General features: G+C 49.5%; 8 protein-coding genes across 10 annotated transcripts; 3 read left to right on the forward strand and 5 right to left on the reverse strand.

Annotated features, from left to right (window-relative positions):
- The first annotated feature begins 3,995 nt into the window (after positions 1–3,995).
- LOC131210863 (ras-related and estrogen-regulated growth inhibitor-like) lies at positions 3,996–23,271 on the forward strand. Its single transcript, XM_058204171.1, has 6 exons — positions 3,996–4,074; positions 17,980–18,699; positions 22,365–22,421; positions 22,491–22,567; positions 22,634–22,815; positions 22,885–23,271. The coding sequence occupies exons 2-6, from the start codon at positions 18,639–18,641 to the stop codon at positions 23,141–23,143; spliced, it is 636 nt and encodes a 211-aa protein (XP_058060154.1). The 5' UTR covers positions 3,996–4,074; positions 17,980–18,638; the 3' UTR covers positions 23,144–23,271.
- Positions 23,272–24,398: 1,127 nt separating this feature from the next.
- On the forward strand, positions 24,399–55,994 carry LOC131211890 (RNA helicase aquarius). Its single transcript, XM_058205558.1, has 5 exons — positions 24,399–24,533; positions 24,606–25,424; positions 52,186–52,729; positions 52,797–55,534; positions 55,599–55,994. Exons 1-5 carry the CDS (start codon positions 24,441–24,443, stop codon positions 55,980–55,982), a joined length of 4,578 nt encoding a protein of 1,525 aa, XP_058061541.1. The 5' UTR covers positions 24,399–24,440; the 3' UTR covers positions 55,983–55,994.
- On the reverse strand, positions 26,044–37,157 carry LOC131211891 (probable G-protein coupled receptor Mth-like 5). The gene is made up of 4 exons (XM_058205559.1): positions 37,059–37,157; positions 29,432–29,787; positions 27,586–27,710; positions 26,044–27,490 (listed from the first exon to the last, which is right to left on the reverse strand). Exons 2-4 carry the CDS (start codon positions 29,589–29,591, stop codon positions 26,321–26,323), a joined length of 1,455 nt encoding a protein of 484 aa, XP_058061542.1. The 5' UTR covers positions 29,592–29,787; positions 37,059–37,157; the 3' UTR covers positions 26,044–26,320.
- LOC131211892 (probable G-protein coupled receptor Mth-like 11) lies at positions 38,605–49,267 on the reverse strand. 2 transcript variants are annotated; one of them, XM_058205560.1, is made up of 7 exons: positions 49,174–49,267; positions 41,684–42,249; positions 41,313–41,611; positions 39,831–39,909; positions 39,615–39,760; positions 39,101–39,523; positions 38,605–39,039 (listed from the first exon to the last, which is right to left on the reverse strand). In XM_058205560.1, the coding sequence occupies exons 2-7, from the start codon at positions 41,986–41,988 to the stop codon at positions 39,002–39,004; spliced, it is 1,290 nt and encodes a 429-aa protein (XP_058061543.1). In that variant the 5' UTR covers positions 41,989–42,249; positions 49,174–49,267; the 3' UTR covers positions 38,605–39,001. The 2 variants fall into 2 exon arrangements, with proteins under 2 accessions (XP_058061543.1, XP_058061544.1); XM_058205561.1 differs by lacking the exon at positions 49,174–49,267 and having other exon boundaries at positions 41,684–42,103; positions 42,200–42,227.
- A 509-nt stretch (positions 55,995–56,503) lies between the features above and the next one.
- Positions 56,504–57,308, reverse strand: LOC131210618 (DNA excision repair protein ERCC-1). Its single transcript, XM_058203893.1, has one exon. It carries the CDS (start codon positions 57,261–57,263, stop codon positions 56,511–56,513), a length of 753 nt encoding a protein of 250 aa, XP_058059876.1. The 5' UTR covers positions 57,264–57,308; the 3' UTR covers positions 56,504–56,510.
- Positions 57,309–59,269: 1,961 nt separating this feature from the next.
- Positions 59,270–60,262, forward strand: LOC131208373 (putative inner dynein arm light chain, axonemal). Its single transcript, XM_058201106.1, has 3 exons — positions 59,270–59,285; positions 59,375–60,126; positions 60,227–60,262. Exons 2-3 carry the CDS (start codon positions 59,407–59,409, stop codon positions 60,260–60,262), a joined length of 756 nt encoding a protein of 251 aa, XP_058057089.1. The 5' UTR covers positions 59,270–59,285; positions 59,375–59,406.
- Positions 60,153–61,743, reverse strand: LOC131208372 (electron transfer flavoprotein subunit alpha, mitochondrial). Of its 2 annotated transcripts, none has more exons than XM_058201105.1 (2): positions 61,579–61,743; positions 60,153–61,378 (listed from the first exon to the last, which is right to left on the reverse strand). In XM_058201105.1, the coding sequence occupies exons 1-2, from the start codon at positions 61,615–61,617 to the stop codon at positions 60,428–60,430; spliced, it is 990 nt and encodes a 329-aa protein (XP_058057088.1). In that variant the 5' UTR covers positions 61,618–61,743; the 3' UTR covers positions 60,153–60,427. The 2 variants fall into 2 exon arrangements, with proteins under 2 accessions (XP_058057088.1, XP_058057087.1); XM_058201104.1 differs by having other exon boundaries at positions 61,573–61,743.
- A 2,307-nt stretch (positions 61,744–64,050) lies between these two features.
- LOC131209075 (alpha-mannosidase 2) lies at positions 64,051–79,771 on the reverse strand. Its single transcript, XM_058202054.1, has 6 exons — positions 79,572–79,771; positions 70,495–70,786; positions 67,955–68,047; positions 67,612–67,806; positions 66,959–67,070; positions 64,051–66,895 (listed from the first exon to the last, which is right to left on the reverse strand). Exons 1-6 carry the CDS (start codon positions 79,769–79,771, stop codon positions 64,071–64,073), a joined length of 3,717 nt encoding a protein of 1,238 aa, XP_058058037.1. The 3' UTR covers positions 64,051–64,070.
- Between the last annotated feature and the right edge of the window lie 62,424 nt (positions 79,772–142,195).

A 142,195-nucleotide genomic window follows, 5' to 3' on the forward strand; every position in this document is an offset into this window, starting at 1 on the left:
ACAAGAATGCGCGCATTCGATACGGGCGCGCGCGCCGCATCCTGGAGGGCGCGCGATGCGTGATGCCTCAATTCGCGCGCGCACCCGCCACCGGGCGACGTTTATTGCCGCTTTATTTACGGCCACGGACCACTCCGACCACGGCACGGCAGGTCCATTAGGTTCGGTGCGCGCGCAGGACCCCACACACAGTGGCGGCGTTCGCTACTGGCGCGTTAAATTCCGCGCAGCCAGCCAAACGCGGTCGCCGACGCCTCGCGAAAGGCCGCCTTTGTGCTTTCTGGGATTAAGTTTTATTTTATTTTATTTTATTCGAGGTTTTACATTGCGTTCGATCACGCCACCGCGTGATCCGGAGCGCTAACGGGAGTTTCGTATCAATAATTTACAGCCCATTTGGATGCCATTTTGCGTTTCGTCGGCCACCAACCGTCGGCGCTCTAATCGTGTGAACTACTTTCACCGCACCGCACCGAGGATACCGACCATAATCTCCTGGTGGGGCCTTTCTTCCCCCCCCCCTCTTCCCCACCGCTCTTTCTTGCCCCTTTACCTTTGGGTCGCCCGATGCAAATTAGAACCGGTTCCCGTCCCCGAGCCACATACGAGTGTGAACAACAATTTATTTCGATTGAACTGAAACGCGATCACAATATGGTTTTCGGTAATAGAGTCGTACGGAGTGGTGCCCTTTCGGGCACGCCAGCAGAATCGGATTAATTTATGATATTTGCATAATTATGCAATCTATAGGCCCTCCCAGGCGGGCAACGAAATGCATCGCTCAAAGTCGTCTCTTTGCGATGAGCTGACCGAGGGCATTTTGAAGTCATCCAAATCGGGAGCCGATAAGGAGTGGTGCTGGCCGAAGTCCTACCCCTAGCTCTACCATGCGATTGTTATTTCTGTGTTAAAAAAGAAATAACCCAAAGATGGCGTCGTGCTGACGAAATAAGGCCAACGATCGTCTACTTTTGCACCCCGAAAAACAAACTCAGAAGCTTTCACTAGGCCCTTCATGGCAACCAAATTACCTTACGAGGGGCCTTTGCGAAGATTTGCCTGATTATTTATGCACGTCTCCAGCGGCCGCTAATTACGTGTAGCACCAAAAATTTATAACTCTATATACGGCCACAGGTCTCGAAACTGCTCCATTTTCGCGAAACGTAAGCCCCTAGCGCGAGTACCGGCTATCAGTTTCCCGTCGAAAGTGAAGCGCGGAAGACCGCTAAAAACAAGTAGACCATAATTCACCGTAACATTGTTCCCTTTTCGCGAGGCGGCGAGGCCCATCGGGCGCCGGGGCTATGTTTACTTAAGCCCCGTGTACCGGCCCGGGCCAATAACGAAAACAATTCGCAGCCCCAAATTACTCCGCACGGCCGTGCATTAAACGCTCGTAACGGACAAAACTGTCTCATTAGTGCATATCAACACCGGTGTCTTATTCACGCAGGCCGTGGCCTAGGCGTACGTGAGCATAAGCGCGCCCATCGCCGCGGGCCACGGCGGCGCACAGATAATTTCGCTCCGGCCGGCAGCCAACCACAAATTACTGAAACATAAGCAACATAAGTCCCATTCCGTCCGTTGCTCTCACACGGTCTCGCTCATGCTCGGTCTCTCTCTCTATCTCTCTCTCTCTCTCTCTGTCGCTTCCTTGGTGGTGGCCTCTTCACGATGGCCACTCGTTGCCGCGGCCTATGATGTTGATTATCCAACTGGGGATCGTGGCGCGATGCTGCGTAGCGACCGAGCGACCGGCTGGTAATTAGCAGACCAAGAATTACTACGCTGACGGTGGTCGGTGACTGGTCGCCGACCGCCGAGGTGATGAATCGGGCATCATTTTCGTTTACTTTCCATGGCATGGCCCACGGTCCCGGGCACTCTTCCGGGGGACGCGCGTAGGATTGCAGTCCCGCGACTCGCGAATCCGAACCCGCCAAGAGTGCGTCGTAAAAGCTTTCATAACACCCGGCGCACGGCTCCGGCAAACAAAGGAGAGAAAGCTTCCAGACCAGCGCGTGAGAGAGCGAGCACGGACATCGAGAGAGTGATCGTAAAGCGGTGCGACGGCGTAGTGAGCATAAATTTTTTGGGCCGGCCGGGAAGATGGTTCATGTTGGCTTCTGAGAAAAGCTTCATCCCGAACATATCCACGATGCTGCGCGCCGCTTGTTTACATTCCACTGGGCGCAATATGTGAGACAAGGAGGCATCCATTCACCGGCCCTGGGACACCTTTCTTGGTATCAAAGAAAGTGTGATCGTAACGAATCCACCCAAAACCGACTTGCGACTGGAACTCGACTTCTAACATAATCCTTGCTCTATGCAATACATCTATGTTTACATTTGTTAAGATGTAGTTAGTTATTAATTGTAAATAGGATAAAGTTACTGCATGCCACGTGGCATAACATATAATTTAAATATTTCGATACAATAGATTTAATTCGAAACATTTTCACAATCATCTTGATACCTTGCACTTATTGAATACCTATAGCTGCAATCCCAAAGTGGAATGTCTCTGTACTCTTATGTAATCAAGCGTTTTTTTCTAATAAACTTCCATGTTTAATATCAAAAAAAAAATTTAAAAAAATTCTACATTTGATCCAATTTTCGAAACGGCCCGAATTTTTTTTTTAATGATAACCTTCAACTCATTATTCATTTCGGCTCCTATCTCAACAATTGGCGGTAAAGGCCGCATGCTTTCATTCTTTGTTGTGTTATTGTGTCGCCAAATAGTATTCTTTGTTGACAGTTTGGTCGGTTTGAAATGAACTCATATCACGATAATTGAAGACAACAGTTACTGGATTCTGTTGTTTTTTGGCCACATTTACATGTTTTCTCAATTTGGTTTTCCTTTATTATGCAACAATTTCCTTCTATTGTGCTTCAATTGTGCGAAACTATAATATTTGGCAGAAATAGAAATTATCTTCAATTTATCATAGGAAAGCTATTTTCTATTAAAAGAACTACAAAAATAGAATAATTTTCCAGATGGTTTAACAGGAACTTTAGAGTAACGTACCGTTTAAGGGTTGAACTAACTGAAACAATGAAGATAAAACGTTGAAAACAATACAACAAGTTTTCTTCCTTTCGAATGAAGCAATCCTTTACGATAAATATGATGAAGCTCAGCATTTTCCTTAATAAGAAAGATAGCCCTCCGTTTTCTCTCTCTATTTCTACCACCCCACCGAATGGAAGAAAGAGACAGGGAGAGAGTGAGAGAGAGAGAGCAACGAACAGAGAACGGCCGCGTTGAGGAACCAGGAGAGAGAGAAGGCACGAAAACAGATACAAACTCTCGAAAGCTCCAACCGATCACACGCTCTCTCTCTCTCTTTATTTCTCTCCCTCTCTCTCTCTCTCCCTCCTCCGACACTTTTCTCGCAGCATTTTCTTCAGCAACCCTTTCTCGTGCACTTCTCATTTTCTTCCGCCGCCGACGTCGATCCTCTCGCACTTTGGCACGATCGTGCGAAGCTCGGCGCGCGCGATTCAGTTCGCCGAAGATCGCAGTTCGCGGTGGGTGTCCCTTTCTGCTCGCTGGCACGACGAAGTCACACGGCTGTGAGGTCGTGAGTTTGCATCTGCCGATCAACGCGTGACGCTCCTTCCGAGAGGCTCCAAACTTCAGGCCGAAATAGAACGGTGCCGCGTTCTGTTCTGTAGCAGCCACAGAGACGATGAGCCCGCTGTCGAGCCACTGGCAACCGGGCAAGTGGTAGGTTTGTGGTGATGGTGTGGACGGTGCCCTAGTGTTTCGTGTAGCGCTCCGTGTTCCTCCAGTGTTGGTCGTTTGTGAAGCAGCACGCGAGCCGTGCCCTGGGGCAACGAGTAGTGATCCGGAAAACTTACTCATTAGAAAAAAAGTGAGCCAAATCGGACGGCGAAAAACGGAACCACGTGCCATCGGCGAGTGAGGTGAACGAAGCCGATAAAAATAGGCCCAGTCGGTGCATCGGTGCAACGCACTTCATTCACCTGCAGCTGCACACCGCCGGCTGACTCATTAGACGGCGCCATTGCGTGGCGTAAGAGGTGAGCGTAAAATTTGTTACGATTTTCTGACGTTTACGTGTTTTGCCCCATCATCCTGCCGACATCTGCCGTCCGGACACAACGTGTGTGGTTTTGATTTTTTGCTCCTTGCTGCTAAGCTCTGCTCCACTTCCTCTTCTTTCTCGATGTTTATGAGAAGGCGGAGCAAAAAATGGCCCAAAAAGGCCACGCATAGGCCGATGTGGCTAAAAACCCGAGGCTGTACACGCAAGTGCGTTGATCCGTATGTTTGTCCACCGTGTCGCAGGGTGTGCTGCTAGGTCCCCAGCGTGCCCAGAGGTCACCGTTTGACCCCCAAATGTGCGTGTAGTTTTGGTTGTACCGAACGGGTTTTTTGGTGCCGAGGAAACCTCACGCCAACTGAGGGGCCAATCCGTGCGACTTGTGCGAAGTTTAAGGTCTTGGACTTTTTGAGTCGCTTGTCGTTTCCCCAGAAACATTTTAACGACTTTATCCAATTCTTTGCTCTTTGTGCCCGCACAAGGCTTTACTCTTTTTTTTCTTATTGGTCACGCATAAACATAAACAAGTTCCAAAAGAAAACATCCAACAAACCAAACAAAGATAGCGAAAAACGATTGAGTTTCCAAGTGGTCGCCGTCGAAAAGGTAGACCCGACCGACTTATGCTTCTTCGTAGTGTCGGAGTGATGGGGTCGCGCGCGTTTCTTAGCTCCGTAATTGGAGCACTTCCGGGCGGTCCCCGGACCCTCGCCCCGATCGAAACGTGAGCTTCGCCCAGCCGCAGCCAACCAGCCACAGAACAATGAACCACCGTGTGTCTTGGGGAGTGCCCAGGCCAGGCCCTTGGAGATCATTACAACACGTACGCTCCGACCACGCAGCCGGGTGTCCGATTGCTGGGCTAGGTTCCGGGCCAAGCGCGTGCCACGCAAAACGGATGCGATCGAGACAAAGTTGGCGCCAGGCGCTCCGGCGGGCATGGAAAATATGAGGAAATATCCAATCGAAATTCTCCGCCGACATCGTGATCCTGCCCCACTCTGGCCGCTAATCGGCACGATTTGTCCGATCAGCCGGGGGTGAACTTGGAGCCCACGGAAGTGACGGCAGGCGCTGGATCAGCACCACACTCTCTCGGAGACTATCGGAGCTCGGATCGACCGAGACCTTCACCCTACCGCGGGCATTCTGGAACTGGAACTCATTTCCTCATTGATACGCCACAAGCCAGTGTTCCTGGTCCGGGTGGCCCGTTCGGTGATCGTGCATAAATCAAACGACCAGTGCCGCCGCCGATTCGCAAGCGGCTGATCGCGATACGCGATAGGTGACGGGAGACTTCCAGCTCGGTGTCGCTGTATTTAGAACGCTGTGAGCCCTCCTCCGTGTACTTTCACCGGCGGCCGAAAGAAGCTACCGCCGTCAGGCACCCCGCTGTGGGAATAATTGCGGCATTTGTGGCCCCATGTGGCCGCACCGATTCGCTACGGAACCCAATTATCAAACCTGGGATGCTCGTCCACAAGCAGACCGAAAGGATCCCGGCGATCGAGCCGTTGGCGGTCGAGGTCGCCACAAGAAAGGCCAGAAACGCCGCCGGCCATCGCCGGCTCCGCTGCAGCGACTCCTCCCGAGCGCAGTCCGCGTGGGCAGTCCGCGTGATGCGTGTTTACAACCGATGCGCTGCCCGGGCTTGACGTTACAAATTTGCCTTTCCACCGCCACTCAGCAGATGCACTCGCCGCCGACGAGGACGTGGGTTTTCGGGTGATTATTTATACTTCGAAGCACCGGCAGCGGCTGGCGAGTTTCTTGGCGTTTGGCGACGATTCTGCCGAGAGTGGGCGAACTGCTGCCCCTGCTGCTGCTGCTGCTGCTGCCGCTGGATACTGTTTATTTTAGAAGAGTGCTTCCCGGTGTCCGCCAAACGATGCGTGGCGTGGGCCGCGTGATTCGAGCGGATTTGGAGCGGCATTAGTCCGCGGTGTTCTCAGCTCGAACGACGCCGGTGGTTCTATTTTGACACACGCCGCGGTGGCCATCGGAGCGAAACCCGTTTGGCGCCGATTTGCCATTTTGGGTTCGCCATAATTAAGTGGCCGTTTTATGAACCGCGAGTACCGCTCGGTGGTCCACAAATGGCTGTCGGTGGGACCGAGCGCGTGTCGCCACGGATTCGCTTCCGTAATCCGTATCGCACGAGACGCCTCCATGGCGGGGCTTATCGACCACTGGGGAATGGTTAAGAAATATGTCGAGCCTCTAATCTGGTGGATTACACGGGTTGTGGGAAGATTCAAACAGTTCCGGCAATAGTCGAACAGTGCGGCGCGGTTCGTCAGATTCTTTTTTACAGAATGCGAACTGTTGGTTTTTATTCCAAGGTTCGTGCGGCCAAGAATCCGACGTTAATGAGAGCAGATACAATATTTGTTGAAGTTGTTCTGTGCCATTATTCAATAACGAATTATGAATATTATTATTATTATTTTTGAATGAGCTTCCAACACAAACTATACATATTTAACGTATTAAGAACTCGGACACACGAATACGGAGGCGAAATATCCGCGATATTTGATCTTTAAATCTATGAGAAAATCTATGAATTAAGCGTGTTCTGTGCCCTAGTCTAGTAGAGTACGTACGTTCAAGAGTGGAAAATTCCTATGCTGACGAGTAATTAGTGCATCCCCGTCTGGTGTCTGATACAAATCCGAGCAGGAGACACCTGGTGTAATAGAGCAGGAGCTGGCTCAGTTCCAACCAGTCGATCTTCCTCATTGCCAAAAAGGAGTCAATTTCCGTTGAACGCCTGCCATGCGATAGATTCAGTAACACCACACATCACTGGCATACTCAAGTATCGGACGTACCGGAGTAACTACCTACCTAACTACTAAATCCCGGTCAGTGCGTTTGATTTCACCATTAGCCAGCTTATAATTAAGCGTTAATAGGGTTTCGCGAACGTGGGAAACTATTGACGTTTTATTTATCGCTACTCAGCTGTACATTGTTCCTCACACACCAGCTGACGAAAATATTGAGGTCGATTAGGAGATCCGAACAATTGCTGCTCCGATAGACCAATCAACGATTAACGATCACCTGCAGCATAAATCATATACTAGTGTGATGGGAACGGGAAAAATTACCGGGAACCCCTTCGTCTTCGATTGTCGTGGTTTGGCCTACTATGAATCCCTTCCAACTAGTCAAACTGTCAACAAACAATATTGTTTGAGTTTTATGGGTCAAACAAGACCTGATTTGTGGAGGACTAATTATAGGTTCTTCTACTTCTAGGTTGCTGCATCATGTCTCTGTGATTATTTCGTGATAATTTCGATGTAAACCAAAACTTTATTGCTCTACAACTACCGTATTAGCCTGATTTGGCACCGTGTGACTCCTGGCTAGTTGCTATACTCAAGAGGCCACTCCGTGGACACCTTTTACTGTTATTAGTTGAGATAGGAGTCAAAACGAAGAAAGTGTTGAAGGCTATAAAAAAGACCTTTTTGGACGATTTCGAATATTGGAACAATTGTTGGCATATATTCCATAGAGTAGGGATTATTTTAAAGGTGATGACAATTAAAGAAGAATATACAAAGATTTGTCGAGTTTTAAACCAATACTGTCTTCAACTGCAATTTAAAAAATTAAGAAACTAGACTGAGCTCACAGTTCCCATTCAAGAATGAAAATTTTATCCCCAATGTCGGGGTTTACGCACCGAAACATGTCTAATCATATTTCTAATCAGTAATACCGATTAATTCTACATTCTACCAGTATTACGTTGCTAGTCTAGTTGCTCAATTTAATTCTTGGCCGAACACGTTGTCGCCGAATACGTTGTGTGTCTTCTCCGTCCGCAAAACTAGCGGAAGGTCGACGTCTGCCGATGATGATCGATTCCGCCGATGCCGATGCGCGATTCCAACGCAACGCAAGCATTGCGCCGCTTGCGTGTGGCGTTGCGCACTCCGCGCCCTGACTGCGTCAAACTGCAAACTTCCATTTCCCTCCGATGAACCTGCGCACGGTGCGAAATTCGACCTCACACCGATCCAGTTCCGAACCGCCAGAGCCTAGTTTTGTGCGCTGCACCCCAAAAGAGCGCTTCGACGACAGCGCGGCCGGGCTTTACGTGATTTGCAGCGTCAAGTGTCTGTGTGCGCAGAGAGTTGATCGTAAAACAATATCACCCTCGAGCTCCGGCTCTTCCCCCCGGGCCAGGCCGCCCGACGGAAGGGCGATGACTCAGCATAGGGCACCCCGGCGAGAGCATAGACCGAGTCGCATTAAATTATGGGGCACATACACCGACACAAACCCGGACCGCAGTTCGCGAGGCTAACGAGTGAGCACTAATTTATGGTGTGTCAAATTGCTGCGAACTTTGCACGGGCGGCGAACCGCGGCTGGCTGGCTGGCGGGTCCCGGACCCGGCCCCGAGGGGAGGCAAAAAAGCGAAGGGGAAGGGTAAAAACTAAAGGCCCCACACACTGTGGCAAGGGCCCCGGTGGCAGACGAGACCGGTGGCTTGCGCACCGTACGGCATTAGGCAGTGCGGCAGTGGCAATAAAAAATCAAATAAAATAAGCGAATCGGGTAATCCTGCGGATTTCTGAACCGCACCGGCCACCCGACCACCGCTCGCCGGCGCGGCCGGAGCAGCCGGCGGAGATGCCGTAACCAGTTCGCCCGGCCCCAAAGTTCACCAACTTTTCCTTTCGTTTAGTGAAAGTTTTCCCTCTTGCGAGTGGCAGCTGTCTTCTTACATCACTGGCGGGGCCGCCGGGGCACGGGCGGCGATCAGCATCAGGCTCAGTCCTTGGCGCGGACGGGCCTTAGATTTGATCCTTTGGCGCGTCGGCCTGCCCGGAATCCTACCGACGGCGGCCTCGGCCGTCTAATCCTCTTCTCACACCGTGGCTGGCCTCAGACACGCAGCCCTCAGCCTAATCCTTCGTGCCCGATGCAGATTGTGCCGTGTGCCGGTGAAGGGTGAAGGATCGGCGCCCTTTGCCCCGATTGCATGGCATCGAGGGCCCATCGAGTGGCGTCGGTGCCCTTTCGCGTCTCGCGGACCCGATAAAGGCCTCGCAGGACCGTGCGCACCATTTGTCACGAGGATTAGCCGCTGGTTTATGGTGCGGTGTGCGGGGATGCGTGCTCGGGATCGGGAGCCCTGCACTCCACGCGGAACGGTGAACTTTACCACCCGTTGACCGCAACAAAGGGCCGACGAAGACCAACACTGGAGTGGTTCGGATCGGCCGTGCTTATCAAGCGTCATTTTTGAAAACTGTCGAAAGCTCTAACCTCCCTGGACTCATTCATCATCGGTCGCAGCATCGAAGGCCGATGTTCGCCGGTCGCAAATCACCGTCCAACCGGAACAGGGTTTCGCAAGTTTCTCCTCTGTTTATTGCGCGCCCATTAGACGACGCAGCTGGTGTCGATGTGGGCTGGGTTTTTTCCTTCCTTCTGTGTGTTTGTTGGACTGCCCATATTATTATGATTTTCAATTTTCACGTTCGCGTTAAACTGTTTTCGTTTTTTACACGCACTGTTTTCGTGATGCTTGGCCATTTTACCGTCGCTCGGGGCCCGCACGTGGCAGATTTGTGTTTTTTTATGTGCGCTTCAAAGGGCGCCTCTAGAAGGCAGTCCCCGCTAAAGTGGCCCATTTGACTGGGGTTGTGCAATTTAGCTATTCGGAAAATACTTTAATATACTCAGCATAATACGATTAACTATAAAGTAGCCAGCCAGTGTTAAAGTGGCGGCCACGCTAAACGGCAAACACGCTCGTAACGGAGTTGGACGCGAGGCGATAAGAAATTGCTGATAGCAAACAACGCTACCCTAAAAGGGGCAGCGCTCAGGATCGGCAATTAATCGGATTTGTCAAACGGCAAACAGAGCGACCGAAATGACTGGGCCCCCTGGGTGCGATTTATGCTGAGACAGTTTATGATGTGGCCCTACAACGCCCGGCCACCCCATCACCCGGACAGTGGGGCTGGGGGTGGCTAGCCTACCTGGGTCACTAGCGGTTGGGAACGTAAATAAGTTGCATCGACGCACCGGGTTGAAACCGGACCGGTGGTCGGTAGTGGCCCGAGTGCAACGTCGGGACGGGACGAACAATGTTTCGGGCCGCCGGGCGGTGCTGGGCTGGAAAAGTTTATGCAAAGTAAGCAGGAAAAAATGGTGGCGAAACTGAAGCCTCGGCGAATAACCCGCAGCCGTCTGGCTCCGTGGAGCAGTTGGGACGAGTTGGTTTGGCTTCTAACTTTGTTGTTTTTTTTTAAATACAACTCTGTTGCTTATAATGATGCTTATGAAACTTTGGCCATTGGGCATATGTTAAAAAAAAAATAAAAATTATAAATTAAGTCTTTGTTGGTGTCAAAAATGCAATTGCCATTTCAGGATGCCTAAATTGAATAAATCTTTTGTTGAGATTGAAGCTGTACTTTGACGAGAGTCGTAGCTTGCATGTAGACTGGCGGTAGAGGTTGGCCCATTCAAGGTGAAAACATTTGTTTCTAAAACACACGTGGCGTTTAGCTTAGACTTGAAATAACCATAATAAAAGTGTGGTGACATTAAATCTGTTGATCTCGGTGGGCAGTCCGAATCGCAATTTTTTGACCGCTAAGTCGACTGATGAGATGACTGATAAGATGACTAATAAGTCGTCCTTGGGACAGTGGTGACAATAGATTGATTTTTCGTTGAACTGTGTGACATGTAGCGTCGTCCTGTTGGAACCAGTCCTTGTTATTTTCACGAGCAATTGGCATCACGAGATCCGTTATCATGATCACCATCGATGGTAGTCGTAGCTTCTTCATCGTCATCAACCAAATTACGGCCCGATGATCGTTTCGACGCAAATACCGTAGCAAACATTAACTTGTTGATCGTAAAGAGTCTGTTGTTGCATTAATAGAGGGTTTTTGGTAGTATAAAACCGACGTTCAATTAACGAACACTATGCCACGTTTAGTTTCCACGATGATGAATTTCAGCGCATTCTTTTGGTGTGTACTGTTCCGATGTTAAAATTGTAATGCGTGCAACTTCCTGTATATGACACAAAATTAATTTGCTACTAAAATTGCATTATGCAAAAATCGATACGTTCAACAACGTTTTTTCTACACCTAAACGATGTTCAAATACACGAACATTATAAAAGCTATCTTAATATTGATGCTGCTTACTGCTACTGAAACTCATCTTCAATTTATCAACCAACCCGATCGGATCGGATATAACCATTTAATCCGTCGACTTATTTCGCCTGTCCTCTGCGCTTTTCTATGAGCCTTAACGAGCGTCGATCAACCTTCGCTCGGGAATCGGGATGCAAAACGGTTTGATATCCACACGGTGCCCATCTATCTAGGCCCCATCGTGACAGACGATCGTCAGCAATCACCCGTGCCGTAATGGGATTCAATTTAGCCCTACCACCGAGAGCCCCCCGGAGCATCTTCCACCGGGCAGCTCCGAAGTCGGCTTATCGCTCCCCAGCGATCTGTGCACTGTGGCGTTCAGGATAATCAAATCTGCTAACCGATCGCTTCCGCTAACCTACCCGCATCAACGACCGCCCGCTGCCTGGGCTGGATCGGTACCAGGGTGGTTCGAGACCCGTTTAATCCTAATTGAAGGGAAGCCGAAGTCGCGAAGCGTCTTCCGTTGAGCTTCGCCGGTGGCTGTCACTCGGTGGGGCTAAATTCATTATTATTACCAATCCAATCGCAATCGCAATGCTCCGCTCCACGGCTCCGTGATCCGTGGAATATCGTCGACCAGTGTCGCACTAGGCGCAATCGGTCCTTACCACCGATGCTGCGGCAGCCCTGTTAAATGGAAACGAAAAGCACATTAAAAATTATCTTTTCACCATAGCGCGCGGTACCTTTGGCCGCGGTTTTTCCTAGCCACCCGCCTCACGATGACGACGTCTGTTCGATGGCAAACGGCCACCCGGTTGACTTTCTTCGCTCTCCAGGTCTCCTGCGTCGGAGCAAAGCCCTGGGTCGCATTGCATTGTTGTTGCTCAAATTGTAACTCACATGAAATGGGCATAAAACTGAAATTAATGATACACCGAGCGGTCGCCCGATCAACCCCCAAACCCGGATGCTTTCAGGAGCGGCCCCACATAAATGGCCCAAAAAAGAAATCACCGCCGAAGGAAGTCGCCGATCGCCGATGGCGGGCGAACGGCCTCCCAACTGCACCAGAATGGGCAGCCAGCCAGCCTGGCGAAATCGTGTGAGTCAGCTACTACCTCGTTCCACCGCACAGAACCAACCCCGGTCCGCCAGGACGCCCAGACAATGGCCCGTGGTTTGCTAAATCGAAGCCGAACGGTGGACTGTGCTGAACCAAATAGATAAAACCGAGATGCCATTGCGTTGCGGAGCCGGCGGAGCCGATAGTGCACCACACCACGCGGAACCGACGGCACGCCGATCAATCGTCCAGAAGTGTTCGATTCGAATCGCCACCAAAGAAGGGGGCGCCGCTGTCACGTACGGCCTGCATTTCGAGGAAGGGCCCACTGACCTCGCATCGCCCGGCGTTTAGAGACTCCCGTGAAAAAGAGGTACAGAGACGAAGGGAAAAGGTGCAGACATATGGTGCAAGCGAAACGCTATGATTTATCGCAAAATATTACGCTCAATTTGCAAATTATGCACTCCTACAACTCAATCGCTCGCGACTAAACGAAAGACTTGCGCGCTCGGGAAAGCGACGAACCGACGAACGGCCTCCGGAGCCACCCGTGCGGACATGGGGCCGACGACGACGGGTAGTTGACGTTGGGTTTTGGCGGACACACGGCAATTTGTCACAGCTCGCGGTGCGCTACGGATAAATCCACCGAAAGTTCATTAGGTTTCGTGCGGTGTTAGCTGGGCCCGTTTTGATTTAGCATATTTATCCGAAAACCCAGCCGGCGCTCCTTAGGTTCTGTTGCGCCCCATATAGTGGCGACGGTCTCCCCACGACCGTGGCGCCAGTTTACAACGCTTCCAGCGGAATGGCGCCCTGGTCCGTCCAGCGAAACCGGGCGATGCGGGACGGGAAATGTGCGTTTGCACTTAGGAAGCAGCCCGAGAGCTCCGGCCCGGTGTCGAGTGAAACATTAGACTAATGGTCAGGATTTGCCTCCCGCTTCGCTGTTCGCTTCGATGAAGTATGGCTATCAAATGCAGCCCACGAGTCGACAACGGCGCAACACGGCACCATGCGGTGCGGTGATCATTTCGCGGTTGATTTGCAAGTGCTTGTGGAGTTGAACAAATTTACTACGAAATTTAGCGACCAACCGGCGTTAAGTATAAACCCGGGTCATTTAATTAAATTAAAAGCCATTCATACAAGTCATTCAGTGTGTCATGTTTCGCATTTACTGATTAAAGTGCACCAATCACCAAGTGCTCCTCTTTCGAATAGTTTTCGCATCGAGCTGCTGCCATCTGGTCGCCTTCAGCGAACGCCCTAATAATTTAATGCCACTGAACGTCGGGTGCAACGTGAAATTTAATTTAACAACGGCAACGATGTAAATTGCCTTAGCCCACAGTTATCTGTTGTTGAAACCAGACAGAAAAAAAACCGACCGCCACAAGGAAGGGCCGAAGGAAGTTGCAGCAAACGAAACACCAATCTTCGTCCGGTCGACCCCGGCCTGAACTTTCCACGGCGGCGAATCCATAAACCATTTCGGATCAATAGAAAGTATCATCGCGCATCGTCTGGGACCGGGGACGGAACCTGGGCGATTCACCTTCTAGATCGTGATCGTGGAGAAATTTCAAACCTTCAACTTCCCTACCGATGGGTACCGGGGTGCCATAAATTGTGCACCGGTAAAGTCGATCGGTGCCAAAAACCGAAAACCACGATCAAGGCCCATGGCCGAAAGCTCAGCCGAAGATGACACCGACAACGGAGCGCTGTCGCAGGAATCGCAACACCCCCGGAGTCGGAACATAAATAACGGTCAAACGGTTATTTATTGCGTTCCTGCCGCAGCATCGGGAAAATCGGATCGGGCCGAAAAATGGTGCGCATGCCGATCAAGGCGCATCACACGGTGCCGTGCGTCAAACGTGTGCATAAATTCGAGGATCCTTATGGTGTGCGTTTTTTTGGCTTCGATTCCTATCCCAGGTCAAGAGCAACGGAGCAGTGGATAACTAATGGCATTGTGGTGAAGGCACTTACAATGCCGATTTACGACGTGTCGCAGGACGGTAATCGAAAATATGATCTGCCGTCCACCATTACCGTGAAGTAACATGGGTCCAAAGTTGCTCAGGGGAAACCTAAAGCACCGTCATTTAACGGTCGTCCCCAGCGGAAGCCTCTATTTGCCAACGGCCAATAGTGGCTTATTAATTTCACTTATGGCCTCTAATTGTTCACTTGTGGTATTACTTTTCACACCTCACACCTTTGTTCGATTGGCCAAATCTTTAATCTGATAAAAGTTTTTTTCGTAATCGGTTGAATGATGTTGTTTGAAGGATATTTTCCGAGTCAAATACTTTGAAACGACTTCTGTACCGTTTCGCACCAAATCTCAGCTGGGGCTCCGTGGCAAACCATTGTAGGACGGTTACACCCTGACCACGGCAAGCTGACCAAGCACCGTGCCGCGGCTTGGCATGATGATGGCATAAACTGATGGCTTTTATTTTCAATTTCCATTACGGGTAATGAACGGTTTTTGGGTAATTCAATAATAAACTCAATTTCGGCCCGTCTGTGTCCGTTTCGTTTCGTTGTTGTGTTACTTTTTGCGACCGTATTTATCATTTATCGCACCCGCCCGCCCCAACCTTCCCCCCTCGCCCAGTGATTGGCACCGAGCGGAGGGTCAGTCCGCGGAACAGGCGCGTCGGCCTCTCGGCCACTACAGAGCCGGCCAGCCGGAGATATTGGCGAGTGACAGGAATACGATTTCCAGACACGGGAGTTGGCACGCCGTCCCCGGGCGGATAAACATTAACCACCGCCGCCGCCACCACCACCGCCTCACGGCGGACGTTAATGGGCATCGTTTGTAATCCGAAAACTCGCTCGAACCGCCGATGATTGGCCTGCGGTTCGGACGCTCGATTATCTTGGAAATTGCCCAACGATAGCACAACAATCACGTCTTAAATCGAAATCCGCGCCGTAAGGTGTGGCCCACGTTAGGACTTTTGGAGAAAATAAAGCAAAATAAATATCGCCTCCCTTGGCAGTCCTCTTGGGGGTCTCCGGGGGGTCCCCGGTTCACCGAGAGCTACTTTACATTCGGGGGTCCGCTCGTCCCCGAGGGTCCGGAGACGTAACCGATGGCGGTGCGGCATCAAAGCTTCGGCACCCATTTTGCGTTCGTTATTATCCTTTCTCCGCCGGAGCTCCGAGGCTTCATTATGCGATACGTCACCGTAATAGCTTTCCCACATAATAACAATAATACTGCCGCCGATTATCTACTGGGCGCGCGCGGTTGTTTGTAATTTTTACTGTTATGTCACGCTGCTGGCGCCCGTAATGATGATGTTAAGGGCAATAAAACTGGCAAATAAATATTGATGATGCGCACTGGGCTATCGTTCGCTTTATTAAGACGGCTCGGTTGACAACAGTGGACACAACATGATACGGATGCGGACGCTGTTCTGTGTCGGCTTGTGGGAACATTTTGTAACAGTTAAATGTTGTTTTAATTAAACAATAATGGAACAATAGTGGAAGAGTCAAATAAAAACAGACATTCGAAAAAGTCTTCGTCTTGTTGTGGCCATGTTCTAAGCACTTACAAACAAACTCAAACTGTTTTCTTGAATCGAACAACGTGTAGTTAGAACTAATCAAAACTATTTCTCTGTTTTCAGTTGGATTGCAAAACAATGTCTATTTCATTAATGAATTCTGATCGTAATCCTGAATCACTTCTCTTACTCTGTACAAGCCTTACCAGTACACCTCAAAATTAAACATTAAGGCCACGTTGCAAGTTGCATCTCATGGTGGACCATTCTTTACCCAGTCTAGCTTAACACCTCCTTGTTTTCCATCATTCGTTGCATCCTCTCATTTCATTTAAAATTGTGCAGTAAAAACATTTTTTAAAGATTATTCAAATATTGATCATTTTTAAACTATTGATAAATAGAATGATTGCTTGTCCACATTTCATTTACAAAAATAATAGCTTGAAATATGTCTTTGCAAAGAGAGATCCCCTTAATGTGGTTTCGGTTGATGTTCCCTTTGCTTTTTGGCTCGCTATCTGGTCTGATTATACTGTTGTCTTCTGGTAACAAACACAAGCAGAAGGCCACCCCTCCAAAGCGGGAGCCTAAAATGGATACAGGAAAAACACAACGCACCAAACTTGTCTACGCTTTACTAATAGAAACTCTAGCTACTGAAGAAGTTACAAGCACTGGATACGGCGGGAACAATATATGCCCCCGGAACAGCATCATTCACAAATAGAAAAGGAACATCATTCATCGGAATTGAAAAGATTCCCCAAATACTCCGTCAACATCTTACAGCCGAGCTAGTGCGAGATAAGAATGTAGTGGAGGAAGTGCCACATTTTTCTCAAGTTAATCTTGATAAGTAACGTTGAGGTAACTATTAAGTGAATTTTAAAAAGTAAGGCCCAGTCTGTTCTTCTGAGAATAAAAACGAGTGCCTTCATTTTGGTCAAATCGACGCAATATTGGTGATAAAATTTGGGCAAAATATCTCAAGTTTGTCGCTTCTTCATGTTTGTGATTCAATTTGTTGAAAATGGTTCACCTAAACCCCCTTAGGTACGTTTGAAGCGACGTTGTCTTGTGCAAATGAGTACATGCTCTCTACTCACCCTGTGTTCCGATTCCATCTACACGGCGACGGTTGCAGTTGCTTGCGCACGAGTGACTCTCGGAAACACGACCGCCAAGGTGCGCATTTATTTCATTTCTACAAACAAAAAAACACAAACACCCAACGCAAGATGAAGGAAGTGCCCGCTGGTTGCGCATTCCATGTGCATCCCCGCGCATCCAGCCCAAGAGGATGCACCAGCGAGCATCTGCCCCCGAAAAGGAACGCCACAATCGTTCGGCCGTCGCAACGATCGGCCGTAAATCTTCCCCAGGGCTCCAGGCCCAACCGGCGGCCCGACCGACCCATGATCGCTCGGTGCTTGTTGCTATTTAGATTTACAATCGCGTCTATTAAAATTATGCAAAAATTTCGCCCGAACCCAACCCAACGGCCGAGCGCCGTTTGAATCGCAAAAGTCGCTCGCTCCAATTCGCCCGTAGGGGAGAAAATGGGACCTCTTCTGCTGGCCCCAGGGGCGGATATGTCTGGGTGGAAAATCAGGCCAAACGCTACGAAACGCTACACCTCTCAGACGAGGTGGCCGTCGCCAGCCCCTAACCGTCCTCTCACGGTGCATTCCGCGCGCGCGACATCACGATGGACGGCGGCTAGACGCCAGCCCGGCCAGTGTCATCTCCGGTCCACAGAACAGGCGACTATTTTTAAACTACCATGGGTGCCACCTGTTCGGGACCCGCGGAAACCGGGTTGGCCGGGGTGAAAATGGGAATTGAATTCACTCTAATTAAAATATGTTACACTTTGCGCGCACACCACATTATTTATGCTGCAACTGATGCTGTCGATCGCTTCGCTCGATCCGGAGTGGAGTGGAACCGAACAGAAGCAAATTCTCGATACCGAGTTTCATTTCGCTACATGTTTTTGCATATCTAAATGACTCTTACCGGTCCGGACGCCAGTTTGATAGGTGAACTGATTTTCTGCCCTTTTTCTTGCTCTCTTTTTCTGCTCTACCCCATATCTCCAGTGCCCAGGGTTCTATCTGCGTGTGTGTCGTACCCGAAAGCCGCCCCGAGGCTACGAGGGCCCCCGTCAGTGTCCAGCGAGGCTCATTAAAAGGGAAACGAAGCCACACAGTAGTAGTTGGTGCCGATCGATCGAGGTTTGTTTGGTTTTTTGCCTGCGAACGCCACACAGTGGCCAACGCTGTCGCCCAGAAGGCCAACAGAGGCCCAGGCAGCAGAATGGCCGAGCGGGCACCGTTTCGCCAGCCCCGTACCACCGTCGTCACCCTGGAAGCTGCCCATCGACGCGAGCCGTGAGATCCTGCCAGCGAAGGTGTTACGATCGGGCCCGAAGGCTGGGCCTACTTTTGCCCCATCGTCCTAGACGCCCGTCACACAGCCCCCACAAAGAGACACCGGTAAAAACAAACCAACGGCCGGACAAGAAAAAGGAAAAACCCTACGTCACCGCACCGGTCCGCTGTTGGGCAACGGTGAAGCGAACCCGCGGCAGCAGCCGCAACATCGGCCGCAACATCCCCGAACCGTCCGAGTCCGGGGGACCATTAATTGAAATTCAAAAAGAAGGAAAAACAACACCGTCCCTACGGCGGGTGGTAACAGCAGCAACGGCAACGGCGCGAAACCGGCAGCCCCCCCGGAGGCGAAAATCGCAGGAGGAATGACGAATTTAAACAAGCTCAAGGTGGTCGTCATTGGCAGCGCCAAAGTGGGCAAATCAGGTAAGCCCCCAGGTCCAGTCGCCTGCCACACGCAACCGGGAGCGTAATTTTTATGCTCATTGTTATGGTTATTGTTTGCCGGGCGATTGCATCCTTTTCGCGGGACGCGCCGACAGTTCACGGCGTCCAGTTCCGCGCAGTGCTGTGGACTGCGTTTAGAGAAATCGATTAGCCTATTTCGGGCTAGCCCTAGTCCTGGTGGACAGGGTGGTCCGGTCGGACATGTCGGTGTCCGCATGTCAACCCACATCGGGTGCATTCCGGGAGAGAACCGGAGTTCGGCCGGGGTCCGGCGTCCGGGACGTTCCCCGGGCGCCGTAATCGTTGGGACGCGCCGGCAAATCACGCGCCGGTGCATTAGATTCAATCGTGACACTAAAATTGTAATAACCCAATTACGGGGCCAGTCGATGGAAAGCAGTCAGCATGTCAGCCTGGGCTATCGAAAATGCAGTTTGATGGGCAACGCTGGGTGCAGCTGAATGGGTCGCGATCACGATCCGCTTGCTCCAGTAACGGTTATGTTGATGGGGTCGAATCATTCAATCATAAAAACTTTCACTGATTCAATTGGGTGTTTGTTGGTCCAAGTTTTGGCATTTCGTTTGCGATGCAAGTTCCAGTTAACGGAAGATACCGCATTTAATTGATTAAAATGTTAGAAAAAGAATTTATTTAATTGATGAAAATTAAAAAAAAAGGTTTTATTTTCACGTTCAGCGCATTGATCACGATGGAAGCAGTGTGAATATCTGCCCAATTACTCGGAATGATCGTCCCTTAACGTCTTTAACATTAAATATACAGCACCAGTAATTTTGACTGGTCTGGTACAAGAGTGAGCCATACATTTTTTTATTTGATTATATAAAACAAACGGCTTAATATTTTTCTTTGTTTGAACTTTTATTTGAAAGGTTCATTGATGACATTTGTGTATAAATTACAATTTCGGTTGCAGAAAATTGGAAAATTTAAAAAATTCATTTCGAAAGTGGTAGCTCTTCAACTCAAACGGTACGATATTTGAAAAGCTCATTTCATTTAAGCTCATTTCCACCTCGATGGTTATGTTAATAAGTAGATCCGTCGTTTACGGAGTTCAGAAAACCCACACGTCGTGCAAGAGAAGAAAATGCACCCAAAACGAGTGAAATGAGGTGAAAAATGAGCCGCCGAAACCGTCGAAGGCGTCCGCTACCGAGCAATGTTGGTTGATTGGTTCTTTGGCAAAATTGAAGCTGAAAACTTGGATGACATTTGGTTAAAACAGGACGGGGCTATCTACCAAGACCTCAAGATCTAAATTCACATTGCCATTGTCGAGATAGGACCAAAGATAGTCGAAAATGTACTCAAAAATAGGTCGATCTAATGGACTGTTAAGCCAGCCGTGGTGGAAATTTGAAGAAAATAGTTTTTATAAAAGAATGTCTTGAATGGACCTTCAAACAAATAATAATAAAATATCTAGTGTTAATGGTCCATTGCACACCTCAATTAATTTGGAGACGTTCATCGGAACGCGCAGAAGTCTAGCGCGACGACTTGAGCCCCGCGGTCAAGGTTCCAAAAACCATACGCCGAAGCCCAAAGTGTGCCACACAGTTCACGTCCGCGATTGAGCAAGTGCCGACCGTCGCAGCATATTAGGCCCGTATGAGAGTGAAAAGCGGCCAATCGCTGCTCGGACTCGCTTTTGGTGGTTGGTGAGATTATCGAAGTGCCGCGCGTGACGCCACCACGGCCACGGCGCCCATTTCGATCACGTGCGTGCCGGCAAACCACTTTCCTTGCCAACACATTCTCGGAGTCACCGGGCCGAGGAGAGCCGATCGGGGTTGGTGAAAACCGGCGGCCATGGTCCCGGTTTCGTAGCCGGGGTCGATCATTGAAGCGTGATAAATCGTAATTAATAATCGAACCCCGCGATCCCGTATCGAACCCGATTGGGGTGAGGTGCGGCGGTGCAGGTGGTGGCCACGAAAGTGGCTTCCGTGGACCCTGGCGAGGGCTGGTAGGAGCACACTGACACACACGAAATATGTTGTTTCATTCAACTTCGACCTACATTGCCATTGGACCGTTTGGCGTTTTTTTATGTGAAGGACTTTGGCTTCGACTTTGTTTCTCTTCTTTTTATTGCTAAAGATTAAGGCAAGCTGCACGAAACAAGTCCTTACCGTTGAAGACCAATTGCATTCGGACGCCAAAAAGGATACACCGTACGGGGCTGAGTAGTGCATTTTTCTTTCTCTTAATTTGATCGCTTTTTTCTTGGCCGTTCCCATCGCGATCCCATTTTTCAACACGGTCCCGTAACGTGCCAAAAACAGCCGGGGACCTATTATATTACATCTCGCGATAATAAAGAGATCTTGGAGATTTTTCTTTCATCGAGTCAAACAAGAAAGCCTTCGCGGAAGAAAGAAAAAACCCACACGAGTGGTTCGAAAAATGAGGTTCGTTGTTTGGTCCGTTGGCGTTGTCGTTGCACCTTGACGATGGGAGCCTGGCCGATGCAGTCCGAAAACCAACAATGGTCGAGATAAATGATGCGATTCGGCCAGCAGAGGGGTTCCCAGTTCACGAAAGTCAAACTGTTACAAATTATGTATACGGTAAACGCGCGCTGCGCACGCAGTTCGTACGTGTTGCTGGTCCTCTAGTGACGGATCGAACGGAGTCACTCCACGTCGGGGTCGGTGCTTCGTGGAGAAAATAAAATATTATCTCCCGTAATGCATCGCGCAATGTGTGCCAATGCGCCCGTTTTTGGCCAAGGTAACGGTGTGCCAAGGGTACTTATTATACGCAATGCGGCGCGAACAATGCGCCGCATCTGTCTAACTTCTGAAAAATGCAACAGATTACATTGTCTTTGACTTTTCGGGCCACGGAACGCTGTAAAACACGTTGCAACTCGGTTGCGTTGATGGTGTATCTCGTTTAAATGATTTAAAATTTGTCGATAGCTGCCTTCAGGCTGTCTTGGGCCCATCTTCGAGTCGAGCCCAAGTACTCCAAGTAAGCCATCTCCGGCAACCTTCGGAACGGCGGTTACGGCGGTTCGTCCATTTGCTTGATCCCCTGAGATCTGCCTCGCAGATCGGTTCTATCTGAAGCTCTGCACGTCCATGTTTTATTACCCATTGGCCCATTGGCTAGTCCCCGATTGGTCTTTGGCTATGTAGGGATGCGCTATTGCTTAACCTTCAACTTTCTTGGGCGCCTAATTATTCCATTCGAGACGGCACAGGATCGACATGTGTCAGCGGCGGCCGATCGCGCACTCTACTCAATCAGCAACGCGCACCACGCTCGAAAAAGGAAATCGCCTCTTCCAACCAAGAACCGACCCGCTGCGGTGCAGTTTATGGTATGCTTCGGAGGAACTTGCGTACACACCGCGCTCCATAAACGTCGCGGTGCGCGGTACGCAACGAGTTTTGAAAAAGTTCCCTTTTTCGAGAACAATTTTGCCATTCTCTTCCGCGGGTCTCTCGGCGTACCCCACAGAGCTGGTCCGCGACTGTGAGGCGAGAGAGAGGGAAAATGAAGAAAAAATCCGTCATTAATGGGCGTCAGGGAAGCTAGTGTAGCTTACCGAGAGTGGGAAGAGAGGTGGCCAAGCATGCACTAATGGTACGATGCACATTCCACAGCCGTCACGGTGCGTTATCTCACGAAGCGTTACATCGGCGAGTACAGCTCATCGAGAGGTAAGACCGGCATTCCGAGCAGTACTTCGACAGCGAGAGCCATCCAATGTTTCGCTTATTGGTTCACAGATTTCCTCTACCGGCATAGCGTCACCTACGACAACATTGCGACCGAGGTGGAGATCATGGACACATCCCGATGTGATGTAAGTAAATTGGGGCCACTGACACTCTTTCGCAATTGCTGTAACATTCTTGTAATCCTGCAACAGAAAAGGGGCTGTCTGTACGAACACCTGCGCTGGGGTGATGCCTTCGTGGTCGTCTACTCGATCTGTGATAAAGCGAGCTTCGAGGACGCGGCGGACTACCTGCAGCAGCTGACGAAGCTGAAGCTTCCCTCCTACTACACGCTGCTACTGCTGGGCAACAAAAGTGATCTCGACCATGCCAGGTAGGATCCGGAGAATCGGAGATATGTCCTTTTCGAAACCCAACTAACGATACGCTCGCATCCTTGCAGGGAAATATCAGTGAACGATGGGCAGGAGCTGTCGTTTCGATACTCGTGCCAGTTCTACGAGGTATCGGCCGCAGAAAACTTTGCCGGCGTATCGCTCGCCTTCCACTCGCTGATCCGCGAGGCTCGGTCGACGCAGCTGTTCCGAGCGCTGCCGCTACGCAGAAAGCTCGGCGTGAACAGTGTTTCGAAGGCGCTCGGAAACATCTTTGGAAAAAATAGTAAAGGCGAACGAAAGAAACGGCCGTCCCTCAGTATATGACACTCCCCAGATCATGACGTCCGATGTGCGCCGGGTAGACCAACTCCAGCGTGACGGTCCCGAGTGGCTCATCCTGGGCTCGGAAACGCCCGATTCCGTGTACATAGTTATCCCAGCCGACCGGAGAAGACTGCAGCAGCCTGTGGCGCTTGTATAGCATTTTTAAATGATAGTTCTAACGCTAGTAATATCAGCCATTCCTGGGGGAGCCTCCTGTTTAGTACGTAAGCTGAGCAGAGCCGCACGGAACGAGTGCTCGATCCGCCCAAACCCATACTTTTACAGTGCACCTTTGTCCATTAGAAGGTGCATAACGTTCCTATAGAATTACTACACTTTTTTTGCAATGCTTCCATCTTTCGTTGAGAAAAGAACTATCAGTGGGAACAACAAGAACGGAAGGTGGTAGACGTAATGCGGGAATGCATTTTTTAACTACAATTGATAAGAAATAGAAGGTAATTTGATTGTGTCATTAAATAGATCGCTGGAATAAGCTGAATTTTTTATGAATCTGAGTATGTGTGTTACTTTTATTTCAAGCATTGCGGTTGCGAAAGAAACAATTAGCTGTTGTGACATGGCAAGATGGTAAGACAAAGCATTGTTTTCCAAATGAAGATTTAAAGAAAAGATTTAAACATTTTGCAAAGGATCGCTGCTAATTTAGAGTTTTGCTCGATTGTAATAAAAGCTTTAGATTACGGAGCTTTACATCGACGAGCTTAATCGACAAAGAGGAAATTGTTTCAACGGTCAAGCGAACTTTCAACAGAACAACAGTGCTAAAACTGATTGTTCCAATGTGCAAAACTAAATAATTTCTCTTCCAACGTTTGTATTATCGGTTATTTCATCTAGGTAATTTTAAGCACAATAATACAAATGATTGAAAACAAAACAAAATTAAACAACGCGTGTCTCGTTTGAATTGGTTTATCATTTTCGAGGGTCAATCTACTTGAAGGCGTTTTTACACATTTTCAAAGTGTTTAGAATCAACGATCTGTGTTCTGTGTGAAAAATATAGGTAATAATCTTCGTTTTTTTAATCTCATGTCGTTTTCAAATGACTCCACGCGAGTATCCTCTGAAAGTGTAAAGTAGTTAACGCTAGCGCCCCTAGTGGAAAACGTGCTAACCACAAATCAAATGTCAAAACTGTCATTTCAGTGTGCTGTTTGTTTTGGTTTTCCGCCGAGTTAGCATCGTTGTTTTTGCCGTGCTCAACTGAATCCTTTACTTAAACAAATCATTTTACACGCGTTCTTGGTTCATTTTCGTTTCGTTCGCAATAATGGCCTCGACAGAAGATGCCCAGTTGCAGGATAAACCTGTGCCCAAGGGTGCTATAACAATTTCCCAAATCAATGCGGACGAAATAACCTTCGTAAGTATACCGAATTACCTTTTCGTTCGAGCGGTCAATCTGCAGGGCTCTAAATTTCGAATATTGTTGCAGCTAGCAAATCGTTACTGGGCACCGGACACGGCCAGCACGCACGAACCGTACGATGCGCAGGTGATCGAGAACGTTTATCGGACGGAGATTTGGCCGCGACATTCGTTGCGCCGCATCATGATGCTGGAGTTTAGCCAATACCTGGAGAACTATTTGTGGCCAAATTTTGACGGCGGCAAGTCAAGCCGAGCTCATTTGATGTCGATAGTGGCGATGGTGAACGCGAAATTTCGCGAAAAAGTGGAAGTGTGGAAAGTGTTCGAAGAGAAGCCGGAGCGGTTCGCGGAGTTTTTCCAGCGTGTGCTAGAGGCGTGTACCGAAGAACACCAGGCCGTAACACCAATGTTGATGCGGGAACAAACGGCCTTGCTTGTGCTGTTAAATCACTGCTTCAATAGCATGGAAGTCGAGCTCTGTCGCAATCAGGCCAAACGTCTGGTATCGCTTACGATGTGGGTCTGTCTACAGCCAAAACGGCGCGAGCAGGAACTCAATCAAATCCCCGAGTGGTGTAAGTTTTGGAGAAAGCTACAAAAACGAGAAAAGCCAGAACAAACCGCCAAGTTGGAGTGGGAACGGCACTTTTTACAGAATCTTATGATTAAGTTCATACACATCCTTGAAACCATTGATCGGGACGGCCCGGTTTGTGTGGAGACAGTGCATTATTGTGAAAGGTTCGTGGAATTTTTAATCGATCTCGAGGCGCTGTTACCTACGAGACGGTTTTTCAATACGGTTATGGATGATTGCCATGTGGTTGTGCGTTGTGCCCTGTCGTCCCTAGTTCGCCGAGAGGAAGGAAATCTCTTTGCTCAGGTAAGTGAATGGGAATCTTCGTCAATTCGGACAAAAAATGTTTTCAGAATATAAACAAAGTAAATAGCTTCATCCAGCAACAAACATAATACCGATCTGATTAATCGATTTTGATGTTTACTTCCCTCGTTGCGTTTTGTAGCAAAGCTCAAAGGGATTTTGCAAAGGGCAAGGGCAATGGCACCACGAATGTCTTCAATTTTTTCACAATCAAACTAAAATCACAATTTAGCAATAATCTGTTTTATTTGTATTTTTGAGTTAATTTATGCAGTCTGCGTTCGTCCGCTCTTGTTCTATGAAATTCATAAACTTATGTTCAGAACTTAAATCGACTGCACGTTCGACCGTTTACCGCTACAAAAATAATGTCACTTACAAGAGATTGTTTTTACACACAAATTTGTTGGTTCTATCTACACGAGTATGTTAGAAATCTAAAATAGAGAAGTTATACTTGTTCCTCTTTCCTTCGTTTAGCTGATTGATTGTTCATCAAATGGTCATTGTCTTAAGAACTATTACTCCCTTCCTAAACTCCTGTGACTGTTGGTGCTGTTTACTGAATGCCGAAACCTTCATTGGAATCTTGGAAGCACATGATTTGAGTTTCATCGTTGTCTCACGTTTTTTGAGGGGCATTTGTTATTTTCGCCTTATGCTTATCATAGTAATCCTAAATGGAATTGAGTCTTGTGAATTTCGAATAGTATGACATTGATAAGACACTTAATGGACGCATTTCGTTAACTTTCTCACTGAGATTCTCTCCATCCCGATGCGGATACGGGCGACATGGACTTGATAGATGATTCTGTCCCGCCAAGATCGTTGATGTCACTTGCAATTGAAATGTACTCGTGGCCGCTGTTTTCGGCGAAACTGCACTGTGACCGCTAATAATCGCCACCATTCATGTAGGTCATTTCATCGCCCCACTCGGTGGTTTGGGGCACTTGGTCACGGAAGCATGATTTCACCAGAAACGTGACATGCTTTTGGCGCAGCACGCAAATGTACAGAATGCATGGAGCTTGCAGTGCATTTGCAATGATGTGCATATAGAGTAGACTGTCGACATGCAGCCAGGAGAGGATGAGGAAAAGCCACGACACGCTCATCGTGGCGAAGATGAGCGTGAACATAACGAAGCTACAGCGCAGCTTGTGGTGGATCCGGCCGTACGTGTGCATTCGATTGATAAACCGCAGCGTGGTCACGAAGAAGACGATATTAACGATGATAATGAACGCAATCGGCATGAAGAACACCGCGATTCCCAGCCAACTGATACTGTCCTGGCTTTCGAAAACACCGTCCACACCGTCCGAGTGGACACCGTCCTCTACTTTGGTGCTGCTGCGTCCGGGAAGATCGAGGAAGAAGTGGGCGAACAGCGCGATGGCTGCCATTGTTGCCGTGCAGCCCCACGCGTAACCCGAGTACCAACAGTACTTGCGGCCATCACTGACGCGCAAAAACACGTTGCGCGTGCGGAACATCTTCCAGATGTAATACCCCATCGCGTTCAGCCAGAAGAAGGCTCCCAGCAGACTTACGTAGAAGAAAAGGTCGGCTATCAGGAAGCTCACGTGGTTGCTGAACTCGGTGAAGATACGCACGAGATCGGCCGCCTGGCTGACGATCAGACACATCGTGATCGTCGTCACCATGTTGCCAACAAGGTCACGTAGTGTCGGAAGCACAAAATAAATAATGGCTACGACCAGTAGAATAATCATTGCCATTCCGTGGCAGATCGGATTGATGATCTTTCGTAGCATCACATCACTGTCCGTCCAGTGAATGTCCTGCTTCGGTGAGCACACCTTCGCCATGAAACCCTCCATCAGTTCGGCTCCTTCGACGCTGCTGCTGCCGTATGCTCGGTCCATGCAGTACAGACCCGGAATATAGTCGTACTTGAGCAGGGGAACGCTCTCATCGCCAGCATCGCTGTAGTCTTCGTCGAGATAGTTATCGATATTGCCCCAGTGCGAGCTGTGATGCCGCAGGATAAGGTGGCGTAGCTGGCCGTCGGAGAAGAGTATCAGCTTATCGTAACCCTAGGGAACCAGAAAATACAAAAGAAAATGGAAAATGTGTCACACCGCCCGAAGTGATGTTAGCCGTTGCAATAACGATGCCCGCTCCCACTTACATCGGGATAGTCGTAGACATTGAACTTTTGTTTCGTGCCACAGTCTGGAAGGCCGATTACGAAACGATAATCCACCCGCACGTTCCGTTCGCCTTTGCGGCCGACAAACTCCGGCGTCCAGACGGCTGCTCGTTTCAAAGAGAAAGAAGAACCAATTGTTAGCAATCCTTACTGCGGACGACGACCACTTAGACACTAGCATTTTCCTCTCCCGCCAGCAGGTTTGCCGATATTATTTTTATCCTGTCACGTACATATCTCATCTAGAGTAGGTGTAGCTTCGGGATGGAAGTTGCCGGTTGCTGCAACGAATTGCGCAATTGAAAGTTGTAATATTCTTTTACCATCCCATTGGGTCGATATCGACCGCCCGGAAGCTGAGCGTTCTGAATCGCCATTCGGCCAGGATGTTTTAGTTTAGATCGAAACGGTGTTGGCCTAAGCTGTGGCTTCCAAACAGATACTACCTGTTCTTAGATGAAAAGAGATTTACTGCTGCTCCATCGCATCAAGTGGATATTGCGAAGGTCAACTTTTTGAGACCCACCATTCCGGACACAGCCAACGATACGAGGTATCGCTAGGCTTTTACGAAACAATCTTTCCGGCACAATGTATCTATTTTTGATTCAATCACGTGCGAAATCCTTGCCAACAGAGTATGGTCCATCCTTGTCCGACATGGGATGGAGCCGTAAAGCTTGATTGATGTTGGCGTGTGTGGCCCGTGTCGCCTTCGAGCGTCCAGTAGCGAGGTGAGATTGCCGATTTTTCCAGCACGTTAAGAAGCAAAATGGAATAACATAGAGACGATTACACGGAGCGGTGCGCCGACACTTACGCAAATGCGAGAGGTGTATCGTTTCTGGTAGAAAATATGTTAACGAGGGTACTGATGATGATGATGAAGACAGATCGATGAAGGAAGCATGGGGACGTGTTAGCACAACAATTTTCATTTTACCAAAGCCTTTGAACATGGTGCCAAAGAAATATGTTATTCTTTTATTTACTCATGTTACGTAGCCCCACGACGAATAGCCGGATGGTTAGGCATGATTGGAACGTATGCCGATGACGTATGGCGTATGGAACAAGTAATAAAGCCTTCCATTGATGTTTGCTAGTAATTTCCATCGAAATGGTACCGGCAATAACGAATTGAGGTTGGATTTTATTATTGGCCATATTTGAATGCGTATCGATAGGTTACTTCAAAGAAATAGTTTTTTGCAGGAGGATAGGAAATACTTGAGCAAGTGCACTGTTAGGCTAGATTAGACTGTGGTTGGATTCTCCCTCGAGAGGGCCACTAAACCACTTGCTTTCATTCTCCATTACACCCCTTCCGGGAGCACTGTTACTTCAGAACATCACAAAAGAGTGGAATGCAGTTAGAGAAAGTTTGCCGCATCGATTGAAGCAGCGACCCGTTTAGAACAGTTCGCAGAGCCTACGGGTCCATTGATTGAAGCCGAGACGTGATTGAAATATTTGCCGCACTCTGAATTCCGCCCGTTTACTTTTCAGCAATGAAAGTTTATCCCAACTTTTGTCGACCACGCCATCGCAAATCATATGCAAAGCCCCGGGGGGATCGTCGGATGCTAAGCCCAACATGGCACCAGCACGTTCTCGAAAATCCTCGGCAAAAACAACATCCTGCGCCAACTAATCCTTCATCATGAAGCCTTCCTCTGCTTCACTCAAAACCCACTTTAACTTGGACTTCCTGTCGAAACAAAACGAACCGCGAGTTCGGATTAGTCCCCGTTTCCGTGGTTCACAATGGGCACAGCACACACACGCCCGAACGGTCGTCCCGGCGGCCGTTTGGATTACTTACTAGCATTGACTGTCGTGGCGACCGTACACTTGCCATCGTACACGACCTCGAACTTCTCGCAGCACTTGTTCACGCGGACCGCGGCTGTGGTCGTCGCGGCGCTCGGCTGGGTCAAGAACAGTGCGCACAACGTAAGCGCAGCAGCCACCAGTTGTGCCATCTTCCCGGTCCCTAGAGTTTCCACGCAGCCGGGCTCTTAATTGCAAGTTTATGAGATTCGCAGATGAGTTTTTAGCGTGCGGTTTTCTCGCTATTTTCCTTCCTTTTGTGCGGGTCACGATCCTCGCGCTGGCCGGGAAGCACTTGTTGTGTGTTCGCTGTGCGGAACAACCTTAAGGCTGATATGTTGGTGGTAACTGTTGAACATCGCCATCGAGCGGAAGGATTTTTCAGCAGCAGCAGCAGCAGCAGCATCAGCGCAGCCAATCGAAAGCGGAAACGAAAAACGAGAGAGAAAAACACCCGTTTGTGGTGTTGGGTTAATGAAAATGGCAAAGAAAAGAGAGGCCATAACTAGAAATGCCGCTAGTTTGTGAGTGCTTATAGCACACCCCATCACCCCATCATGCGCTGTTGTCCCCGTTGTGTGATGAAGAAACTGATTTCTGATGAGGCAATGCCTGTGCCCCGCCACGGTATAAATCCACGCGACCACATTTGTCATAGTCAACAGGGCCATTCTTAGCGGCCACGCGCGACCGACTACTGGTGGCGTGCTGCGTTGCCGTTGCCCCCTCTGTCTGGGTGATTCGCTTTTAAGATCGTTTAGGCCGGAAAAAGAAAAACACACAACTCATTAAATCCACATAACGAAGGGGCGGCCACAGACGATACAATGCGCCAAAATACACACACAACCACGCCCCAGATGCTGATGTTGACTGTTGGCTCTATTGATACTGTGTGCCGCTTCAGGCGAATCCCGGCGTGATGTCAGTCGTTTTCGCTACACTGCGCGGCCGAGAAGCTTCTCATTTATTTATGCTTTCACTATGGTCCCCTGGGCAGGGAATGGCAGCGAAAAATAAATGAAATAGAAACCCATTGCCCCTCGCAGACGATGGTCTGTGACCGCCCTGATCGTCTCTGAACTTTTGCTCATCTTCTACGGCTGGCGGCATGGATTTAGGGTTTCACACTCTACTTCATCTTGTCGCGTGCGTTCATTTTCAAGCGAGCAAATTGGGATCATTATAGAGTAAGCGATTCACATTATCGTCGCCATTTCATTCCGGGGCGAAGAATGGTTAAACTGCACTGGGGGACCATTATATAGATATGAGCCTTGAGCATGGGAGTTTGCGGAATCGACTTTCTAGTCGACTGTTTACGGGATGTACCATTGCACAAATCGAGCAATACGTATCTAGCACCTCGCTAATTGCATTAGCGCATCGAGAGAACCTCCTCATCGGTGGAGTTCTTATACACTATCAGTACACTCGTTTGATCATACAGATAAATTTACACAGACCTTCATTATTCCAATCAGGCACATTTATTACATTTTAAACGGAACTGAATACTGGATGCCTCACATTTCTTAGTATCGACGAACCGAGTCAGTGGCGGAGGCGCGGATTTTTCTAATGATATGCCCTCCACAATCGGTCTGAAAAAGCAGACAGAACACACGTGAGTTGCTTCACAATTCCACCGTTTGCCATCTTCGCGCATCATCAATTCGCGAGAAGCGCGGCGCTAGAGACGACCGGGGCTTTCGACCAATACGTGCCCAGAGTGTGTCGTACCGTATGCTCGATTTATCTGATCCAACAAAATCGAACTTAAGCTTAATCTACGCCCGCACCGGCACACGTACGGGATTGATGGTTCCATCAGGAAGACACGGATATAAATGCACGCATCGTCCTGTCGCCCTGGAAACGCGTGCATGGTTGGCCTGTTTCGATGGCTTGCTGTTTTATTTGACGACAGTCATTTACTCAAATCGCTAGGATCTCCTTGTCGAGATAAGAGACTGGTATGAGAAGGTCAGTCGAGTAGAAGAATAGCGATAAAATATTCATGCCTAAACCGCTATTAGATCAACAGAGCTTTTAATTATCTTTTGCCTGGATTTTTCAATTATCACACTCTCTTCTTATTCTCGTCACCACGCTTTTTGAGTAATGGCAATCTTATGTTCCTTGAAAAAGCCACAGTCTTTTTGCGAAAGCGGTCCTACGTGGAATCCGCCGTTACATTCGGCCCTCTCGATTAAGGGAGCAGTGCATTCCTTCTTTCCTCTAGCACTGCCGGCCAGTGCCCGCGCCGGCGACGGCTGCATGCCCGTCATCCACCTTATGCGGTGTCTTATTTTCGGCTTCGTCTTTGGTAACCGCGCCGTATCGCGCTTCCAGCATCGGCTGGAAGATGCGTACGTGATGATAAGGAGGACACCAATCATCGAGAGCTGCGGGCCGCGCAAATGTCGTAAAGTGTTTTTTTGCTCACTCCTTTACGCGGCCCCGGAACCAGTACAAAAGTATTGGCGAGATTGTTCCCATGCCGACCGCGCGCCCGGTAAGGAATTGGAGAAACAGTTAATCGAACCTTCTTTCGTTGCCCGAGGCCCTCTTCTGGTGGGCACAGTGCCCGCCGTCCGAAAACCTAGGCCCGGCCTGGCCCGGCCCGGAGCACACTGGCACAGTAACGCCGCCATTTTCCCGATAAGGAAATCGTTACGACGGCAACCCGGCAAAATGGGAACTGGAAAAGCCGGTAAATAATAGGACCCACAGTGGAGTTCGTCGGTGCTGGCAGATCGTTGATTTTCCCCAAAACCAGTTGCAGGGCAATGTCTTCACTCTGTCGGAGCGGTTCGTTAATGTTTCGAAACGTTTATTCCCAGAACTGTGCCGGGTGCGCCGCACATTCTGACGGCTAGTAATGGGAGAACTTTCTATGCTGTTGTACTGAACCAAGGATCCTTCCTTTGTAGTTCCTAGAAACACGCTCTTCGTGGCGCGCTGTTAACCACATCACGGTTGATAAGGAAAACTCGGCTACGTACTGTTTGTTAATCTTTGTTGTAACGTGTTTTTCTTGGCCGAATGAGGAACAACAAACGGTTCCTCGGAATTGCGCAAACCAATATTAATATTAGGTGCTTCGTGCGCCCAAGCGCCCTCTGTAGGATCGGTACATCGAGAGAATTGAAAGACCGTTTCACTTTAGCGCCGAAACTGACAGTTGAAGTTCTCGATGTCGTCTCTATGTGTCGATGGGTTCCACGCGCAAGAAATGCAACGGAACGACACCGCGCGTTGAGTTGAGAAAAGTGTCTCCGCTTGGTGCGGATTGTTCCCCAGGAAGGAGGCACGTGTCGGCGCACCACAGCCGCCCCGTCTTTTCACTTGCCACCCAAACGAGGATCCCCCCTTTCTGATGAAGATTAATTATGGCCACCACGCTGCCTGTGTGTGGTTATGGTCCCATCGTCCTGAAGACCTTCTAAATCCTGCGCCTGCTGCCAGATGCCCCCACTGTGTAATGGAGCATCCCCACAATCCCGTGGAAGACCCGCGAAAGGGCGATCTTTTCGCAGTCTCGACACGTCCATCGTTTATGCTGCGCTACGCGTATGCGAATGTGTCCTCGAGGCAGCCCACAATACCAAGCGTAAAGAAGCATTGTGGAATCAAACAAGGAAAGGACGGCGGTCTGTGATTCAGAGAAAGAATGAAAAGAATTCATATGCAAGGAACAGAATAACGTTGGCACCGTGGAAAGAGAACAGAGGACGGCTTCTTTAAAAAAAGCACAACCATCAACTGACTGCCCCCTACTGGCATTTGCTTGCGAGGAAAATGGGCTTTTCATTAGCTTGTCCCACAAAAAAAACTGGCCACGTCGATGTTTACATTTGCTCGTTCCGCCGAAGGCCCCACTCGGACCGATCGATAGGAAATGGGCTATCGATTTTTCATTTCCACGAAATTTTCCCCATTTCTGCCCATTCTGCTGAACGCTGCAGCAGCCGCTTCATCGTCGGAGGACCGACTGTGAATCGTTTTACCACGCCGCAGCGGGCGGCTTCCAGTGCACATTCCATCACCGAAGAAGCTCAGCCCAACCTGGAGCCTGTCACACGGTTTGGGAGGAGCGTTTCATTTGCCAGACATGACGGAGTCCCATTGTGAGGGAATACCTCTTACAGCGAAGCAGGTGATGTCAATGACGGCATTGGGCGTATCGTTGTTGGTTGCGAAAGTCTGCCAAAAGCGGAACCTCACTTCCAGATTCCGAGCGACGTTTGATGCCCTGTTAGTCAGCCTGAGAAGCTATTTCGCCCCGGTCCTCCGGTCGCCGATTGGAGGGTACCAAACGACAAAATTGGATTTCCGCTTCCATCCAGCCACACACTGTAAGCCCTTTTCCCTTTGATATGATGGCCGAGTTTTTTCTTCTGTCACAATTTCTTTGGGGCCTTTTCGTACAAGTCCAGTGCTACGTTCTCGGCGACAGTAAAATATCCTCTCGTGAATGCTTTTTACACCGCCGCCTTGCTACTGCCGGCTTTGTGGGCAGATAACCCAGATTAGAACCGAGCATCTGGAAACGGATTAACGAGATCACCTCTGGATTGTTTTTCCCGAAGAAGGACGGTCGGCACACAAAAGCCAGCCCTCCCCAACGAGGTTCACATTTCGCGAGTGGCACTTCATTACCGAGTGTCCCCCGCTTTTTAATAGCCACCACACCCAGCCGGGGCAAAAATTTATTATCCACCGCCCTACACTGACGGTGGGATCCGTTTTCCTAATCCGCGGCGTATTCAGATCCGAAAGCAAGATGAAAAACCGGAGCAGCACACATCGCATTGGTGTCCTCTGCGGCACGATTAGACGATTGGCCCGGGAACTGGGGCCCTTGTGGGGGGACGCGAAACATAGGCGAAAGAGACAAACGACTCCGGAGAGATAGAGACCTGAGAGAGTGCTGTTATTACAGGTGCGCCACGGCAGGAACTTGAAAATTCCCAACCTGGATTATGTTACGCAAGCCCGAGACGGGGAGGGACGGACGCCCGTGGCAAATGAAATTGCTGGCGTATGCAAATATGACGAATGCCTCGCAAATAAAGAAAATACCACCACTTGCCGGTTGGTCACAAACAAGGAATGAGTACCTCGAGAGACCCTAGCGGCTCTAGGAACCCTCCGCTAGGCACGGGGCAATGGAACCATTGGGCAATAATGGTTGCAATAATGAAAATGAAAATTAAGCAAAATTATTCTGCATCTTTTGAAGTGCCAAAATGGGACATGCCAACAGCCGGCGCCAGCATGCGGGGATCACCGGCCTCATTAACGCGCGCGCAGCGGGGATCCCCAAATTGGTGTACGCGGGCTGGGGTGGGTGCTGCGCTGTGCGATAACAACTAGGACCGGGCTCTCCGCGTGTTCCGTCAACTGGCCGTTGTGTGAGAGCGTGAAAGTACGTGGAAAATGGAAATGGGAGCAAGTTAAAGGAAAATTCGTTTACGATCCGCCGTCACGGCCGTGCTTCTTCGCGCGTCCCCTGGGCGGCGAAGTGGCGCTCCGGAAGCAGAAACGACGACGGTGCCCACCTGCGGACCGTTCCATTTCTGTTTTTTTTTTGCCACCGGTCGTTGGAGTGTTTTTTCGCACACGACGAAGTCCTTTTGTCCGTACGTTTTTCCACCGGGATTTTAGACCGACTTCCTTGTGGCCCGTAGTCTTGTTTGAACAATCATTTTACATTCCTTTCTGCCCCCCACACACATACACACATACGGACGGGGTTCGGCGAGCTAAGGAAAGGCAATATACAATCTACGAAAGCGAATCTGGTAGCAACGGATCCCCTGGCCCGCTGCCGTTGTTTGGACTAGAAAACAGACTTCCAATTTACGTTCCCCTTCGGTACACAGCACTCCTAGTGCGGCCAGTGGAAGTATGCTAAATTAATGGTGTACGGTTGCCATTTGTTGTGTGGGCCCGACAAGCGGTAAACCGCACCACGCAAGTTGAGCGGTCCTTTAATTGTTGGGGACGACCTCACACCCAAAAGTCGCAAAGGAGGAAGGGACTCGACAGTAGTAGGTTCGATGTCGATGTAAGCAGAGGGATTAAATTGGCAAAGGTACCGACAAATTGTGACTTCCCAGCGACCGGAGAAATTATATAGATCGGCGATAAGTGCTGCTCTGACACTATCAACCGCCGTCTACCGAAACTCTGACACACTGTTTGCGTCATCTTGCAGTGAGAGGATCGGTCATAAATATGGTCAAAAAGTTTTCGATTAGCACCAAAAGGCGTGTTTAGAGTTTGCTTAAGCCACATGTTAAAACCGTTATGCTGTCGGACCAAACGAATTGCTTCCATCTTGAGCGCGTTCGCTGAAGCGATCATATTCTACCATAAAATAGAAACAACATTTCTTCCGTTTTGTTTCGTCTCGAGTCAAAACAAGTCCGTCTGCGGCGTAATGAAAACATTTCTGGGGGCGAACATGTGGGAGACATTTGCCGGTGAAGGAACTCCAACCAAGATTTTTTTACGATGATCCTCAGTCACAGAGCAAGTTGTTTATATTCGTGTCCTTGAAGCAAAAGTGTGACGCATCAACTGGTCGCCCGTGACTGGATTAGCAGCTTGCTAAATCAATTTGGCCGGTGCTTTGGAGTTATGGAGGCCTAAATTTCGGTACCAGCAGGCGTCCAGGAGAAGCCATGCATGTGGCGAAAGGAAACGATTGAAGTCGCTCCGTGTGCTTGACGTCACTAAAAAAACCCGGCGAATAGTCGGCATGAGGAGGATCAGCGAAGAGAAGCACATCAGAATGCATCGTGACCACTTTTTCGATAGTCACACACGGTACTGCAGTTTCATCGCCGGCCGGCCAGGGACGGCCGGAAACGGAAACTTGATGCTTTCGACGACGCTTCACGTCAGAGCCGTGCCAACAAACGGGATGATGAGGCGTTTTTGTTTCATAGTTCAGAGTGTTTTACTCTCGTCGGCCCATTGCCATTTCCCGTTCATTTCCGTCGGCAACGCTTCTTTCCGTTCTCCACAATGGCACCGTGTTCCATGATTGGAGGGTGGATAGGATTTATACTGCAACGATCAAAAACAAGCGCCATTTAACGATGGTTTCGTTGTGAGATTGGTATGTGGGACCTGCTCGCCGTCGTTGTTGGTTATGATTGTATTTATGGCGGAGAAGCACCAATCGATTGGCTGACCTCGGCGGGCCATCGGTTCCATCGATCGATCGTATATGATCGACTCAACTCGATTTAACCGATAATTGGGTTTGTCGCAAACCACTTATCGTCGCAATTGATTTCAGGCAGAGTGACACCACGATCGTTGGCTGACGTAACGCGATTGCGCTCACTCCCCGTGACGATCTTCCACCGGATCGCGTTCCGATGAAGCTGAACTGACTCACACGTGAACGCATCGATCCTACGCCGCGGCTGATAAACCCAAGAAGCAGCTATATTGTTCCGGCACTTGCCGGACGACGATCGGCTGGAGTGCAATTCGCGCGCAACTCGACGCGTGGGGCGATGGCTGAATGTGCACTCGACCCGTGTTCCGTTTGCATAACGCATTTTTAATGTATTTCGCCCGCGACCGACACACACCTACGCTGGATCTACGGGTCCTGCTTCCGTGGCTCCTCGGAGGCGACCAACGATCGATAAAGGTCCCGAATTTTTGCTCGCACCACGCTACTGTTTACAATCTACCTCGCCTCGGTGTAATTGATGTTCCAAAGGCTCTGGCTACGTCCAGAAATGTACTGTTTATTCCTCAGCGCATCGCACACAAACATACACACAGAAGCACTGCGTGGCACGGACGCACTCCGCAGGAACGTCGTTTCACCTGGCACTGGGTCGAGCGATGCGGTCATTACATATTTTCAACCCACAAAAAGCAGACCACACACAACACTCTCAGCATAGCCAGCATAGAGCAGAAGCGAAACACACCGAAAAAAAACACTGAAACCGGTGGCATGAGACCGAAAGTCGAGGCCTGTATCGCCGGTCCGCGCTTGCTCTCTCTCGCTCTCTCTCTCGCATGATCACGCACCGCGGCGTTAATGTTTGGGTTGGCGTTCTCTTTCCCACTTCCAAGCTCAGACGCGCACGGAACACGTCGCCTCGCTGGGTTTCCGGTTATTCGCATTTCTCAGACCAGCTCGGCAGGTTAACACACAGGTTTTGGGAAAATCCGTTTCGGAACCCATAAATGACCCCGCGAGGACGATAGTGGCTCAGGTCACGCGACTGAGAAGGCGATGAAACCACGGGGTGACTCACTTGTTTATTGATGCCGCAGCTGGGCTGTGAACGGTTCCAGGACGCGGCGGCCACAACACAACTCTCTCAATCCGCGCTTTTGCTCGTCGACTCAATACTAAAGCGGGTCTCGCGGTCCGCGGCCCGCTGAAGCGCGTTTACGGCGGCGTGTAGCGAACGCGGCGCCAGTGCGTTGGTATTGGTGCGACCGAACGCCGCTCAGCGAGATGACGCACGATTTGACGTTTCGTGTTTGACGTTTGGCTTTCCGCGACGACGATCGAACCGAGGGACACCTCAATTGTTACTGATCAAAAAGAGACTTCTGTTAAAATACTATTTTATGATGGTAATAAGGTAAAATAAATATTAATAAATGGGCACAAAATAATTGGCTGAATTAACTAATTAACTTTCCCAAAGCAGTTCCCAAAGTGCGGGTAATGCAACGACCTCTCCACACAGGAAGCAAATCTAGTCAACTGTGAAGTGATGGGCTCAAACTAAAATAGAAAGGATGTGCTCCAATTAATTTCCTGCTCTGTTCGTTCAACTGTGGTTGGCAATTTTTTATGTTTGTCGGACCAATCTTCCGGTCCACACTTATTGATTGAGCGATTTTACCGAAACGGCTTAAGAGCCGGATAATTTCGACCCTTTCACGCCGGTTGCCCATTCCCGTCGAAATGGAAACTAATCTTCTTAACCGAGTAATTGTTTTTGGGTTCAATTCCAGCAAGGCTTGAGGGTTGGTTCACAACTTTAAGCTGAGTCCTTGGCGCGCTGATGGAAAGTCAAACCAATCGACGAACAACGAATGTCGGTGTCTATCTTTCGTGGCACTGAAGCGGAAAAAGAACGAGTCACGTTAAAAGTAGTCCATTTATTCAAATTTCGGCAATGCACTTCCATTAATCCTTACACTAGTTTAACCGACACAAACCTTAAGTTGCACACGGTGCAATACCAAGGCATTTGTAGTAATAAGTTGTATGCTTGACGCAACTTTCTCAATAACTGTTTGGCGTTTGGCGTATATAAGAAACTCCCTTGCGCGTTACCTCGCCTAACTCTAGCCTACGGCGCGATGCTTAACGAATGGTGGTCCGTTTAGTTTAACAAATCGATGCGCCACTTCACTTGGGGGTCTGTAGTGTGGGTTGGCGTCAAAAGTCGCCCTTCACTGGGTTATCGGTGGATACTGTGGGGAAACCGTTTTCTTGGTGCTAATAGCAACTACGTCCACGTCCAAAATAGCCACAGGTGACCGCGTTCCATGTTTACTTGATGATAAGGTCATACTTTCCGGTGTCTCGACCTGTCGAAACGAGCCAAGACATTGATTTTGGGACCGCTTATCGATCAGAATAGATCCTTACCGTCCTCGTGCAGGTGCTCCTGCTCGTCGTCCTTCAGCTCGGCCCACCGGGCCGGGGCACGGAAACAAAACACTCGCCGGTTGGCCAGCTCTCGCTTGATGCGCTGCCGCCAGACGATCAGCACGAAAAATATCAGCACGCCGTGCAGGCAGTTGACGGCATCGACCACGATCCAGAACCACGACTGCGGCACCAACCCTTCGCCCATGTGGAAGGACAGTATCTCGAATATCCAGATGAGACCGGATAGCAGAAACAGCTTCAAGTACAGCATGCACTTGTACCGCAGGGCCTTCTTCCGGTCCGGGCTGATATCGTCGCCGCTCGAGTGCAGATGGAAGCTCGTCCAGACGAACAGGAAAATGTTTATGCTCAACATCACGCTCAGCGGCAGATAGACGAAGTACGACTGCTCCCGTTCGGCTGCGGAATTGCGTAACGCGGGTGCGATTAGTCAGGAAGGAGGGACAGTTGAACGGGATCGGAAATCGGACGATTCGATTTTAAAACTCACTTCGGAACCAACAGGAGTGCTCCCCGAACGTTGCGTACCGGCTGTGATAGATGTAGACCATGGCCGTCAGCGTCAGCGCGACCGTTACGGCGTAGATGTGGTTCAAGATGTACCAGGATCGTTCCTTGATCTTCCATCGGCGTGCCCTGGCGTGTGAAGGAATCGATTAATCACTTGGCGGGTGGCGCCCGACACGTTGTTCGGCATCATACTTACACCGTCAATTTCCATACGTTAGCCATGACCATGTTTAACCAAGCGAAATAGCTCACGAGGAAGAAGTACATCAGGAACGCTGTGGAAGACGCCGGAGCGTACGTAATTCATTAAATAACATCACGGCTATGCTCTCCACCCGGAAGGGAGAAGGGTGGCCACGGCAAAGTCATGTTGTTTCGCCGCAGGACGTTGCTGTTCCGGGCACGAATTATATCGGAATTAGTAGTGTTTCACGAGGGACTCGGTACGATGTTCTGAAAATTCCGCACGTTGTCCACTCTGGGTGTGTGGCCATTTTTACGCCTTCGGCAGTTTGCTTGAACCGTTCCGTACACCGTTCTACATTGTTTCAACTCGGAGGGCGCTCGGTTGTGACCTACAGCAAGGATCGTCTCGTTGCCTCATTACTTTGTCTGCTACATAAATCAAACCAATGCCCTTATGTGGCGGACCTTAAGGCGCAAGATGTTGACACAAACTTGCTACAGGCGAGAGAGAGCGAGAGAATGAAATTCCTTCACACGCCCGCACAGTACCCCAGCCTCCCCTACACTTCCCAGCGCTCTCCTCCGGCGAAGGGATGGAATACTTTCAATTTCTGTGCCGGGACGTAAATGGATGTTTGAGGTTTTTTGACAAAAATTTTTTAATCTCAACAAGGTTCGCTTTCAAATGCTGTTATACTTTCTTTTCGATTACAGCACCCACCGTGCCCGTGCCGTCCGAACGTGCCTTTGGTCCTTTCTCGTTAGCATACTAATTAAATGCTCCCGTCGCCGGGCGCGCTCTGCTGCGCGCCCTTTCAAGTTACGCTGGCGCTAAAACTCTGGCGCTGGCCCTCCGTCCAATCTTCCCATCATCAATCGGTCATTGTGCGGCGCTTGTGGGACCTTCGCTGATCCATCGAGCGACACCCATAAAGTATGCTTCCTTCCACAGACTGGCCGTCTGCTTAACATTCATGGTCACTGTTTCCGAACCGTAGCCAATTCGCTTTCGGCGAGGGATCTCGACCCAAATCACAAACTATGACAGCAGCGCCCGTGGATCGGGGTCTTAACGGTCTTCTTCTTCGGGCGCCATCGACCGGAAGAACCGGGTGAAGGACTTCCAACCAACTTCTTGCGAAATGGATGCATCCTTTCGCCGGGCACCACTCCGACCGGGCCGATCACCGTTCCGCGAGTGAACGACACCGACTGCGAGACTGCACGATGCAAGTGCTGCACTTGAGTGAGCTTGCATTTGAGCGTGTTGAATCGATTGGTTAATGAACCGCGCACTACCGACCATTACCTGTAGCGGCACTTCCGCTGGCAACTTTTCGACACCGTTCGATTGAACCAGCAGCGAGCCCAGTCATGTTGTAAGTTGATTTTCCATCTCATTGAGCTGGCCAATCATTTTTCATTGACGCCGGCAGCCCCGACGGAACAATGTGGTACTTGACTGGCGCCAGAGGAAACTGCACTTGCTTACCTATCACGGTGCAGAACGGGGTGTGAACCATCGGCACGTACAGCTGGATGAGGCTGAGCAGAAACATAAACACCGCCAGACAGCCGACCGCCGTCGACGTGACCTTGTCCTGCGTTTCGCGCAAATCCGGGATGATGTAGTAAATGTACAGGGTGACGAGAAGAAAGGCGACGGACACCAGCAACATGGTGCCCTTGGCTACCAGCATCGAGGCCAGCGAGTCCAGGTGGGACACGTTAAAGCACACCACAAACACTCCCTGGGCGCGATCCTCGGACACGGTGTGGCCGACGCAGAATCTGATGAGGAGGCGATTGGAGAGGATCCCAGGTTAGCTTGCGTCCTGTCGACCCCGGTAGCGGAGAACTTACTCATCTCGCGGGACCCGAGCCTCTCCGTCGATCATATCGCCCACCTCGGTCACGTACACCTCCTGCTCCATGTCGCGGAAGATCATGTAGCTGGCGTTGCAGCTGAGCCCCATCGGTGCGCTGTAGTTCCCGTCCGCTCGGTTGCACCGCTGCGCCTTACCGTCGATCATGTAGCCCGGCGTGCAGCACTGGATGGCTTTCGAATCGTAGTTCGGTGCTGCTTCCCCACCCGCCAGTGCCACCACCGAAACCAGCAGCACGAGCGAGGTCCGTAGCAGGGACTTCCTAGTGGGACTTTTCGCCATTTTAACTCCCTTAAACTCAGCTCAGCTTTCTGATGAATTACGTCCACAACTCGCGCGGACTGGCGAACCCGTCGGTCGGTTGGCCAGTTCGGTATGAGTATGCTTTCGGAAGGTCCTGCACCGAGGAATGCACTAAACTATTTTTCTGCACTGCAACGCAACGCCCGGTTGCCCTTCGTTTAGTTGGGGCTGCCCCAATCACGGCACTTACGGTGTTTTGGTTTTTTCTTTCTCTGCTGGTCCGCCGTCTACTTCCGAGGTCTACAATGAAAAAATGCTCATGAAAACACACACAGCCCTACAGTCAGTTCTGCAGCGAAACGAAACGGGGTGGGCTCTTATTTCGCAGTCGGTGCACCAGACTCTCTTCGGTTTTTGCGTCGGCAGCGGATTTTGGTTCGAGCGGAACCACCACCCAAAGTGTTATCGCGTTCCGGTCCCAGTCCGTTCCAACAGGGAAGCCTCTTGGACGGCCGTAGAGCATGGCCTAACGAAAGTCGGACCCACGTGGCCGAAATGGCCACGTACCGGGATGTGGGATCCACAATATTGTTGTTTCATTAACGTGGGCGACGCTCCGGAGCGGACTTTGCTTGCAATTTAATTAACGCGAACGTACGGACGAGAGCAATACCTTGATTACCGGGCCCGCCAGCACACAGGTCAGGAAAAAGGAACAAACACTCCTTGCCACCTCTCCGATCGGACCCAATCCAGTGTGGTTATTGATTACAACTTATCTACCAGATTAAGTTACTTTTGGCCCGTACCGAGCCAAACACAACAAGCTGACGGGAGATAACACATTAGCGGTTTATCTCCATCCGTCATGGCGAACCGATGAAGCGTTACGTGGAAGTGTGCCGACCTTGCCCTCGTTCCAGCCGAACGACTGGACACGGCGCAATCCACGGTCCATCCATCCGGTGCAGTGCAGTCTGACCAACTGACTTGCGCGGCACTCCATCATTTGCACGGGGCTTTCGTTGGCGCAACAGACCTTAGCAAGTTGGCAGATGAATCTCTCCCCCGGGGGGCGCTGGGCGTGTGAAGTGTGTGCCCACTACGTGGGTTAATAATTGTGCAGCTTCTGCCCACCAAAGCGATCCATCAAGTGTTTGGATTTTTGGAACTACTGATTACTTGACTTCATTCTGGAATTTGTAAACGTTTGGACGTAAAAACTTGGACATTTAAGAAATGGGACGCCAGACGCTTGCAGAAAATTGAGGAATATGTAAAACGTTTTCCCAAAGTGGACGTCTTGGGGCTTGTCGTACTTGGTGCTCGGAAACCCCAAAGGTCGTGCAAGAGAAGTCAATAACGAGTGCGCCAAATCTTCGGAATCCAAACACTATATGTACCACCCTATATGTGGACCTCCAGAACCGAAGAGTAATCACGTTTCCAAGGTAACACAATTTTACCATAACTTCTTAAGTATCGAACTCAGCTCAGCATCGAACCACGTAGTGCACCCGGCGAATGCTACCCAGGGGTGCAATGTACCGACATTGTGGCCGGTTGCCATGATGGAGTTAAAAAGTTTTTAGCTTTCTCCACCATTGGAGTGCTAGAGTTTGCAGAGCTCTCCTCAGCTCCCTGTGGTCTGTAGGTAATCTTCCGGTACGATAAATTAGGGACCACTGGAAATCCTTCTCCCAAACAAGAAAGATTGTTTCGATGCCAGCAGAAGATGGGAACCGAAAACAGCCGAAGTGGCTTCGGCTTCGGGTTATAAATGACACATACATTTTCGGAAGGGGAACCCCCTATGCACCTCAACTGGAGCTGAAACTACCAGGAACTACCAGTTAATACGCTGTTCAACTTTTGACGTCAGACGGCTCCGAGGATTAACTGGGGCCGCGACTTGGCCCACGAACTCCCGGAAAGGAACTAAACCTACACACCGCTTGTGGGGCGGGGGTCACAAAGTTGTGCAATCTTAAAAACAAACATTTACCGAGGGCCATCATTAGTGCGGACGTCGGAGCGGGGTAGAAAACGAGAGTGACGTGTGAGCGTTGGCTTGTGTCACTCGGCTGGGGAAGGAAGACCTGATTAGGCCAGCAAGCCTCTGCATCCCCAGACTCTCTGAGTCACATCCATTCGCATTCCGAAAGTCAATCGCTCCGGGCAGACGGCGGCGGCCGGATGGGTTCAACTTTGGGTGCTGTCAGCAAACAAGAATAATTGTCACGCAAGCACACATGTTCCGTAGTTTGAAAAGTCCCGTCCGGATGCGAAACGACGACGTCAGCGCAGCGGAACGTTGAGTCAGTTTACGACGTCAGTTTGGAGGTTGCCGGTAAACAGCTTCCGGCAAGGGTAGTTTCCCCTTGATGCCTTTTTTTCTGTACTCGAAAGAACCTCCACCAGCGGACCAAAGTGTGGCCGCGGGGCCGTGGTGATGGTGGAGTACATTGTGTCAAGACTTCCGTTTTGATTTGTGCATGGGATTAAAATGCTGGACCAGCTTAGTGGCGGGCACTTATCATCTGCATAAATTCTTGGCCCCGAACGCGGCTGCCACGCGCGCGTTGACAATGTTAGCTTCTCCAGACTGTGAGAGCTACTGGTCGGTGGTGTCCCGATGACGTGTTTCTGCTTGTATTTAGAACGAAAAAGCGTCAACGCGGCCACGGGCCGGGTTTCTGACATTCGATCCCCGTCGTCGGCGGGACACGGACGGGCGGGGCGGTAATCAATTGCTTTTCGCGCACCGAACCCATCCTTATTTAGCGCGATCGCTCGTCGCAACCACCGCCGGTGCCAGTCAAGGTCTTCGCGTGGAAAGAGATTTATCGCTCCGCGCTTCTACGTCGCAGAACCCGAAGGGTTCCATTTCGACCATTCCGCATCCCATCGACCATAACGAGGAGCTCTGCGGCCGTATCCGGAGAGTTCGCCTGTTTTTGTTGAAGCGTATCCAAGATTCCGCGTGCGAAATGCCACCCGGTGCCTCACATATGTAGCATCAGCGTCAATAAATGGCAACCGTTAATCGGTTTCTGATGCTTCGCCCGGGCCCGAGGGTCTTCTTCTTCCGGGAGGTAAGAAATGAAAAACCCCACCAAAGACATTCCACTCGCCGTCCACTCGACGAACCCCGCCTCGGTGCTTCCGGTTCTGGTCTGCCGGTTCTTACCGGTGCGTGGCCCAGACTTGATGTGAATATGCAGCACCGAATTCTCGGTGCTGCCACATTGAATTACGGCTGCAAATCGCTTGTTGCTGCTGCAGCTTCGCGGTGGATCAGCCCGGACCGGACCGAGTATGGTTCCAGTCCGTTTGCCGGGTCTGTGATGTCTTCATGCAATCGATAAGCCACACGGCAGACCCAGGAAGGAAGTGTAGGGCCGGGTCCGGGTATTATCAGTTAGTGTCCATGCTGCTATACGCTCTGGTAGAATGCTCCTCTCGAGTGCTCCGAAAGCTGATAAATGACACCGCACATTGGCTCGGACAGCAAGTCAGCCGGATGGCCGGGGAAGTCACTTAGGACGAGAGAAAAATGGGACCCCCAATCCCAGGGCTCAATCTCCGGCAGGGACCTCTAATAAAAGCAGCAGGAAGCTGCAAAAATCGATGAACTTACAAGTTTACGAAATTTATAGCCCATTTCGGGGCAATACAACAAGGACATGGTCACACGGGACCGGCAGCAGTATCTCCGGTGGCCAACATGATGGGTCGCGGTCGTGGTCAATCAATTTTCCCATGCATAACGGCTGGCTGGTTGTGCTAACGGATTGTTTGTTTTTAGTATCACCAGCGACACAGAGAGAGACAGAGAGAGAGAGAGAGGGAAACAGATGGGAATCGCTGGTCACAATGTTATCAAGCATCGTCGGTCCCGCGGAGGACCCCACGAGGACCGATAATAAATTGAACGCCGACGATACTAAACCTACTTTTAAGTGCTGGAAACCCTCCGTTTATGCTCCGCACTGCTTGAGCCATCGTCGTTGAAATGTGAGTTTTTTTTTATGAATAATGGGCGTATGGTGGGGTTTCGAGTTACACCCGCCATGCCATGCTGGTGGCCGTATGCTGAGTGGGCTGTCGTGCATTTTGGTCCCCCATGGATTGGAATGTATGTAATGAATTCGAAATGCCGACGAACGATGTGAGCACAAATTGAATTGAAATTGAGTCAAATAGATACTTAAACATCGTTCGAAAATCGTTTGAACTACGTTCCGAGTTCTACGATTGCTCGCCGAACCTTGAAACAACAACACCCACTCCCGGACAGAGGCACCATCCGGGTGATCCAGGATGCGCGCCGATAACTTTTGTCCCGGTGTCGATGTTTTCCACTCGAACTATTCTTAAGCCACGGTTGATTGAAATATTTCTACGATCAAACCAGATCGCCTTAGACAGAGAAAGAGCATGTCAACTGCAGCCATCCCGTGGAATGGACACGGACGACGGATGACATGTTTGGTCCGGGGCTGGCCGAATCGAAAACAATAAAGGAAGGCAAAAGTCTCTCGGGCGGAGAATTATTGGTGGCAACAACGCCAAGCAACGTCAAGATTGCCGTCCCGTTTAAAAGGAGGTCATCACGTGACCGTGAAACTGCCGGGAAAAACTTTTTGGACCAAGGCCAACTGTGGGCAGGGGTCCCTGCAAGTACTCCACCGAGTGCTGCCGGCCGAGTGAAGCGCAAATGGAAGTGCAAAAAATATGTTTAAAATATGCAGAACCCGATTCCGACAAGCGACCACCGGCGACCGAGGCGTAATGGGTTCCCGTGAATGATGGGTTGTTCTCGTGTGCAGCTGGACTGTTCGGTTCGATTCTCGATGATCGATGCACCCAAAATGCTTTCGCAACCTACGCCACAATGTGCTCGAAAGGACCTGGCGGTTTGTGGAAAGGCAAATTATTTGATAAATTCATCATTTCGCCAATGAGAGCATTCGGGTGAAAATGCTTCAGACCTGGCCCGGTTTTGGGTAAAACCACGAAGGATAACAAAGCGCGTCGTCCGCACCTGTTGATGGGAGGGTGCTAATTGTCCGTCCAGCTCCGGTACGTGGAGCAGACAGCTTTATTTGCATATTATTATTGACGATAATAAGCTTTTTCTATATTATAGTTTTTAGCTCACAAAGGAGATGATTCCCAGACACCGACGCGGTAGCACCCGCGGTCTTTGTTTGCCGTTGCATTCGAACACCCCGACAGTGACGTGACACGAATGTGAAGTGGGTTGTTTGCGTGACACGTTACATTCACATCGTGTGTTTTGCGTTGGCAAACAGTGGCCAACTTTCGCCACAACAACATCGGGATTCGCGAAAGGAAAATCTCGTGGAGCGGCGGAATTCGGCAACGTGGTACCGAAACAACTGAAGTCCGAAAGGAAAGGATTCACGCAGATAAGCTTAATCAGAGTGGGATTGCGGCAGAATCGTACCCTTGCTATCCGCCGGAGCCGGCTGTGGCAGAATCAACCTGTGGATGACAAGAGCTTCTCTGCCAAGTTTGCCGAATCATCGTCTCAGCGTCATTATCTCTGAAGCAAAATCCCAAACTCCCAAGCCCAAGCGCGTAATCCGTTGTTCACTTCACATCAGAATGACAGCCTCCCCCCCGTCCCGAGCGGAACCCGTGCCATGGCTGGGAACTCTGCAAGGTTAATTTCTCGAGCTCCGGATGGATGGATTCTGCGAAACACGCCGCAAAGTTTCTAGACCGTAGCCGGATTGCTTCCGTAGCAAGAACAAACAATTTCACAATTTGAATCACTGTTCCCTTGATCGATAGATTTTAAAATCCCCCAAAACCGTGTACTGTGAGCCAGCTCGCCAGTTGCATTTGACCAGACCGATCATAGAGAGTTTTTGCCGTCAACGGGACGTTGCATAAGGACCCCCGAGGATGTGCATCCCGCATCGTTGGCTGGCCGGGACACATCAAAAGCATCGGTGGCATGCCAATATCCGACTCCCTTTGAAGTGTGCGGGACCCCCGGGAAGGGAGATTCCGTTTTTTTCCGACTTCTGGTCTGGTCCAATTCGCTTGTGGCAGGCGCGACGAATATTAAATGGATTTTCTTTCTACGCTGCTCGTCGTATGCGGACAAAGTCAAAACGCGCTCGGCAAGCGTGCCGAAAGTTGTGGTGCTGAAATATGTATACCACAAATCCTTTCCATATTTTAAGAGAAAGGATCCACCAGCCGGTCGGCCGGTTGTGTCAGAGGTCAGACACTGGTTGATTCTGGCGGCACCGACCCTTCCGGGTCGCGCTAGGTTTTCGTGCATCGAATTTATAGCATAAGCAGTTGGCTTTGGCAGAAGCCACCGCACCTCTGGTTGCCATGGTGCTCGAGTAACGGGCTAAACTCAAATTTGTTACGGCATAATGGCGTGATGGTGTGGCCTCTGCCGTTAAACTTGTCGTAATGCTGTTCTACGGCCAGCCGGTCTCTTGAATGGATTATCCCGCTGAATGGCGTTAACGGTCGCACATTTTCAAAAACCATTAATTAAAAGTGTATAATAAAATTCCTGCTCTACGATGGGGCGTATCCGGACGTAGTCCTTGGGACCGGTGGAAACTGGAACACAACCTGGCGGCCACCGACGACTGATAATCGCTCATTGCGCACCCACCCCCCCAGCAACGATAGTTTCGTGCGTTATCTGCGAGCTGTTTGTGTGGATGTTCCCGTGCTCGGTGAGGTGTTTGTTGTTACAATACACCCCGCCACTGCCCGCGCTCTCCGTACCGCCACGCCGACCGACCGAAGATTCCGGTTTTGTTGCGCGGTGCGTCGCGTGCGTTTAGAATGCAATCGATGCAACGCCTCCGTCATGACGCGCCCGGGACACGGGGGTTACACACGTGGGAAGGGGGCCTCAGCCGTCCCGTGACGCCATTGGCCATTTGCTGTTTTCGACCGCGAGGCAACCGATGATAATGCGTTGGGGGGTGAACGCGGCATGATAAGAACGCGGCGCACTTTCAACACCCAAGACGACGACAATTCACGGTGCGGTTCACTGTCACTTGTTTTCAGCGCCCCCCCCACGTCTCCCCGTGGCTACCACATCCCCTTCGCCCAGTCACACAGTGTGTAAGATAATTATCCTAAAGCGCGCCCGCCGGCCGATACACACAACATCACTGATAAACGCTAGAGCCCAGGCGGAACAGTGCGTACTTGGCGTGTTGTAACTGCGGGGGACTACTACTTGCTACTCGCGCGGCGGCGCCACACTAACCCGGCCGGTGCGATCGCTGGTCGAGGACTGGCGAATCCGATGGTCGCCGAGCACTGGAGCCCGCCGACCGGGTTCGGCTTCGCTCGTCCGAAACCCGAAGCTTCCGAGACACTTCGGGACCGGCAAAACATGTGGCCGCGATGTGCGACCGAAGCACCGCAACAACCCGGCACCGCGACAAGCCGGCCCCCCACCCTTAGCAGGCACACAGCTGTTCTGGCCCCGATTAATGATCCGCGTGCCACGGTGGACGCACTTTGGTCACCCATCGGCAGAAGACAAACGGCCAGAGCCGCTATCCCGTACAAGAAAACCGATGACCGGTCAAGATTTATGACAGAGAGCGAGAGAGCGGGGGGAGCAGACGAAGAAGCCTTGGCCCCAGACACTCTGCTGCTACTGCTCGGCACGGCTCTCGGATGTTGTTTCAAGTGGCGTGGCGCTCGAGTGCTTCCGCTTGACGGTTTAAAAATAACCGTTTGAATGGTTGCGTGGCTTTTGAATTCGAATTTATTGTTATGGGATTGGCGCGCCGCTGTGGGGTGTTGGAAGCGTAACAAATTGCGTTTCTAAATTAATTCCTGGCCACCACGGGGCGGAATGGTTCCGCGGAACCTGAAATATGGCCGTCCGCGTCCGCCACCGGTGGGCCGTGATTGTCAATCATTGTTTCGCGAGTTTCCATCAAAGTAGCCTGGTGACAAGTGTTTCTTTGTTTTCTCCTTTTAACAACCGTTAATCTGATCGGGGTCTGTTTTCACGTGCACGTGTTTTTCACGATAATCTATTCGTCAAACCCGGCCGCACAGAACGTGTAACGCAACCCAGATCTCCGGATTCTGACAGTGACGAATAATCGAACACACACGAAAACGGGAGCCCAGTTCCATTTGTGGCGAAAAGTTGGGCGGAAGTTGCTGTTGGCCTTGTGTTTTCCTTCATGTTTTGGACCTTTCATCTGTCAAGCCGAGCTGATTGATGACGGCCAGTGATAGATTTACTTACCGGAGAGCGATCCTTGCCGGAGGGACGACCAAGTGATTTGTTTAATGGCCCGAACCTACCATTGGCACGTCGGTTGCGCATTCAATTAATTGCACTCGGAGCCTGCGGGGGGGGGTAAGGTTTTAATTTTTGATAAATATACTCTGTCTCTCTCTCCTGCCGGGTTACATCTCTTATCCTAAAATTGAAAGTCCTCCGTGTTCTAAACAATGGCCGCTTTCTTTCACGCGTCGCAATGCAAGAAAAAACTCGTTTTATGTGTTCTTTTATGCTTCCAGCGCAGATGGTTGAAACACTCACTCGCGTACGCATAACAATAGCTCTCTGAACACACAAAAGGACCTCGGACATGTAACAAAAACGAATGGGTACGAGAATCGTAGGAAATCGCGTTCTATTATGCAAACCGACATCATCGCACCAGCATCGGGACGCACAAAAGTCATGCGAAGACGGCCTCCCATCGGCCAGCATCAAATGGCAAAAGTTGTCTCAGCGCGTGCTGTTATCCTTTGCCGGGCGACAACACTCCCGGTAATTCCGGTAACCGGCGTCGTCGTGGTCGTGGTCGGGAGCTTTAAATATGTTGCTGCCACTCGGGGTGCTCATAGTGAAAATGCTTTGGGCTCAGTCGGGAATTATCCGATGCCCAGAATTTGGGGTTTCCCCTGCTAACGGGCAAAATGGTTGGTGTCCCTGCGTAAACAATGGCCCCGCTGGGCATGTACTTGAGGCAGCGAATAAACTATGACTCCATCCAACACGCACTACATGGCACTGACGCGCAAGGTTTCGTGGCCGCAGGTTTTACAGCGCCCGGAATTAAAAAAAACGGTAACCCAAATATCCCCGCACTCTGGGTCTTGGTTTTATGCGGCCAGTTAACGTTTTAAATACATCAAATTTTAAATTCTGGAACCTCACTGGGACGACAATGTGTTGTTTCGTCCGGAATCAAAAATGGAAATAATATATCAATATTTAACGAACACTTTGAGCCGCGAAGGCCGCGAAGACTCGCACTTGAGCGCGTCTTTCGAAACTCGAGCATTCTACGCTGGCTTCGGGGGCCATTAAAGTGTATTGGCCCGTGTGGGGGGCTGGAATTGCCCACCACAGGTTCACACTCAAGTGGTCGGAACCAATCCAGACTGGCTGTGTGTTGCTTTAATTCTCGCACGTTCCGTTTCCAAACTATGAGTCACCTCGGGCCGAGCCACGGCGGGGCGCATCAGGGTTTATCCGCGAGCGAGCGAACTTTTCGGCATCAACTAATGAGCGTAGCTTAAAGTGCGTTTTAAATCATTCACTTCTCGGAGTTGGACCCGGAGATAGACATTGTAATGACGTCAAGTGGCACCAAGTGTTGCGCGTTATGTTAATCTGTTCCGCCTTTGAGGTTTGTTGCATTTCCTTTTTCGTGGCCACTCATGGCTCGCGATTGTTTTGTTTACACACCGCAACGAATTAAATTCAAATTCCACATCGCAAAATACTCTCGCCAGTGGCGCCGCCGCTTATCAAGAGTAAAGTGTAAACATGTTTGGTTACTATTGTTTACTTTTGTAGCGACAAACCAGATTATTATTGACGGCAATAAGCTTCTTCGCGCCTCATGTTTGGCTATTCTCAGCTACCGTTATTTTTAGTTGATAATTGGATTGGTAACATTCTTTAAAGTCATTGGGTCATCAACCTAAGATGATTAGATCGTTCTATGACGTTGGCGACGAAGCTTTCCCCGAGATTGCAACGATTGCCACATTGATCCGGTAACGATGGCGGCGGCGCCTTTCGATGGGTCCTCAATTCACAATTTGTGAACTACTTAATCTTGCTTTAATGACTTTCTTTATCTGCAGCTCATAATCGACTATCTAAACTGGCCAATAAATTGATCGTTTCTATTCTGTCCTCTTCTTCCATTCTGGTTACGCGCGCGGTAGCTGCTGGATATGCTCAAGTTTTACGCCCGGTTCGAGATAAACGACGAAACCGGAGACCCGCTGACCGACCACGATATGACGCAAATTCATTACGAGAAGATTAAATCCCTGCAGAAGGCCGCGTTCGCCAAGTTCCCGAATCTGCGTCTCTTCGCACTGTCCAACGTGGCGACGGTCGATACGCGCGAGTCCCTGGAGAAGCACTTTGGGGCGCTCAGTAACGAAAGCTTGCGCGAGATCGCCCGCTACCTAAACCTGATCCCGGACGAGCCGGGCAAACCGCCGTTCCAGTGGCACCGGACGGACGAAGAGTTCCTGCGGGAGCTGCTCATCTCGCGCCACGAACGGCGCGTTTCGCAGCTGGAATCGCTCAACGAGATGCCCCTCTATCCGACCGAAGCCATCATCTGGAACGAGAACATCGTCCCGACGGAGTTTTACTCCGGCGAAGGATGTCTCGCGCTGCCGAAACTCAACCTGCAGTTCCTCACGCTGCACGACTATCTGTTGCGTAATTTTAATCTCTTCCGACTGGAATCGACCTGTAAGTAAGGAACCGACCGGTGCCGAACTTTTGGTAAACTTTTTCTAACCTCTCCGGTCTTTTGTAGATGAAATCCGTCAGGATATTGAGGATGCGGTCAGCCGGATGCTGCCGTGGAAATCGGAAGACGGTGACGTGGTGTTTGGTGGCTGGGCCCGCATGGCCCTCCCGGTTCAATCGTTCGCCGTGGTGGAAGTGTCGAAGCCGCACATCGGCGAAAAGAAGCCCTCGCGGGTACGGGCCGACGTTAGCGTGACGCTCAACGTTCGCAAAGAGGTACAGGAGGAGTGGGAAAACCTTCGCAAGCACGACGTTTGCTTCCTGATTACGGTACGACCGACGCAACCGATCGGCACGAAGTACGACTACCGTGAGTGCTTCGTGCCGCAGGTGGGCCTGATGCACGTCCGAGGCTGCGAGATCGAAGGAATGCTCGACGCGAACGGGCGCGTCATCGAGGAGGGGATCGAACAGCGGCCGCAACTGCCGGGCGAACAGCGGACGTTCCGCGTGTGGCTGGATTCGAACCAGTACCGAAAGGACATGGACAAAGCGGAGGAGGAGCAGGACGGCCAGGAAGACGTGTACGAGGGGTTCAACATTCTGATGCGCCGCAAGCCGAAAGAGAACAACTTCAAGGCGGTGCTGGAAACGATCCGCCACCTCATGAACACCGAGTGTGTGGTGCCTCCTTGGCTTCACGACATTCTGCTCGGTTACGGTGATCCTGGTGCGGCCCATTACAGCTGCATGCCAGACCAGGCCCGGGTGCTCGATTTTAATGATACCTTCCTGGACTGCGAGCACGTGACCGGCAGCTTCCCGGGGTACGAGATCGCGTGCGACAATCGCACCGTGCAGCCACCGTTTCGATTGACGTTTGAGGATGTACCGGAGGATGAGGACTCCGACGAGGAGCGGCAATCGGAGGAGCGCGACAAAGAACCACTCCCGAAGCGCGTACGTGTCGAATCGTACCGCATTCCGAAACGCGGCCCGTACAAATACAATGAACCGAAGAAGAACGCAATTCGCTTCACGCCGACCCAGATCGAAGCGATTCGGGCGGGAATGCAGCCAGGCCTGACGCTTGTGGTCGGTCCACCCGGTACGGGTAAGACGGACGTGGCGGTCCAGATTATCTCCAATCTGTACCATAATCACCCGCAGCAGCGCACCCTGATCGTGACGCACTCGAATCAGGCACTCAACCAACTGTTCGAGAAGATCATGGCGCTCGATATCGACGAACGGCATCTGCTTCGACTCGGTCACGGCGAGGAATCGCTCGAAACCGAAAAGGACTACAGCCGGTACGGTCGTGTCAATTACGTGCTCGCGAAACGTATCGATCTGCTCGGGCAGGTCCAGCAGCTACAGGAATCGCTCGGAGTGCGTGGTGACGTGGCGTACACTTGCGAGACGGCGGGACACTTCTACCTCTACCACGTGGTCGCTCGGTGGGAGAAGTTCTTGAACGATTTCGAGCGACGTGACGCAGGAGAGAACGGCCAAGGAGCAATCGATGCTTCCCGGGAGCAGTTCGAGCAACAGTTTCCGTTCACTCGCTTCTTCCGCGACGCGCCGCAACCCCTGTTCGGGGGCCTGACGTGGGAAGAAAACATGGAAACGGCCCACAGTTGCTTCCGCTACATTTCCCACATGTTCACCGAGCTGGAAGAGTTCCGGGCATTCGAACTGCTGCGCAGTGGCCTCGACCGTTCAAAGTATCTGTTGGTGAAGGAGGCGAAAATCATTGCCATGACGTGCACGCACGCCGCCCTCAAGCGGAAGGAGCTGGTCAATATGGGCTTCAAGTACGACAACATACTGATGGAGGAAGCGGCTCAAATTTTGGAGATCGAGACATTCATTCCGCTGCTGCTACAGAACCCGTCCGATGGCTACAATCGGTTGAAGCGCTGGATCATGATCGGAGACCACCACCAGCTACCGCCGGTCATCAAGAACATGGCCTTCCAGAAGTACTCCAATATGGAGCAGTCACTGTTCACGCGGCTGGTGCGCCTGGGTGTTCCGACCATCGATCTCGATGGACAGGGACGTGCGCGGTCCAGTATCTGCGAGCTGTACAAGTGGCGCTACGGCAAGCTGGGCGATCTGGACCACGTGCACCGATGGGAGGAATACTGCCGGGGCAATGCCGGGTTCGGGTACGAGTATCAGCTGATCAACGTGGAGGACTTTAACGGGGTGGGCGAAACGGAACCGAATCCGTACTTTTACCAAAATCTGGCCGAAGCCGAGTACGTGGTTGCGGTGTTTATGTACATGCGCCTGCTCGGATACCCGGCCGACAAGGTCTCGATCCTGACGACGTACAACGGCCAAAAGCACCTGATACGGGACGTCATCGAGTCTCGCTGCGCCAGCAATCCGATGTTTGGCAAACCGCACAAAGTGACGACGGTGGACAAGTATCAGGGCCAGCAGAACGACTACATTCTGTTGTCACTCGTTCGCACGAAAACTATCGGTCACATCCGAGACGTACGGCGGTTGGTGGTCGCGATGAGCCGTGCCCGGCTTGGGCTGTACATTTTTGGACGCGTGGCCCTGTTCAAGAACTGTGTCGAGCTGCAACCGGCCTTCCGTTTGCTCATGAATCGCCCACTGCACTTGGAGCTGCTACCTGACGAGACATATCCCTCTGCCAGGCAACTAGAAACGGAGCAGGCACCGGAAGCGAACGGGGAAAAGGTGACCATCAAAGACATGACCGAGATGGCACAGTTCGTGTACAAGTTCTACATGCGCAAGGTGAACGTCATTCGCGATGAAATGGTACGTGTATTTATGGTTCGCATCGAAATGGACAGCATTAACCAGCAAGTTTTTTATTTTGTAGGAAAAAATGAAGGAACTCTACGAAAAGCAGCGCCAGGAGCAGGAGGAAAAGCTGAACGAGCAGATCAAGCAGGCCGACGCCGAAGCCGAAGAGGCCAGGAAACAGAAGCAGCTTCAGGCGGAAACGGAGAAGAAGCATGTGGCACCGACACCGATCCAAAATGAACTTCCGGATGACGGAGAATCGAACGCGGAAACGGAAGCCAGTGAACGTCCGCGCCGTGGAAAGAAGAGACCAGCCGTTACCGTCGAGGATGAAGCTGAAGCTGCTGAAAAGCAGAAAGAAGGCGAAGCTGCTGCCGAGGACGCTAGTATTCCAGAGACCCTGCCTGCAGAGCATTCAGAACAACCCGCATCGGACGCAGAAGAGGAGAAACGGGAATAACCGCCACCATCATATGGCACTTAAATGTATTACAATTTCCTATACAAATAAAAATCAAATAATTATAGCGTAAGGAAAACATAAATTTGGTGTCCTGTTTTGTGCCACGTAACGGTAAAGCCCACATCAAAGTAAACTATGACAGGTTTAGAAGGACGAATAAGGAAGACTGAAAGAGAATGCGTTCCTGGTGACGTATCCGGCTTCCCTGAGTGGCATTTTCCCAAATGTTTTCCCTGAAGCTTCGGACAGAAACGGATTTTCTTTTGTGCGTTGCTACGAATCTTACCTTATTTTCCTCCGCCATTTTTTTCAAATTCCAGCGGAAATAAAGAAAACTCTGACCACGGCTTTTGCGGTTTTAAATGAATGTGTTTTGAAAAAAATACAGGCCTAACAGCAGCATAAAAGAGAAGAAGGTATATGCCAATCCTTCGACTATTACTTATGATAAATATTAATAACAACGTTATCCGAAGACAAGCGCAACAAAATGAAAAACGATCGCTCTGAGAATTTTGAAACAAATCAATTACGAAAACTTTCATTGAATGTTTTGTGCAACTTTTTCACCTTTCTCGGCCCCAATCCTGAAACCATGCCGAGCTTGCCCTCGCTGCTGTTGATGAGATTGGCCAGCGTACCGTAGTTTTGCAGCAATATCATCGCATCCGTTTGGTTGACCGGCTTGATGCTGGTCAGCGCTCGGACCGCCCTTTCATGTGGATACTTTTCCGCCCGTTCCATGATCCAGTCCGGCGGTCGATTCTCGAACAGTTTGTACTTCTCCACGATGCGGCCCGCTTCGTCTGCGTTCCAGGCCAGCATTAGCGTCAGGTCCGCCAGTAGGCAGATGCGGGTCAGGTGTTTCAGAGCATTCTGCGGGTCCTGAATGTCGATCTGTACCAGCAACACGCGCAGTTCGTACATCTTTCCCAATTGCTTCAGCCGCGCGTGGATGTAGTCGGGATTGAGATTGTGGTAACGCAACGACAGAAACAGAATACACGCAGTGGTTCCGACGACATAGTCCGGCACGATATCATCGTACTCCCAGGGTATGTTTTGAATGGCCTTCAGTAGCGGATTGCCGCGCTGCTTCGGGTTGACCAAGATGCAATTTCCTTTGTTTACTTTCGCAATCACCACCGGAACGTCTGTTGCCGGTGCACTGTGGGAAGATCCTGATGATCCAGCGGTCTGCTGGCTTGCCGTTACGGCAGCTAGTTTCGGGATGGACTCCATGTCCAGCGAAGCCAATAGATCGTCATCGTCATCCATTTTTAGGTCTATTCGGAAAATTACTTGCAGATGAGTTCAAACACACAATCGACTTGCCAACCAAATGCCGGTTTGTTTATGTTTGGATTATTTTGACAAGCTTCAGCGAACGGGCGAAATGCATGCAAGTGCAATCGGGCGAAATGCATGCAAGTGCAATCGTGCGAAATATACCCATGAACGAAAAAGTGGCAGAATATATTTTAAATTTGCATATATCGAATTTATGAGCTCAAACGTTGCATTGTCAGTGTGCTAATCAACGAAACAGCAAATGCAAACTCTCAGTGATTCGCAGTTTGCACAGCGAAAGTAGTTTGTCTGAGAGAATAGAAAAATAGAAATATTGATCTTCCTTAAGCATTACTAACGGACTACACCTGAAACATAACAATAAGTTCGCAGGATGACATATAGATGGCGAAACAAATACAGAATCCTTATGATTTTTAGACAGTACCAACCTTCAAACGATATCTGTCAAAGTTTCATGACATTCGGACTATTATTTACCAAGTTACCGTGTGAACAATTCAATCAACTTTTGTAAATTGAAAAAAATGGAAAAATCAGAATTTCGTGTGCTCATTAAGCATTGCTTTGTGATGGGGAAAAATACCGTGCAAACTAAACAGTGGCTTGACAAATGTTATTCGGACTCTGCTCCATCGAGGCAAATGGTTGAGAAGTGGTTTGGTGACTTTAAACGTGGTCGTACGAGCACCGATGATGCTGAACGCTCCGGTCGCCCAAATTCGGCAGTTACTGAAGAAAGCATACAAAAAGTCCACAAAATCGTCTTATCCGACCGCAAATTGAAATTGAAGGAGATTGCTGAGGCCGTAAAGATATCAGAAGGCAGTGTGTTTACCATTTTGCATGAACATTTGGGTATGCGGAAGCTTTGTTCGAAATGGGTGCCGCGTTTGCTAACACCGGACCAAAAACAACAACGAATCGATGATTCTGAGGCATGTTTGGCCCTATTTAACCGTGATAAAAAGGATTTCTTTCGTCGCTACGTCACAATGGATGAAACATGGATCTACCACTTCACTCCTGGGTCAAATCGGCAGTTGGCTGAGTGAACACCAGCCGGTGAAAGCCGCCCAAAGCGCCCAAAGACTCAAACTTCTGCTGGCAAGGTTATAGCCTCCGTATTCTGGGATAGTCATGGTATATTGTTCATAGACTATCTTGAGAAAAGTAAAACAATCAACAGCGAATATTACATGGCATTGTTGGAACGATTGAAGGCTGAAATCGACGCAAAACGACCGCACATGAAGAAGAAAAAAATTCTCTTTCATCAAGACAATGCACCGTGTCACAAGTCAATGAAAACGATGGTGAAAATGAATGAATTGCACTTCGAATTGTTGCCCCATCCACCATACTCGCCAGTTTTGGCCCCCAGCGATTATTGGCTGTTCTCGGATCTCAAAAGGATGCTCCAGGGAAAGAGATTTGGATCGAATGAGGAGGTCATCGCCGAAACTGAGGCATATTTTGAAGGGAAAGATAAATCGTTCTACAAACATGGTATCGAAAAGTTAGAGAAGCGTTGGACTGACTGTATCGCCTTAAAAGGAGACTATGTTGATGAATAAATACAAATTATATCAAAATATTGTTGTTTTATAAGCTATCCTACGGACTTATTGAGCGATGTGTTATGTAGAGATATGATAACAGAATCGAACGGCTTACGTACTTGATTTATTGAACACAATTTTATCAATACCTGTCGGTTCACTCTTCACTCTTCAGCCTATGGCCGCAAAGAAATTGAACAGCTCATTTGGAAACAATCACCAAAGCAATGGATGGAGGTCGTAAAGATCCCGAGAACCGCAAGGATCCATTGGATGCAGTTAATCCGCAAATGGCTGCATCGGAACGTGGCCGCACCTCGAAACGTGGTGCGTGAGCTAAATACAACTTGTTGTTGAACCACCGCATCGTAGCAACCTTCCGCATTTGCCCATTTTTACTTTCGCTACCATGGATACCCGGATTCAGGTGTTTGTTTTCTTCACAATCCATTAGTGAATCTCCGTTCGAGATTCAACCGAGCGTAACGTTCATAAACGCTTTCTCCTTGTTTTTAGCACGAAAGTTAATCCTTTCGAAGTGTAGCGAAATGACCGACCGAAATGTCGAGTTGCAGACAACGCTGGTGCGATACAACAATCCGGTGCTGGTCGTGAAGCACGTCGAAAAGCGTGAACCAACCGGAGATGGTGTTGCTCCGAAGGAACAAGCGGGCCGACCCGGATCGGGCGGTGCCGTGGTCGTGGACAGTCCACGTGAAACGGAAGAAATCCTGAACTGCATACTGCCCCCGAAAACGTGGGAAGAAGATGGCCAGCTATGGACGCAAACGGTCTCCAGCACGCCGGCCACCCGCCAGGACGTGATCAACCTACAGGAAATGCTGGACACGCGCTTACAGCAAACGCAGGCCCGTGAAACGGGTATCTGCCCGGTGAGGCGCGAACTCTACACGCAGTGCTTCGACGAACTCATCCGCCAGGTCACGATAAACTGTACCGAGCGTGGCTTGTTGTTGCTGCGCGTGCGGGACGAGATCGCCATGTCGCTCGAGGCGTACGAGACACTGTATTGCAGTTCGGTCTCTTTCGGCATCCGGAAGGCACTTCAGGCGCAGGAAGGCAAGGAGAAACTCCAGGAACAGATCCAGCTGCTCGAGCAGGAGAAAGAAGCACTGCAAAATTCCATTAGTGACATGAAGATCAAGGCGGATCAGGCCGATCGACGGAATGCGGAGTTGCGAGCATCGGAGGAGAAGAAACACTCGGAGGAGATAGCGTTCCTGAAGAAGACAAACGCTCAACTAAAGGTAACCGAATTTAGGTGTGTTTTTTTTAGAAAGGAACGTTTATTCACAAACTTTTATTTCCCGTTTGTGCGGAAATCCGTCAACGCCCTTCGTAACGCAGGCTCAACTGGAAGGAATTATTGCACCGAAGAAGTAAATCCGGGAATGCCAATACACTGAGGTAGCACGCAGATGGATGGACTACAACTGATGAGTGGATCGCTACGGGGATCGAGCCTGTTATGTATACTGTAGCTAAATTTTTGCGCCTAGAACTAATATAAAAAAGCCGATCGACACACAGTGGGACACGTTGTTGCTATCAGCACTTCTCGTTGATTTCCGGCACCACCTTGAACAGATCGGCTACGAGCCCGTAATCGGCCACCTGGAAGATTGGCGCTTCCGGATCTTTGTTGATCGCAACGATCGTTTTCGAGTCCTTCATGCCGGCCAGATGCTGAATGGCACCGGAAATGCCGATCGCAATGTACAGCTCGGGGGCCACGATCTTTCCGGTTTGCCCGATCTGCAGATCGTTCGGCACGTACCCAGCGTCGACGGCGGCACGCGAGGCACCGACCGCAGCGCCCCACTTGTCGGCCAAATCGTACAGCATCTTAAAGTTATCGCCGGACTTCATGCCTCGCCCACCGGAGATGATAATTTTGGCCGCCGTGAGCGACGGACGGTCGGACTTCGTTAGCTCCTGCGACACGTACTCCGTGGTTTTGCTCGCAAAGTCTCCTTCGGGGGCCTTTTCAACCTTTCCGCTGCCACCGCTGCCAGCCGGCTCGAAATTGGTACCACGCACCGTTAGCACCTTTACCGGATCCTTCGATTTGATCGTTTGAATCGCGTTTCCGGCGTACACCGTGCGTACGAACGTATCGGCCGACTTTACGCCGATAATGTCCGAAATTGGGGAAACGTCCAACTTGGCCGCGATCCGCGGGAGAACGGCTTTACCGAACGCGGTGGCTCCGGCCACGATGTGCGTAAACTTGAACTGGTTCTGTGTGGCCAGCACGAGCGGGGTAACCGCCTCGGCCAGTAGCCCCTTGAATGCATCACCTTCGGCGACCAGCACCTTGGCCACACCGTCCAACTTAGCAGCCGCCTCTGACACCGGGCCAACCTTGGTACCGACCACGAGAACCGTTACGTCTCCCCCGAGTTTCTTCGCCGCGGTGACGGCGTTGGCCGTGATCGGATTGAGCGTTTCATTGTTGTGTTCGGCCACGACGAGCGTACTCTGGAACCGACGGTAGCCCTGGGAACGGGAAGTGGCAAGAAGAACCAAAAGCATCCATCGAGAGTTAGTCGCCACCACGCACACTTTGCCAATTATATAATTAACTTCAATTGGCACTGGCTTGATGGAGCATCCTTATCTCCCGTTATCAACCCTAGCAGCATGTTGACTGTCGAGCCGCAGCATTATGCAAAATCTGGTTCTGGACTTACCTGTGCCGCCGAACGGGTGAGCGATGCCGAGCAGCGGGCAAACATTGTGCGCAACTAGTTCTAATTAACGTAAACGGAACAAACTAGAAAAGAACTAACGAGCAACTTCTGGATGGTGGATCGCTAGTTGCTGTGTTGTTGTCGTCAATTGGTGCTACAATTCTCGTGAAATGACAGCTGTAATCGGACTTTGATCCGGCCACCAATACATTCAGAGAAATACATACATACATCCCGAAAAATTGTTGACAAAAAAATCGCGAAAATGACAGTTGGCCGTTCCTGCAGTTACTGCAGCCCGCTCGTCGTTCCGAAATTCGAGCAGTTTCGAAATCCAACGTTGTGCATTTTGATTCTATCGTTAGATCAAAGGAACACAAATTTGAATAATGTTATCATTTTTGGGTTGCAACTCATTTCTTTCGCGGCCACCGCACGGGGAAAGGAAAAGACGTGCTAACGTTTTCTTAAAATATCTTTTAATTTTTCCATTCTTCTGTTGTGTTTCTTTAATTTATTAGTGGTATTCACAATCGCCCCGCGCGCTAAATTTGGTTTGTTAGCTTACCATTGGCCGATCAAGGCATCGACAGAATGAAATATGAAGGGACATGCTCCCCGCGGAACGCAAGTTAGCCGATTCTACTATTTCCCTGTTCGTTATGCATTTTGTGTGGTGGTGTACGTTTTAATGTACTGGAAATTCGCTTTTCGCTTGATTTGTGGTTTATTCTGTCGTTGCTCGTCACACTTTTATGCCCCTATATCATTATCACCCTTTTTGAGAAGCGCAACGAGTTTTCAGTCGTTTGTGATCTCTGGATGCATCTGGGTTCATCTTTCCGCCGTGTGGATTTAAACTGTTCATAGGTTTATTCTGTCGCACTATAATATCCATCATTTATAAACTACGGAACTACACGACCTCGTTGAGGTGGAAATCATTATTTTCACATTAACAACAATTGTTCTAAACATGTCAACAAATAAGGTTGTCGGATAGGATGCGCGAGGTAGAACACAAAGGGAGTGAATTGAACGTCGAGAAAGTGTTAAAAAATGGCCCAAGACGCTTACAACATAAATGGGACAATAAACCAAGCTGGCCACGCTGTTCACCTGACGTAGTCGAGTGTTAAAGCTAGATATTCACTGTATGCCTTACTATCTTATACCAATAATACTACAATTTTGTACAACCAATAAAAGGACTAATCGAAGATCACTTAGACATTTTTGCAATGTTTTCGGTACTGGGAGCAACGGGACTGAATCGCCAATGTGAACTGAGATGCTCCAAACGTGGCGCTGATTCCACGAAACTATTTGGATGTAATTTTCTTCAACATTGTTCCGGTTTTTCTGTTCGTTATCTGCAACCGAGAAATGGTACGGACCGGTGGTTAGCGAAGAGAACAAATCGCACAAATCATTAAACAAGTAACATCGTAAACTTTGTGGGCAATCAAAACGAATCACGTCGTAACCTTGTTGGCGCTTTGTTTGTATCCTAGCATAAGTTCGTTCGATTCGGCTCCTATCGTTTGTGTTACCGCATTTCCTACATTTTTCATGTCTCAGATTTGTTTGTATTTTGTATTCCTAATACCGTGCCCGTGGCCTCGGCAGCCATCCGCCATTATTCCGCTCGCTGATACTCTGCAATCCGTACTCTAATCAATTGATTCAAACTCCTGTGGTCTGATTCCTACACGTCGTTCGACAGGCATTTCTAATAGTCCACTGTTGGATTACATTTTTTGATTCTCTAATTACAGATCTACGACGTGCATTGGCGAGCTTTTTGCAAGTTTGGCTCGCTTAACGTGTGTGTGCAACGGAGCGAGGGAAAAGCTTATCGTTTCCCGGGGCCGCGTTTCCAACAAACCTACTCCCCACCTGTTTTTGGTTTTCTGTTCCATCCTAGAGTCGCCGTTGTAACCCTATTGTACGCACTATAGGAAGGTAGGTGCTTAATTTATGCTATGTTTGTCCTGTGGGCGGAACGTGTGTTTGTGTTGGTGTTGTGTGGCTTTCGTGTCTTTTGTGATGTCCCTTTCGGGGTGTCCCAAGTGTGTATCCCCTATTATCCTACTAGATTCGTTATCGACCCCAGCTTTTAAATCACATACGGGGGGTCCTTTAAAATAATCAGTAACTTTAACACATACTTTATAAATTAGCTAGAGATTTGGGGGAAGGAAAACGAGGGGTTGGACTGTGATGAAGAGAGAGAGAGAGAGTGAAATAGGTAGAAAGTGACGGGTACTTAGAGAGCTTTAAGCAGCCATCGTTAGACCGCAAGCAGGCCTAATTCGATTCACTTTCGAGCCGGCGAACCGTCGTCAAACGGGTTGCAGCTCTTGCATCGTACAATCTCTCTGCAATCGCTCGATGGGTTAGCAGTTTACTGGCGGACGCTCTTCGGCGAGCCCCGCCATGGAATGTATCGAACGGTGGTGTCGGTGCTGTGCATCGACCCAGTGAAGATGCTCTCTCTACTTGACAAACGTAAGATTGTACGTTTTCAGCTCCATCGGTTCCAGATAGATTTCGGTGAAGGAACTGACACTCTCCCCCGGGTGCAACCCGGTCAGCGAGGTAGCCCCGATCGATTCGATCCGTAACCGATGGAACATCTGTAACTGTCGTCGCCCATCGTCCCGAACCGCGGCCAAGCGCTCCAGTTCGTTGTCGCTCGAGTCCGCGGTATGGCCTCCGCCTGTGTCACCTTCGGCGATGGAATGCGTTGGGTTAGCAGCGCTTCCATTGCCGCAAAAGTAGCCAACCATCTCTTCGGCCCCTATCCGGCAGTTGTACGCTTGCCGCTGCAGCACCAGCAGGGCCGAGTTGGAGGGGAACAACGGCAGGCTGCTTTCGGTGAGCGTGCGCAGGTTGAGCAGATGCAGATCGCAAGGAAACTGCACCTGCAGCAGCTGCACCGCACGGTGCAGTTCGATTTGATTGCTTTCGTCGTACCGCTCCACGATGAACAAGTTCGTGGGATAGTTAAGACCATTCGAGAGGCTGTTGGCGAAGATGCTTGGCAGCTGGTACTCGGTGGACGCAGGCTTACGTTGCTCACCCTCGCCCTCGCTGGTCGCAGAGCCCGGCCGTGCTGGATCGATCGTCTCCAGGGCCAACCAAAACCGGTGGCGCGTTAGTCGACTATCGATCACTCCTTCACCCATACCACGGTAGTCGTCGTACAGCGTACGTCGATCGAGCATCACTTCCAGCTGTCCCGGCTCTAAGCTGGCCGCCCCCTGAGCGTGGGTCGTCAGTAGCGTTAACCGCATCCGGTCGTCCTGAATGAAAGCACCGGTCGTGATCGGGAAGTAGTTGCCCTCCACGCCGATCGCCGACACCTTCACTCGCTTCTGATACTGGAAGCCATTCAGATCGGAGTAAAACTCCGGATTTTCACTGGCACCGTTCTCGATGTCGGTGATGAAGCGCATAAACAGTTCCGTCTCCCGATTCTTTGGTGGTGCTTCGAAGTCAATATCGTTCTCAATGTAGATCGCACTGTCCAGAACGCTGTTCGAGTTGTAGATGCGAACCGTGTGTGCCAGGAAGGGTCCGTAGATGGCGGTCACATCGCTGGCCAGCGGGCCGGATGTGATCAGAATCGTAAGATCCCCGTACTGCTCCAGCACATCCTTTTCGGAGCTACGCTGCTCGGGATCGGTCTTGAAGAGGTACGCACCAGAGTGGAACTGGGCACTCTTGTACGCCGCGAACTTGATCGCACACTGAATCTGTTTGCCCATGTTCTTCTTGGTCACCGACTTCAGGAATCCGCTCTGCTCGTCAAACAGCAGCCGCATCTTGTAGTTCTCCAGCTGAATATCGCCCGGTTGCTTGTTGCGCACCTCGAACGCTTTGGTTTTCTCGTCCTGACACTCGTTGCAGTACAGCGTGGCCATCTTGCCCTGGTAGCCGTCTTCATCATAGGCCGCCGTGAACGTCGTTAGCGAGAGCGCTGCCAGTCGTGCCACAAACATAACTTCGTACTCCTTGTCCGACGGGACGATCTTGCGCGACGTGTACGAAGTTTCCGTTATGTTCCACACCGGGTTTATCTGGATGTCGACCGTTTTTCCGCCCGCGTCCAGTATCTTGACGCGTGGCGTTAGGGTACGGATCGTCACCACCTCCAGTCGCTCTTGGGCGAGCGCATTGTACACGATAAAGTCCGCCGTGCGTCCCTCCGTCACGATGATGGGCGTTTTGCGGGGCAGCTTACCAAAATTGTCCCGCTCGAGTTCACCGATCAGAAAGCTGTGCTCCAAGGGTTTCCGCTGCACCAGCAGCTCGATTGTTTTCTCCTGCAGCTTCACCGTATCCTGAATACTTTCGAACAGCCGCAGCGCATAGTCGCGCATCACGTTCGCCTTCGACGTGCCGGTGATGGCATCGTGATGCTGAAACAGACCCAGGTTGCGCCGGGCCAGTATCATTTTTTCGTAATTTTTTTCGTAGATTTTGAACGCATTCGAACTGCCTTCCTGCCGTGCCCGGTTGAATGCGATCGTGAACAGGATCTCCAAGCTGCGCAGGTTGTGCTCGAGCTCGCGGCTCAGTATCTTGTAGTAGGGTCGCGTCGTGAAGTACCCCGACCAGTACGCGGGGCGGCCCTCGTTGAAGATGTCGGCGTACACGAAAAAGTCCCCCTTGAGCGTGGGAAACCTTTCGTAGCGATCACGAATCGCATTAAAGTAATCGACCGGTGTGCCGAAGCTGATCTCCGCATTGTACTTCTTCCGGTGCTCGTTAATGTAGTCGATCAGCTTCTTGTAGTTCGTGTACTGCTGCTCCATCTCCTTTTCCTTGTTGTACCGGAAATCGTCACCGACCGGAATGAGGGCCACGTTGTGCGGGAACAGGGAAGCCGTCCGCGAGTACTGCTCCATCAGCAGGTCCGCTTTCGCTTCGATGTTTTCCTGCGTGATGAACTGAGCCTTGATCGAATATTCCGTGTACTCGCCGGGTATTTTGCGGAAGTCAAAGTTTAGACAGATGAAAGGATGCGGGCCGCACGAGTGCTTGATGGAGTAAATGTCGAACGGCATGTTGTGCGTGAGCAGCGTGTGATCGTTCGTCGTTGCGGCGGAGCTTTTCCAGTACGGTGTCCACAGGAAGTCGCCGTACCGGTGGCGCGCGAACCACTGTTTCCAGGCGTAGTGGATACGCTGAATGATCGTTCCCTTAAAACCGGATGCTGCCAGCAGGTACGGGACGGTACTGCCATGTCCGAACGGGTCAATACTCCAGCCCGTTTTGGGTGTAACGTTCAGGTTCGATTTCACCCATTGATGTCCTGTGAAGGTGGATGGGAATTCGATTAATGTTTTGTAATCTATCAATTTTACGAAAAACATACCTTCGATAAGCTGATCAACCATTGCGTATAGATGAGCGTTCGCTTCGTCCGTCATAACCCAGCCACCGGTCGTGATCTCCAGTCGTCCAGATTGCACCAGTTTTTTCAGTATCTGTTCCAATGGAAATAACTATCATAATTAACAACCGATAATAAAAAAGTACTAAAAAAGGATGTTAAGCCCTTGTCTCCAGAGTACGACGTATCGGATCTCTGAAGGCGTATCGTTTTTTCTAGTTTGCATCATTCATGATCTCTATAAAATTTTTATTGAACGTAAATTTACTCGACCGGTACTTCTCTAATTGGCCCTTCCGAGGTAAGTAAAAAAAGGTTCATCGCTTCAGAAAAGTTTGTGTCAGTTGTCTGTTCGTTATTAGTTCGTTGATGGCGCTCTGCTCCTTGTTTGGCGTCGGCGTGGTGAAAGCAAATCATAAAATTAACCACCTCCGTTGATCTATTCCATCGAGATTTGCTGGCCGCAGAGACTCTGGCGAGCCGGTGGTGTCACCTGCAGTCCGCACTTGTGGTGCGCGGTTCTGTGGCGCTGTGGTTTCGGGGTCAAGTTGCTTAGCGCCAGCAGGACTTCACGCCGTTGCAGTGGCAGAGAAGTGAACAAAAACGCAGTCTAACCACCGTCATAATTCACTTACCCGTTGCTTGGTCGGATGTGCCTGGTCCCACCAGAGCTGCAGGAAGCTGATCTCGCTCCAAATGAACGACATGTTGCCGTACTCGGGCATTTTGGTGACGGCGAGGTTGAGAATTTGACGCGAATCGGACTGGAAATAGTTGACGAAAGTTTTCAACCACCCAGGATCGTTGTGGGAATGCGGAACGACGACAATCTACACGCCGGACATGGAGTGGAGAAAAACGTAGAACCCCACACGGAAGATATGAATAGAAGTGTTTGTATTGTTTGCCCTTTGCACTGTCGGCCGCAGGACCTCTGGCGCTATGCATAAATTATCTACAATTTGACCGTTGATTTACCTTAAGCGGTGGCCTTTTGGGATCCTTCTGTAGCTTTTCGTAGCGAGATTCAAAGTCCTTATCCCAGTACTCTTTCGTTTTCATCCATTCGGGCTGAAAGAGAACAAACATTGTCAGGAGAAATTCAACCGATAGATTATTAGATTTATTTATACGATTTTGTTTTAAATAAACTGTGGCTTTGGTGCACATTGAGACTTTCTTCCATACATTGCTGACCAACTCGTACGTTTTACGAGTTCGGCCAACGACTTTTGAAATTGCGCTCAATTGGGGACACCATCGTCCATCGCTAGCCGTCCGTTCCTCTGTTCCGAACTGCTTTTCTAATGCAGAGCAAAGGGACAGAACCGTGAAACAATCAATGGAACACCAGCTTTTAAGAGCAAAACTAATGTTGACGATCGTAAAACATTCATGCACTCGTCGTCGTCGTCAGATGGGGAGCGCTGATAGCCGCCGGGCCCTGGCTAGCAGCTGACATACTGGAGCTTGTGCGGCCGCCACACGCTAATGCTCTCGGGTGGCCAGATATTTAAAAGAGCAATTACCCCACGGAACACGGCTTGACAGTTAAACGCTGTCGATGTCAGTCACTCGGTCACTGAGCCAGTGGTGGAAACGTTCCGTAACACGGTCGCGCTGATTTATGTTGATTACGAGCTCATAAATTGCAGCATTACACATTACGTTCCGGCGAAATTGGTAATTTACGCGCGCGAGGTGTTGTAATAAAAGCAAGCGCCCCAGGATATCACATATTTCCGTACCGATGGCGGGATGAATTTCGAGCGCTGTAAGTACCAAATTTAAATGGTTCGGGCGATAAATCAATTGACACGTGGCACGATCAGATTACGGGCTGAATATGTACCATCCTAATCGAAATGGGCTTCTATTTTCTACTAGTCGGGACTCAATTATCAACCAAATTTGCCATTTGCTAACCCCGTAACTTGACAAACATTAATCCGGTGTCTGCTAACAAAACTGCTCTTTTGCCGAAAGTTTGTAGCCGAAACCAATTAAACGTATCGTGACGGTTAATTGCTGGCAGTGTACCAACAACCGTTACAAGCTGCAAAGTGGGCAAGTCTCTTGACACTCGCTCACCGCCGGAGCGCATTTTCGGTTTCCCCAGATGCGTGACGTTTGGGTAGCATTTTTATTCGCATCCCGCAACGGAACAGGCGGCAGCCAGGAGGCCACAATCGAACCGGTATCAAACAATTGTGGTTCGGTGTGTTTTAACAAACGGGATCCCTGGTGGACTCGTCACCGGTTCGGAAACAGCACAGGATGGTCCCACAGGATACCGGAGCCGGTATCAATAACCGGAAGCGAGCGAAAAAATCGCATGCAGTCGGTCCGGTCCGGTGTGTCTCTTGTAGTCAGCATCGGTCGATGCTTTTGATTCGTCTGCTCATTCGACCATTGGGGGTCCCCGACAGGACCTTATCGTTTGTGGTCGAAGCACATGAAGGATCCTAGAGATGCTGGGGCAAGATCTGTGTCGGTTAACCGCAAACTAAATGGGCCCATTTGAGTACATTTTAATAAACTCATCGCACTGAACAAGCGCCAAGCACTGCAGCAAATACACTGGACAAAACGGACTCGATGGAAGTAATCTACTTTATGATTTGTACTGTACGGAAAACGTTCCGGAAATTTGTATTTATCAGTACTGTGCTTGGAAAGCGTAGAAGACGGGGTACGTGCATCTCATCGCCATATCTTCCCGATTTTTACCCGATCTCATCCTATGCGTCGAGTGATTACAAGTGACATCGATTTCATCTTACGCTACGTTGCCTAATCGGAAGCATGTTGTGGTCCACAAACTTTGCCTTCAACCTTCGTCGCCAGCCTCAAGCGTGGGTTCGTTCGGTCCCGGGAAGCCGCAACCGACGACAGCCGTGTTCAACTCGCTTCGTCGAGCAACGGTGGCAACATAAAAATGTGACACTTTAACACAATTTGCGTGTGCACCACCACGCCACGCCAGCCCATCTAATCCACGGTTCCGGGTCGGCTGTATCATCATTGTGTTTTGAGGACCTTCATACAAGCCCGCAACAACCGAAGCCCAGGACAGGCCCTCCTTCTCGGAATGTAGCTATATTTTATGCGCATACATGAATATTTTCAACCCCACTCTTATCGCCTGATTTGCATATTGAATTTGGCCGCAATGGCGTAGCGAACCGTTCGGCGTTCCGGTTGTGGAGGTGTGAATCGAAATTGCGATTTGCTCGCCCCAGCGATCGGTTCAGCAAAGTGGAGCAAAGTTCAGAAAGCCACTAGGCGGTTCTAGGGCGGCCCACCGGAAGCGATGAGCTGGCTAATAAGAAATCGAAGTGATTAAAGGACAATTTTCATCACTTCATCCTCTGTTCGCCGGAGGCGCCTTGTCACCTAGGCTCGTAACCTCGTTGCGGTGTGCGCCGGGCTGGAGGAATAGCTCCCCCCGCCAGGAAGTAAATTGGCTCCCGGAGTAGCTGACACGAAACGGTGTAACGGTTTCGGTGATGGCTTACCTGGAAATCAAATTTTCCATACTCATCAACGGTGTTGATGTCGGTTGGGGCTTCCTCCAGCACGTTGCACTCATCCCAGCGGCTGCCGAATCGTGGCAGCGGGCCACCACTGTCACCACTGTCCCCGCCCGTCTCGCCGTCCTCGTCTCGTCCGTTATCACCTTCTCGATCACTGACGCGATGGCGCTGATCCTTGCCGCGGCCCCCAATCGAGCTCAAGCTGTTCCGCAGCCAGCTGTGCCACGAGTGATTTGCATGCCCGCCCGTATGCTGCGCATCCTGGCCGTTGGACCTGCAGAGAGAGAGAGAGAGAGTATAGAGTGTTATGCTGCTTTGAGAACCGGAGTGACTGGTCACAGCGTCACGGTCATCGTCGATGAAGTGGTGCGTTGTTGTTTCATTACTTGTCACGGTCAGTTTGGCTAGCCAGGGAGCTCCGAACCGGGCCCAGTGACCGGCCGGAGGTTCAGCCGGTTTATGTAAAGTCTGGTCTGTTTTTCGAACACGGCCGGTAGTCGGAAGCAAATATTCAAATTCATTCCGGTGCGGTTCTACGATGTAAATCCGTCGCCGGTGACGGGTTGTGGTCGAGCCACTCGAAGAAGGAAGTCTGCGAATCTGTGCGGGGCGGGGCACAACTTCAATGATTTGCATATTATTGGCACATCCGGAAACGAGCAAACGAGCTGGACGGGCTGGCGGTATTCATTGTCGAAAACTATTCATTGTCTGGGTGCGTTTGTCGATCGGCGTTTGCATATGCATGGACCGAGGACGATGGCCACTCCCGCCTGTTGGAAGCTGTCTGCCCTTCGTCGGTGCTCTCTCCGATGCCACAATGACAAATTCAGTGAGGGTCCGTTTGATTGCTCTGTTCTGTCACAAAAGTGCAGTGCCGATCGGACCTTGGTTCCTGTTGGCCAGCTAGCCTTGGGGAGCTTACTACCGGGACCACCGTCCAGAGAACCGAGAGCGACTCCTTTGCCGTCACTTTGATTGGATCCCCGTGCTGTGTACGGCTTACAGCATCATTTACAGCACTACTCCGTTCCAGGGTGAGTTCATGGAAGTTACGGAAAATTGACAACTTAAAGACAATCCCAACCAAACCCTTGACACACTTATCGAAACTCAAGTTTATCAATCACACAGCGCTCGGAAGTTCGGCCTGCAGAGCACAATAGATGTTATGCTTCGAACTTGTTTTAATGGACCCCTGTGCCGTTCCAGAATGGCGATGCTCGTTTGGGTCTAGTTTTATGTGCCGACCCTTGCACTGTCCGAACCCGACTCCGACCCGCCCCGAAGTGTCATAACTTTCGGACCAATTCTCTTCGCCAGTTCGCCTGTTTCATCTCGTTATGATGCGGCACTATCAAAACCTCGGGCTTCCGCCAGCAGGGGACCAGAGGTGCGGCCGAAGCGAGCCGGAAACCGGAATAAACTTTGCGCTGCACGGAGCAGCGTACCTCAGCTAGCGCAGGCAGAAAAAAAGGAAAGCGAGGAAAAAGGATTTCTTTTTCCCCTTTGGCCAGTAATTTTTGATGACATTCCATAAAATTTCATAAACTTTCCTTTGCCCAACCGAACCGCCTTTTTTGCCCACCAATCATGGTGGGACGTCCCGTTTGCTGTCCCTGCCCTACGTATACGTATGCCATCCGCCACCGGGTTTTTGCTTGTTTTGAGTCCAATTTTTCCACTTTGACAGTGTGTGAAATTGAACGTTACCCACTACCGGTAATGTTGTGATTAGTTGTGACACGTGCAGACTGTTACTGCGAGAGCATAAGGGAAAGTGAGTTACAGGTCCGGTTTTGGTAGTAATGCTATTTATACCAAAAATGATGAAAATGAAATTGTGGTCCGTTGAAAACTCATCTGACTGTAGGAATCATCAGGTCCTTTTAGTTATGTTTGAACGATGTACGTTAATGTTACTCAAAGTAATGTGATATCCTTGTCGCGTAGGAACTGTCCAGTGCGCTTCTTGTATAGCACAAAGTTCTCATTATCTCTAGGATTTGTGATGTCCGTGATTATGTTAGATTCTAAGCCTATAGCTTAGAATCATTATGAGGAGATAGTTGGATAGAGCACTTAGAATGATGGGGTTTGCCTTACGTATGTCTAAGGAGTTCACTGATATCATGTGTCTCTGATCCGTCCGTCCAATTCTTGGACACGGTTGTGTGGTGCAGCACCATCAAAGCCATCTTGAAGACAGATTTGTTCCATCATTGTAATACCTTGCAAGACGTCTTACGTCAGAGGAGAATGCTTATGTTCGCCAATTTTCCTCTAATCTCGACCCACTAAGTGATATCGCCAGAAATTATAATCACACTCCGTGTGTTCTGAAGACTTATTTCTTTTCCTTGTGACGAACGCTTTTGTTTATTACGATTCTTACACTCTAGGGTCTGCATTTTCTTCTGTTTAGTATTCGGTGTCGACTGGCCCGTTGACTTTACGTGAATAAATAAACAAAATCGTGGTCATTTCCCACCGTAGACGTTTAAATTGGCAGTTTGAGCATGATTTGCTATGGCTTGTACGCCGATGCGGCCAATTGGCCGTTACAAACCGGACACGCGCGGACTATGCGGGTCCCTTCAATTGACCAAAATAACAGCTTCCGATAGTCCAGTATGACTGGCCCCAGGCCACACCACATCCTTACCCATACACACAAAATCTGTCATTTGTCCGACGGCGAAAATGGATCGAAAAAAGACGTATCACCAGCACCAGTCCCAAGCTCAGCTCTCTGGCACTGTGTTTCCATTTCATCCGCTCCATTGTACTCTGGCTGGCGGTTTTCTTTATTCGAAATTTTATTATGAACGTTTAATGATGCGAAAATATATGGATGCTTCACATCGCGGCTCGGTTCGTTCGTAGTTGGCTGTAGTTTTTCCTTCCATCGCGTGGCGAACGGCATCGGCATCGGTGGGTTTCCCGGAACCATCGACGCCCTGGCGGGGCCGTGTGTTTCAACGCCGTTCCGTGGCCATAACTTTTTGTTCCACTGTTGCCTGTTTTCCCGAGATTTGCTTCATCGGTTCGCAGGGTGGCAAAAGTTTATCACCAATTCGGCACCGAACACCGAACGGTGAACGTATTGTGCACGTATCGAGTGGCGTTTATTTGATATTACTTTTTTGTACATTTCATTTGAGTTTTGTTGCGAGTTTCAGTCTTCTGTGCGGTTACTTACACTTTTGGCCGATTCTGGTTTGGGGGGGGGGGGGGACAATTTACTCGCCCTACAAGCCCCTTTTTTAACCTTCACCAAAAAGGAGATGAAACGGAAGTTGTTGCAAAATACCGGCAACGGTGTATAAAGTCAACCAATAGTGCCAAAACGAACACTTAATGGTCCTCGCGCCACATGACGAATGGGCCCACGGTGAAAGCACGGGGGGCTCTCTGCCAAACCGCCGATCGTCTCCGGTTCCGGATATTTATTGTCGAATGATTTTTCCGACTGAACGAAAATTGGAAAATTGTGAATGTTCAATGTCTTGTGGGACAAATAAAAGTGTACACGGGATGCCGCGAAGCCACAGAGCTAGTTCTGCCTTTATCCTTTTTACTACGGTTCTGCGGGTACTGAGTTACGCGTTGCCTGCGTGCATCCTGCCAAGGGGAAAGCTTTTCACCACCATGACTGCGTCAAAACCACCAGGCGGCTCCACCGACGTTACTGCGCGAAGCCAACCGGAAGAAGGTGGCACTGACTGACGTTTGTGTATGATTCCCAAATTTTGCAGCCCGCCGCTGACAAAGCGACCGGGCGATGGACCGTGTGGTGACTGGGGACCTGAATGGGAACCTTCTTTATGGCCATCACTGTCAATCGAGGGCGACATTTTCGCCACCGTATCGCCGTGGCCACGGGCTCTTGTGACAAATCGTGACAGTGACGCGCGACGGCAATAAAACTGTGAATCGTGGCCCGGGCCGTGGCAGGGTGCGTTTCCGCTTAATGGTTAAATCTCGGAGGGAAGATTACGCTCCGGCGTGTCCCGGTGGGACTTGGCCCCAGGAAGCGCGCCCCACCCTGGTGGGAATATTTTCATCTCGCGAATAACCGTCGCCGGAGGACCTGTTATCGTGTCTAGTTCTTTGGCAACAAGCGATTTAACGCGAACCGTATTCAATTTTTCACACCAAATGCGTCAGACGTGTTCGCGCTGGAGACATTGTGTGGAAGAATGTCGCTCGAGAGGAGCTCGGAACCTGATTTTCACCAACTTGTTATACTCATTCTTTTCTCTGATTGAACCTCATCTAACATGGGTCTAGCATTGGTATTCATTTGAGGACCTGGCCTGGCGTGACCTCATTGCGATTGGATTCAAAGTGGTGGCCGCAGCCCGGCATGGTTGATGTCATTAGCAGAGGATGCATTAGGTATTAGTGAGGGCCAACCGAGAGCACCGGCCGCCGGCCGTAATCGGAAAGAAATAGGCGACCCGAGTGGTCTCGCTTGCCCAGCGGAAAATCACTAATCAAATTTTCCAATGATATCCAGCAGCCGTCAGCCAGCAAGCGCGCGTTTTGTGTCACCGTGTACGGGGGCCCGTCCGGGCAAGGTTCGCTGGCGTCCCTAATCAAATTGGTTCCCTCTAGAAGGATCGGGCAGAAGGTGTCTCGAAAAGCTCCAATTGGAAAAAAATGAATACCCTTCCCGATGATGATGCCTGTTTGCCTTGCTGTCCATATCCACGCTATCTGCCCGGTTCGAAGGTGCGCCACCGGAATATCCTGTGGCCGACCGGACCTCGGTGATCCATGCGTTGCAGTGTGCCAATGCGCCAGCGACGACTAATTTGAGTTCGTCGCACCGGGTGACACTTTTTCTAGCACGTGGCCTAGCATGAGCCTCGACGGCCGAGTGTCCTTTCTGGGGAACCTCTAGGGAGCGCCGTGCGTCTCAATTGTATCCGCGCTGTGTGTGCGTCGTCATTGACAGAGTGGAGTCGCAGATGTGTTTTGTCGATAGCACTAAGAGATGCCGATGACGCCAGTCACGGTTATCATCGGCTATCGGGATGCTGGATTTAGACGATGCTGATGTCGCTGATGTCGATGCATACAATGTTCTGGGTGCGATATTTCGGCCGCCGTAGACCGAGGTCGTGAATCGATGGGCCAATATTGGGCAACCGAGCTAAATGCTAAATGTCGTCGCATCGAACGTTATCCTTGCCGTCCGTCAATCGGGGTCCTTCGGGGGGCGGCAGGTTAACGCGGTACGACACTTTTAGTACAAGAGCGCAGGCTTTCGCTTTACAAATGGCTTCTGCCCCGAAAGCGTCCGAGCATTCGAGGACCGCTTTTAAGCGGAACCTGGCCCCAAAAGGCTTAACGCAATTTGCCGGCACCGTGCGCTGCGGTTTCGACCCATGTCATCGCATTTGTTCGCCGCTGCATAACAGGAGATCCGGTGGCCGGGAAATGTGTGCCACTGTCACGAGGGGCCCAGTTACCCGGGGGCCTGACCAAGAATACAGGGACTTGCGTAGTTTGTTTTTTCATTCATATCCTTTTTCAATTTCAAGCGGTTGCAGATTTCCGTTCCGTATCCGCATCGTTCCCATCCCGGCAAACACATAGATTTCAATCCGATCCACCCCCTTCGGTTCCATTGTGTATGCGCCAAGGCAATCTGTTTTCCCCCGGGGGGAAATCTGTAGCTGGGGGATTTGATCGAGTGGTGTAAAGCTGAAGGATTTTTCAAAGAAGTTCCATTGCATTAACTCCGACTTACGGGTTCATGGATTTAAAGGCCATCTTATTCCGAAAATTGAATGACACATTCCAAAGTTTCTCTCTTGAAAATGTAATCAACGCCCGTAAATGGTGGTTGCTGATGGGGTTCGAATTAGGGTTTATTTTATTTTCTATCGAGTCCACAAAACCACGGAGCATTGGGCCACTGACTGAGTGGGAGACTCATTTTGAAATACATGGAATGGGACATTGGAATCGACACTTTTCGTTCCAGGATTTTTCGAATGTAGGTCAGTTCGAATGCAACTTTTTGAATATTCTAAGGACTTTACCACACAAAAAGAGGATGCTGATACGCAATTAGTTTAGATTGAAAGTTAGCGCATGGCAAAATGACACGAATACAAAATGTGAAGGGGCTCGAAGGAGTTGCGGTAAACTCGTATGACTGCATACCAAGTTGAGCCACTACTCGCAACAGGATTACCGTGAATCAGCAGGGTAACGTTGGCCACTTTGCCAAACCACTGTCCCCAGAAGTCTTCGTCTGCCACATCGATGCTGTTAAGCCTCACAGATCACCAATCAGAGCGAACACATTCGATGCTGGGATCGATGGCTTATAGCGAAGCTGTAAAGGCATTAATCACAGGCAGTGGTGTATGACGGGACGGACGGGTGAGCCTTTATGCTTGGCCTGCGACCAGAACATCAAAGAAAATAGGATGGCGGCCAGCAGTGTCTCGAAAGTGGCTTTCAGGCAAAACGAATTTTCGCTTCCATTCCGCTCGAACCTGTGGCTCGATCGAGCACTTTATCGACGGTCGCAAAGTTTCCAAACCCAAGGACACCAGGACCACCACTACTTGCTGTTTGGTTGGCTTCGTGCTCGCATCCCATTTTAGTTTGTCCTGGCGCCGACACAGTAAGGTCCCACCGCGAGTGAAATGAGGAAAATTCAGAAGCTTCCAAACCACGGAAGGAGCGATTGGGAGACAAACGGAAAAGTAATTAAAAAGCGTTACCGAAGCTGATTATGTCAGTTGCATGATCACCCGAAAAGGGATGAGCGTAATGCCATGTCGCAACTTAGTTGCTTTAATATTTTAAATCGTTTTCCATCATGAGTACCCTCTTGCCAGTCAGTGAGCTACCAATTGTAGATTTTCTTCGGTTTTTGGGTCAAAAAGCTAGAGCCTATTTTCATTGCGACGGAGCAAAAGCCTTGCCGACAACGGCAAGGGTCCTTAACGAACGTCCAAGAAAGCGAAACTATTTGGAAACTTCCTTTCTTCAGGGAACCTAGTCCGAAAGGGCTGCTGAAGTTCAAGCGTCTCCTGCAAGGAGCACAGATTGCGCTTCCCTTGCAACTAAACTGTGGCAATCATGGAAAGGCACCAACCGAAGCGAACCCTGGCGGCCACTCGGCCCCATTTATGTGTCAAACTATTTGTGACGGTGTTTTTGTTTCTTCGCCTGGGCTGACTCGAAGTATAGTTCTGTTTATGTCGCGCCGTTTCTTGAGCGCTAGAGCCCTCTCTTCATTTGGCCACTTCATTTCTTCATCTTCAATTTTATGAACCGCATACCGCAGAACGACAGCAACAAAGGGTAAATATTAAGTTTCCACTGCAGCAAGCATTATGTTTACGCCTTTGAAGTGGTTACGGTTCTTCGAGTCGCTTCTGTCGCCACTGATTAAGGGGCTACCGGAACGATAAAAACTAGCAAACTTTTAAACAAATTCTGAGACCTTCACAAACTACGTAGAATGTGCTACAAAAAAGGCGTACACGTATCTGCTTTGGGGGGCCGCCATGTACGTAACATATCATAAAAAAGCGATTTGAAGCATCGGAGCCCCATCGGGTGGAGACACTTTTGCGTGATGTAAGTACCCAACCCTTCGATGGCCACGGCCTCGCTGCAGGCTAAAAGCGCTGGGAGAGCGTGTGCAGGAGAAGGAATATTTATGCTCACTTATATCTAGCTTTATGTGATTTTTTATGGCCTTTAGATAAAGGCTTCAGCGAAAGCCGGCCAGACGGAAAACCGGGCTACCAGCCCACCAGGTTCGGTACGGAAGTGACACGCAGAATAATGTATGGTGGTATGGCATCGTTTCCTTCCGTCGTGAATCGCATGCAAAGACTAACTACCATTACAAACGCTTCCGGTCGATGCCAGGCTGAATTATGTGCGGATGAAGTTGTGTACGGTGGCGCTGAGCACCGGTGAGCGGCCTACAAATATGACACAGGAGCGCGCCCGCATAATGGGGTAAGAAGGCGAGAAAAGGACAGACCAGCAACCGGCACCGTAGAACAACAACACCGGCGGCGGCGGCAACTCCCTAATGTGGGTTAGTGTTTCTACGACGCCTCACGCGCCAGCGAATGGCACCAGGCGCGTGAGGCGCGAAAGAAACGCGCAAGAATTATGGTCAAACTTTGCCCAGCGAGAAGTAACATTTGGCTGGGAGCGATGATTTGTAAAGAAAAAAGTGCTTTAAACGAGCCGCGGCCACGAATGGCGTAGAATATTGCGAATCGTGGCTAATTAGTTCGTTGCCGCCGTTCGAGTGATGCCTCTGGTGCTTAAGGTGGACATTTTTCCAGCTGCAATCAAACATTTCGCATTGATTGTGCTTTTATTGCGATTAAAAAGAAGTCAACAGAATGGTATCATTTATTACGACGATGCCCACGCAACACAACCTAAGCTTATAGCAGGATTCGGCCCCGTTATGGTGCGTAGCAGCTTTCGCCGGCCGGCTTCGAAAAGTTAGGGTGGCCACGGTAATCGAATCCTCGATTAGATCATCCGTTGACAACACTGCGCCCCGCTAGCAAGTGGGCTATCGGTTGGCCATATAAAATAATTGCATTCCGCAGCTGAGTTTGGTAAGCTTCGAGAGGTCGAAGAAAAGCAATCCAGAAAGCGATTTACGCACCCGTCCCATCCATTGACCAGCCACGGATCCGCGAACCGCCAACCAAGTGGTCAAAATTTATATTTAGAGAGCACTAAACATTGCCATCATCTCCGAGCGAGGAGTGCGGACCAATAAAGCATAAAACTGTGACCCACACCAGCGCGACCGTTGGATCGATTTTGGGGTGCTCAACCAGGACCTCCCGGGTGGGCCCCGTGGTCGTTCGCTGAACCCACGTGGGTCGGGTCGGGTGTGTTTTATGCTGCCCGAGCAGAACGGCTACGGCGCGGCGTCCATCATCGTCGTTGAACCGAACGAAAGGGAACGGGAATCTATCTATCGTCTTCATATGGTATCGTAAAATGTCTGCCCATGGTCCCCTAACATCCCCGGGACTTACCGTTTGTGGTGCGCCATGGCGGCGGCCGCGGCCAGTGCGTCCTTACTGTGCAGCCCCATGCGCGCCGGCGATGTCCCGCCGGAGCCGGTCGGTGACGGTTGGCCCATCGAAATGTAGTACAGACAGAGCAGTATCGTGACGAACGCCGACAGCAACCCGATGCACCGGGCCGAGCCCCGTCGGAACAGTTTCACCGTCATATTGCCGATCTTCTCTCTCTCTCTCTCGCTCTCGGTGTCTCGGTCTCGGTCTTACCGGTTCTGGTTTTTATTCTTTAATTTAAATATTTTTCTTCGCGTTCAGCGCCAAACAAGCGACCGACCGACGCTGCTGGTGGTGCTCGTGTCGAGCTGTTTTCGCGAAAACCCTTCCGTGGCACTTTCACGCATCGCATGGACATCAGGAGGAGGACATCAGACGGCGGGCGCTTCCAGCGATCCAGTGAGCCGGTAGGGCGACGGCTTCAGACAATTTTCCATCGCGCGGAACGACACACTCAACTTAGTAACAAATTTAAAATTATCTATATGCATGAGATCTTGCCGCGGTGACGTACGGTTAGCCCCGGCTGCCATTCGCCAGCGTCGGGTGCTGCTGCATTCAGGAAGCCTCCTAGCGCGCGGTGGTGGTCGGTTCGAAAGGATCACACGCTGTGCGGCCCCGGAAAACCGGAATACTGTTTACCGGGTACCGACCGGTGGTATCCTTGCGCCCGCGGGCTGCGAAGAAGAACGAGAAACGAAACATACAAGATTAATGTTAATTTTTTGCGCCCATCCATTTCGGTTGCTGCTGCAAATTCTGACAGGTTCGTCGAGGGTGGAGAATTAAAAGTTACACGAACGGGGTGCGCGGGGCTTTCGTCACAGCATCGTCACCGCCCCAGGCACAGGATAACCGCTAATGACTGTGGCAGGGAGGCTCGCTCGCGTGGGAGCGGCTACTTAGAAGCCATCGAATGGTACCTGAAGCGCTGCATATCATTTGATGGGATCGCTTAAAGTGGCCAACGATTCGCTCTGTAACGTGCATGGCAACATGGCGACGAGGACTCGAATATCCATTCGGGCGCCCCCCCCCCGGAGGGAGAACAAATAACAAATCCAGGGTAGCCACGGCAGGTCTCCACGGCACAGTTGGTGGCAGACGGAGCCGGATCCATAAAAATGCATAATCATGGATACATATTTCTGCATCGCATGAACCCCGCCACCCCCCAACGCTGACGTTCGCCTGTCGAAGGGTGCACGACCCAGTTGGCGATGGCGGCCGGTGCGGTCCGGACGACGGATAAGAAGCGGGATGATTTTAAATTATATATCATGACCCTTCGCCCCCATGGTAGCTGGCTGGACTGGACTGGACTGGACTGGGTTGGTATTTGCAAACCCACGTCCACGTGATACGTGATTGAAAGCTGCGACGGCGGATGGCAGCCGAGCGACAGTGTTTAGCCGTCCACCGTGAGCCCTTTTTCTTCTTTCCGTTTCCAAGTGCAGTGAAGTGAGGCTACAGTTTTGCCATTCCAAAAGCGAGTTCCAATTTGTCCATTCCGAATGAGCAGAGTTTGAATGAAACTCTGGCCAGTGGATTAGTCGGTGTTCCAGTTTTTGTGCTTTTTGGAGATGGGCCACCGATGTTTGCTTATGATGAAGACGAGTGTCCACAAATGTTGAAATTGGACTGCCCTCTGCTCACCCCAGTGCGGGAGTACGAGGTCTGTTCAAAAAGTTTTAACACTTTTATGTTTAAAAAAAAAATGGTTTATTCATAAATATCCAGTTTGTCCCCTTCAAAGTAATCCCCATCAGATATTATACATTTGTGGCAACGTTTTTTCCAACCCTCGAAGCACTTTAAAAAATCATTTTATGTGACCTGTGTTAGTTCATTCTGCGATGCCGTCTTTATCTGTTCAATCGCAGCCTAGCGTCGTCCTGTCATGCACCCCTTCAGTTTCCGAAGTAAGCAAAAGACACCAAGGGAATCTGATCTGAGGAATATGGTGGCCTTGGCATTATTAGAGTGTTGCTTTGGCCAGAAATTCATGCAGAAACAATCGAAGAAAACTGTAAGCAAAACCATCACATTCGACCGAACTTGGCTCTTCGTCTTCTACATCTTCTCGGCCCTCTGAGAACATTTTGAACCGCCGATAAATGTTGCTTTATGCCAATATAGCTTCACCATAAGCAACAGTCAACAATTCAAATGCATTCACGTGCCTAATTTAGCTTTTTACACAAAATTCAATACAGATTCTTTGTCATCCATATTTTGGAATAGACAAAAATCGAAGATGAGCCGAAACACGTGCAGGTAAAGCAGCTGTCAAACATTAAATGAACCTTCAAAATAGCCTACATTGTCGGCATGAGAAATGACAAAAATGAAATCTTAAAGCTTTTTGAACGACCCTCGGGGCACTCGATGTACTGTGACGGACACACGCCAAAGATGAAACGCCGAATGAGTACGCCGAAAGCATGCTGCCGTTGAAAAACGAGTGCTTTCAAAAATGATCGTTTTAATCCTCTATACCGGGCCATTGTAATTCTTTTCGTGTTTACCATTGACGGAACGACTGTTTTGATGGTAGAAACCGTAAAAAAAACCGAATCCACCAATCATAAAATTGTAGCCGCGTCAAGCCAAACACAAACAACAAATTCATGCTTCAGAGGCCGAAGGCATCCCGCGGCACTACTACAGCAATGGAATCTGTCGTTTGCAATTCGTCCGCCGTGCGGTGTGTTTTTGATATTTGATCCGAACCATTATTTTGCGTTGGTTTCACCGTAAAGGGCACTGTTAAAAAACACGGTAAACATTGAAGCCCTTCGAGCGTGTGGAAGAAAGCCGGATTATTATTCGGTAAACAGTACAAAATGGATATACATTAAGCTGAGCATAATCTAATCAATTTTCCATTTTTACGTCTATCACGCACACGCACGTTAACTCTATCAATCGGATTGTTTGCTGATTCGTTAAATCGCATATGTTCTGCACAAACATGAAATATCCGACGCTTGGGCTGTATGCGTCCCGAAACGCTTGCAATGCCCGGATAACGATATTTACCCACGGATCTCGAGCTCGACTGGAGCAGTGTTCCCAACTAGATTTACTCACAATCGGGCGCCCAGATTGCGATATTCTGAAAATTGGTAGGCAACTGGCACACGGTATCGGAATAATCCTGCGGCTTGTATTTTCGCCGCATGCAAGCTGATGCCCTGTGGCCAGCCCGAGATTGCGTTATCAGATTGCTACGGGTCGCCACCGACAGTCAGTCAGTCAGTGGCTCTTGGATCACCAAACTCCATCCCGTTCGGCCCGGGGCTCAGGTGGCCCCATAGTGCTCAACAGAGATAAATCTTGCCCCGGTGCCAGGATTGGATCCGGCAAACAATTGCGTGCTAATCAGCCACCGGCTCTCGCTTGCCACGGTCGGTAGACTCGGGGCCCTCCGGGGCCGGTTGTTATGATTTAAGTCCCATGCGTCTGATCAAGATGTAATGCATTATGTCGGGCGGGTCCGACTCCGGCCCCGGTTTACTGTTTTGCATGTTGCCCGTAGCGATGATTGTCAATTATTCATCCCGTTTTTGCACGAGCTTCCGGTGCGCCTTTCGTAACCGAGAACGAACCCTCAACGGGTACGAAGGAGACGGAACATAAAGGTCCGTGCGAAGCAAATGCCAACAAAAGAACCGATGCCTTGACCGATGTTTTTCCCAACGACTTCCGGTCCCCCCACCCAGAAAAGCCGGTGTAGTGGAGAATCATCTGACCATTTTCGGGGCTCGTTCGTTTGACTTCTCTAATTAATACTTATTTTGAACCCCTGCTCTCCGGGACGGCCGTGCGTGGGCCGGGGTTCCGGGTTTTTTGTTGGTTAATTAAAATTCATAACCAGTATTTGCTACACGAGCGCGTCCCATGGCAGCGTGTTCGTTTCGCTTCCGCCCACTTTTTCGGGCTTCGGTCGCAACCGAACACAGCCCGGAATCTCCTGATGATGCAATAGAAGTTACGATGGTTGGCGCGCTCGTCCCTCGCTGAACGGTGGTTCCGGTTTAGGGGGGAATGAAGCGCGGGAAATGTAACAACCTGCGTACGAGAGATGTTGAGGCGGAAGCAAACAGTAAACTTCGTGCACGGAGCTCCGGCCAATTGAATTGTTCGACAGTTCCATTTAACTTCGAGCGAAACAGACAACAAACCGTGGCCGTGGCTGTACATTCCTTTTGGGTCGACCGCACGAAACATCCTTCCAAACGTGCTCAGAAGGGTCAGGTAACACCAATTCTCTGTCGAATAACCAGTGGCCATAACGTATATTAATTTAACATTATTTTTTCTTTTTGTTTTAGTTTTTCCCAAGTTGCCTAAACATCATTATAACCCACCGAAAAGGAGCCTCAGCGCCCAAAGAACGCTTTGTCTTTCACGTTGGTTAGTTAAAATGTTTTCCCATGAAAGTCACCGTCAGCTGCAATGGCAGTTCAGTCAACACCGCAGAGAATCGCGGTTTCGTGTCTTCAGTGGCTTTCGACAATTGTGGTTAGATGGGTTGCGGCTTGTTTGCTGACTGACGCACCGTGACATTCACACTCTGGTCGTATTTAGCAACCGGTTGACAACAAAACAAAAATACGAAAAAACGATTCGTTAAATATCAAGAGCAAGGCGTCTATTAGTCGTCTAGTTAAAGTACGAAATATAGAAGAACTGGCCGAACACCACCATCTAATCTGATGGACTTGGATGCAAATGGTGGCCGAAGTCTTCACAACGCTATTAAATGTACTGAACTTTACTTTAATGAGCAGCGCTCACACCGATCCTAAGGAGTCCTGAATTACAGTTGCAGCTGCTATTCTTATCGGGCCCCTGGGCCGTTGGTCAGTAACTGCATTCACCTGCTACCGACGCACACGCGGCCACACCGGGTTTGTGCGCGATAAATTCGCGGCGGCGGACTACACCCATCTCTCTAACCATGATTTATGCTATCCGCCATGATGCGCTCTAATTAAATGCCGTTGTCGGCCAACGTGTTTTTAGGGGCGAGATACGGTCCACCGTCACGAATGCGCGTGCTGTAAACGTGAAATCCGCAGTTAAGAAATCGCGCATTTTTGCTTTATCCTCACGGATGCCCTACTTTTGGGCGGAATGATAAATGTTTCCGATAAACGGTATGCAATGAATCGGGTGTTCAGCAACAGTGACGGGGAGCAAAGTCTTAATGAACATTGTTCTAAGTGTACGCAGAATGTGATTTTTGTTTAAATTTTCAAATTTTCAGTGATGAACGATTACTGTAGTGGTTTTCAAATTTAGATTAAAAATTATCTAAACGAACATTGTTTCAACAAAAGAAAACATTTGATGAGATCGGAAGATGAATTTTTTTTTCCATCAACTAAAATAAAGCAAAAACAACGATTAAGCAAAATCATCGATTAAGTCAGACGATCAAGACAACAGGGTAGTTTTTGTCATCTTTCTAAAAGCCTCAGAGGTATTATTATTGACCCATGTATCAGTGCCCACATGTTCTCAGTGGTTGAAAGTCTGGGCATTGAGTCCAAAAGCTGAATATGCTACTTCTGTCTTGTGGATTGGTGCATTATCCTGTTGTAGGGTTAAGTTCTTACTAATAAGACATTGTCCTTCAGGAATGATAACTTATTTCATCAGGTTTTGGTAAGCTTTGGAGTTAACTCGACCACGAAACGTCATTAAATGGCCAGCTTTATGGGAAAGATGCGTCCCATGACGATTCCCATAACTGTAATTGAGTCTTACCAAGAATTCATCAGTCCAGAGCACCTTTTCCCCGAATAAGGGAGCTTGCAAAGGATGCCGATGTTAGAATGCCATCCTTTTCTTCAAAGGTCAGATTTGTCAGTCCAATACAGAGTACTTGGGATGACATTCACAGGCAGACAGGATGACTTGAGTGTACCTTCTGATTGAACTTTTGATGAATATTTTTGTGGCGGATTCAACAGGATTTGCGGTTGAGAGGTTTACAACGTTTTGATTATTTAGCAGACTGTTGCCCAGCTATTGTTGAATATTTATGTCTTGCTCTTGTTATTTTTTTATTAAAACCTCCATTTGTGACCATTCCACGTTCCAATGAAGGTTAGTTTACAATATTTCAAAGTTTTTGCCTTCTTACAAGCTATGAAAGCAAAATTATTTTGTGAATTGTTTATCACTCGTATCTCAGCCTAAATTTTGTCAATTGAAAACATATAAAAAGTACATTTTGTTACAAAGGAAATAGATGTGAAAAACAGAAAACTGTAAGCAAAGTTTGTTAACCGAACGAAATTGTATTAAAATGTCATTTAATCGGCATATTTATGCTTATAAAACTGTAGACTAAAATTAAACATCTTTAAATAGCGATTCCGGTAGACTATGTACTCATATTTTCGCATACTAGGCAAATGCTCAGATGATTGTTTCGCTAGCAACTGTATATTGATTCCTATTTTAGTGAAATAAAACTGTAGCTTTGGAACTGCATAAAAGCTGTATTGACAGATCAGCAAATGACTTATATAAACTAGTTATAGCGTGAGCAAATTAGTGTGTACTTTTTCATTTGGTTGTAAAAAATAAACGTCTTAATATTTTTCTATGCTTGAACTTTTATTTGAAAGGTGCCATTCATTCCATTTTTTATGGAAAACAATTTTGATCAAATGTTCACCGCTTGGCAGTAACTCATTCGGTAGACCTATTTTTTAGTACATTTTCAATTGTATTTGTTCCTATTTCGGCAAAAGCAACTTGAATTTGGACCTTAAAGTTGTCAATAGTAGCTAGTTTGTTTGCGTAACATATCGGTTGTGGTTGTCGCTGTATTTTCATCATTTATTTAATCTTCATCATGTAATATTTATACACAGACAAAGTTGGAGCATGAGTAGTAGTAACCCAAAAAGCGATAACTCCGGCAAGGACGGCCTCGAGTCTCACGGTTCTACGTTTCTCTCAAGCAATCAGTCTAACCGTCGACAGTTCCGTCTGAGTAATGCTCACGTCTAAACGATCACTTCAGACTTCGATCACAAATTGATTTCGAAGCATTGATTAAAATGCCTGCAGTTTAAACTGCTCCATTTCAACATAATATTGCCAATTTTTGCAAACCACCCAACGGTGGGCCGTGCGAACCTCTGGAACCTACATCACGTGAACACGGAGCACTCTTTGCCGCAGTAAACGGGACACTGTCTTGACGGTCCGTCCAGGTTAAGTGGTGCTGTTTTGCTCAATCGCACCGGTAAAATTCGAAATTGGATCGTTTGCAATTAGAGTGGCGCTTGAAGCCCGCTTTTTTGCTGCTCCGGTGAATCCCCGTAACAAACCGATCGATGGTTCGCCGGGCTCCATTGTGCGAGAGGCACCGGATGGAGTTTCCGGGTGGTACCTATCTACAATCCTTTGCCCAGTGACATTGCGTGCTTCCTTCGGGTCTTGCGGCCGTGCGTGACGCGAAGAAATTGTCTTCAAAACGTTCTTCCATCGATACAACAACTCGCAGGCCCCGGCTTCGCTGATGACTGCGGGCGGCCACGCAACGCTACGTCAGCGATGCGGTATAAAGCGGTCGATCGATTGATATTTAATTCCGAACCCGATTTCGCCGATGCGGCCGAAGCGACTGCTCCTGCTCCGGGTGCAGCGACATGCTAGCATGCTGCTGCTAGTTATTATTCATCTCAGCCTTGGCTGCCCGAGACCGAGGTGCTGCGAGAGCCATGCAGGTCGCTCCTCCGGCCGACGACAGCTCAATCCGACTCGGCTCGAAATTGGACGGAAATGCAGTCAATCACACCGCACCGTTCCGGTTTCTCTCGGTCTGCAACTGGCAGACCTTCTCGGGTTCGATTCTATTTCGGTACCGCGCGTCCCCGGATCAAATCGGAGGCAGTGCGAGGCGCAGTCTGAGAGACCGCTCTCCTTTTGCGCTCCGGTTCCGGCCGGGGTGTCCGTTGGCCGCATGGGCGCCGTCTGTCCCATTTGCTGGCGGCCACAGCACCAGCACAGCAGCATAATTGCTGTTAAATCAAGCATTAGCTGCACGATTTCGGTCACTCGCCGATTAGGTGGTCGATTGTGTTTCGGGTGACTCGAAATTGACGCGCTCATTAAAATTTACCCACTCTGGCTGCGATGATATTGTGCCGAGCCCGGCGACCGGTGCCAGATGCCCCAGACAGGATCATTAGCGGCTGATAGCATCCGAGCCGAGTTTCCGAGGATATCGGGGCAGACCGTCCGAAGCTTGCGCTAAATTCCGCACCGTCGGGCGAGGAAATTATTGGCGGCGCTGATTCGATGCACGCACACCGATTGACCGCTAACGATACGGTTTGCACACGTGTAATGCCATGTCCGGGGTGACACTGGGCCGCGTTAAGGATCTCTGCGCATTGTGACAGAGTGACATTGTTCTGCCGGGGCTCGCTTCCGTATGGCCATCCGGTTACGACACTATCGTGACACGCTTCAAATTGCACCTGTGCTGATGACGTCGATCAATGCGCTTCCCGAACGGTGTACGTGCAGATGAAAGACCTTTATTGGAGCTTCTATGATTCGCTAAATGCTCACACCCCCAACCCAGGGCATCATGCTGACCAGCAGTGTATGTGTTCATAAACCGTAATGGAAGTTGACTTAAAGCTTCAGCTTTTGGTTTAAGCGCCGAGCACGGAGCGCCCGGCACACAACAAACACCATTGCATTACCATTTAAGCCGTGAGCCGACACGCTCCGGACCGGACATTACGTGCTCATTATCGCGCTTATTTGCGCCCCATCGGCAGCATCCCGTGCTCACGATAAAACATCCCATTATCACATTACATCCATTTCACGGTGCACGTTACGCGAAAGGTAATTGAATTACACACAAACACACACAGTGCAGTGGTGCGAAAACCCGTGGCCAAGCACACAATTTCCCGGCACTCGATCGCTTCGGTCGGGCGCGATGCTAAAGCGGAAAACCTCGAGAGAAACAAACGCCAAGATTCATGTTGCGATTTAGGTGGCCACGATGCCACCGCAGCCCAGGAGCTGCTGACCACTCGCGCTACGGACCGTTCTTCTTCTATTGACCAACACACGTTCGGGACAATACGTTGCTGAAGGCTGAGGAGGGAAGCCAAACCCAAATATCTACAAACCAGGCACAAGCAGCATAAACCCTGGCCTGTGGGCTGACCGGGGAAAGCTCTTTGCTAAATTGATTTTAATGGGTGGAAGCCCGACCACCCCACCGGATGTGGGCGGCGAGCAATCGCCGGCCACCGGCTGGGTGCCGTGCCGGCAATAAAAGTCAGCTCAAATTTAGATTTAAACCAATTTGCGACCAAAGGCTAATAGTGAAATGTTTCCACCCAGGGGGCAGCGGGGGCTCACCCTCCGGGGGGTTTTCCCGGTGAGATCGGTGAGAGGATTTGGGTGCCGGACACCTCCCGGTGGCTTCTGTGTCGCACGCCGGATGCACCGTGCTCGTGGTGAATGCATTAAAACGGATGAGATATGCACCCTTCGGTTGGTCCGAAAATCGATCGCCAACCGACGGTTTTAAAAGCCAAACTGTCCTTAAATGACCCACCCACCGGTGAGGTGCCCATTGTAAATCGGGAACAGAGCATAAAAGTCTGCGGCATCGGCATCTCTTCCAGAAGGAACCTAGCGTCCGGTGAACGTTATCGGTACGTGGTCTTTCCGGTGGTTCAGCAATGATTCTTGTCCGTGCTACATTTTTTTCCCCAATTTTCCGGAAAACCGATCCGTATTTCCGAGCCCAGGATTAAGCGTGTTTGCACGGATTGAAGCCGGACCATCGAATCGAGTGGGGCTCACTGGAACTCTCCCCGGAACTGTTGATGACCGGTTTCGCTCCCCGGCCCCGGTTCGGTTCAGAATTCCGGATGAAGCTACGCACTTCGTAAACGGATTTCGAACGAAAAAAACGATGCCGACCGGCCAACGTTTCAAAGGCAATCCCCTGCCAAACCGTGACCGTCGGAAGCATACACATAAAAATCAGATTAATATTGAATGGGAATCACGTAACAGTGAAGTCATGAAAACGAATCAAAACGAAACGAATCAAATCACTCGCCACTTGCCCGGCTCTCCCCGGAGCCGCCTGCCCTTCTCCGGAGAAGCGGAACCACGGGCGCTTGAGTAAGAAATAAATTTTTATTACTTTTTAAATTTCTTCCCGAGGCCGAGGACAGGTTCCTGGACCGCGAGTGGCGTGGCGCACCGTGCGCCTCCATCGTGCCGGGAGACAAACTTCAACCGAGCGTCCGAGCGCAAGCCGTAAAATGCTCACTCAGCTTCGTCTGCAATCTGAGCCACGACGAGGTGTGCTGCGTATTTGCTGCTCGACGACGACGACGAGCTGAAATCGATTACCCGCGGGGTCGAAGCGATTTCCTTCGGGACCGGGAGAAAGAAGCCAGAAATCCGTCCTCGAAGCTTGAGCAAACAACGATGCTCCGCGTGGCAACCATAAAGATGGAGAGCTCGCTGATGCGAAAGATGCCATTGTGGTGATATTATGGTGACAGACACATCATCCCTCTTATCATAATCGTTGCTGCGTCATCGCCGCGTTGTCGCTGGGCGCGCGGATCAACGAAATAGGGTTGGCGGAAGGAATCTCTCCGATTTTCTGCCACAGTCGAGATTACCTGTCCGACCGCGGGAGTGACGGCGGGACCGCTTCCAAACCGTGGTGCAGTAAGTCCGAAAGATGGCACAAAGCTGACGGGACTTTGGCAAACTTCATACGACTTCTTCCTACGGTCGGAAGCCGCTAGACGTTTGCCTTGTGGAGTGAAGAAACAACGTTATATGATTTTTGTAAAAACACGTCTTCAGGACTTATTGACCCACTTATTGTCCGCCGCGGTTCGACGACTTTTGCATAATGTTACCCACCGCTGGAGGCTACAAAGGCTCACGGTCGTTTAATGAAGCACTTCGTCGGAACGTTGAATGTCAGTCCCGGGTCCGGGTTCGTCCTTGGCCAGTCGCTAGGTGTCATCTTTAAGCTAACATTATGCTTTATGTTGGTCGCTATCTCTCTCTCTCTCTCTGTTCACCCGGCACAAAGTATCTTTTTGGCAAACGGGTGCTCGAAATTGAAACAAGTTTTACGGTGCTTGTGTGGGGTGCTTGCTTCCGTTTCGCTTGCCGTTCGCTTCGCCTGTGGCTTATCCCTTTTTACCATTGTTGCCGTCGCCTTTGTTGCCTTAATCTCTTTCCCATCTTGCCGGTGACATTTTCCTAATTGAAATCGAATTGAAAGAAATGGAGCGAACAGAGCTCAAGAAATGCTCCCTCTCTTCTGCCGCGGCTTTTATAGACGTAGTAGTTTTTGTCGATAGACTTTCTTTCGCCCTCGCCTTGGTATCTCTTGGCGGTGGTGGTTCAATCGAAAGTTTTCGGTATCCTGTCGTCACGTAGACAGCGACCACCGACCGGAGGCACTTTGTAGTCGGGCGTGTGCGGGCTGAAGAAAGGATTTCGTTAACTTTAACGCAAGCCAGCAAGTGTTTGGCTTTCTTCGGGGAGGGGCCATCGGACCCCATCGTTCGCTGGCGTGACAGTAAATCAATGGCAAGACATGGCCATTCCAAGTGGGCACCGTTCGGACGGTTTGGTTCCGGATTGGTTTCAACGTAGGTTAACGAACCGCTGGGTCAGAAATGATGGGCAGCAAAAACATAGAAAGTGAACATAAATCATTTACACGGCCGCTCGGCCTCGGCTATGGAAACTTCCTCATCTGCTGGCTAAAAGGCCAAGGTCCCGCTCACTATAAAAACCGGAACGGAATCAAAACCAATCCCAGAGTTTACTTTGAGGGTTCCCCACCTTGTGTGCGTTAAAAAAAACAGGGACACCGTGCGTTGTGTCGTGCAAAATTAATGGGCCACCCTGTGCACGGTGGCCACAAACCGTCATAAACCGAAACCGGGAACCGTGCGGGCATTTTTTTTTGTCCGGTTCGGGAGGTTATTTTTCACGGCCGGATGTACCGGCGGGGCGGGCGGGGCGGCAGGCCGCTGAAAGACACCAAACGTGTGCCGCGGTGCCAGTCACTCGTCACTTCGAGCACTTCGGTGACGTAAAACGGTGAACGTCGAAATCGGCTGGCTGGCTGGCTGGCGTTGCAAAAATAAAACAATTTTCCAACCCAAAGCCGGCATGAAAGGGACCGTGGCTGAGGTGAGGCAGGGCGAAAAGTATGCTGAGAGGGCCGTTCGGCGCTTGGTGTGGGCGAGAGTTTGAAGTATGCTCTCTCTCACGTGAAGATGATGCACGCCGAGCGTCGGTCGTCCTAGTTGAGGAAAACGAAAAAAGGAAAACCTCGGGAAGAGCTGTCAATGAGTGGCGTACGATCGGAGTGGAACGGTTGGCCCGTGACGCCATCGTGACGCTGTGTCTGCTGATGCGAGGATGATGATGTTTTCCGATATTTACACACCACCCCGTACCACGTGTGCAGTGCCCGAGAGTGCGTTATGCTCTAACACGCGCCGAATCGCCCGTGGGCCTGCGTTGTGTAATATCTTCTTTCAATGAGCAGGTTCTCGATTTATGGATAATGGATGTGTTCGTAACCCCCGGAGTTAAAGCCCGGAAAGCAATATCTTGTGGCAAGCGAGCAAACACTCGCTTGGCCGAAAGGGGTAAAAGTTCTCGAACTCCCGAACTATCGTTTCAATCTTTGAGGAGTGAAAAGTTTTATGCGCTTCAACATTTAATTATTGGCGCTTTCCTTGTGTGTGCCGTGCTTCACCACACACGGAGGGTGTATCTGGTCTGCTCGCCGCGGACTTGTTTGCTGAAGAGTTTTTAATTAAGATGCTCTTAAAATTGAATTCATAACAGAACAGACTTCTTTGCAACAGATCGGTCGAAGCGAAGGTTCGTTGCACAGTGAAGCCATCGATACCTTGCCTGCTGGCGAGTTCGTTCATCGGATTCAATTTCCACACCCGCCGGGTCGGCGACCAGAGTGGGTTCTAGTCCACTCGGCACCATTGCTCAAGTTCTGACAACTATACTAGTCCCGAGCTAGAAGTACTTGGGAAGTGCACATGTTGGCGATGCACGCGGAACGCCCTCTAACGCTCATCGTTTCCCGTTACTTCCGTCGTTCTGGGTCGCACACACTCAGCCGACACACTCTCTTTGAGGAGTTATGAAGTACGCGGGAGCTTCGTAATGGACGAGTATCTTCGTTCATCAACGAGGTTGCTACGGACGTACGGCACATGCAAGGTGCCCGAGTTCTCACCGATCGCACCAAGTTCTTGCTCCGTGGCCATCCGTGGTACTCTATGGAGTCCACCGGGAGCGCTCGGCCATGAAAACTGATCCACCGCGACCCCGGCCGTGGAAGTGAGCGAAAGAGTACTCCATTTGATTACAAAAATAGACCCAACTTCCCTGCGTCCTGGATGAGTTATTCGAGAGCGAAATCTAATTATACGCCCCGTTCGCCTGAAGATCCTTTTCACTAACCGAATTAGGAAGGGTTTTCCTATCGGCCGCGCCGGTCTCATTTAGCTACGACGAGGCTCGAGCGTTAGCGAGCTGACGACGGGGGCTACATGATACACCACGAAGACACCGGCTTCTCCGACGTGGAGCAGCCCAACCAAAGCGGAGGCATCGGCCCGGGGCGTAGTCAAACATTAGTAACAACCGTTCCCCATCAAAACAAAGGCACGTGCTGGGCAGGGAGCACAAAGTGCAAGTATCAACAAAATTGATCAACTGTAGCCTTTCCGTCAGGGCGGTTGGTAAAATTATGAACACGGTTTGGATCCTGCACGAAACTTTCGTATCACCAATCCGAGCTCCGAGGACCACAGCAAAAAGAATTACGCTTCGTGTCCGTGACCGGTGAATGCAAATTTATTTTCCAATTCACGACCTGCGAGTGACGATAAATCCCATTTCATGCCAATTGGTTGATTTAATTATTCGTCGCTACCACGGCGAGAACGGATGGCGCATTTTAAGACGCGAGCCACTTCCGTTCGTATGGCATCGCGCATTCCGGCGATAAGATCAGCTTTCCGGCTTGAGTTTTTCTTTCACCCCCGTCACAGCGTCGGCCATATCGGATTTCCTTTTTGGCATTTGTCCGCTTCCCCATTTGCCTTGTAGTGGCCGCCGCCACTCCCCTTGGGGGCATTCGGCGAAGAAACGAGTGCACGTGATGACCGGCGACGACGGCCGTCGTCACTAATTCAATTTTCCATCGCCTCGGGCCACTTTTTCCAAACCTGGCCAGGGAGCCACCGTTGCCGGCCAAGCATTATCTCGGCGAAAAGTCTCGGCGACCATTCGCTGGTTTTCCCCAGCCAGTCCCAGAGTTTTACGTCGAAGCGGGAACGTGCTTCTTGCGTACCTGGGTGGAACGGTTGCTCCGGCCCAACAGACGTACGGACAATTTAAATTGATCTAAATCGGCAGCGAAATCACCGACTGCCCACACGGGACACGTTTTCCGGAGTGGAACAATTGATGCAAATGGAAACTAACATTCCATTACCGTCGGCTTTGCTTCCCAGCTACTTTGGCCCACGGCCCGGCCCGGTGGCAATCTTAACTTAAAATCTTACCCCTACTGGGAAAAGTGCATTGAAAATTGATGAAAATTATTTTCCAATTGAGAGAGCGCACCCGGTTGCGATTACCCTGGATGGAATGAAAATGTTACCGTCAAAGGAGTGAAGGAGAAATAATGAATCAAGATCTGGAAATAAATTGTCGTGAAAAGTTAAACCACTATCATCATCCGTCGTTGCCTTTCGCGAATCGTGCAGCACCATCCACCAGCATCCAGCTGCTGCATTCGCGCGTCACAAAAATTGTTATACAGACTGCAGCGTAACACGTGGGTTGAAAAGTCCCGAGCTTAAGAAAAAATGCCTGATTCATCAAACGTAATTGCTATCAATCCTTCCAGCCCTGCTCTAATATTTCAATGAAACTTTTGTGGAACGGTCTTTATATTTTGCCTCAAAATAGGCATCAGTTTTAGTGATAACCTCTTCATTCGTGCAAAATTTCTCACCGGTTTTTTAACAAAATTTGTTTCTTTGCCATATGTGACCTTCAAACGCTCCAGTAACGTTACATAATATTCACTGTTGATGGTAGTGCCCATCTCAAAATAATCGATGAATATTACACCATGCACATCTCAAAGTAGCGATCCCTTAACCTTTTTAAGACCGACACTTTTAAGCCCATTTGCTACGCGAAATCCACCGCAATCGGTGCCGTGTCAAGTGTCGATGAGATGCCATTGTTCCGAGTTTTCCCCCCAAAAGCTTCCCGACCACACCCGGCACCCGACACACAGGTTTATTGAAAGAAAATGCAAATGAAATGAAAATGTCATCCGTTAATTTTAGATTTTATTGCTTTCCGGGCACGGTTGGGCTTGTCGTCCCGCCGACAACGATCCGAAGCGTGCCACAGAGAGATTCCAAAAGTGGGACGGATGTAAATTTTCCCTCCCGTTTACTGGGGCCGCGAGCCAACCGAAAAAAAGCGTCTCCCGGATGTAGCACTACGCCGCCAGAGTCCCAAAATCATAATTGCCGACTCCGGCGAGGAGCTGAACTAGGCTGAACCTTTTCGAACTCATCGCAAGCTGCGGTGCGCGGGCGATGAATCAATGTCCGTCGGTCGCGTGACTAACTGAAATAATTTATGAGACGTGCCTGTTTAATCACCACCGAGCAGACGCATCGGTCAATTAAGCTGGTCGGTGGTCGGGGGGCCTGCGAGGACGCGCGGGTCCAAAGGACCAGGACCACCGACGGGCCGGCGATAAACGATGGTCGTAAGAGATGGGTTTTATAATTGCAACATTTAATTGCCACTCTGTCCGGTTCAATACGGCGGAGCTATCAAACAAGCCGGACCAACGTCGACTGCGACGGCCAGGATTTTTGTCCTCCGTTAGTGCATCTTGCACACTCCGCAAGACGCTCCTCTCCCCGTAGGCAGAATACCAACGGAAAAGTGCACGCTCGTGTGGCACAAAGAAAATAAATTTTCATTTAAAAATAAATTATCCACAACTCCCCCCGGGGGTCTGGTGGTCCTCGGACGCAGGACGTCCGGTTCGCTGGATCGGTTGGGTCAATCGCCGGCCGGACCTGGCACCTCTCGAAGGTGACGTAAAGCAGGGGTAAGCTTTTCTTTCTTCTCGGCTCCCCGGCTTCCTTGGCGTCCTGCGTGCCGACAGCCACAGCACAGGACCATAATTACTCCCGCTTGGATGAATTATAATTAGATTTTGTCGTCCGAGATTGTCCTCAGTCCCGAGGATCTTCGGCCGAAATCTTGGTCGGGTCGGGAACTTGGTTGCAGAAGTTGACAATTTCCCTACTACCATCGTCCGCTGGACTTTGGCTGGACCGGGCGGAACACTCTAGACCGCCGGTGTCCGAAGCCGGAGGTTCGACTTCAATTTCACGGCGACACGGCTGCTGATCGGGGACGCCGACGAGACACCTGCTGATCTGCGAAGACACTGCGGGGTGTTGTAATTTCTTCCACCGCCACCGAGCTGGGGTCTGGCGTCGGCAAACGACATGACGGCGGTGGTCGACAGCTCAAGGGAAGATTGCGTTTTGCAGAGACTCGGGGCCTCGGGAGGACATGCCGGGGTGACAAACAAGCGAGACTTTTCGATGATAAATATCGTCATCAGTCAGGGTGGTGGTCTCGGGGCCGTGTTGTTGTTGTTTTTGAGGTTTCTGGCCATCAGTCAGCAGGCCGGGCTCGGCCCTTGGGCCTCTGCCGGGCAGCTCGGGTGACTGCAGCTTACTTTGGCCGCACGCCAAATCGAAATTTGTTCCATCCTGTGTGTATGTGAGTGCCAACCAGAGCACTCGGAGCACAAGAGATGCACATCTGGGCTAGGCCAAGTCCCGGGCATCACGTCAGAAGTGTGCCAAGAGCTGTGTGCCAGGGCAAGTCAGATGACGAGGCACGTTCGGGCGATTCGCTCCGGTGCACTCGTTCAAATGTTCGTCCATTTCAAGAACGGTTTTCGATCTTGTCTCGGTGGTATTCGCAAAATGAAAGGTCGTCGAATTTTAAAACGCCGACGGTGGACCTCCCTTTTCAAACCAGCATGTGTATGCTCGCGCATTCTACGTACTGCTTATGCTGTGCAGAGTGTTCCCTTGCCAGACATTGCAGGATCATAAGCTGAGTCGTAAAATCGAAAACGAGTTGCCAATACACAGTGGAGAACAAATTAAGATAACCGGTGTTGTAGTTATTATCATTTGATTTAGAGCTTGACATTTCTTTCATCTCTCACAATTAGAAGCAGTGTTAGTCTGCACAATATTATTCTTTGTTGCTTTATGCTCTATGCTTTATGCCGACTGCTCTATTAACATGAGATATGGCATCCTACGGCCCAGAAAAGACCAAATCTCTAAGGTCCAAACCAAAGGTCCACAGTGACATTGTTGTGCCATCCCAGAAGCCATCGGGGCAACATCAAAGGAGGCCACAAAAGCATAATACCAACGAAAGCAAACGTCATTTACGGTGGTGGATTAAAGCGAGAGCTACACACTCGCTCCTGCGTTACGAGTCAGTAGCACCCTATCGGTCTGGCTGGAATTAGCAGCAATAATCTCTGTGTTCTGTGCCTGCCTACCACACGGCCACCGGACTGAAGCTGTATCAAGGAACGGAAATTCGGGGTCGATCTTTGGAACGATCCCGGCCAGAGTGGGCCTACAGAGAGCGCTGGCCCCAAAAGGCAGGCGAAAACCGGCGAACGCGGCGAGCACTAATGGCGTAAGCGTATATAAGTAGATTAGGCAGTCCTCGTTTACCGTGACGCTCACCTGACCCCGCCCCACACAGACACCCCAGGCCCCATCAAGGAGAGCAACAACGGAACCCGGCTCGATTCTCGATGGGGCAAGCAGACGGCTCTCTCATACGCGACACCGAAGACGATAAATCCAGAAAAAGCAACACGAGCGCGCCAGAAGATGACACATGTTTCGGGCCCACCGGACACCCTCTTTCAGTCCCCGGACCCCGTGCCCCTGCCGTGGTGAATGATGATGAGAAACAGCGGAGAAGTTAGCATAAAACCTAATTCGTCTGCCGACGACGACCGGCGGCCCGGCGTTTGACGCCTTTTCATGTTGTCAACCACCGGGCACGGTTTCAGTACCTTGTTTTCTGTCTTCTTCTTCCTTTCACGGGTGACACGCGATGGGTGATGCCGTGAATGCTCTAATATTAGGCGTGTTAGGGCTATTTTTGGCTTAATGTTGTTGTTTAGGTTCCATACGCCGAACCCGAAGGGCGCTATTTCGGGGTGCGTTAGGTGACGGAAACGGCTCGCCTCGCGGACGAAACATGACGAAACCGGTGGCGAACGCGCAGGAAACTAGTTATGTATTAATATTCTGTCGCCAAATCGAGAGCGATTATTTTTTCGGACAGTTCGGAAGTATTGGAGATTGGGCTTCCGCAGGGCGCCGTGACAAATGGAGCGTGGTTTTCTTGAGTGGGGAACCGCACAAATCGTACGACACACGTTAATGTGGAGTGTGTTCCATGTTCAGTGACGAAGAAGAACGATGGTCGCATGTAAATGAGCTCCACACATGGACTCGAATGGACTATTCGGACTCGCGCGTCCGGATAAGTCCTCGTAGTTTTACTACTTGAGAAATGAACCGCCGAACGGTGGAAATGTTCTGAACTGGCAGGAAACTGTAGCCGTTGACCTTTCACCGCTATGTCGACGACGAACTTTACTGCGAACATTTTGCGAAATTCCCATCAATTTAAACTTTACACGGCGCACGTTCCTGTCATTGCGCCCAGCGGTCCTCGGTGGGCAAGAAAGTTGCAGCAAAACGTTCCGGTCCCACCTGGGACTCCAACAGTCCTCGTCCCGTTCGAATGCATCGCGTGAGTAACGGCAGTACCGCGTTGGGAGGTTCTATCGACGCAATGATGGACGTATGCGCCACCAGCCACTGGAAGTGTGATACTTTGTGTTGACTGGTTCCCGATGATATAAATACTGACGTTTGAGAAAATGGCCTACTTAGCACACTATAAAATCACCTCACTAATGGAATGTTGTTGAAAGTTTCATCATAAGGTAGAGAGGCAGTAAATGGAACAACGAATCTCGGACGTGCCCCAAAGAGACCGCTACCGGGGGTTCGGTAGCATCGGCCGGCAACATTGGACCATAAATTCTTCACCCATCAAACGCCCAAACGTGTGCCGCGCCCACCGGTGTTTGCACCGGTTCTGTCAAGCGCGAACACACCACACGGCGATCGTTGTAAAACTCCCGACACCCTCTCCACAGACCCACAGGACTTTGGGTGTCCATTATTCCGAAGGAGATTAAATTGTAACGTATTCGGGTCGCAAAATCGAAAGCGAAAAGAGAAAGCGGAGCCACCGAAAGGATGCACCTTGGCCAAATCTTGGCAATAAATTCGCGACGTTCTCGTGGAGTCGGGCGGTCGGAAATCGGGTCCAGTAGCGAGGGGTGCGACCGGAAAACGTGCCACACCGACCCGGAAGAAGGCGGAAACGGGACCAAGTACGGTCCTGCGGAGATCGTACTTCATGCGCTGTTCACAAATTTATAAAGATCCCGCTCGAGAACCCGCCGGAGTGCCGGCAAGAGTCGAAGCTCCGGAGAAAATTAGTTCCCTGCGGATTGGTATGCTTTCCTGGCGCACACACGGTACCGGCACGGACAATGCTCGGCATCAACAAACCCGATAGCCCAAGTGTCCACTTGAGGCCGACACGTTAACGGTGCTCGCTTGCAGTTAGATGTTGCGCCACCCGGAGCCGATAGAGAGCGCTGGAACGCTTTGACATGTCCGCCGTCCGAAATGGGCCTTCGGGATTCTGCTCTGCTTTGCACACAACCCGGGAGCGCGCACCGGAAATCGAGTGGACCCATTAGCCGAAGGTCCTGCCAGCCCGGCGAGGCGAAAAAGAAAAAAAACGGGAACGCAGTCGAACAAGAACTGTGCTGGCCGGGCGCAATTGAAATGAAAGCTGACAAATGGCGGAATGTTGTTGTCGGGTGTGTTGCCTCTGGGAGCGCGGCCCGCGACCCCGCCGAACTACCCCCGGGAATGGCCAGCATGTCAAACTTTGATCGTATCCAATCTGCCAAATTGCAGCGACACACAGTCGCGGCGGTCCCTCGGTCGATCGATCGGCGCGCGTCTCGTGGCAATTGCTGATGTGATCAGCATTGACAGCTAAATCGGGGCCCCTGTCATCGGGTGCCTCCCCCCTAGCACCCCCGGACCGTGGCCGCTGATGAGCGCGCGCTCTCGTTGTCGTTAACCCGCCGCGCCCCAAGGCAAGGCTGAGCACGTTGATTACTCGGAAAAATTTCAGTAGCAATTTCGAGAATTCGCCCGGCAATGACCGGCTTCGGTAGGCCCTCGTAGCATCATCGCTCGGCTCGCCCTGATGATGGTCCGCTTCCTTCGCTTGGTCCGCGCTATGTTGTTGGGGCTTGTTTGGTATGCTGGCGCGCCCGTTTGAAGCTCGGGATTCGGCTCGGGAACGTCCGAACAGCGAGAACGCAGCGATGCGTGTTTTCGTTTTTGCCCTCCCGGCCCGGTTGACATGTTGGCAACTTCCAAACAAAGACGACAAATTATTGTCAAACTCTCGAGCATAAAAAAACGTGTGTGCGTGCCTGAAGCCCGCAGGAAAATGGAGCCCGACGGAGCCTGGTCGGAGCAAAAAAATCTGGAACCATCTGAACTGGAGAGCTCTTTGGGCTTCACCTTCACCGGGCAGCAAATGGCCACTGCGGCCAACGTAAGAACCCCAGACCCCAAACCGAGAGAAATTAGTATTTTTTTCCGTTGCCTATTTTCAACATCCTTTGTCTATACAACCTGAAACCTGCCATAATCTTATTATCAGATTGCAGCAGGTAGCAGGTACCGGGTATTATGTTTCGAAGAAAAGGAGCATAAAAAGGGAACACCTTCCGTCCCAAAAACAGCATCTTCTCCGTCTCCGTGTCTTCATTTAAATTCCTGGCGGCGGATAGCTGGCCCGCTGATAGATGTCAATACCGGCGGCCCACCGGAACATAATGTCCAGAAGCGAGTCGGACGAAGGCGCGTAACGCAGTGGACATGGCCAATCTTCCGGAGCGCCAATGTCACCTTCTGGAGGAAACATTTTTAATTTGTTCGCCAGTTTGCGAACATCCCAACCCGAAGCAGAAGAAGTAGCAGAACGGGCGAATGTAAGATAAAGTTATGCGCTTGTTTCGTTCGCTGTGTGTGTGCGTGGCTGGGTGCCATTGGCCAGGATCGGATTGGGCACGGAGATGGCACGACGTGATGCTATTTTCTTTTCCAGTTCGGTTCTTTGGTCGTCCACTGACCGGCGAGTCAGCGAGAAGATGATGCGACTACGGAGTGGAATTTTCCCGGGAAAATTGTCTTTCAGCGGTTCTTGTGGAGTTCGTATTCGTATCTTACTTACGTTCGACACCCCGACCGGCCCCGATGGATGGACTGTTGCGTTGCGGGGCGCAATGTGACACAACAAAAAGGGGAGCAGCTCCCCACCCAGAGAGCTGAAGCACGGGTCAGGATTTTAATTTGCATATAATTTTCAGCGCAATGGGCAAAAGAATGTTTTTAGCCGACGGAGGCAAGTTTAAGTTGGGTGTTTGGGAAACTTTCATCGCCCGCCCAAGAATGGCTGCCGGCCATTTCTAGCTTTCTTTGCCCATTCCTGGGAACCCGGTGCGGTCTCATTTGGCAAACATTGCGCTTTCAGCAAATTGTAAACCCAGCGGCTAAGGCTCAGGCTCAGCATTAAAGAGGTTGACATTCGGGGACTTTCGGTTAATCCGTGCGCTTCGAGGCACGGGACTGTGTGATGGGAGCGAATTGTATCACTAAAAATCAAAGGGAGACAATCTACGCACGACGGAACCTTGGTCGCTCGGCATTGGCAGGACGATTGTTGTTCTTTCAGACTCGCTTTGGACAAGATGCATCAGTTGCCAGTTTCTTACGTTTCAAAATTCGTTAAATTCCGCTTTGTTACGTTTCAACAACACCAAACACTGTTCAGAATCATCAACTCGTTCTTGTGTTTGGTCAAGCTTTCTCATAGTTAAATGCAATAATTACGCAATATAGAGCCAACACGCTCTCTGGATATCATTACAATGTCAGCAATCTCAGGCAACTTCACTTCTCGATCACTCAAAATGATTTTATGGATTTTTAAAGTTACCTGTTTGTAATGTTTATTGTATAAAACTTTTCAAGCCCTTGCTTCAATTGAACGGTATTTTTTCCCACCAAGAAGCAGTGCAACATTAAAACATGAACCTGTTCATGATCCATTGTTTTGAAAATAACAAAATTGGTGTTACTCTTAGCTCACGAGCTTATGAGTGAAACATAAAAAACAGCTTTCTTTTGAATGTTACACCCGAGACTTTTCAGCCCATGTGTTGGAAACATCAAAGAAAGTAAACAGCCTCTTGTAGTAGCAGCGGAGTAGCGCGCCCACTTCTGGAGCACTGTTCGAGGATCTTAGAAGACCCGAGACGGATCGCATCGAAAACAATGAGAGCACTGCATAAGGGCCACGGCGCAACACAGCCAAGTTTATTGAAGAGCGAAAAGCGATAGCGAAGACCACCATCCTTTAATCCTTTGCGGATGCAGCACTTCAAGCGTTTGCCAGCGCATCCGTGGGGAGTGCCGCTTCCTACAAAACCCTCGCGATTGCTGATGCAAAGCTAATTTTATCATATTTGCCGATTTGAAAATTGATTCGAAACCTTGGGACCGCACAAAAGTCCCCCCGCGCCAGGAGCGATGGGAAAGTATGGGGCCTACGGAGCAAAAATGAAATGGGAACCCGAAGCGATGGGTAAATTCTGATATCTTGTCAGTACTTTAGCCACGGGAACGATTGAAACGTGGAAGTATCCAAGGAAATTCCATCCGATTGCGGATACCGTAGGTACGGAGCGTACTCGAAAGGCCCTTCTGCGCAGCTCGTTGCTCGGGGCCAGACCTCCCCGAGGAGGGTTTAATCTAACACAAATCGCTTCTTATCATCTCCTTTCGCAGAGAGCCTCCCGGCCTAGCATTATTCGGTTTTTTCACACCGTAATCAAAGATCATCTCATCTTCTGCCGCTCCAAGTGCCCGTTTACCGAAAACAGTCCCAACCGGGGTTGTCTGCCGGCGGCTGTTCCCACTTGTCGTTCATTTTTAACGAAGCTTCTGAGGTTTCATAAATTGTTCGACCGGACATAAAAAGACGTACACCCGGAGCGGAATGATGCTTCATCATTCGTAAATTATCCAAACAATTTTCCGGCTGCGTTACAAAGTGAATTAAAAATGTAGAACCTTCGCTTATGCTCGCGCGCCGGAGTGTGTGTCGGAGAGGGCTTCCGGAGTAGATATATCGTGTGCCGTGTGCCGGTGATAAGTCTACACAGCTCGCTCCCTTCTTCGCCCCATTAAGCCCCGTAAATCACTGGCAATTTTTCGGGTCACTTATTTACAGGAACCGACCGGCTCGGTTCCTCGGTCGGCCAGTGGTTCATTTATCAATCTGCCCCACCGGCGACGCACCGATACAGCCCCAACCCGATTGTGTCATTCGACCGGACCGAACCATTTCATCACATCTCCCTGTCGGCATCTTGCCGGTGCATACGCTCCACCCGAAGACACTGTACATAAATTTAATCCCTACACTTTGCCACCATCGAAATATTACCTTCGATGGACAATCGTTCGTCAGTGCAGCGGTGTGTGTGGGTTTCCATTGTTCCACTTCACTCACTAATCCCAGCATCGGCACGAGCTTTTGGGAAAGGAAGTTTTCGGAACACGGCGACCGGACCTCGGCCAGATGGTTCTAATTCCGGGCCATAAATAAACACATGGAACGTTGCACCGAAGCCTTCGGTTGGCTTCGGTAACTGTGGCTTCAACTGTGCCTTTTCGGGGGTGTTCGGAGGTCGCCCGACGAGCACCCGGCGAGCAATACCGAGTTCGGTTACATTTCAAATTCCGGCGGATTAAATTTACATCGATTAATTAAAATTTTATCCGATTTGCATTTCAATGCTCCGCCGGGCACTGCAGCCGCGCAAAGAAACAGCGTACGATGGATCTCTAGCGGCCCTACCGATTTATGATGGGGGACTAGAAGGACGGTGGAGCGTAAATTAAACTGCACGACCTACGGAATTGCCCACAGCATCGCCGCCTTAGCGCCAGTGGCTCAAGGCTAAGAAGGCGGACAGTTGGATGGATTAACAAAGAAACGCTTTGTCGGAAGTTTCCTCAGCAGCATCACGAGAGGTTTGGTCGGAGGATGCGTAACGTCTCGGGCGAAACTCGGCACCTCGGGCGGCTTACGGCCCGTCACGATCCGTCACAATCCGGCTTACGGGGCTGCAGCCCATCGTTGGACGCTTCAGACACTCACCGGTCTAGTCTCACGTCTAGCGAGAGCAAGCAACGCCGACGTGCTACCGGTCCGCGGCCACAACCGGAAGGGACCGAATGATTGAAGCCGTTGAAAGCGGGACACCGGAAAGTCTGCCAGCAACATCTAAATATATTTACAACCACCGCCCGGTTGCGGTGGAAACTGGGAATTCCGCGACCGTTCGCTCTGTCGGAAGGACATGAAGGACGAACGGCGTGCCAGGTACGGCGTGCAAACGACGGGATGGAGGGACAAAATTTAATCTCCTTTCGCCAGATGAAATGTAACCATAATATTAGCTCTTCAAATTGAAAAGATTTCCAATTGATTTCATTTGGAACGGTTCCCCAACGGACGAAGTATGCAGCGTGCCCGTGGTTATTTGTGTGTTTGCATTTGACCAATTTCAATCCTTTTTTTTCTTTTCGGTGAACAAATGTCAAAAACCGGTGTCATGAACAGTTGAGCCCGGACGTAAATCGCGGCCCCGGTATGCCGAAGTTGAAGGAAACGTTCCCGGGAAGCTTAGCACGTTGGCACGGTTACTCCCGTCGTCTGTGTCGCGATGGTGGGAAAAATGTTGCTTTCCCGTCGGCCCTGGACCGGCAGAACCCAGTTTTGCATAAACTCCAATTCTTTTGCGATATCACGTTCGGCTAGATTGAAATATAACGAAAATTGATGATGTGGCGTGCGCTCCGGCTGCTTGAAGGATGGAAACACAACAGTAAACAGAGGCCAACACCACAGCACCGCACACAGACTCGGGCAAACTTGGGTGCCAAACTCGAAACCCTTTTCCCTCGATGGGACGGACACGACGGTCTCCGTCAGACGTTTCATTGCAGGCAGGTAAATAGATTTATTTTCAAGTTAATTTATACCGTTTTTCCGTCCGGACTCCGGCACGCTCGCCGGGCGCGCCTAAGGACGCCCCTTTGACGTGTGTCCTTAGTGTTTCGCAAGTCTGCTCAGTGCGCGCCGACGACATGCGTGCCGATCGAGCGTCGGGCGCTGGTGATGACAGCGAAAGGGATTGGTTCGGTGGGTGGTTTGATGGATTGATGATGCTTTCGTCCGGTGGCATCGGCGGATCGAAGACGCGCGCGCGCGCGCGTCCTGGCAACCATCTGCGCTGCGGCCCTTCGCGCTGGCGACAAGTCAGCCGAATTCTGCCAACTCATCACTCATCGGTCTGGCGTGGCGTAGCGTGGCGTGATGTTGATGTTTCGCGTAACGCCTTCCCTAGGCTTCCCGTCGTATTGGGTAAACACTTGGACCAGGACGAAGGGCGAAGGGTCCACGCCGCGCCCAGTGGGTATGGGTAAAATTTTCATCCACAATCAATGGCCGTTAGGTGAGTGGAAAAAGGCTGTGAACATTTTTAGTGCCCCGCTTTCGGTTATTAAAAATGAAAGCAAATATTCCACAGTAAACCACTCATTCAGTAAAACATTTGGCAATGAACATTGGCGTGGTAAGCTGAACCTTTTTATAGACGTTCAATTCCAAGTTGTTCGGGTGGACCGTGGAAAATCCTTCAATGTACAACCAAATTTATTGGCTTTAGTTGAGCGATGTAGCTGACACGTCGCTGTGACAGTTATCGAGTGATTCATAACCAATCGTTCGTTGAGAGAAACCATTTTTCTGCTCCTCCGGGGTCTTCTTGGTAGAAAACGGAGCGAGAAATAGAGCGCGAACGTAGGAAGAACTAAGAGACACTATCAGTTGAACCAGACAGGCGGCACCGCCAGCGAAAGTGTTTGGTAACCATGGTAAGAAATTCTTGAAACACCTTTTCGTGTCGCTCAAATTGATGTCCTTGAAGATCCAGAAATTGTGGCCATCAATATGAACGCCAACATTAAGAGCATTTTATTCAATGCAATCAAAAAGAGTAGTCCAAATGGAGTGTCTTCGTCATTTGGCGCCTTGGACCAAAGCATCGCAAATTATGTGGTGAAAAGTAAGACATTTCATCACCGCGAATCATAAATCACGCAATCGCTTATCGCCGTGTCGCCGATCAGTTACGACGGTCGGCGCACCCTTCCCGGGCTCATCCCAAAAAACCGGCGAGATTACTTGTGGTTTCCAGACAGAGCGATTGGGGTCCTTTAAAATTGGGTGCGAATCACTTCACAAATCCTCTGCCGCGAGTGGGTGCGTTAGTTAAGAACGGCGCATTTGTCATCATCGGTTGGCAGCCAATTAATATTCAACTTTTCTTCGCGGATGACCCACCGATCCAGACGCCAACCGAAAGCGCTTCATTAATCACCCGGAGTCTGTGGTCGGGTTGTGCTCTCGTCGTCCATTAGGCAACGCGGTGACAAATGAAGAGTCAGACCGAGATGTTCGTCAAAAGTTGGTCAAAGATCGCCAAAAATAACCTAGCTAACTGGGTGTTTTGATGAACCTTCAGCACCACGTTCGGTAATGTTTGGGTCATGATTTGGAGGAGCTCTGCAGTTACGCTCCCGAACGTGCGCATAAATGGAACATACCTTTCGATTCGATTCTGTGCTCCGCCGCCTTGCTGTCAGGGGCCGCGTTCCGATGTTGGTCTGAAAAGTAAAAACGGTACATGAAAGCTAGATTAATTGAATAATCCTGCGAAAGATGATACGCCCTTCGACTCGAATCACTGTCGGTTTCAATTTATTTACACTTGAAATTAAATAACTCTTCGCTGCCGGAACATCGCCAACGGCAGCGCAGTGCAAAGGCCACACTCCACGAACACTGTTCACTCGGTTCATCGAATTAATCTGCTGGTCCTACGATTTTCCCGCCAGTATGATATAAAAAAGACGGGGTACCGAACGGCCCAGACGACAGAACTTCCGACCCGGGGCATGACTCCGCTCGGAGCGCAAGGGTAGCAGGCACGGATCGCTTCGAACCGACGTGGAAACAAAAAACATTAATTAAAACTCCCATGAATAAGAAAGAGGCTTAAACATGTTGTTAATTAAAAAATAATTCCAAACTCGTGCCATTCGGTCGGTGCGTAGCAAAAAAAACTCGCCCTCGCTGCCGGTGACGTACGCCGGGAGATGTCACTGGCGTTCGCGCTATTACCCACTCGTAAAAAAGTCCCCCGGAACCATCGGAATTCGGTCAATTAATTCACTCCGACCAGTGAGCCGTGACCACCGGGCGAGTAGTCGCGGAACAACCGGAAACGCTGGTCCTCCGAATGGGCTCTCCACAGAGCCAGGAAAGCCGCTGATTTGGGCTGAAAAAACTTTTCCCGGCTGAGGTGGCAAACAATTTCAAACACGACCATCGGAATCTCGGCGTCCCTGTGCAGGAGTGGACCGCCACCGTGAAAAGCCAGAGCTGGCTGGTGAGAAAATCAATCCTGCGTTGAATGCTCGACCGACCGATGAATCCATCATTAGGTATGTCAATACATACGCCACTACGCCTGCCGATGCGGAAGTCCGCGCGGAGTTGTGTATGTGTGTGTAATTTTCCCGGAAAAGACACCATTCGACGAATAATTAATCCTGCAAAGTGTTTGTCGTGAACACTGCCACAAACCGGCGGACATCCGTTACTGAAGGCCGTGAGCGTGAGGGACGCTTTCAAATATGCATTATGTCCGGGCAAACCAGTGCATGAAACGCCCGAGTTTTGGTGGGAAAATGGACAGCGGTCCGCTGACGTGCCTGAGTTGGGCAGTATTGTGGGCATAGCAATTATTGGCCCATGACATGGGCCACGAGGCTTCTAATCGGGCAGCCGACACTGACACTGAGCGCGGACTCAAATTTGCCCGGCCATGTGCTGGACATTCAACAGTTTCTATTGCGGTGTCGTGAATCTAGTATAGCATCTAGTGCCTGCCGTTAGTAGTTACCATTGGCCCAGCCGCACGCGACTACCGAACAGATTGGATTGATTGATATCATGAACCCTACCCATGGCAGCACCGCAACGGGCCAACTTCTTGGTTTTCGGTGCAATTTGGGGAATTAATTGTGAGGTTTGGTTCCAACTCGGGAATGCTGCAGGTACCGAACCGAATAGTACAGGATTAGTACCTTTTCTGATGTTTTCCCTGTGGTCTTATCGATTCGCTCTTAATGTAGGTGGTAACATACAGCATGTAGATGAAATGTGCTTGTAAAGAGGGAGGATATTAGTCTTTTTATGGATGTCTGTGATTCTGGAAGTGTCTGAGAACAGTTGAACCAAAAGGGGGCATGATTAGTCTGATAGGCCATTGAGAGAGAATCACTTTATTTCTGGCGAATAGTTGAGGCTCTAGTGCCTCCTAGATATTATAACGATTGGTTCCACGGGATGTAAATACTGTTTAATTTGGATACAACGACGTAAGATTCGGCATTGCCTTGAGCATTGCTGTTTAAGAGCATTTTAGTAAAACACGATCAAGTTTGTTTGTGACGCCTTTTGGGATTTTCCCTTCGACACTGATAGCATAGCGCGAGAATTAGATGTTGAACTGGATTCGTTCGTCGTGATTAATTTATTAAATAGATCGGGATTTCTTACATCTTTACCGGGTATTGGGGTGGCGATTATTTTGAATTATTCGAGCAATCTGTGAAGTACCCTGTTTCAAGATATTCGTTGAATCGGAGTTGCAACACCAAATAGCTCGGTCCTTCGTTAAGCAACCATCGATAACTTCCAATTCTGAAACTCATCCATTTTGTAGTTTAAAATCATAGGTCTGGCATTTTACAGTTGTCAAATATATTTGTCAACCAAAGTGTCTGACTTTTAGTTGAATTTTGTCGGCCTGCGTTATCGTTTTGGTGATGTGAACTGGCCATCAAGATCATGCAATTTGACATCGTTGGACTTTTTCATGTGGTGCTACGTAAAAGATTGCATTCATGATGACAAGCATTTGATAATAACATTCGCGAAATTATGTCCAAGGAATCTCACCCATAATGGCCAAAAAATTATCATATCAAGATCGATTGTTGCCTGAGGCGACCATCTGAATGATATTTTGTTGCACACATAATGGAAAAATACAAACTTTACGATAAAAAATGATTAAAAGGTTTATTTTTCATGGGTTTTTGAAAAAGATTAAAGATTATTGTTGAAACTATGAAATCGATGACCCTGTACATTGTAAACATAGTTACCACGTATTATGATCGTAAGTCCAACTACATTTTGCATAACAGAATTCATCTAAATTATGTCACTTGAAGCGCTTAGCTACTCTGCGAACGGGAATGGAATGTGATAGGGTTTCAAAATAAGACTTCCTCATTGGTAGTGAGCAAATAAAGTTTATCAATTAAAAGCTGAACCAATAATAGCACAGACACACCAACGCAACTATATTCCACAACTGCCTACGAGATTCTTAGAAGATGTAGCAACGCCAATGGAACGCCATCGTGTACCACGAACCCTAGGGGTTGCCACTGGCGCGTAACAGCAACAGCTTCGGCTCCATCAACAAATAAACCTGGCCCCGGTGTATTTGCATGCACCTCGTATCCGGCACGAGATTAAAGATTATTTTTGAAACTATGAAATCGATGACCCTGTACATTGTGAACCATATAATTACCACGTATTATGATCGTAAGTCCAATTACATGTTGCATAAAGGAATTCAGCTAAATTATGTCACTTGAAGCGCTTAGCTATTCGGCGAACGGGAATGGAATGTGATAGGGTTTCAAAATCAGACTTCCTCATTGGTAGTGAGCAAATAAAGTTTATCAATTCAAAGCTGAACTAATAATAGCACAGACGCACCAACGTAGCTATATTCCACAACTGCCTACGAGATTCTTAGAAGATGTAGCAACGCCAATGGAACGCCATCGTGCACCACGAACCCTAAGGGTTGCCATGGAGTATTACAGCACCGAGCGAAGCTCCGGTACTGAGATTGCAGAAGATCGCTGGTAATCGTATCATTTAGCATGATTTAAAGCAGCAACATCCACTGGCGCGTAACAGCAACAGCTTCGGCTCCATCAACAAATAAACCTGGCCCCGGTGTATTTGCATGCACCTCTTACCCGGCACGTGGGGGCACGTGAATTATGAGCCCAACACGGTCGCGGGAGCACCAAAGATGCGTAGCCGGCGAACACCGGCGATGTTTCTGTGTTCGCTTTTTATGCTGCAGTTTCGCTGCAGAGTGCTGCGACCGACACGGCGCAAACCATTGCTCGCCCTGCCCGTGCATATTGCGTGTAGCATGTTTATCCCGTGTTTCGCTTGAACAGCCGTGACGGGACCATTTCTTGAAAATGCGCCGGCAGCTGTAATAGTTTACGGCTGAGAGTTTTCCTGCAAAGCGGCACGAAAACCCTAGGCTGGGACCCACCAAACCCCGCGGCGATATGCTCCTTCGCTCGTTTAGAAGTTTGCAGGATGCGCCGCGACCCTTGCAGACGGCGGCGCACATGTTTATTTATACCAAAACATAGAGCATGGGCGGCAAAGCATTTGGCATTCCACTTCTCGTGAGATTTGCGCACTTCCTAAACTAGGTTAATGTAAAACAACCGCGCGCCTAGCCGACAATACCCAAGTGTCATGCCACGGCAACGGTCGAATCTTAGATCTAGCGATCGTCGTATCGCAGATGAATTTTATAAATATTGATAAGAAACTTATGTGCAACCGCCGACCAGTATTAATGTAAACACATTCGAGCGCAGCCGGTTCGAAAACAAAACTGGTTCCGAGAAGGCGAATCCATTTCTCTGCTTACTGGTTCTGGCTGATAAGGCTCTGGCGCTGCTTCTAAATTTTCTTTCAAAGTGTGTTTTTATGCTTTCGCGTGAAATGTGAGTCATGGGCACGTTGTTGCCAAGCTGCACCACCTTTATGGCTCTGTGGCTTTATCATTTTTGCGCCCCAAAGACGAGGTAACTCAAAGTCACAGTGCCGATTGTGCAACGGACCCACCAACTTTTGTGGGTCTCCCTTTGGTTGTGTGTGGGCATTGTTTGCGCGATACCTTCGGGTTTTGTCGCCACATCCGAGACCCGTAACGCCGGAGCCGTACGGACTTCATTGTTTACGTGAATACTAGAAAAACGATTTTCCGACCGTTAACACATGGGCTGAAAAGTCTCCGGCCTAACACATAGTCTTATTAGTTTCTACTAACCTTCAAAAGAAAGCTGTTACAACTTCATGACATTTAAGTCATAAATTATTGAGCTGGAAGTGACACTACTTTTGTTATTTTCAAAACAATGCATCAAAGACAATATCGTGTTTTAATTTTGCACTGCTTCTTGATGGGAAATAATACCGTCCAATTGAAGCAATCGATTGATAAGGACTCTGCTCCATTAAAAACAACAATAAACCGAAAGTTTGCTGACTTCAAACGTGGTCGTAAAGAGACCGATGATACAGGAAGCAGTGGACGTCGATATAATGCGGTAACACCAGAAAACATTAAAAAAATCCACAAAATAATTTTGAATGGTTGAAAAAAGAAGTTGCGTGAGTTAGCTTACAATGTAAAGATATCAAAAGAACGTGTTGGCTTTATACTTCATGAGCATTTCACTATGAGAAAGCTTGACCAAAACCAAGAATTAGCTGAAGATTGTAAGCGTGTTTGACCATATTTGAACGTAACAAACCGGAATTTCTGTACCGGTGTGTACCGGTAAGAAATTTCGCTCGAATGAAAAGGTTATCATTAAAGCTGGGACCTATTTTGAGTTAAATCGATAAATCGTTCTACAAAAGTGCTACTAAAATATTAGAGTGGCGCTGAAATGATTGATAGCAATTACGTTGATGAATGTGACCAATTTTGAGAAAAAAAACGTTTTGAAACCGCGTTTTTCTTCTTAAGCCCGGAACTTAGCAGCCCATGTGTGTACATTAGCGTACGGCGCTGAACCCTTGCAAGATGAGGATTGCTAAACACCATGCCCTACGCACTTCGTTCGTTCGCCATTTTAGGCCCTGATACGGTGCGAGCCGACCCGGCCGATTGGCGAATAAAAGGGTGAAACTGGCCCACAACGAAGCCATACGCCAAGGGGCCAACCATGCTATGCCTAAGCCCTGCCGGTTCGACCGGGTTTCCCGACCCCCGGAATCAGAGTCAAAGGTGAACCGAATGAACCGGACGCAAACCACCAAACAAAGCTATGCCTTCCATTGTGCAACGCCGCGAACGTTTCGGCATCAGTTGATGCTTCGCCTATTTTTTTGATGAACGACCGATGCGTTTCCATTTTCGTTCTGTGAATCCACCATTTCCCCGACGAAGCCAATGAAATTGCTACCATTATGCTAAACGATTTTATTTCGTGCTGTTTTGCTTTTGTTTTCTTCCGTTCCATCTCGGCCAGCTGCTGTGACAGGTTCGCCGCCGGTTTATGCTGGCCGGCCGGTGGAACGTGGCATGCCACGAGGCCAGCAGCATACCGTTCCCCGCGCAGTGGTACATCACCCTCCCAAAGCGGCCCTTCCGTTCATTGCACTCGGAGTAATGGAGCCGCGCTAGTTTCCCACCGCGGTACTTGCGTTGCATCGGTGGAGCGAAACCGGGCCCTGGGCCCCGGCATAGCTAACGGAACCTGCGAACCCAAAAGCCCCGTTAGGTGTTGTCATAAAACAAAGCTCATAAAAACAGAAGCGTGCATATCAAATCGGACGGCTTAGAACCGGTGGGGGCATATTCTACCGGAGAGCCGAGCCGGGTCTGTGACTGCGAAGCGTGCGAACCGGGAAAGTGTTGCAATAGGGTTCGCCGGCACACTGTGTCAATCAAACAGCAGACACCGGCTACCCCAGGACCACGGCATTCTAGTGCCTCATTGATTTCGATACACGTTGGGCCGCCCCTGTCAGTAACATATTAAAGCGAACGTAGCACGGCTTTTTGGGGGCCAAATCGAGCGCATTCCAAAATAGACCGCGAACGCGAGTCTGCTGACGTCAAGGAAGGGCGAGCGCGCATTAACGCCGCGCATCCCGCGGCCGTCGGACGTTGGCGGATCTCGATGATGATGATCTGCGAAGCTCGTGAGCGTGAGTTGATTGATGAGAATTGCCCGACAAAATGGGCATCCATTCAAGGCGCCGGCAGCAGGAATAATGTTCGCTGACGCAAGCACCCTCAACCCGACACTCTCCGCGGCTGTAACCTTGAACTGGTGCACCTTGGAACATCGGTGCATCGGTGCATTTGCGGCGGTTCGTACTTTGACCGCCCCAAAATTGTGGGGCGTTTGTTACTGGCTGGCCCCGGATAAACATCGATATGCCTGTGGCCCCCTCGGGGGGTGAGGTGAGTGTCCTCTTCCGGTGGTAAGTGGAAGGCAAAATTGAAGCCAAGAAAAGTGGTGGAATGGAACCAACACGACCATGGTACCTACTGCGCCCTAGAGCGCCGTCCGGCGACATCAATCTTCCGGCAAGTATAGTCCCCATTCTGATAGAGATCAACGGCGTGTTCCCAGGATCCTCTCCCTTTTTTTACACGTGTGAGTATAAGAAGGACCCGGTGCTGCTGCTTGGTCCGTCATTTGCAAAATACCAAGATCGTATCGCACCGGACGGAAGGCAACGCGGACATGTTCTCGGTGCTTCCCACGATACGCGGCGCGCGATGGGGGAGCACATTTTTACCGGCCCTAAATTATAGTAATCATCGACGAATAAAACGGCCGTCCGTCCGTCCGGCGTGCACCGTGGCAACTTGGAAGATGCAAGAAACCCCAGGCCACTAATTGCACCCGCCCAGGAGCTGGAGTCCGTGTCTCGGGCACGGAGCAAGATGGAGCCACACACATAAAGCTGGTTGCCGGGCGTAACGGATCAATTTATTCGAGTTTGAGCCCCAGTACCGCGGTCGGTACCCCAGAGTATCAACGCCCGTAATGCCAACATCAAATCTGTGAGCGCCACATTACCGCAACCTGTTGAAACAGCCAAAAGATTCCGGCAAACTCCACGCGGAGCGAGGGAAGCGTATGAAAAACAAATTAAAATTTTCCTCAACTCCCAGGCAGCGTACCCGTAGCGTCTGCTTCCCGTAGATCAGACTTCAAAAGAATTCGGCAGAGAGTCGGAAGTCGGGAATTCTCCCGGAACCGCAAGACCTTTCTTCGGCAGCAGCAGAAAGTTCCGTCTGCATGCAGCAGCCCGCCACAGACAAATGTTAATTTCTCATAGTCAACATCATCGCCACGGGGACGGGACGAAAGAAGGAGCGAAGGACGACCGGCAAATATGGCGCGAGGCAACTCAAAAGAGACAGAAACTATGGCCAAAGTTGGTGCACTCGAGGCAAAAGTTCATAATTCGAAGCAGAACCCGGCGGCCCGTGACACCCGTGGAGTCGTACCTGGCACAAGTTCTGGCGAATCTTAGCGTCCGAGGAAGCAACAAAGTGCCCGAAAGACGGGCGAGCAGAAAGGGCTCTTTGTCCACAGCCGCAGACTTGTGCCGAGTCGGGACAATTTTGTCCCCAAGCTCCAGTTGCGAGCGGATCCTTGAAGGGCTGCTGCGGTAGCTTTTGTTTATTTGGTTACGGATCGGGGTTCCGGAAGCGACACAGGACACTGCTCCCGGACGAGACTTACCGGAACGGCTGCCAGAGGTCGTAATTACTTTCCGCTCTATCTCAGATACCGCGATGGGCGCCATTTTCTGTAGTTTCTGTAGGTAGACCGTTCGGGTATTCCGCCCTGCACCAGGAATGACCGCTCCGAGGCCCCAATCGCGAAAAAAATGCAGGCGCTTAATAAACACTAGAGCGATTTAACTACCGCAGGAGCTGTTTGAGAGAATAGGCGAAAACTTTACATTCTATCACACAGCCTACTACTACTGCTGCTCAGTCGGCTCCCCTGATTGGGTGGCTAATGAACGACACCAAGCCAACTCTAATCCCTTCAAACGTTCAAACGTCAAAAACAAAAACACAATACGCAGCGCCAATTAGCTAGCGACATAACCATTTTAGATTATTTGATTGGCAGTTAAAGTCGCGCAACCGGTAAACGGGGCCCCTAAACTGTTATTAATTAGCAGCCGGACCCCGCCGGGACTATCGCACGCGTGAGTCTTGCCTTCCGGTGGGAGCAATGAATCCGCAATCAAGGGGGCGAAGGATTAGAGCGAGCATCCCGAGCCAAAGCGCCCGGTGTCGCGTAGAGTGGCGAGATTTGGGAACAAACCCCTGTCCAGATCTCAAAATCCCCAAATTGGCGGCGTGAAAAAAAATGCGCGACGGGAAACGGGGACAGGAAAGAAAGGCGGCCATAATAATCTTGGCAAATGGAGACACCGGCGTGAGCGCGCACGGCCACCGTTTTAATCGGGCGGCGTGTGTGTTTGTGTGTGTCGTGCCCACAGAATGTGTCGGCCGTCACCCCCGACGGTGACGAAGGAGTTAATCCGCCGGCAACCTGTTTTTGGCCGCACCCGAGAAGCGTCCTGCCGACACCGAACCTGTTGCACCGTGGCCGTTAGGTTAGAGCCCCGGGAACCGGAGCCCTCTCGGAATCGAATACAGACTAATGTCCGACTGTTCGGGAGGGCTGGTGGTCGGGGTGGGGCCGGACACGGTGGTAAGGGATTTTATTTATCGCAGTTTTACATATGTTTTCGTTGCACCCCGGCTAAGCCGGCCCCGAGAGATGCTGCGGGATTCGGCGGGCCGGTGTTGGGTTGGGTGGACTCGCGGAAACCGGCTCGCAGCAAACCGGTTATCGCACCCGGGAGAGGTGGGGTAGATCCAGCACAGAGGTTATCCGCTGTCCGGTCGGCGGATCGCGGATCACAAGAGCAGCAGAATATCGGAGAAGCGCAGCGAGCGAGAAGCTGAAAGAAGGTGAAAATGTTCTGACCACACCGCCACCGGACCGGATCGGGCTGGGCTGGTGAATATGATTTATGCGCACCGCAACCGGAGTGCGGCCGGAAGGCGGGCGGAAGTTCGGCGGCCGAACCGCGAACCGCCGAGCGAATGGAATGCAATATTCAAGTCGGGGCTCTGGAATCGAAAATGGACGGGCCCGGCGAGAGAAATGCGGGCCCGTGAGCCTCGCGGGATTTCGAGAGGGATTGGGGGGGGCACAACCACCATCACCACAAGCGGACGTAATAATAGATTCCGCGAGCTTTCGGTTCGCTTGCCCGAAAATCGAAGATATTTCGATTACATGGCCCCACCAACGAGCGGCGATGACTTCCAGACAAACATCTTCCTGTGGCGTCCAGACGCAGTGTCGGGGTACTAGGACTTCAGTCCCCCCTGAAGGTCTTTGGGGACCCATTTATTACGCATGATACGTCCCGGCCGACGGTCCCATCATGTGCAGTCACCCGCCGAAGATACAGATTTTCCCGGGGAGTTAATCGAGTGAGAGAGTTCGCCGGCGCGTCGTCAAGGCGGGCGACTCGAAGGAAAGCGTTCTAAGCTCTTGGTAAAAAGGTGGAAAAACGCAGGAAGCAACAAGAAGGTGGAAGCACCGGCACCGGGCTGCGAGCAGATAATTACGTCGTTAGCATATCCTTTTCTTTCGCCCCATTCCCGATGGGCGATGGGCGTCAAAGAGCCGTCCGGAGAAAATTGGACGAGGGCGCGTCCGGAGCCAAGAGCACGGACATCGGATACGGCACCACAGCAGCAGCCAAGGGCCCGGATGTGAGCTATCTGTCGGTCGTTTATTTGTTATTTGCTGGCTTAGCTTCGAAGAAGGCGAAGAAGCCCCGGCATCGACCTGATTACGTCTCGGCGGCAGGGACCTGGCCTTCTGAGTCGGTTGAAGTCCTTACATCTTCCCTGGCTGGCTGGCAATAACGCACCCGGTGAACGGGCCTCCGGTGAAGGAAAATGGTACAACTACTACACGACGGTGCCGTCAGTTTCCGTAGTTCAAAGGAACCCCTGGCTTGACGGGCTCTCCGGTGACGGGCTCGAAGCAAAACCTGGGTCATGCCTACACCGAAAGTTCTCTGGCTGGAGTTTGTGCCGAAAGACGACACGATCCGAAGGTAAACATTATTTTTCCATAATGTTCTGATCCTGGTACACCCACCTGGCGCACTGGTGCAGGTGCCGGTCGCAGTCGAGACATTTTATTTTGCTACAACGACCTCCGGCGTAATGGAGCGCAACTTGAAAGGGATGTGACTGGCGCTGCCAGACCTGACGGGGTGACCCGCTCGGATTACAGCAAACGAGCATCAAACGGTGCACTTCGTCTGGCCGGGCATCATTAGTCTTTCAACTGCAGCGCGTCTGCAGCACCCGGTGACCCCCGGACCTCCAGACTGTCCTCCGTTTGTGCTGGTCAGGATACACACGGGGGGTGCAAAATGCTTGATTTGAAGCTATGCCAAACACCAAACAGCAACTGTATCCAGCGCGCGATTGATAATTAGCATGAATAGCTCACAAATTAATATTTAATTCCCCGCACCGCGAGGATGTTTATTAATTTCCGGACACGGCGAGAGCACCGGAATTCGCACGGACGATTATTCGATTCACCCAACGGTCCCAACATTTCGCCACCCCGTGATTTGGCAAAGAATTAACAAATTAGTTCGCACATTCACAAGCCTCATTTTGGGCACATTGTTTCCGCTGGAGCCGCGCGAAGCCACATAAGCCCGACGCCAGACCACGTGTGCGGTAATTATACGTGAGCCGGCCGGACACCGCGGACCAGATAGTGGGGCACCAAATAAAATATGAACACTGGCTGATGGGGTGGGTGGGGCACTGATGTTGCTGGTGGCGACCCTGGCACCGAAATAGGATCGATTATGCTTCACCCGGCGAACATAGTAGTAAGCCGCACCACTTTGGGCGTTTTGGATGAAGCGTTGCTATGGCTAAATCTATTACCTCGGACTTACTTCTACTGCATGAGCTGATCTGTTGGATAGACTGTATTTCTGAGAGGACTAAATGAGTAGGAACTTTGGCAGCCTTATCTCTTCAGAACTTTCTGTTTAAAAAGAGTCATGTTCGTTTCCCACTTGAACATACTGTTGAGAAGCGTGAGATATTATTCATGGGAGATTCTTTTCCGTCTGTTTAACGCACTTCATTTCAGACTGGATGGTGACTTCCAAATGCCAGAAAGTTGCTGCTTCACCACCAAAAACATGCAACTTTGGCTTTCTAGAAAAAAATAGCAAGAATATCTGCAGGCTGCAAATCGTTCGAATGACAACACTATATGATTTCAAGATCTTAACAAGACATTTTCCAATACAGACATCTTAGTGTATTCGGTTTCAAAATAGTTCTTTGGTTGTTTGCTTCAACTCAAACTAGTCCACCTCAAAACAGCACCGAAGAAAATGTCGCCGAAGCTCTTCGACAGACAAAAATTGATGTTTCCGTATCCGGACAATCAAGTCCATACCCCACAAAAGACAAAATGTTATGTTTTAAACCGTACCAACTGGGTGTTGTTTACATTAGTTAATTTCGATTAAAAATCCGAAATCCTCGCATTTAGGATTTCCATTAAAGGTCTATGATTTGGGAACTATCTTAATTTGAAATAGTTTCCATTAAAGTCAACACAACTATTCTTTATTCTAGACTCAACTTGAGATCACACAAAAATTATTGCTCTACTCATACACTAATCCCTATTAATTTGTTATTACAAGTCATAGGTCTCAGTGCATGCTTCACCAAGTTTTAAACAATATTTAATATTGACTCTCTGTTCGTGTGTTTACTTTTTGACATTCATCATAAATTTACTGACACATAAGCGAGCATAACTTTTTAATCTTCTATGCGATTTGCGTCAAAATAGATGCTTTTGAAAGAGATCTTCCTTCTTAAGTACCTTTCAAGCCATGTTATTAATTAATATCTTCTGCATTTTATGTAAATATCGTTACATCTTATCATTTCTCGAACATAATGTGTAGGTAGTATCACTCCGAGAAATTCGAAAAACCCGCCATCGTTTATCGAACCAAAATGTTATGCAGTAGATATAACTATAGCAGATCGATAGATATTTTCGGCACGGCCCACTGCTACGTACACGAGGAATTCCGGCAGAATGGTCTCGTAGAAGTCACTGCTTGTCGAAGTTAATTAGCATCGGCACCGTGAGGTGGATGAACAAGTTTGGAAGATTCTTGACTCCGTCGAACTCTCTCCCTACGAACCCGATACGAACGACACGTGCCACGACGAGACGGGCACGTCGAATGTGCACAGTGAGATTATCATGATCGGCATGAATAATTAGAACATGCATAAGCCTGTCTGTCTGCCTCGCACGTTCACAAGACCTTCCCTTAATCGTGCACAAGACGCTCGAGAGTTCCACAGCAAATGAGCAGCGCAGCGCAGACATTCTAATCTTCCGTCCGTCTGAAGTTGCAGCTCCGTTTCCTTCTCGTGCCGCATCCACTTTCTCCGGGCTCGCTATTGTAATGCACCGACGAGGGTTCACTTGCACAGGTGCCAGCCATTTCCATCGCCCATATCTGTATGCGCCGAAGCCCTGGCCGAGTTCAAATGGAGCCCTAGCGTAGACACCCCGTACCAAAAACGGCATTTGGCGTGCTGTGCCGCTGGCCCCGTTCACCGAAATAGGGATTACATACTCGAGGACGAGGACGGTGCGCTTCCAAACCGTCTCGGCAGCTGGTTAAGGACGCGCGCGAACAATATAGTCTGCAGTCGGCAATAACGCAACGCAACATAATGTGAGGTCGCGTCCAAAACTCGGCCCGGACCCGGACCATGTGCCAAGAGTTTGGAAAGTGGAGACAGAAAAGTTCATGTTACCGCACCGTCACCTTGGTTGTCCTTTGGAGGGCGCTCCACTTCACAGCCTCGAATGGACAGATAATCGTTATTAAACGTGACATATCATCCGACGTGTACGGCGCCACACGGCAGACGGTCATTGAACGATGGGGATCAACGCCTTATGGGAGGGCGCCCGGCTTCAAAGGACGGTGGTGGAAGTGGGTGCATCAGCCCTGCCCGAAATTATATCCATATTTCATGTCCCAGGATCGGGTAGCCTACCAGGTTCGCCATTTTGTTCTGACACCCCAGCGTCCCGATCGGAATTTGATGCTTTCTCTTCGCCGCGTAATCGCCGGTTGTGCAACAGGCGTCAGGGGGGCGAAGAAAATTGAGCAGCAACATTCGAGAGTTGACGCCACGAATGGTAGACTCCTGCGGACGAGGTTGGGGACCTCGTGATGGTTATCGATAATCGACGCCATATTGGTAATATGAGCTGCGTACACAAGAGCCGGGCCTCGATGCAAAACGATGCTTGGCCACAACAGTTTAGCCCACCAGGACGCAGCTGACCCAAATTGGTCCAAATTTGTCGCCCTCGGGTCCGGTCAGCAGTCCAGGAGTGTAGGAGTTTGTTCGTTCGGCGGTGGCTGAAGTTTCGCCAGCCGTACAGAAGCAGCATAAACATGCCATGTTCTGGTGGCTAATGATTTAACGGACAAAAACAGATACAGATCGATGGTGTCTTCCGTCCCGTACGGGACGGTATTTATATGGTACACCAATTTAATCCAGAACGCTGCAGTGGATGGACTACAAGATTGATATATTACCGGTGGCCACTGCAGATTCCACACGTCAAGCAAAAGAAGTCCAGATGAGGGACCTTTTCTGTGGAATCATTCTTCTTTGTTGGCCGCACCGGACGGTGGCCACTTCACATGGGGAGCGCCCGGTGTAAAGAAAACAGCAAAAATGTCTGATCATTGGATGTCAATTTGTAGTCGCTGTCAACACAAAACCTCAGGAAGCCAGCATCGCGCTCTGGCGAAGCCACGGCCAATGGGGTTGCAATGATGGCGTGTTTTTTTCTGATTCCAAAGCGAACGGGGCCCGTATGTTAGTCTGGCATACGGACCACGTACCATGATTCCTCCGAGCCGCCCGGAACGCGTCGCCAATTGAAGTGTCTTTGTAGGCCTTTAATTAGATTTTGCCTCGATGCCGATGCCACCACGTTCGAGGATACGGTTTCCTTCGCGATGATAAGCCGGCTCGGACACCGCTTCCAATCAGCGGTGGTGGCTACCGAACATTCCGCGTGAGTTCTCCGGCTGGCGTCAGTCAACATGGCAGCTCGCCGTCGTGCTCCACGCAAGCTGCTGGGCCTGCTGCTAGGGCAACTCCAATGGAATTCTCAAGATCACTCTGCTCACTGGGCTCACTGGACTTGTTCTGCAGCTTCTTGACGCAAGGCAAAAGTGCCTCGCAATGCTTTTCCCAGCTGTTGCAGATCTATGGCAATCCCACCAAGCGTCATGCCCAAGTGTTGAGAAGTATCAATTGCGAAGCATTTGTAAAAGGGAGAACCAATAGCGGCTGCAGCGGAGCGGAAGTGACTCCGATCGTGAAGCGGTTCGAAATTAAACACTTGTTTATTGCTACGTCCGCTGGGAGTGCGTCGATGCCGGCGAAGCATCGACCGCCCCACGAAACCAAAGTTTGCCGAGGGTTCTGGAGAAAATAAAAACTTCTGCCGGGTTTGTTCAATAAGTTTTGCGCTTCAATATCGGAGGGTAATGCTACTAGCCTAATTTTATTATTATTTATTGTTTATTATGTTGATGTACTCTTCGTATGACCTTATACTCTTCGTTGATAACTCTTCGTATGAACGTATGCGAAGTTTTATTTCAATCTGTCATATTATCCTTTTACGTATTACAGTAAAAAGATGGGTTGCTGAATTTGAACGTGGTACATGTCTTGAAGACTATCCACGCCAAGAACGTCCAATAACCGTAACAACACCTTACGAAATCTTAGGAAAAATACAGGACATCAGTATTGGATCAAATACAGTATTGGAAAATCGTATTGGAAAATCATGCATAGAAAGGGTTTTTCATCAAATGATGAGATCTTAATAGCTTTGGAAGCGTATTTTGCAACACTTCCAGATTCTCTCTTCAGCGATGGAATTAATTGGAGTCTCGTTAGAACTCGAGTGTATTGATATTCAGAGAGACTATACTTCATTCTAAAGTGTGTTTCCAGCCATAAAACTGTTATTTTCGTATCGAGCCACAACACTTATTTAACAACCTGGTATCAGGATGAATGGAGGCCACCGCGTCGGCAATGGTTCAAATATTCTCTTCGGAAAGTAAACTCTCGGCAAAGTATAGAACTGCAGCGTAAACGGGCAGTTCCTTCGTTGCGATCCAACGCGCCAACGCCGGCTTCGCGCTGGGAACTTTCGTAATCGAAACTTTGGAAAAATAACTTTCCAATCTGCCTCTGTGCCAAGTGCCATTAGGCGGAGTGCAAAATTCATCGCCCGAAAAAACCTTCCCACGCTGGTGGAAGTGGAAAAATATTTAACTAATATAAATATTACGTCTTGTCCGTCCGTCGGTTGTTTTTCAGATGTCGGTTCGTTCTCGAGCCATTCTGGCCACCGGGAGAGATCGAAGACGGGGAAAAGAGAGTCGATACACAGCCACCAGCACCAGCAGCAAGTACCGTACGCCGCGCGTACCGACTACAATTTACTTCGAACTGCCATTGTGCCGAGGCGTTAAGCGGAGCTCCTACAGGGTTACGGGGATTGGCCCACCCGGAAGACTAGGAGGTTGGGAGGAGGTGTGACGCCCGGTATGCTACTGAAGTTAATGGTGCTTTGGCAAAGTCCTCCCCCGGCCCAAGTTCGGCTCCACGGCCCGACGTCTTTGTCTCGCGCGGATCTTGGAGAAGCTTTTCGAGAACCCTGCGGGGATTATCTGCCGTTGCCACTACCGCTGCCTGGTCCAAGGTTTCACCCCACGTCTTCACGCCACAACGCAGTTCTTTTTTGTCTTCCCACCTCCACTGGCAATGGCCGCGTACTTGACGCTTGGGCGCTTGGTTTGGGCTGAAGTGTGGCGTCCAAGACAAGGGAACGTCGCTGTGCATATTTATCATTCGGCCGGGAGCTGGCGGACGCCCTGCGGTTCATCTCCTTGATTGAACCCGCCAGTCGCCCCGTCAGCGGCCCGTTGGCCGGCGAGGTTCTGACTATCGATTGAGCCATAATGGCATTCAGCCATGTGGTAAAAGTTTTCGGCTTCAGATGGAAGCAAATCCCCATCGGCGCACTTTCGATGGCGTCGTTTCCACGAAATAAGCTCGTCTAGCGTGTTTAGCACTCTCGAGACGATGATAAATGAAGAATCATAAGCCCACCCGGCCCACAACGGGCTCCGGAGGGCGCCCTTCGCGTGACACACCTCTGGAGCCGGACGGGCCAAACACCTTGCCCGCCCGGGGAGGAAACCGATTGTGACAGTTCCTTAATTAAACTCGGAATCGCTCGGAAATGAATGCATCCGCCTGGTGTCCGCCGCCCGGGTCTGCGGCGACGTGAGAAACAGGTTGACATATTTATTGCGAGAAGGATAAGTTTATCGCCGAAAAGCGGCACCCGACGCCGGCAACCGGCCAGCCGGCTGGCTGGCTGGTTATAAATTAGAATTTTATCAAAAGCACATTATCGATTCCGGCCCCTGCCGATGGGAGGTCCTTTTTTCGAAGCTCGGTCGGTCGTACGGAAGCGACGCTGCACATGGCCATCGTTGGCCAAGCGTTGGTAGGGGCGTTTATCTTGAGTAATCATCGTGATTGGGTGCGACGCCAAATGAATATGCATTCCAGAATGGACGACCAATGGACGCAGTAGCCAGCCACGTTACTTCTGGACGCAATCATAGCCGGGGCCGGTTCATCACTCGATTGCCAATAGCCTTCCAATGATGCCTGTGTGGTCGCTAACTCATTACTCCCGCTGCTGAAGATCACTCAGCAAAATGCGCGAGAGTAATCAGCTACCGAAAACCACAAGCAGCTACCCAGTTTCTGCAGATTCGCAGTATCGTCGACTCGCCTTAATTAAGGTCAGCAGGCTCGGCGAGCGACAACTAATTTATACCCAATTTACTGATGCTTCCAATTAATGTGGAAACATTTTTCGCACATGCCGCTCTCGGTGATGACTTGGTGCCGGGTAGTATCCGGTTCCGTGTAGGAAGGTCACAATCATAAGGATCCCCTCTCATCGAATCGGTGGATTCAACGTACGGGTCGCACAGTGCAGGCTGCTCGGCCAGGAGGGCCAGCTTTCAGCAATTGTCCTCCGCCGACTGACGCGTCCAATTATTGGGAAACTCCGGCGGATGATGATTAATTACGGTGGGTCGCGATAACGGAGCGGAGAGCGAGAGCGAGTAAATAAATGGACGAAGGCAAACACACTGTCGCATCGTTTGTGGGTTGTTCCTGAAAATGAAGGCTTGCTATAGCCCGCGACACGACACAAACATTATCGACCGTTGCGCGGACGTTGTCTCATTAGCTTTGCGTTCCTCTTACTTCAATTAAGCTAAACCCAACCCAACGAAAACTCGCGAATTCACCCGCGTGCCCCACCGGAACCAAATCCGCGAAAGGCCAAATAGTTTAAGAGCCGACTTCACAAAGGTCGTAATTAGAAATCGATTATCCGAAGCGGGGTGAACAAATAAAAAGAAAACCCGGCAAAAGAACACAGAAAAAGCCGGTGCCACGATTGATTCATTTTCAATTTATCACCTGCCACCGGGTGGTGTCATCGCACTTTTTTATGCTGGCCGTCTATATCTCATGGAATGGCGCGTGGAAGGACTCGTAAATAACCCCGGTTATCTGTCGGTGGAGCTCGGACTCCATCCGGCTGGGGCACTGTCGCGGAAATTAATACATGAGATGAAAAGTTCAGAGACTCATAAATAGATGGCGATAGTCTTATTGCATTCCACGCTTTATCAGTTAGTAATAGCCTTCAAAAGAAAGTTGTTACCATTTCTCCATATTCTACCCATATGTTTGAGAACTAAAAGTGACAATAATTTTTAGTTTTCAAAGCAACCAAAACAAATGAGTGAGGTTTGCTGACTTCAAACGTGGTGGTAGAGAGACCGATAATACAGGACGCAGTAGACCTCCAAATGAGGTGGTGACACTAGAAAACATTTAAAAAAACAAAAACCGTTTTGTATGATTTGTGTGCTCGAAAAGAGAAGTTGCGTGAGTTACCTAACACTGTAAAGTTATCAAAAGAACCTGTTAGTTCTAATGCACGAGCAATCGACTATGAGTTAGTTTGATCAAAAACAAGAACGTGTTGATGATTCCGAGCAAGGTTTGGTCATGTTTAACTGTGACAAACCGAAATTTTTGCATCGCTATATGCGACATTGGTTGAAGCATGGATCCATCACGTCACTCCGGAATTAAAACGATCGTCATCTAAATGTAAACCAACTGGTGCACCACGTTCAAAGCACAACAATCGGCTGGAACGGTTATGGTCTCGGTATTTTGGGATGTACCGGTAAGAAATTTCGATCGAAAGAAGAGGTTAACGTTGAGACCTATTTTGAGGCAAAAGATGAAGATCGCTCTACAAAAGTGGAAAATTATAGAGCGATGCTGGAATGATTGTGTGGTTCTTGATGAAGATTCCATTGATGTATAAAGCCAATTTTGATCAAACAAAGCGAGTTTCTTTTTTAAGCTCGGCACTTTTCAGTCCATGTGTTACGTACAAACGGGAACGGGTGCGGCTGCCAGCTGCAACACATCTTTATGCACATGTATTTCAATTGTTCCCTCACGTGGAGTGCACTTCGGAGGCCGCGTGAGCTACGACATTATGGACTTGCCGTGTCGCCATTTTGTTTTACATGTTCGGCACATCGAGACGTCACACAGCCGGAGCCGGACAGCGCCACACGAAAGCATCCAAAACATAGCACTGATCGCGTTTCGGCCGATAAACCAGGGCCCGAAGCCATTCCGGTCAAATGGGGCCGGACGGCCGGCGGGCAAGATGGATCGCTGTAGTATATTTGTTTAGTAAATTGATCGATCCCGCTTCATCCTGGCAGGCAGGATGCCGATTTTCCCAGCACCGACCGACGGCGTCGTCGGGACGATGTTTTTTCATCGCGTCACGCTCGTTGCCTTCGGATAACAACCGTGGCACAACACGCCCGCAATACCCGACGGTCCTCGGATTGGGTTGCCATCGTGGGTTGAAAGCTCTGAATGCACTTCATCATTCGACGACAATGGCGACCGCGTCGGCGCTGGAACGAGGTGGAAAGCGATAATCGTTTATGCTTCATATTTCCACCCGGGGTTCGTAGACGACAACGAAGACGAAGACGCCGCCGTCCACGGGATTTCCCGTTGCCGATTGATGCATTCAGCCGAAGGACAGCGAAACCACACACACCCACATAAGCAGGATGGTTGCAGAGAACGCTTTGCGCGCGCCACGCGACTAGGAAAATCCATCCCCCGTGTCGGATCCGGGCGCGACAGGACGAATCAATAAAATTGTTGACATTTCACTGCACACCACGGGCGAAAATCGGAAAAGAAAAACCACATCGCACCGACGGGAGGTAAATATTGTAACGTGGCCTCGGCCCCGGTCGTTGTTTTTCACGGAAGCGTCAGCCAGAACGCCAACGACCAGAGGACGATGACGACAACAATCGATTGGATGATGAAGGATTATGTTTTACTGTGGCCCGTAGCCCCCCAGTGTTTTTCCTGTTTTCCCTCCTACGCTCCACTTGCGCCGTTGCCATTTTCGCACACCAACCGCCCGCGATGATGGTGGTGATGGAAAGCTAACCTCATTTTTTGTGCGGCTGGATGACCGCAGGGAGGTTTTCGGGTGGGAGCGACCATCCATACCGGAAACCCCACTAATGACCGTTTCCGACCGGCACCGACGGCTAAGCGGATTATCGATCCGAGCGTTCCGATGTTCCGATAACGAAAGAAAATTAACGGACGGTGCTCAAATTTGTTTCCTCAAAACAATAACAAACGATAAGCGCGCGATCGAACCACTTTGCGTGGAAAGGTCGCCCAGGAATACCTAGACCTGACACCTGACGGTAAATAGAGTCCAAACTCATACGGCATGACGAGTTTCCTCTCGAACCGGTCAAATTTGGAATCAGCCGATGACTTCTTCTTGTTTAATCGAATCAAAAATCCACTGATAGGAACGCGTTTCATCGGCCGAGAGTAATGAAAAAATCCCAAGATGACCCCAAACATAGAGTTGGATCAAGCGTTGGCATAATTACGCTGCAGTCCCTGGGGACTACTGCTGAAGGAGAGAATATCAACTTTGAACAATACACAGATATCTTATTTATTAACTGAATTCCGGAAACTTTTTGATCCAGGTAGTATACCAACTGGGTGCGCGTGGTCCCGAAGCATTAGAATGAGGCCACAGAACGAAGGAATCGCGGCCCACGCGGAACTCTCTCATCGCACGGCATCTGGATCACGAATCGCTAACCAATCGGTAATCGATATCCAGCAAACAAGCTGCTCACCAACCGGTAGGTGGACCTCTTTATCCGAGGAGAAAATGCGATCCAAAACCGAGTGTCACTGTGTTTGGGGAACTTACTCCCACACGGCCGCGGACAGAAATGGTTGAGTGTCGCTCGGGTTTGCTACGGATGCACAACGGGATTGGCGCAGCGTCAACTCCCCAACCAGCGGAAGGAGTCCACAACACCAACAGTTGGACCTGCATTTCAACTGAACGCCGTCGAAATTTGCCCGCCCACCCCGGGAACGGCGCGATGAAAAAATAATGTCGAACCAATCGAAAGCGAACGACGGAAACGTCGCTGGCACGCGGAAAACTTTTCCCACTGCGCAAACGGAAATGGTGAAGGCGCGAAAGAATGCGCGGATTCGCGGCTGGGCCAAAAGATCCTCTCTTTTCGAAACGTAAATTGGTGCACGGTGAACGTATTAATTAATTTATACCGGTTGGCCAAGCGCATTTTCCGGAGCACGCCGTCCGGCCGGTGGTGTCGATGGGGCCCGGAGACGGGGCCAGGGGTTATTATGCGCACCACCCCGCGATTGTGCTGGCCGCAGCAAGGTTCGCGCCGACGATGCTCCTGCGCCGGGCACGCGAAACGCTGGCTGGCTTCTGCCTGACAATGGCAAGCCCGGACGCTGGAGGAGATGCTAAACTTTGGCCCTGGAATCGACACTTTGGTGGAGTTTAACATCCGCCAGTCCCATGCTACCCGCCTAACCCATCGCTACTTCAGCCCGCTGCCACCGGGCGCACCTCGCGGAAGAAGCACACGAATTACCGGCAATGCTCGTCCGACTGGAAATGTAATCGAAGTTACGAAACCCCTCCCTGGTAACGGTGTGCCCTCGAAGCTGGGAGTTGGAGTCCCACTTGGAAAGGATATATTAATCTCCAACAAATGCCGCGGAGTTCGATACTGGTGCACGGGAGTCCTGGTCTACTGGCCCGGCCGTGGCTGCCAATTAGCAAAAATTCATTGCCATTTTATTGCGGGCGCCACTGTATCTTGGGCAAGATTTTAATAAGCCTGCCGGCGAAACGTGTAGCGTTCGGGCCGGGAGCATCCCCGGGGCGGAACACGGAAACAGCGATCGATTGGAAAAGCGATGAAGGAACACAAACGAACGGCGACCCGCTGCGGGCTGCGAGTTTGGTTGGAGAGCTGTTTGCGCCAACAATGGAAACCAGCGGTACGGAAAAATCGATACCAACACGGGGACGGATGCCGTACCTGCCAGCCCGCCATACCGCGAACGCCATTTTTACTCGGCCCCACCAAAGGGAACGACGATGAGCGCGTTTTGGTTGCGCGGCTATCAAGCGAAAGCCTTTGGTTATTTGTCTGTTTAGATTAGGGCGGCAATTCGAATGCCCTTCGCACTGCCTGGTACGCGTTGAAAAATTAGTACCGTTGTTAAAAAGTTGGAGCCTGGAGAAGCGAAAGAACGTGCCGATTGCTGCAAGTTGGGAATGGTTCGTTTTCGTACTCCTGAAAGTCATACCGTTGAACACGACAAACAGCAATAGATGGATTTTTCTTAAAAGACGGAACCCGACAACTTGAAGTTGACATTCACAAACACATGTTTAGTGCTGGGTACATTGCGATAGCAAATCGAGAGTTCGTCATACGAAATGAAACTTTGATCAGAATAAAAATATCGAAGAAAAAATTTTAGGTTGGGAAAAAAGAAACTCATTATTTTCTCAGCATAGCTATAGCTCGATATTTCGTAAAGTATTGATCAAACCATTTCAAGTTTATGCTCTTGGCTAAAAATTAAAAAAAAAATTTGACCGTTTTTGATTTGCTCAGTTCAGTTGCGAGTTACAAAATATTAACAATACATGCCAACAAAGAGGAAATTCGGTACATTACAATTTTTCTTCGAATAAGAAGAAAATGCAGCCACTGAAATTTTGAAATGGTGTTTATGGAGCTGATACTGTAACAGCTAATTTCATGCAATTGTGGTTTCGTCGATTCCTTTCAGGCATGTTTTATGTCAAAGATTCCTCTCGTAAGAAGTGTTGTGCCCAATGAGGACAACGCAAGGCCACACACGTCTGTAGTGACTCGCTACAAACTCCGGGAGCTTGCTACAGAAGTTTTAATGAATCCACCATAGAGTCCAAACCTGACGCCAAGCGATTAGTGATTACCTTTATTCTCGCATTGCAAAACATGGGTGATTAGAAATAGAGATTTACAGAAGATTGTGAAAACCGAAAATTTTCCGTCAGTAAAAACCAAGACTTTCATGAGATTAAGCTATCTTTAAATAGACAACAAATTGTACAACCAAACCAACGGTACAACCAAACCATTCAACCCAAAGCGAAATAAAGTTTTGAACACAGGTTGACAAATAGACCCCACAAAGCACAGGTCGGTTCCGAACCTCTAGAAAATGTAAATAAAGTGCATCTGCATTTGGCAAATGGCAAATACACTGACCAACTGCCTCCAGTGGAACAAATCCAACGAAGACATCTGGCAGCTGACATTTGAAAATAAGAAAACGTATATTTCTCACTTCCTGGGAACAACCTGTGAACATGCATGCAAAGTTCAAAGCATCGCCCATCGATGCTGCCGGGTGCCCTGGCATGCGAATCCGGGCCCATCGGGGAGCACAAGAAAATGTTCTGCCACAACAGCCTGGCTGCAATGTCCTGAGAGTTGCTCACGAAACGTGCAGAATAACATATGCCACTAGCAGTCCCGGGATTCCCACAACACTACCGATGCACACGAGCGGGAGGCCAATGGAAAAAGGATGTTACGGCACATGGACCATCCCCCTACTACGCACTGTCAAATGTGAATTCCAGTCACGTACAGCGATGGCCGGCGATGGCGTCTGGGGGCACACACTATCGGTTTCCAATAAGCATCGGCCCTACATATGTGATGCCCTGCTCCCCGGTGGCATCGTTACATACTGCCTGTAAATGGGGGGAAAAACGTTGACATATTAATTGTTTGCCAAGTGCGATGTTCTCGATCTCGGTTCGCTTTTCGGCTTACAGTCCCGCCGAACAACAATAATGGAGCCGCACATTACTCGACTCTAGGTTAGCCTAGCCAGTCGCATGTAATGGATCGTTTGTTTACACTTCGTTTGATTAATGCATATCAGATGAAAGAATGGCGCACGGGACGAAATCATCTGTCCGTCGTGACGCGCTCCAACGGCGCACCGGTATCTGGTGTTTGTTTTTCGGAGGAGCACTTACCGGGCCGACCGATAATCCGACCACAATCCGCGACCGAGCGACTGGCGGGTGGGCAAAGCACGAACCCGCAGTGCCGTGCCGTCGAGTGTCGAAGGTTTAATTGAAATGCCAATTTCGCCAGCCATCCAATTACCATTGGCCCGGTGCGCTCGGTTCCGGAACCGGAAAAACGCTCCCTTCCAGCCGGTTGATCTCGTTTGCGCGGTGGCCACCACCGGCCAATGGTTGGCCCTTAATTTGTGGAATGCGCTGTTTGTCAAACAAATTATTCGCCACCACGGGATCTACCAAGCGCGCGCGCGGTACGTGTCGGGCAGCATTATTTTTGCGTTCCTCTCTAACCCCGGGTTACGGAATCCGGGAGTGTCACCGAGTTTCGCTACCAAAATGTAGGGTTCATCAGGATTGCGATCGAGTTTGGTTTTTCTTTCAAATCACGAGTGATGGGCACAGCTAGAAACAGTAAAAGATTTCGTCGAAATGAATGTCGCTTATAAAAATTTCAATTCGAGAAAAACGAGTTACTATGGCATCAAATTCTCTAGTGTAGCATTCTATTCCTTCCAATTTTTTTTGTTTTGTTTGCCATTGTTTTGTCGGCCATTTGTTTGGAAGATTTATCATACTTTTTGTCGAAAACTTACAAAACTTACATTGGTTTTCGTACATTTTTCAATCGAACAAAGTTCTGGTGTCTTCATTATTGTGAGTTTGCGAGTGACTGAAGCACCTAATTATACCTAATTATAAACGCAACGACAAAACATAGAGGCACGAGGAATTCATGGTTGAGGTCCAAATATTACAATCTAAAAAACGCTAGGCCCATTAATTGAACATAAGGCCAGAGCTTCTGAATTTAAAACATACCATAAATGCAATAAAGTCACTTGGTCTCAGTCCAGTTCTTCTACATATGCTAATTATTTAAATTGCTGATTGATATGTTAACTGATTAAAATAGACTAACCGTTTACTGTAAGTAATTCTAGGCGTATATTTGTGGATTCTTCGAACTTGAAGTTATGAATTGATGACTTTTCTGTCCACTCTACATAAGGGCCAGCATGATTGTACATTTTTCAGCAAACTCCGACTGCTGTTTGGTCTTGAAACAATCGCTGACCTTGCCACGAGGTAATACTGTGTCAATGCCATCAAAGCCACGATGCCCGCAGAAGTTAGCTTTGACAATTGTTTCATCATTCATTTTCACACAGTCCAATATTGTTGGCATTGTGTCACACAGCGTCAGTGGGACCTCTACCTCGTTGATTTCTTCACTCTTTAAACATTTTCCCCTTTATCGCGACATCTTGAATGAAGCGTCTTGTGTTGCGCTCAATCATTCCGATTCCAACTACTGTTAAACGATCGAGGACGTTTTTGAGGATACAACCTGCCGGCGAGCGAATTCTGTGTGATTTCGCAGTGCCATTTTGAGACAACGAAACGGATTTTCGACAGTTTTTGCAACACATTTCCACGTACGTGCTTGAGTAAGTTTCATTAAAAGCTTCTTATTTCTCGAGTACATCGATAATCCCAGGAGTCAATTTGCTGTGGCTAAATTTGGCTCTGTCCATCCTTTTTAGTGGCAAGGCAACATCACCCAAAACTTTGTCGTTACAAAATCGTTCGCCCGCCTGTTGGAGCTAGGATGGCCACCCCATTTAAATGGCCCGCTAAAAGTGGCACTTTTTGGAGTTCCCAGGCGGCAAACAACACGCAGGGCCATGCTTTCCGGCAGCGTTCGTACGCAAAACAATATTCGCATGATTGCAGCACCCGGTGGCGCCATCCGACAAGCCTTCTACAGCGCGCACCGGACCGCAGCGGGTTGGTGCTTAATGTTGCAACTACTCCTGTTCTACTCCGCCCTCTGCACAATGTCCCATTCATGTGTCCACGGCACGGTGCGAACAACAGCCGGGCTCTCCGTGGCGGGTCTGGCTGGCTGGCTGGAGTGGCAGCCCTTTTTTCTTCAACCAGCCCGCTCCGCGGTGTACAATCTGGTTCCTCTTCGCTTTCCGAGCAATTAACTTCCAATTGAATCGAGGGCTCGGCTTAGTGTCGCCCCGGTGCGTTCCGGTGCGGCTCATTGTGCCACCTTGAAACTTCCGGCAAGACAGGAAACTTCGCGGCTTCAGCAGACACACATACACAGTGGTGGTCACGGCGGTGGCTGACGCGGTCTGCTTTGTCCCGCTTGGTGCGGCAGACAGAGTGGCCACCCCGAAGTTCTGTTGGGAAAGTCGTGACTTTTCACGGAACGTGACCGGAATAGGGAACGGCCAAAATTGGAACCCTTCGGCCACGGACGGGCGTGGAGGTGTCAGGTCTTTTTCTCCGCAGTTAGCGAAGCGCGCTCGGAGCGCTCTTGGGGCCCCCCGGAATTAGTTCGCTCGGATTCAAGGGTCGCCCCGTCGTCCACGTTGGCCGGCTTTTTTACGCTCGGCTGTCACCGGCGGTCGTTGGGACACCGGCTCGAAACCGGCTCGAAATTCATGAGCATCACGGAGCTCAGTTTAGCTAACGATACATAACATTAGAAACAATTGCACTCGAGAGCAAATCGATTCGTTGGACAACAATGTTGCATGATTGCGTAGGTCGGAAGTGGCCGGCCGCTGGGGTTGACATTCGGGCTGGGATTCTTTTGGGGCTGTCACTGTGCAACAAAACTTTAAGCTACCAACCACAACGATCAGCGGGAGTAGCTTTCGAGTTTCGCAGACGCAGATTTGAACATTATAAATCATTTCCGGGAACCGTCGCTTATCGCGCTTGCTAACGCGACTCCGGGATTCCGTGGAGAATGCTCGCGGGCAGAGATAATGGCATCGACATTTTACGTTTCATTCTGCCGTTATTCACCCGAAGAGTTGTGAAACCAATGAAAAGGGAAAAAAACATCCCCAGCGCCGGTCGTTCACTTGAAAGGTGAATTATTGGAAAAAAGGATCCACAACCGACCGGTGGCACGTTTAACGGGCCACCGGAGGCAAACATCGATCGAACATCAAACGATTGGCAATATTCAAACACCAACATATTTTCCAAATCGAGAACCGCCACCGCCGAGTTCACCCAAACCGCAAACAAATCTCGTCCATCGCCCATCGCCGGTCGATCCCACCGTGTGTGCCCGTCACATTGAGGTCGAGAAAGGCACAACATCAGCCAACGAAGGAAGGAAGGAAAAAAAATCGGCAACATTACACATCAGATTGTGAAAGTCCCACAGCCGCTCTACATAGCGGCCGGTCGATCGCGCAATACTTATCGCGCCGCGCGCCAAGAGACAACGAACTCGCGGAACTTGAGAATAAAACCACGCGGACCGGCCGCGGCCGAACTGTCAATTTACGGCCGCGCGGGATTAACCGTTAGCCGAGGGAGTCGGAGTCACATCAACCGTGGGGCCGCTAAATTGCTGAGCCCAGGGCTGGGGCTGCGTTCCCGATTTCCATACCGGAATCGAGTCGACGACACGGTGGCGCAAGACGGCTGGCTGGCGGGTAATGAGATTGCCCTTGTTTCGCCCCGAGACTGCCCAGCGTGGTACTTTTTTTCTCAGTGCTCGGGTCAATTCATTAGTCCCTTGGCTGTTAGTCTGCGGTTCGGTCCGGGCTGGGCGTTGCCCGATGTAGCACGGCCATCCAACGGTCAAAGTTGCATTAGCGGATGCCCACGCGGAGTGTTAATAATTCCGGACCCCGTGAGCTGGGGGCCGAAATCCGTCGATCTGTGTTCGGTAATCGCCGCTGCAAGTTTGCGCCCCGAAACATGATACTTAGACGGGTCCGGCCCAGGTTGGCATAGAAGCCAAACTGCGGGGAGGCTCCGGATGTACACAGTAATCCGAGGTGCCCAGGTGAACCCTTATACCCCGGGCCGGCCCATCGGGCGTCGTTTGATATTCTGCCAACGTCGTCGGAACTTGTTTTGGCGGTTCCCGCACTCGCTCTCGTGTTGTTTTTGTTCGAATTTTTCCTTCACCGTGCCGGCAGCCGTAGGAAAGCGAGGAAACCTTTCCGAGCGCTACGGCGCTAAGACGGCGGCTCTGGAAGCCATTTCGCACGGAACTGCCTCCGGTTTAGTCATTTAAATATTGCACGCTGGAAAAAGGTATTGTGATTACGTGATTTTCCCCGGATCGGGTGCTCCACTTCCTTCCAGGCAGCGACGGTGGCCATTTGTTTCGCGCGTCGCGTTACATAATGATATTCAGAACACTTCCCGCCCACCCATTCTAAACGTCAGCGTGGGTAAGGGAAGTGACACCGACCGGGTGTGCTTGGGGGCTGCCTGGGCGTGATGCAAGTCTAATCGCCATCGGAACGCACTAAAAGCAATTTGTTGTACTTGATTATTGCCACAGTGGTGCTGGAAAGTATTCTGCACATTGCTCGCCTTCGCGGAACGACGGACCGGGACGCCGCCGGTTCCCGGGACATACATTATGCCCCGTAACGGCTGCAGCGCCATCCAGCGTGGCCCCATAAATCGATTATTCATTGGGCATGTAGACATTTTAAATCAGTTGTCTTGGGAAAGAACAACCGGGAGAGGGATTCGAGCTGGACCTGGGCCGCGGTTGGCCACGTTTATTATTTACGGAAACAAGTGTTAGCAGCTCATCTTATCCGCCAGGTAACTGCAAGAGCAATTGGCTCGATCTCGGGGAAATGTCGAGGTTCATCTTTACGACGTTCAAACGCTGATTGCCAGGTACGGGCCTGCTTAGGTTTTGAAGGGTGTAACTGCAGCCAATCGGAACGGAAGTGAGCGCTTTTCCGTGATTACCGCATCCGGCCACATTCCTGAACCGTCCAGAGGGCACTTGTCCGTCTTCCAGTGTACATAATAACGGGGAACCAGCTGAGCGGCTTAAGACATAACAGGGTCTATGGAACACCCGGGAACATAATATGCCGTGTGCGGAGAAATGTTGTAGTACCGTATTTTTCCGTGTATAACGCGCACCTTTTTCCCAATTTTTAGCTCTAAAATCTGGGCGTTATACAAGGGAGTAAAATTTTTTTCTCCTCTAAACTTAGAAATATGCCCTTTTAGGTGCATATTTTGTGGTATTATTGAATAAATTATGAAATGAAACATTTGTTAGGACGATAATTATCCTTACAATGTCGTCATTAAGTCATGGCAGGGAGTTAAAACAGATGTTGCTGGAAAATCATTAAAAAAATGTGGCATCAGCAACGCTATGGATAGATCTGAAGATGTCGCAATTTTTTAGGACTCTTCATAGAGTGACAATGAGGAGTACATTGAAGAGCAATTAGAGAATATCAATTTGTCAGACAGCAGTGAATCTGAGTTTGAAGATTATTACGAAATAAATATAAAATACTAGTATGTCTTTTGCAATGTATACGCATTTTATCTTTAGTCTACTTTAGAATATTTAGAATAATACGTTATTATCATTGGGTATTTGTTGGATATCACATATCTGGAACATGTATAATAAAAACCTTTTTCCCAATTTTTTTCTCTTAAATATGGGTGCGCATTATACACGGAAAAATACGGTAATTCATTCAACATAAGCACATAAACGCCGCATCCGGCGCGAAAGGGAGAGCAGACGGCCGTCTCGCTCGCACTCGGTGTTGTGAGGTGTCGAAATTTGACAGGAGCTCTGGACCGGCACCAATACTACTGCACCGCGTCACGTTGTGTGGTGGTTCGAACTCGAAAAAGGATTCCCCAAAGAAGGGGCCAACCGAGGACCCCTTTCGCCCCACTGCAGTGCTTACCTGCGGATCTGACCTTGCCTGAGATATGGCCTTCGATTGATGATGGGTTTTTGCGGCAGCTTCCAGCGAATTTTACTTAATCAACACACTTGGACTGCGATCCGCCCGAACGCACACACACTAAGGCCGGACGTACACAAATCAGCATCAAAACAATCAATGGATGCTGTGGATCAATCGACCTCGACAACAACGCGAATGGGCGAAACACTGGCGATTGTTGAGATTGAGCACCACCTTGCTGGAAATTACAGGCCTTGCTGGAAACACTGGCGGCACAAATCGATCCACTGAATCTGAGCGCAATCCGTTCTCCGTTTTGGAGCCTTGGACCGTCGTAATGCAGAGAACACGGAATCCGCACAAAATCACTGCGAAAAGCGACCACCTTCAACCGGAACCGGAAAACACGTAAATTCGACAAATTCACACGCGGGAAACGCGTCCTTGCATTTTTAAACAGTGAACAGTGAAAATTTACCGCACGCGTGAAATTCGACGGGAAAATAGGTATACACGCGCACAAAACGTTGGAAATGTTAACTAAAGCACCACTCTGATTTTCCGCTTGAACGTTATTATTGTAGCGAGCCTGAAAGGATTGCAGCTACGAGAGTTCAATCAAATCTCGCTACGATCAAATAGCTCCTTCTTGTTCGAATTTTAATTTTTTTCCGCCAACTGAAATTAGTCTCGGGACTTTCTGACCGCCTGAAGATGTTGAAACCTCTGATGACTTTGCGTTCCCAGTCTCTGTTTTTTGCCCTCCGGTCTTTTTTCGCGTTCCCGGTCCCTGGTTTTCGCTTGCAGGTTAGCAAACCAAACATTTTTGCGTTCCCAGCCTCTAAAAATAGCTGCTGCTAGAGCGGGACAGGCTCTCTTCTTTCTACTCTCTCGTTTTTTCGGCGTTCCCGAGCTCTAAAACGAACGGGAAAGGGATAGCTGGCGCTAGAGAGAGAAAACAGATTTCTGTTGTTTGGATTGGTGAAAATATGCCGGTGCGTTCGCGTGTGTGCGTGCGAGAAAGTTTAAATTAAGTTGTTCAATAAGTTCTGTGGTTCGATACAAGAGGGAGCATTTTGAAAATGGCAAAAATCCGTGAAAATCGAATTCTTGGAGTATCCACCGTATTCACCAGATTTGGCCCCTAGCGAATTCCATCAGACCCAACGAAAAACATGCGTGAAAAGTGTTTATCATCAAATGATGACATCATAACAGGTGTGGAAGCGTTTTTTGAGGCTCTTCCAGTGTCTCACTTCAGGGATGGAATCGATAATTTGGAGTCTCGTTGGAATGAGTGCATTAATGTTACTGAATAATAAAGTGTTAAAGTTAAAACCATAAAAATGTGTTTTTCTTATCGAGCCGCAAAACTTAGTAAACAAATTTAGTATGTGATTTCAAAATTTCCTTCAGGATTGGTTTTGTTTGCGTCAAGAAGACGAATGCTGTTAATAATATTGAATATTCACACAATAGTAACATTGAAAGTATAATATAAAAGTGTACAAATTTTGTAATGCTAAATCGTCTTCTGTATATGTAAAAGAATGTCGCTGATTGTTGGAATGATTATAACTCAAGAACGGCTGAACCGATTCGGCTGAAAATTGGTAGAGAGGTAGCTTAGAACCCAAGGAAGGCTTTGGCACACTTTTTATATCCTAAAATCATAAGGCCAATCTTTGAAAGTTTGTGGACTGAATTATGGACAACCCCACGACAATCACGACAGGACGGTTCTGGATGTCCTTTCACCTCCGAGCGGATGATCGCGTTCTTATCCTCCCCGGCGTTTTTTCCTTCCTTCGCGTTTAAGGTCCTGAAAGAAATATCCAGAAAGAATGTCAAATTGTTGTTTGCCAAACAATTTGTGTACAAAACGTGAAGAGCCTGAAAATTCAATCTCTCCCAGTGCGCCACGGCAACAATGCGCACGCGGCAAAGCAAACAATTGAAACGACGATTGTTTAAGGAAGTTCGGTTGTCGAAATCCGTGTTGTCGGAGCATGGACGAGCAGTGCACAATATACCACCCTCCCAGGATTCAGCCGCAGCGGATCGGGGACGGAGAAAATGGATCTGTAATCTGTAAATCTGTATCTGTAAATGAATGCAAAATGGCTTTTATTTCTTTCCCTTTTGAAGCGCATGTTAGGCTTAGTCTTATGTTTTAATATTCTAGTTACATTTAAGGGTCAACTAGGCTATGTAGCCCGTTGACTGTTGTATGAAAATAATACTTGGCCTTCCGTCTTACGACATGGCCTGACGAACAATTTCCCTCCAGTCAGCTCGGTTCCTGGCTGCCGCTCTCCAGTCCCTGGGACACCGAGTACTCTCCGCCAAATCTCGCTCCAGTATGAAAATAAACAAACAAATAATTGCCTAAATTAACTAGCATTGCTTGCTCGCTGTGTTTGTTAGGAATACCAGTGGGTACTGACGGAATTTCATTTGGCAAGGTTTCTGGCATAGGGCTGTATGTTGTGAAATCTCTTATCGGCAGCACCACCAATTTGCTCAGGATATCCTACACGTATTGGCGAGTAAACGGCGAATAATATTCCTCAGCTCTGTCGGTTGTCAGTCGAAAAAGTGCACTCTGTCAAACACACCGTCAAACACATGTTAAGTGTACATGAAATAAAGGGTTTTATGGTGCGAACAATATTTTGTATATGTTTATAATATTTAATTCTTTCCACTTTGAAGGTTTGTGTGCACAGTCAAACCGTCAATTCAAACCTTGTTCGAATTCTCATTTTCAATTTTCCCGGACGCCCATCCGACGGTTGCTGTCCGTGCTACTTCCAATCGGTACACTTAACCGGTTCGGAAGTTTAAACCGGTTCCAACCGGTAAACATTCGTTTCGTCGTTTCAAAATCGTTTCGTTCGTTTGTCCGATTGGCGCGATAAGTTTACGCAAGCCGATTTGATATTTTCGCTAAAGTGAAGAACAAAAGAATGATAAATAACGTTCAATCAAATAACTAATAACTGCAAACTGTTGAACGCTTGCGATTATTTGAATGTCCCGAATGCCCTTCAGAAACATCCATTCCGTTTGCCGTTTCAAAAGGATGCGCGTGAAATTGAAAGGAGACTAACGGTCGGTTCGCCCGAACTTCGAACGGTGCCTCGTGAAAGTGAACCAACCCTCGTTTTGGGATATTATCAAGGTTCGACGCAAATTGAAGGGTGGCCCAGCGCCCATTCCTAAAATGCCCACGGAAGTCCTTTCGTACGGGAAAGAAAAATTGCGAACTGTCACTGCTCGCCACTATGGAGAATTGGTGCGCAACAGATGGGCATATTTGCTTTTAGGAAAAATCTGCGGATATTTTCAACGGTTTCGTTTTCCTTGCATGTGTTTTGATTAAATTCAACATTTTATGTGTAAAACACGTATGTATTTCTCTTAAAGAACGAAAAGAACGATCGTCCCAAGAAAATTGATCCTTCTGGTGCATTCAAGTGCAGGTGTTTAAAATAGGTTTTAAGCCAATTAAGCCGGCAGTCGATCCAGACCCCTAGTTATCTAAAAGGGTCGTTTATTGTGATCTTCCACCCTTCCAGGAAGAGATCGAACTTGGAATTTTATGCTCCTCTCAATACACAGTTATCTGTATCGCTAAAAAATGAGAAGATTATCATCTCAGTTTTCGTTGGTGAAAACCTTGTCTTTGCGAAAACCAAATTGAATTCAGGATAGAGGACCGTTAGGTTCAAGTCTGATCATTAGATCATTTTCTTGAATAATTTTCGAATGCATGAAAGCATCGAAATGGGGCGATACGAATTATGCTCGGATGGATGGTGATTTGCCAGGTTTCAAAATGGCGCGAACTTTCCTCTATCTCCACTTCGGTGGGACGACGTTAAAAAGGAGATCATAAAGCAACTTTAAAAAGTGAGGGTTTTTAGTTATATTGTCGAAAAAGAGGTAACTTAGCTGTGCCCAATCCGATTTTACGCTTTTTGCGTTGCGTAGATTCCGAGAATTCATCTGTCAAAGTTGAAAAAGTGATGAAAATTGCCAAATAAATTCTAAAGCAATCGTTTGCATGGATTTTAAACGATAAAATATCCATATTGTTAGATATTACACATATTAGGGTAAATTTGGTTGTTCGAATACAAGATAGACATTTAAACTAATTCACCTAAATAATAGAAAAGGCATAAAGTTCATAAAGGTAATATGTTTTGTATGGCCATTTCATAAACTACTCCCTATGCATCTGGAATTGTTTTTTTTTGTATTATAGAGGCTATAATGGCTTAACATTCGTCTTTTTTGCATTCGGAAGTGTTGTTCGGAAGTGTAACAAACCTAGCGGACACGGACAGATTGTGACGGATGCAAAACTAACTGGAAATAATTTAAAATTACCTCAATTTTAATTGCATTGCCTAGTTTAGGCGAAGCAACGCGAACCATTTTTTCCTGCGTTACCAAAGTTGATAAACTGTATTTTTTGCGTAGTCTTCTATACTAATTCCCGATAACAATGTACAAGCAATGCTGTGGTTTTCTGCTTCAAATTATCGATCGATCGTAATCGATGTCTTGTCGTACTGCTCCTGGCTGCTCCTGGGCGGCCGTTACCGTGGACTCCCGGGCCGAATCAGCTCGCAGCCGAGAATCAGAAGGTCGGTGGGCGACCCCCTTTCGCTTTGGGACGGTGTTTGGCCGAGTTTGGCCTTCGGAAGCAGACAGTTTCGAGTATGAGGACGATTTGACTGCACGGCCGTTGTAATATCTACGAGCGCCTTGCTGGCCACGATCTCTATTAAAGTTCTATCACTTGTTTAGCTTGCGAACCGGTGAATTAAACAGCACCAGATAACTTGCTCTTCCGGCTTTCCTGCAAAGAAAAATGCACGCGAGCAAGAATGAAATTCGCCAAATTCAAATTCAAAACGGCACGACGGAAGGCCACAGTTGATTAGGGGACGTCAAACGAATGCTGTTTTGCTTTTAACCCTTACATGTTTGTGCTGGCAAATTCTAGAATTACTCGTGCAAGAAATTTATTTGCCCTTCTTTGCCTAAACTTTCCGCTTGATTATTTACCCGGCCGGTTAGTATAGCAATATCCTTGGTTGTTTCACAATAAAAACTCATTTGATGTTTATTTTACGTAAACGCAAATAGCTGTTCCAACTCACGATATAAAATAAAAATTACGTTTATTTGTCATCGTTCTGCGAATTATTCATATTAATTATTCATAATTCTGCGAATAGTTTGGACCTCATGAACTGCCAAAGAAATACTGCGATGCTCGAATGGTATTCTTCTGACCAAAATACTGTCGACAGTAGAGCATGGATTTCGCCACATAAGCACTAAGTGGGTCGATGTTACTATCGGCTATGATTTCGAGTGTTCTTGCTCAATCAAGAAAATAAATGGTTGAAGCAAAAAGAAATTTTACAACACGTTGACCAATAACTACAAGTTATCTCGTAATGCGTTTAAATGCGAGTTTTGTGCAGCTACTATTAAAATTTCAATATAT

Source organism: Anopheles bellator, chromosome 2, assembly GCF_943735745.2.
Source record: "Anopheles bellator chromosome 2, idAnoBellAS_SP24_06.2, whole genome shotgun sequence".
NCBI classification, from domain to species: domain Eukaryota; kingdom Metazoa; phylum Arthropoda; class Insecta; order Diptera; family Culicidae; genus Anopheles; species Anopheles bellator.

Bases quoted from the DNA above. Each gene is read 5' to 3' on its own strand.
- LOC131211890 (XM_058205558.1), top strand. From the start codon at position 24,441: ATGGCCTCGACAGAAGATGCCCAGTTGCAGGATAAACCTGTGCCCAAG. The intron at 52,730-52,796 runs GTAAGTAAGGAA...GGTCTTTTGTAG, and splicing joins CTTCCGACTGGAATCGACCT to ATGAAATCCGTCAGGATATT. The intron at 55,535-55,598 runs GTACGTGTATTT...TTTATTTTGTAG, and splicing joins ACGTCATTCGCGATGAAATG to GAAAAAATGAAGGAACTCTA.
- LOC131208372 (XM_058201104.1), bottom strand. From the start codon at position 61,617: ATGTTTGCCCGCTGCTCGGCATCGCTCACCCGTTCGGCGGCACAG. The intron at 61,379-61,572 runs GTAAGTCCAGAA...TCCCGTTCCCAG, and splicing joins TCACCCGTTCGGCGGCACAG to GGCTACCGTCGGTTCCAGAG.
- LOC131210863 (XM_058204171.1), top strand. From the start codon at position 18,639: ATGACGAATTTAAACAAGCTCAAGGTGGTCGTCATTGGCAGCGCCAAA. The intron at 18,700-22,364 runs GTAAGCCCCCAG...CACATTCCACAG, and splicing joins CGCCAAAGTGGGCAAATCAG to CCGTCACGGTGCGTTATCTC. The intron at 22,422-22,490 runs GTAAGACCGGCA...ATTGGTTCACAG, and splicing joins CGAGTACAGCTCATCGAGAG to ATTTCCTCTACCGGCATAGC.
- LOC131210618 (XM_058203893.1), bottom strand. From the start codon at position 57,263: ATGGATGACGATGACGATCTATTGGCTTCGCTGGACATGGAGTCCATC.
- LOC131209075 (XM_058202054.1), bottom strand. From the start codon at position 79,771: ATGACGGTGAAACTGTTCCGACGGGGCTCGGCCCGGTGCATCGGGTTG. The intron at 68,048-70,494 runs GTAAGCCATCAC...GTTCTCTTTCAG, and splicing joins ATGGAAAATTTGATTTCCAG to CCCGAATGGATGAAAACGAA. The intron at 67,071-67,611 runs GTAAGTGAATTA...CCATTGGAACAG, and splicing joins CACATCCGACCAAGCAACGG to ATACTGAAAAAACTGGTGCA.
- LOC131211891 (XM_058205559.1), bottom strand. From the start codon at position 29,591: ATGGCACAACTGGTGGCTGCTGCGCTTACGTTGTGCGCACTGTTCTTG. The intron at 27,711-29,431 runs GTAAGTAATCCA...TGAAACGAGCAG, and splicing joins CGCCACGACAGTCAATGCTA to CCGTCTGGACGCCGGAGTTT. The intron at 27,491-27,585 runs GTAAGTGGGAGC...CTGGTTCCCTAG, and splicing joins ATGTCTACGACTATCCCGAT to GGTTACGATAAGCTGATACT.
- LOC131211892 (XM_058205560.1), bottom strand. From the start codon at position 41,988: ATGGCGAAAAGTCCCACTAGGAAGTCCCTGCTACGGACCTCGCTCGTG. The intron at 39,910-41,312 runs GTAAGCAAGTGC...CGTCTTCCACAG, and splicing joins CCCGTTCTGCACCGTGATAG to CGTTCCTGATGTACTTCTTC. The intron at 39,040-39,100 runs GTAAGGATCTAT...TCGTTTCGACAG, and splicing joins GGAGCACCTGCACGAGGACG to GTCGAGACACCGGAAAGTAT.
- LOC131208373 (XM_058201106.1), top strand. From the start codon at position 59,407: ATGACCGACCGAAATGTCGAGTTGCAGACAACGCTGGTGCGATACAAC. The intron at 60,127-60,226 runs GTAACCGAATTT...TTCGTAACGCAG, and splicing joins AGACAAACGCTCAACTAAAG to GCTCAACTGGAAGGAATTAT.